Source organism: Lepidochelys olivacea, assembly GCF_965140295.1.
Source record: "Lepidochelys olivacea isolate rLepOli2 genome assembly, chromosome: 25".
In the NCBI taxonomy this organism is placed as follows: domain Eukaryota; kingdom Metazoa; phylum Chordata; order Testudines; family Cheloniidae; genus Lepidochelys; species Lepidochelys olivacea.
The window spans coordinates 16,374,663-16,514,588 of record NC_140435.1 but is presented as its reverse complement, the minus strand read 5'-3'; the positions used below and the strand labels follow the sequence as shown (position 1 = coordinate 16,514,588).

Sequence of the window (139,926 nt, the reverse complement as noted above, 5' to 3'; positions counted from 1 at the left end):
CTCTCCGGATAGCCTTCGCTCTTCGGAGAACAAAACCCTGTTTTTTGACCCCTAACATCCATTGCTTCACATCTCTGACTATGAGAACATGCTTCTCATACCATGAATGTGATGGCAAACGGGGTTTGAGCACACAGAAAAGGGCCGCAGCGCTCAAGAGACACGGGATGCTACATTTTGCTAAATCAAAGCCAGGAAGAGGAGTTCAGCATAACACTTGAGCATGTGCTTAACTTTAAGCATGTGAATCTGCTTATCCCTATACATCAAAACACTTAATGTGTGCAAGTCTCCTTGGAGTCAATAGAATTTCATAGCAGGCTTAGACGCTTTTCAGAATCGGGACTGAAGGCTGTCATGGGGCTTAGGACCCCTGAATTATTAGTATTTACCATTGTTTTTAATCACTTCTGATCAGAGCAGCGGGGGCGGTTAGTTATGGGTCCTGTCTATTTACTTCTGTGCTGGTTTTTCCTATTCACATCTTGTCTGGCATTGATCCAAAATGCAAGGCCCAAAGTGGCGAGGATGGGGATATGTTTTCTCTCTCTCATCCTTGTTTGAACATGTGCTGGGCCAGGAGAAGAGCCTGTGAAGACAGGACCAGGGCTGGTAGCTTGGTTCCCCACCTCTGCTCTGCCTCAACCGCCCTTCACTATCAGAGCGTCCCTGCCGAGTCACTTACCTCTCCGTACAGTCTGTAAAATCGATCACGGCTGCCGGAAAGCATCTGGGTGGGTTTGGAAGCTGTGGGCTGGGTTGGGAGACCCTTACCCCCGCTCGAGAACGGTGACTGTCATGGGCCTACTCCTAGCTGCAGAAAGAGGCTCACGATTGGGCCCATAGTGCTTGAAAGCATTGTTACTCCTGGCTCTGCACGGTTCTCCACTGAGCCTTCTCTCATCCCTCCTCAGATCATAGAATCATAGAATATCAGGGTTGGAAGGGACCTTAGGAGGTCATCTAGTCCAACCCCCTGCTCAAAGCAGGACCAATCCCCAATTTTTGCCCCAGATCCCTAAATGGCCCCCTCAAGGATTGAACTCACAACCCTGGGTTTAGCAGGCCAATGCTCAAAGCACTGAGCTATCCGTTCCCCCCCCCCCCGCCCCTCCCTGCTCCCCATCCTTCACTCTTCCTCTTCCTTGCGTCCCCTCCCTTACCCAGACACTCTTTCCACCATTCATCCCCCGCCACCCCAGGTGACCTTCCCCTCAAAGCTCCCTCAGGCCCAGATCCTCAACTGGTGCAAGACACACAGCTGTCTTGAAGCCAGTGGAGTTAGACGGAGTCACGCCAGCTGAGGATCGCCCTGGGTCTGCACAGTCCATCTGCTAAACGACCCAGAAGCCAGTCCCCTGTTGCTCATGTGTTTCATTTCGTTCTCTGTCTGCTTATGCTGGAAGCTCTTGGGGGCATGGACCAGGCGTTTGCAGAGCCTACCAAATATTGGGTGCCACCCCCTCTACCAGGAACACTAGCAGAGGGGCAGTGTGTTGTCTAATGCCACGCTCGGTCCATTTCAAAGGAGCAGAGGGGGAACGGGCAAGCACTGGTCGTCCCCCAGAGACTAGCTGGTTTGGGGGTACTGATTCTGCAGCAAGCTGGGTAAACGGGGGGGTGGGGGGGCAGCAGCAGGCGGGTGAACTGCTGACTCTTAGCTTTTGTCACCCAGGTCTGGTCTCCGTGGGACGTGCCCGTTTTTCAGTCTAGCAGCGCTGGTGTAGACGTGGTGTTTGCGGTGGTGGGCCCCCGCTGAAGACGGCGTGGGGGGGCCAGATCGTGAACTGGCTCTGCACTGATTTCAGTGGGGCGCCGGCAGTTCAGGATCTGGCCTGGAGACTTTTGCCGCCGACTTCAGAGGGGTTGGCATTGTGCCTTCAGCATTAGCCCCTTCTCCAAAGTGGAGTCACAATTGCACGGGGGCAGATAATGATTTTACCCTGCCTACCCTAGAGGTTTGCCCCCCGTGAAGCCAGGCAAATGGCCCATGTCGACAAGGCCTTAGGCAGAGCTGAACATGAGACCCATGGAAGTAAATCTGTAAGTGCTTAGTACCTGGGAAAGCAATCAACACGCTTTAATGGGGCTGGGATTATTCCCGCCCTGCTGCTGTTTACTTAGCAGGGCAGGTAAATGAGTTGTGTGCACTGGGAAGAGAAGTGACCCCTTCCCCTCGGCTGCCTGGAAAGGGCTGAAATGTTCTCATAGGAAATAGTTGGAATTCTTCAAGCTCCTGGTGAAAGGGGCTGGGAACAAAAGGAAGGCTGGCTCAGCTGTTTTCAGTTTAAACACCGCTGCCCCCTCCTTAGTGCTGGGAAGGCAGAGCAGTGTGGGAGAGCAGCTCTTGCAGGGTGGGGACTAGACCCTTTCCTCAGCAGTGGATCCTGGGCATAGTTCACCCTGTGCAGATGGGCCAGCCCACAGACTAGCCCTCGGGCCCCGATTCTGGGAAAGCACTTGAGTGCTTATGCATAGCCCCGTGCTGGGCAGCGCCATCCTGAATTAAAATACTTTGCTTCAGGGGGGTCTAGGCCGAGTGCTGGGCCTCTGCCTGGGGGTGACGTTCATCCAGGGGTCGCAGCAACTGGGGGCAGCTCTTGTTCCCCAGGAGAGCTGTTTGGCGAAGCAGGGTCACGGACAGCAAGGCAAAGTGTGCAGTGCCTGGTGCAACGGAGTCCCGGGTTCTGTTGAGGCCTCTAGGCCCAGCACTAATACAACGCAACGCTCTGCCCAGTCTGTCTCTCTAAAGTACTCCTCAGGCTCCCATTCCTGGAGTATCTGGGCCTTTCCAAATCTCTAATGTATTTAGCCTCCCAGGCCCCTCCCCGGTGTGGCAGGGCACTCTTCTCTCCATTGGACAGGGAAACTGAGGCACAGAGGGATAATGTGACCAGCCCGAGGTCCCACAAAGGAGTCTGTGAGTTGAACCCTCGTCTCGTGTCCTCTCCTCCTTCTCTCCTCCCCAGTACTTAACTCAGAAAACACACTTCCCCTCTCGGGCCGGCGCTTTCCTGCCCCCGTGCAATGGCGTGGTGTTGTCTGATTTGCACACAGGTCGAGCCGAGACTGTCAGATTGACCAGCATCACCGCAACCAGTGCCAGTTCTGCCGCCTGAAGAAGTGCTTCCGTGTGGGCATGAGGAAAGAAGGTAACGTGGCCCGCCGTTCTGCCAGAAAACCCTTCCGCGAATGGTGGACTCTGGCACTCGCTAGCCAGCCGAGCATTCCCCAGTGCGTGTGAGAGGTGTAGCTGGCTCCTGTGTCGACTGCCTCCCACGCAAACAGGGCCGCAGGGGGCGTGGGATGGAGCGGTGCCACGCTGATGCCCAGTTGGCACGTGTCCCCGGGGGTAGATAGACATGCAGCCTGGACGTTGCCGCATGGGTGGCTGCTAGAGTACGAGCCTGCCTGTGAGCCCTGGGGCCGGAGCTGGGCTGCTCAGCCTGTTGACCTGGCTCGCTCCCAGCTGCAGGGTGGCTGTACCCCTAGAGACCAGAGCAAGGGGATGCAACTTAGAGCAACCTCTGAGCTGCTCTATCTTATGCCGATAAGCTGTGGCCAATGAAAAGGCCCTGTGAGAATCCGGGCAGAGTATATCTAGGTCTGTCCTTCCCAACGTGCATTGGTGCTACAGGATCCACGCACCTTTGGGCTCTTGGGGCCGGCTTTTCAGAAGAGCTCGGCTCCCATTTTGGCATCGTAATGAGGCCCAGATTTGCGAGAGGTCTCAGCCCCCAGCGGCTCCCATTGTGACGCTGCTGGCCAGATTTCCAAGAGACCTCCGCAGCCAGTGAGCATTCTTGAAAACCCAGCCGCTTGGGTTGATGCCTAGTGGAAACCGAGCTCTCTGGAAAGCCAGGCCCTAGGGGCATGAGTGAGAGCGCTGCTCCGGACCAGCTGGAATGCCAGTTCTTGAACTGCTGTTGCTTGGAAACAAGGAGGCAGGCTGGTAGTTAACCAGCATGGAGACGTGACTGTGCCGGAACTATTGGCTGGGATTTTATCGAGGCTTTAGGCTTCCAAAACCCACTGAAGTTCCAGGGGAGACCAGACAGTCAATAGGGCCCTTTGAAAATTCCAGCCATCTTCTGCATGGACCAGCACCATGGGCGGTCAGTTACATGCCTCCCGGATGGGTTGTTTTTCAAAGCACAGAGGGCAGCTAAGTGCCCAACTCCCAGTGGACATCCGTGGGATTTGAGTGCCTAATGCTTGTCTCTGCCTTTGAAAACCTCCCCCAGTATTTTTAAACACTGGCTGCTCCCAGCAACTAAACTAAACTCCTCCAATGTCATGAAGGGGCTAGGAATCAGCCACACCTCCCCGACCGGGGCTACCCCTGCCACAAAGGGGATTGCCTGCTGGGGTAGGACCAGCCCACAGCAGCCCCCAGCCTACGGGCATGTTCCAGGAAGGAGCAGGCACTCTGCAATCCAGCTATTCTGGCCTCTAGGCCGGGACCATTGGAGCCAGGGCAACCGTCAGAGCAGTGCCCGGGGCTGCTCTAGTTTGAGCGAGTTTTCAAAAGGATCCCAGCATCCCCACAACTTAGGAGGTGCAAAGGTGGTATAAATTCCCACCCTTAGCCCCCCCAGGAGCTGAGCCTCCAGAGCTCTGACGGGGTCACAATCCGAGCCAGTGCCTCTTGAGAAGGGGGTGAGGGAACGATCCCCTCAAAATGCACCATGCCCTGCCTCGGACAGAGTGGCTGCAGATTTTCCTTTTGTTTGGCTTTTAGAACTAGTAAACGCTGCTCACCAGCTGCCTAGAAAACCAGGTGAGTAAATGCTACAGCAGAGGAGATTGTTGCTGGATCAGATCCCAAAGCTGAGGCCCAGCCAAATGGCCTGTAAATCCCAAGCGCTTCCCCAAGATATGACTGGACATGTTCTAGGGAGGATTAGAAACTCCAGGCCTGATCTCCTCTCTCTTGCCCCAGCTTCACATGGGTGCAGTGGAATGCCTCCTGCTTTGTGCCGGCGGGAGCAGAACTGGGGCCTCTGGGAAATAGGGTTAGCTTTTTAATCTGCATTAAAACCAGCCCTGGGGGTGGATGGGTTAGGGGAGTCAGGAACTCCCGGTTGCTTCTTTTAGTAAGTTACATTCCACCCTCTACAATTTATACCAGTTGAGGATTTTGCCCCCCATGTATCTTTGGTTACATGCCAGGGACTGCAGTTGGAGAGACTGAGCGAATACCTTTCTGCTGGTTTGATGCCAGCAAGACTCCTTTGAAGTCAGCGGAATCGCACCAAGGAAACACAGTTGAGGATCAGGCCCTTACCACAAGGTCTTGTGGAGCGAACTGGCCAGGAAATCCCTGGGCTGATTGTGGTATCTGGGAGCAGCCATTATTCTCACAGTGAAATCCCCATCTCCGGGCAGAATACAAAGCCATTTCTGCTATTTCAGTCTGCCCTTGGGCGGATCGCGTACCAGTCTGACAGGTGGTGTGTGTTTGGAAAGCCAAAGCCTTGGCTAGATTCGGTGACTCACCTGGAGCCTTGTACCAGACCGCCTGACCTAGCAGCTTTAAAGGTCGCAGATGGAAACCAAGACAAACTTAGAATAATCCTTTGCAGTTCCAATATTGACTCAGTTATGCAAATTTCTGTGGCAGTGTATCAGGGCGGGGGGGTGCGTGTATGGCACAGCAGATGGCGTTGGCGGCTGTTCGCTTTATCTTGGGCATTGTGTTGCATTGAGAGTGGAACCCAGAACATTTTAAAGCATTTCTTGAGTCCGTTTCCCAACTTTCCAGAGCTGGAAAGCAGAGGAATCCTCATGGCTCAGCACCCTCTCTCCTCCCCTTAACACAGGGGCCCCGCTTCGATCAGGAACTCCTCTGCTGTGTCTTCATGCGCAGTCAAGGAGCCAGTCAGTGGCAAGCTTAGCAAACCCTTTCCCACAACACGCCATTGGCTGGTGGCACTCATTGCCATAAGATAGCGCTGATGCTCAGAATGGAGCCGAGTGGTTTTTAACTGAGACAGAACATTCTGTGGAGAATGAGAATATCCAAAGGTGTTATAGGAAGGCTTAAAAATAACCAAGAGCTTTGGAGTGGCTATAAATCCTCATGCTTCAGGGCAGAAACCAACGGAGGTCAGGAAGGAATTTTCCCAGATTATCCCATAACTGTCCACTGCAGGGGTTCTTGTGCCTTCCTTTGAAGCAGCTTGTTTTGGCCATTGTCGGAAGCTACTGGACGAAATGGACCATGGGTCTGATCCAGTCTGGCCATTCCTAGGTTCGCAATCTTCATTTGAACAAAAAAGTTCAGGCCAGAGTTTTCAGAAGTGGCCACTCATTCAGGGTGCTCGACTTGAGACCCAGGTGGCCTGATTTTTCAGAGGGGCTCTGCCATTGTTGCTCCATGAGGTCTGAGAGCAGAGCTGGCCGGGCAGGGTGGCTAGCTGCAAGGTTTCACTAGGGCCTTGGGGGTTGCTTGGGAAGGGACTGACCAGAAACAGTCGTGCTGGGACGAGCTGACACGGGTTTTGAGCATAGGTGCTGGCAGAGTGAGTTGCACAAGGGGAACCTAGGACACTAGAGACCTACTTAGAGTAGCAAGTGCGAACTCCCATCAGGGATCAAAGCTCTATTGTGGGAGGTGCCGTACAAACCAACGAAGACCACAGGCCCTATCCCAGATTCCCCAGCCACCCTGCTCCTTGTGCCATTGACGCCAGCGAAATGCTAGTTAAACACTATGGATGTTCCTCAGTGGCATTTCACACCCAATTTGTCTTGGCGTCAGACCACAAGGTGCAAGGCTGGGGCATGAGGTGTCAGAGAGGATGTGATGAGAGGCAGGGTGGGGGAAGGACAGGTAACAGCATGAACAGAGTTTAGCAGACAAAGGAGACGTGAGTTTTAAATTCACCACTCGCTCTTTGCTTGATGTCAGGCGGTATTTGTATTTAATAGTCTCTACTTCTTCTCTAGCACTTTTCATCTCTGGACATCAAAGTGCTTTACGTGGGAGGTCAGGATCATTCACCCCCTCTGTGAAATGGGGAAACCGAGGCACAGAGCGGGGCAGTGACATCCCCAAGGTCTCCCAGCAGGCCAGGGGCTGCTGGGACTAGAACGAGAGGAACAAGAAATTCTTCGCTCCTCTACTGAAGCTCTTCAATGCTCAGAGCCATGTTTCTGCTGGCATTCAGTAAGGTTGGGTGCCTCTGCTGGCCAGATTCCCAGCTGGCATAAATCCGGAGGGAACCCATTACATCTGATTTTCAGAGGTGCCAGGCCCCCATGAAATTCACACCTCCTGCCTAACGCAACTGCTTGTGCTCGCTTTCCTTTCCCACGGCATCCCTTCCCTCCCCATGTCTGTGGGTTGTCAGCGTAGGCAAAAGGCTTGGAGACAAGGCGCGTGTTGTCTGTCATGACTTAAGGCTCCGTGCTTGCCAGTAAAGTCACATGCGTGATATCTGTTAACATTGCGAGAGCAGCCGTGTGCCGGGCCCCCGTGTGCAGCGACACTCAGTAGATTTCAGGCTGTGCTCAAGGTAACAGATTTAGGCCCCGAGTTAGCAAAACACTTACACGCACGCTTGAGTCATTTACCCTGCTTACGTGAATCGGGGCCACAGGACAGATCCTCTGCCGGTGTAAATGGGTGTGGCCCCTCCGGGGATCTGACCCAACAACTGGACGGGTGAGTGAAGTGCCCATGCTGGCCTGTCTTGCAAGCTTCAAATGCTTGGATCTCCCCGGGCTGGAAGTTGGGGGTGGGGGAGTTTCAGCTACTTTTGTGGGACCGAAGTCCATTCTTGATGCTCATGACAAGACTCCCCAGGCTATTCCCACTAGAAAGGGTCCAGCACTTGCCACTTAGCTGTGTAAAGTTGGATGCTTAGACAAACATCCTGGTTTGTGACGGTGCTCCGCTGAGCCCAGTGGGATTCGCTCAGTGCGCACTGGGCTGGGACTCAGGAGATCTAGGTTCTCTCTTCCTGACTCTGCCACTGGTCTGCTGGGTGACCTTGGGCAAGTCCTTTCCCCTCCCCGTGCCTCAGTTTCTCCATGTGACGCACTTTGAGCTCTACTCATGTAAAGTACTAGGCAGTAGTATTTAAGCTGCCTAAGTATGGATTTAGGCCCCTAACTTTTAAGTACTCAAGCTTGAAAATCACAACCATTGTTCTGGGCGGATTCCACCTTGCTGTGGGCAAAGATTGAGGGCGGTGGGATCCCTCTGTGGTTCGGCTAGCCAGAGCGTATTTGCTGCCCCACAGGCGGTGGTAGAAATGTAAATAGCACAGGAAAGAGATATTAGGAGCAGGACATAATTTCCTCCTTCCAGGCAAGTCGGGACAGCATTGTTGTCACTTACGATGATTTAGAGCTCTAATTTAAGTGCTGCAAGAACAGCCCATAAATTAATTACTGGGGGCCGAGCAAACAGTGGATGCTAACGGGAGCTGAAAAATAGCTTTCTTAGCATGCGGTTAGGAAGAGGAGCACCTCCAGGGTTAACAAGTTCACTGAAGATGTATGTTTCCATTGCAGAGACATGACCTTGGCTAGCCGTCATCTCACTATAGAGCAAAATGGGGAGGGGAAAGAATTAGAAACTTCACGTGACTGCTTGGAGATTAGAAACCTGGGCTTAGTGCAGTTTGGAATCCTGCCTGCTAATGGAGATGAAATCAGCTGTCCCAGAGGCCAAGATTATCTGCAGATTGATCCTGGGTTTCCTTTAACCCTCTTGCAAGCCCCCAGGTGGAGCTGATCTCCTTGTTCGTCTCTGGGGGCTCCTCGCCCTTAACCCTGTCAGCCCTGCATCTGTCAGCCAGAGCCATTCAATGCCCTTGGCTATAGGCCTTAGCTCAGTTGCTTATCTCTGGGGTTAGGCATTAGTTTACAGCTCATTAGGAGTAATTAGGCAGTGTGGGAGGGGTGATATCACCAAGGTGCTAAGGAGGTTTATCTTATTTTCAGATAAATATTTCTAGTGTGTGTAACTGGCCAGGTATGCGTCATGTACCTCTCCAAGGGCTGGATAACAACCTGCTACTGATACCAGTTAATGGAGTGACCCTTTGAGCTCTGAGGCCTGGGCTGTGGAGCTGAAGGTTTTAGGCGCCCACTCTGCTGGCAACCCGGTCCTTACCCAAGGCGTTTACAGTTCTGTCCAAACTGATTCTAATGAGGCCCAGCGGACAGAGCATTGCTCTGGGAGTCCGGCTCTGCCATGGAACTGCTGGGTGACCGCAGGCAAGACACTGCCCTGCTCTATGCCTCAGTTTCCCCTCCCACCCGTTGCCTGCTTGGACTCTGAGGCAGGGCCCATCCTGGATTGGATACAAGTCCATGCCGCTCCAGGCCTGCCAGGCCCTGATCTCTGCTGGGGCCTCTAGATGCTACCGTAATGCTTATAACCGCAACCGTCTCGTTTGGTAGCCACTTGCGGCCTCTGTGACGGGGACGTCGGCCCCAGCGTAGACCCAGCTGCTGCGTCGCGGTGGTAGCCACCGCATGGGACATTGCTGCCTCGTGGGATCTGATCTCTTCTCTCGCTCCCTTTCCAGCTGTCCAGAGAGGCAGGATCCCGCCCACTCACTCCAGCACCAGCCCAAGCGCCATGCCCAGCGGGGAGTATTACAACGGGCAGCCGGTCTCGGAACTCATCTCCCAGCTGCTCCGGGCGGAGCCCTACCCGACCGCCCGCTACGGCTCGCAGTACGCCCAGCAGGGCAGCGTGATGGGCATCGACAACATCTGCGAGCTGGCGGCCAGGCTGCTGTTCAGCACGGTGGAGTGGGCCCGGAACATCCCTTTCTTCCCGGAACTGCCGGTCTCCGACCAGGTGGCCTTGCTGCGGCTGAGCTGGAGCGAGCTGTTCGTCCTCAATGCCGCGCAGTCGGCGCTGCCGCTGCACATGGCCCCCCTGCTGGCCGCGGCCGGCTTCCACGCCTCCCCCATGTCCGCGGAGCGCGTGGTGTCCTTCATGGACCAGATCCGGATATTTCAGGATCAGGTGGAAAAACTGAACCGGCTGCAAGTGGATTCTGCTGAATACAGCTGCCTGAAGGCCATCGCCCTCTTCACACCAGGTGAGTGGCTGCTGCATGCTAATCGTCATGACCATGTCCCGGCCCCGGGCCCCAGCTGAGCTCAGGGCCGGCTGCTGCACAGACACAGGCCCTGTGAGAGCCAGGCCCTGCCCCCAAAAGGCCACAGGCTAAATAGACAAAGGAAGGCTCAGTATCCCCATTTTACAGGTGGGAAACTGAGGCAGGGAAAGATGAAGAGGCAGGTTTTTAAAGGTATTTAGGCACCTAAGGGTGCAAGTGGCTGCTCGTGAAATTTTCAAAAGCAGCTAGGCACCCAAGTCCATGAATACCTTTAAAACACTGGCCCAAAGTGACTTGCCCCAGGCCCCCCAGGAAGCCTTTGCACTGTACGACCTTAGAGCAAAGCCACGGAGTTGTAATTAACAGATATCTAGAGAACAAGGATGATCCAGTGTTTCGGGTGCTCGAGACCTGGCTTCCGTTCCCTCCTCCGCCACTGACCTTCCTGCGTGACCATGGGCAAGTCACTTAGGGCTAGCCAGGCTTTGTCCCTCGGTTCTGTACAATGGGGATAGTAGCACTGCCCAGGGGTGTTGAGGATAAAGATGCTAAAGATGGTGAGGGGACGGGGTGTGCGCCATAGAAATAATGTCCATCGAGCTGAATTAACACATGGGGGGAGGCAAGCGGGCGGGTAGGTTCTTGGAGTTCTGGTAGGTGTTGCAGCTCTCCCCACAGCTTGGTGCAAAGTGACCCTAATTTACTGACCTTCAGGACACGCTGCCCGGCCCATTTCTTGCCCCGGCTGTGCACGTCATGGGAATGCCCTGGTGGCTGGCACAGCTGGCATTCGCCAAAGGATTTAAGGAAGTTCTCAATCCTGCTTCCTCCAACACTCAGTAGGGTTTGGTTGCCTGACTCCTTTGGAGGAATCCCAGCCCAGGCCTTTGGGTGCTCGGCTGTTGGTGGTTGTGGGTGGCCCCAGGAGCAGTCTCGTGTGTGTGTGTGTGTGTGTACGGGTGGTTTCAGAGTGCAGCCTTTGCAGTGAATGCTTACTAGACACAACTAAAGATCGTGTCCGTGCGCCAGTGTGTCACACAATGTGCACCTGGCACTGCTGCCTTTCCTGCTGGTGTCATCTCCTGGTACCGAATAGACAGCGCTGAAGCCTGGGATTTACGAAGCAACCTAAGGGCTTCAAACACCCAGGGTAAAATTTTCCAAAAAGCGACTAAGTCACTTAGGAACCTCAGTCATGTTGGGTTTCAACAGGATTTAGGGGTAAAACGTTCAAAAGGACCTAACTCTTGTGTTTCAGTGGGATTTGGGTGCCTAATTCCCATAGGCTCCAGCCCAAAGGTAGCGACTCCCAGGCACATCCTGTGAGCAAGGTAACTTTCCCGCGGGGGGAGATGCTCCATGGGATGCACGTAGTGTTAAAGCTCCGGATCCATCAATCAGAACTGGTTAACTTTTATAAGATAAATTAAAGAGCCTTTGCCCTAAGAATGGAAAAACTTGTATCTGTTAATACTGCACAACACGAAATGTATGTCCCTTTAAGAGCCATTCCAACCTCCAGCCAAGCTAGCAATCCGGTTGGCCTATGTATGCACTGCAGTAGTAACAAGGCACAATCCCATGGATCCCGAGCTCCCGAGGCGGGCTAGCAGAGAAACCTGGCTATCTAACACTGCCTGGCTTGCGGGCTCTTCCTCCTTCCTAAAGAGAGAGAGAGGAGGAAAAAAAAAGACCGGCTGGGTCCTTTAAAGGATGTGCCAGCGTGGGGTTCTAATTTAATCACCAATTGGAGCTCGTCAGCCAATCGGCTTGCTCTCCTGCCCACTGCCAGCTAACGAGATGAAGCAATTTTCCGTTCTCTCACAAATCAAATGCTCCGGGTTGGGTTTTCTGGCTTGTAGCATTTGTATTAAAAACCCATTCGCGCCATCCCCTTGTGGTTGGATTAAGCACCCGCAGGGTTGGATTTGGTTTTGATAAGAGTCCATTTGCGTAGGGGCCAGACAGCAAAATGTTTGGCTTGCAATAGTGGGACATGCGCGCGCCAGGCGTCTAATGCAGTGTTGCATGGATAGCTACAGAAAGCCAGCAATTTGATTTGATTGGGAAACGTTACAGGAAGGTCAAGGTAGCCAAAGATGCAAGGTGGGGGGTGTGGGGGAGGAGAAAAGGATGTTCTAGGACTTGTCTTGACTGGATGGCCATCGCCATGTGACAGACGGGCACTGGCAGGCCATGGCTTGATGCCTTTCCACCTCCGTTTAACATGGCAGTGCTGCTGTGATTTTAAAATATCTGGGCAGGCAGATACCCCTGCCATGAGCCGCTGGATGGTTAATAAAATAGAAGCCCGGCTGTGTTTCTGCGTCAGCTGGCAGGGTGAATTGCTCCTACTTGGAGACTGGCTGCAGGGAACAAACGAAAGCTGCTGATGCAGGGTTGGCAGGCTCTGCCCGGCTACATGATTGTGTTTGTGGCATCTCAGTGCCCCTGTGCCCATGCAGCCTGCAGTGGGAGCAGCGGGTCTACCCTGGGTTTACACTGAAACCAATCTACACCCTCACGCTAAGGCTTCCCGTGGAGCATTGTTGCAACCGTGTTGCTCACAAGGGCAATATTGTGCCAGAAGTGGGGGAGGTTCAGCCTCTTGTGTTCATTTGAGGAAGCTTTGTCCCTGCTGGCAGATTACAGTGCTAATCCCTTGCTTTATAAAGGGCTTTCCATCGAAACGCAGTATCGTTATCTCCATTGCATAGATAGGGAAACTGAGGCACGTGGGAGGGGGTGTGACTTGCCCAAGGTCACTGAGCGGGTCCAATGGCAGAGCCAGAAATTGACACCCAGGTCCCTTACACCCCAAGACGGGGGCTCTGTCCACTAGGCCATGCTGTCTGCCAGTCCAGGCACATATTCTGGCCCTTCTGTAGCCAAGGGAGGGAACGGAAGAGCCTTAGAGAGTGGTGGCGCTGGGTTGGATACGGGGTACCTGTGAGCCACGTGGTGGCCTGTGTTACACCCACCGTCAGAGGAGAGGATCTAATAGTCCTGCCCGGCCTTCGCATCTCGGAAGTGGAGCGGGCCCGTGTGTCGGCGTTTGCACAGCCCTTAGCACGGTGTGGTGGGGACATCCAGAGCTGCGCAATCTCTGTTCCCTGCTAATGATTCTCCCCCCTGCCTTTTGCAGATGCCTGCGGCCTCTCAGACCCTGCCCACGTGGAGAGCTTGCAAGAGAAGGCGCAGGTGGCCCTGACGGAGTACGTCCGTGCCCAGTACCCATCTCAGCCCCAGCGCTTTGGCAGACTCCTGCTGCGGCTCCCGGCGCTCCGGGCGGTGCCGGCTTCACTCATCTCTCAGCTCTTCTTTATGAGACTGGTGGGGAAGACACCCATCGAAACACTAATTAGGGACATGCTGCTGTCTGGGAGCACGTTCAACTGGCCTTACGGGACGGGGCAATAGGAGACAGCGGGAATTCTCCCCTCGCGGTCCCAGATGCAGCTCGGGAACCCCAGCCCGTTCCACCAGAAACCCTTCCTCGCTGGGCCCTGTACTGAGCGGTTCCTGCGCGGCCAGAGGCTCAGGCCTGCACGGTTCTTTTCCAGGCCGGAGTCCCAGACCGTGCGGCCCCCCACCCACGTGGCAACGTTAGCTGGCGCCTCGCCCGGGTGTTGCACACGGAACCCCCTCCCCACTCATGGAGTGAGTCAGCAAAGGGATGGAGCCGATGACTTTTCAGAGTGCGACAGCAGATGGCTCTGGATAGGTGACGACTGGAATCGAACAATGGGCGGGTCGTGCGGTTGGGATTTGAACTTTTATTTTTTCCTTATTTAGAAAAACCTCTCTGAAGGCAAGACAAGCTCAAACTCCCGTCCCTGGGGAACCGGACAACAGAGGTGGGAAATGACTGTGGGCTATTCTGCTGCTCTGCCTGTTGCCTCTGAGCCAGTCCAGAGCGACCGGGGCTGCAGGCCTCTCTCTCCTGCCCCCACCCCCCGTCTGCCTTTTGCACGCAAGCTATATGACAGATGTCAGGTAAAATAGCCAGCAGCTGTCTCTGGCAAGAGCGTTTTGAGCCCTAGGAACTAGACCCGGCGGAGAGCCCAGCGCCTGGTCCCTAGCCAATGGCAGACCACTCTAGGGAATAACAGAACTGCCCAGTGTCAGACGGGTTAAAATAACCAAGTTCGGGAAGGGAGACAAAGCCGTACCCTCCAGGGATGTGCCAGTGTGTGGTGGGGGACAGGGGGAGGGGAAGGAAGAAGGGGGTCACGTTAGGCCTTCGCATGGGTTCTTGCATCATCTCCGCTTTCAAGGCCCAAGGGATCATTCCGCTCTGAGCAGCAGCCTCCCAGGCCCCATGCTGTCACCCAGTCACGCCTGCATCTAGCGCAACAACTAGGGAGAACCTAGGTGCTGGCCACGGGCTACTGGGCTAGAAGGGCCACAGGTCAGATCCAGTCTGGCCTTCCATGGGGGAAGAGCTCCAGTGCTTGGCCCTGCCTGCTTCCCTCGACCCCCTGCAGGCAACAACGCTTCCCTGCTGTTCAGCCCGAATTCACCTTGGCTCTGGTTACATGATGCCTGGCCTGGCGTGGAGACAGTAGGCGAAGGGGAGGCATTTCCTATATTACAGATGACCTCCCCCCATTCATTTCACCACCCTATATTTGACATCTCCCAGCTCAGCTCAAGCCAGTCCCTCTCTGCCTGTGATCGTGTCAAGGAAAGTTAGCAGCTGCTTTACACCGCAGACCCTTATATATAGGAAACACTGTCTCCCCCCCTTTCCTTTTTTTCAGGCATACAGCTGTTTCCCTCTCCTAATTCTGCTGAGCCTTTGAGGAGCGGTAGTGAGCTCTTAAATTGCTTGAAGGCTGCCAACATCTGAAGTGGAAGGGAGGGGACCAAGAGGCAGAATCTCTGTATGGCAAAATAAAAAGCAGACTGCAATTATTAAATCCAGGACAGGTAGTGGGTAAATCACTCTTTGCAAGGGCAGGGCTGGCCAGATTCAGGGTTATGTGCTAAACTGGTAAGTGGGGCATGGTTTATTTGTCCTATTAAAAGATACTGTTCTTTTGGCAATTGCTGATACACATGGGAATTGCTGTTGCAGAAAAGAACCTAGCACGGGGGGGGTTAATGCAAAGTGAGGCAGATCTGGGGCAGACCTCATTCCTGGAACCGTGTGGCCTCTGCCCCACTAGTGTGGCTGCTCCCCAGTGATGCAAGCCTGAGGATCCTTGCTATAAACAGGCTCGGCACAGACATCCTATCTCTGTGTAAGCAAAAGAAAGCTAGATGGGTGGAGGACTTTTTATTTAGATCAAGTCCTGATTCTAAACCCATTAACTGAAGTCAATGCAGATGTTCCGTTTACGAAGGGGTGCTCTGTTTAGAGGGGAGTGGGGAAGGCGCTGGCCTTCGACCACATGGGCTGGGGTGGGAATGAGCTGCCTGGATTTTGAATACCTGCCTTCCCCCCCTTCAGTATATATTGCAGGAGACTTTTCAGCACAGCAGCCGCACAAATCTTTAATCCAGCTCCCCTAAAAACTTCCGAGGAGCGATCTCATTTTCGTCTCTGAGGGAGGAGGAGCATGACAACGGCTCTCCATTAAACACACTGGCACCCACTGCTTTGCAGCCACCTTGCGGATTCACTTTGCCTGGAGTTAAGCCATGGTTGCAAGGTGCCTGGGAGATACGAAGCGCTAAATCTTATCGTTACACATTCACGTTGCTGCTCCAAAGCGCCCTCCTACTGTGGAGGCAAATAGGACCCTGAATCCGCATTTTCCAAGCGTGACTAGAGATTCTGGGGTGTCCGACGTGAGGCACCACAACGGGGCATGACTTTCAGAAAGCAGGTGCTGGGCAAGCTCTGAAAGCATGGCCCCCTTTGAGGGCATCCAGAACCAGTGGTACCCAAAATCTCTAGTCACTCTTGAAAAAAATGAGGCCCTGGATTCTGCTGTTCTATGCAAAGAGCCTTAACACTAAACCCGCTTGCACTTAATCCCCGAGAGCAGGGGTGTTTTGGTCACCCAGGGGCATTATGGGATATTATCAGGTGTGGCAAAACCAGCGCGGAGCCCCAGTACTTGAAATTTTCAAGTAAGGTTTGGTGCTATGAAGAGATTTTTCTGTTCAGAAATAAGAACCAGACGCGCCGCTGAATCCTGCGTGGGCATCGATGCCCCAGTCTGGGTCCCTAAGGGGCTGGGAAATGAACTTTTCCCCCGTCACCAAAGCAGAGAGTTACTGTTGCTGTCGGACTGAGTGTCTCCAGGTCTAAGCGCCAGGGCAGCACGCCTGCAAAGACCCCCTTAGAAAAGGGCTCAGCCAAAGAATCACAACAATAAAAGTGTGTTTTATGCTTCTGGGTGGTGCCTTCTTCTGGAATAGACTTTCCTGGACACACTAGCACAACCCGGACTTGTGCCCGGACTCCTTATCCCCTGCTAGGGGCTGCTCCTGCTGCCTGAGCTCCTGGCACTGGGCCCAGATACTTCTCTGCCTTCGCTAGTTAGATTCCACTGTCATTTCCCAAGTGCCATGTTAACAATCCTACATCCGCCGCTCTCAGGCAGCGTGGGGCTTGTTCTGCTTACCTGGGAATTGCGATGATCAGTGGCAATATTGTTTTGTTGGGTTGGGTGTGTGCGTGTGCAGGTAAATCGCTGATTCCTGACATTTACCAATGCAAATCTAACATGTCCATGCCTACCCCCGGAGAGGAATTGAGCTGCTAGGGCCAGGGATGGTGTTACAGTAGCATTCTGTATTATAGGGCCCCCAAACCCCTTACTACCCCAGCCAACGCTCTCTGGGCCTCTGTGCTGGGGCTGGGTTTTAACATGATGATCAATCTAGTTCCATCAGGCAGTGCCCCGAATTAGCCTCTCTGTGTAGCCCACCCTGTCTGTAAAGGGGTTTGGGCCTAATTCACCACTACACCTTGCGCAGGCCCTGACAGCAGTGGGATGTAGGTGTAAAACAACTTTTCATTGGGTGTAAAATCCTCCCTTGTGTAAACGTGCACACGAGGTGCAGGGCCATCAAAAAGACAAGTCACGTCCATTTAATGCAACCATTATACGTAGGTGTCTGGGGGAGGGTGACAAGACTCTCCCCCAGACCCACGCTTTCTTGCACTTAATTCAGGGGTGTAATCGTGCTGGAGACTAAACCATAGCATGGACCTGGGGCCTTTGCAGTAAAATTGGTCAAAGATTGAGGATTAAAATGCAGCCAGAGTTCAGGCTCCCAGTTCCTTCAGCGGGATTAGGACTAAAGTGACTTTTCAGAAGCCATCTGGGCAAGAAGGGTCCTAGGGTTTTAAATATTTTTTAGAAAATAGTTCACGCGGCAAGCAGCTCAAAGCCCTTCCCACACCACCATGCCCTGGCAGCCAGGTCTGGGGTGGAACGCAGCAGCAGTTTCACAGTGTAGAACAGCTTTAGGACATGGAGAATTAAGTGCAGCAGCTTGAGGAGGGATCTGGCCGGCAAACCCAGAGCCCTGTTCTTGGGGGTGGGAGTGTGATAGAGGAAAGGCCCTTGGAGTCAGGCGAGCAGAGCACCTAGTGCAACCAAGGGGTTTTCAGCTGGGGTGGGGGATTCAATCCCTGGGCTCAGGCTTTCACCAAGACCTTCAGGGCTGACCCTTAGGGCCATACAGAGCCCCAGGGATTTCAGCTGAGAGCCAGCCCCGTGGCTTGCCATGCCACTGCACACTGCACACCATCACAGCCCCCAAGATACAGTAGCCCCCTCCCCTCCCCCCATTCAACGAGCCCATGGGGCAAACCGCAGCAGGCCCTCGGCCGGCTTAAAGCTCTGACAGCATCTACGGGCCTGAGAGGATGAGCAGCAGCATGTGCCATGCAGCATCCCGCTGCTCCCAGAAATCACAAGATGAGCTAAAGATAATCAGGAGCTTTCACAGAACAATACATATGGCGGGGGGGGGGTATTTATTTATTTTTTAATTTCCTTTCTGTTATTTTGAGCCTTTAGTGGTCATGATTTTCAAGCTATTTCTCTGCAACCACCAGGGCTAGAAGTTTCTCTCTTGAAACCAAACACTGAGCTGCTCATGAATCCCACGCCTCCAGGAGCTGGCGCTTTAAGAAAAACTCCGAGCCAGGGGAGCTCCACAATAAAAATCCCAAGCGTGGGCAACATAAGGGCTGGTCATGTGGTTCTAACGGGTCCTCTCCAGGCCCAGCTGACCTTACCAGACACTAACTGCGCATCAAAACCCTTGTCTTCAGCGTACGCAGGTCATGTGGGACAGCAGGGAGAAGGGCGGGCGGGAAGGGGACTGAATCCACCAGCCTGCATCAAATGGGAAGCAAGGTTCCCACAGACCAACCCCTCTCAAACTGTGACCAAGATATTGGAGCGCCCCAAGAGCACCTGTCCTGGCTCGCTTGGCCCGGAGAACTCAAAGGGCTCTAGGAAAGGGGCCGCCCCTGTTCAGTGCGTGAAAGGGGAAGCACCTGGGGTTAGCAGTACTCACGGGCAGGGAGCAAGAGGCAGCTGGCAGCAGGCAAATGGCCACTTCAGGGTTCCAGCAGCTTCTCTCTGCCAAATGTATAGGTCCTCCCCCCCAGCAAGGCATGTTAGAAGAATGCAGCTATAAGAAGTAGCTATAAGAATGCAGCCCTGGGCTGGGGGTGGGAACTTTGCCAGCCCATTGCTGGCAGAGCATGGCTGGCCTTGTGGTTCAAGCACTGGCCGGAGCTGGGGGACGTTGGGGTTCACTTTTCAGGCTCTGCCCCAAACTCCTCGCGTGACCTCATCCAAGTCACTGCAGCACTCTGGGCCTTGGGTCCTGCCTGGTCTGGCAAACCAGGGATGATGAGTCTCACCTCCCACATGGGCTGTCAGGAGCATAAACTCATGACAGCAATGGGTTGACAGGCTGGAGGCCAGCAGGGACTGCATCAAATGCACTTGCTGTCATCTCTCCCCTTGCCCAATTTCTACCTCCAAATAGTGCTCCGGCCAGCGGCAAAACACTCACTGCCTCTGGCTGCAGCCCATAAAACATACAGAGATTCTTTTTCTCTAAGCCACACACTGCTTCAGGAGCGAAAGGGGGAAGCGTTTCATTTTTCAGCAAGCTGCTGAAATTTAAAACCAATAGATACAGTTTATTAAAAAAAACAACCCCAGACATCACAACCGGTTCCCTACAGAATAGCACACGGGCGTAGGAAGTGCCGGTGGCGTTAAAAGAAATTGCATTCAAACGTTCGCACCGTGCCGTCCAGCGCTATAAAACCATGGCAGCTGTAGGGGCTATTCTAAGATTGGCACCGGGATGCCCATGCGAGCGTGAAATCTCCTCACAGAACGCCTAGCATGGGCTCTGGCGGGAGGGCGGCCAAACCCTGGCTTTTGCTGGCTTGTCAAGTTGTCAGAAGTGTGAGCTGCCTGCGCTGGGTGACTCAGGAGCTCCCTATGTATTATTCATCCCGGTGAAATGCATCCACTGCCGAACTCAGTTGTCAGCTCCACAAGAGACACGTCTGCAGAATGGGGCAGGAGGTGAGGGGCTGGGACAATCTCTGGAACTTGGGTCTGTGTTTACACCCAGCTTGACTGCACGCATCTCAGCTGCTGTGGTGGGAGACAGGCCGTCACCCTCAGCTGGCTAGAACGGGCTCCTTACGGCAGGCTGGTGTGGAGTGTGAAACATGCCTGGGTTCCAGAGCTCCAGCTGCGGATCTCCCATGCTCCTGGCTTTGAATCACATTGGGACTCGGGGGATGGCGGGGAACGAGGACAGTAATCTAAGAGGGAGCGGGAGTCCTTGCTAATTGCCTTTCCAGAGAGCACGGGCCCAATCCTGCAAGCCTTTCTTGGGCAGGGATCCAGCATCAGGCTTATGCAGCACAAAGTCCCCAGAAAGGAGTGAAATCCGGGCTCTATTGAAGTAACAGCTCACTCCCCAGAGAGGTCAATGGGGCCAGCATTCCACCTACTGTGCTCGGGGGGGGGGGGGCGGGGTCAGTGGTGCATAGGCCTTGTACAAATCCCTCTGCCCAGAGGTGAATTTCACCCACCGAGGGTCCTCGCTCAGGAGGGATGTCCCACTGAGCTCACTGGGACTACCTGGGCGAGTAAGGGCTTGCAGGATCGGGACCAGCATGTGAGCATGCTACAGAGAGGCTCACCCTTTGATCATATAAAACAGAAGGCTAATTTATATACACACCCACGTATTTACAAATTTACATCTGCACACATGTACAAACCGAAGGGCCGATGCTGCAGCAACCGCAGGTGCATGCTTAATGCTCAGTTCTATTAAATTCATGACTTACATGCGTAAACTTAAGCACCAAGGATGATCTCCTAGCCCCACTGAAGTCACTGATTTCAATGGGGCCAGGATTTCTGCTTAGGTCATTGCAAGATAAGGGCCCACCGGAATCAAACCAGAGCGCAAACTTCCTTGGAGTTTCATTTCTGTTCTAAAAATCGCCCTCTCGCCCCGCTCACTTAGACCTGTCGGGTTTCGGTTTGGAAACAGCACAAAGAGAGAGAGATTCTGCTTTTGAAACGAGTGTACAAAGCAAAAAGAAATCTGCTTTTAGTCCAGGTATTTGGCATTCTTGCAGCGCTTCGTGGAGGGAAGTCGGCTGACCACACACAGAATTTCTTCCCCCTCCAAAGGATTCCGCTTTCTGCGCTAGCCTCTCATCTTATCGTAATCGCTCACCATGCGTTTGATGTGGAACAGCTTGTTCCGCAGAGCTTTGCTCTCCATTTTCTTTGTCTGATAGTCAGGAGTCTGAAGCGAGAGCAAGAAACGAGGAGGCGTTAATCACGTCGCAGGGAACACGGGGGCCCATTCTCTCTGGCTCCTTAATGCAGTTGTGCTCTGGAAGCACGAAGCATTGTGGGAGCTGGTTCAGTGTTCTGCATCGCCATCTAGTGGCTGGTCCGCATAAGAAGATAAGAGCCTCCCATTGCTACCGGCTAATGGAGTTCTGTTTTTAGCTCAAGTGGCACAGGCTGATGCTTCTGGAGAGCAAATGTTAAGAATTCATGGCCAGATTTTCAAGGGCTCAGTGCCCACAACTGAGGCCAGATTTAAGAAAATGCTCAGCACCCAATGGGACTGCTCCCTTCAGTGCTTAAATGAGCGCTCGTCCCCTTTGAAAATCTGGTACTTAATATTTAAGGTTCTGAGTTCAAGCCCCACGTGTTGACTGTGATCCCAGCTTAGACCCCCTCCCTTTGCAAGTGAACAGAGATATTTTTTATCCTTTGCGGCCTGTGCTGCAAAAGCAACCTGGGATCCCAGAGGCGCGCTGGGTTTCTTCTTGCCTCGTGCACGCTCCCCGCTAATAAAGATTTTGCAACTGGAACTAAGCAGTCCTTTGGGATGTATGAACCCCAGTGGAACCCCCTCATGCCACTGGGCTGGCTCTGCGGGGCTCAAGGGAATAATCCAAAGCCAGGTTTCAGAGTAGCAGCCGTGTTAGTCTGTGAGCTGTAGCTCACGAAAGCTCATGCTCCAATAAATTGGTTAGTCTCTAAGGTGCCACAAGTCCTCCTGTTCTTAATCCAAAGCCAGTGAGCTCCGCAGGCCTGCCAGGTCCCCACAGCGGAGAGCAGATCGGCTGAGTGAAGAAGACCCCCTGGCCATGCCGCAGGCTGTAGGAGGCCAAGGCTGGCACTGGACGGTGCCGTCTAGACAACTCTGAAAGCAGGAGGTGTTTTTCCTCCGTCTCAGCTCACTGAAGCATGTTGGATTTCAAGCTGTGCCACAGAGCGTAATCCAACACCAAACCAGCCAGCTCAGGGGCACTGCGAAGGGTGGCAGGGCATTGCACTCCAGGTCATGTGTTTGACTCTGACCCAGGTACGGAAGGGTTGGCAGTTTTTAACCAGCTGATGGCTCCTGGGCCACGTCAAGCACATTCATCGCCTGGGTCCTAGATGACCAGTCTCCACATTACAGAGTGTAACCCACTGGTGGGCGTGTGTTACAGACCCCCTTGGAGTGAGGACAGGAGTTGTTACAATGCCCGCCCGCCTCCCCTCCACCCAGGGAGCTTTCACTCAAGCTGTAGCAGCTCCTACGTTTAGCTCCGGAGGTCCCCAGTTCAATCCCCCTTATGACAGCCAAGAGGGTGGCTGTCACAAAAGCACACACTGCATGGGACTTTCCCCCCACCCAGCCCAGACTAGGGAATGGGGGCCTGATTCTGGGGGGTGCGGCTCCCACTGACTTCAGTGAGAACGGCGTGTACACAGCAATGCTCAGGATTGGGCACACAGAGCGGAGCTAGCCTCCCACCCCAGCCGGGGCCTTCCAGCTCTGGGATCGGTTACATCACTGGCTACACACGCACTAAAGCCATGCTGCCCTAGGGTGACCAGATGTCCTGATTTTATAGGGACAGTCCCGATTTTTGGGTCTTTTTTTTAATATAGGCTCCTATTAGCCCCCACCTCCTGTCCCAATTTTTCACATTTGCTGTCCGGTCACCCTATGCTGCCCCTGCCCTGGGATGAAGCACAGAACTCCAGCTCTGGGCTCTCAGTCCAGCCCCCTTCATGGGAGCAACAAATTCACTGAAAAGGGGAAAAAAGACAATCACCCCCAGGCCTGGTCTACACGCACAGAGCTGCCCCGCTCTAACTCAACATGAGATTTTAAACCGATTCAGATAAAACTGGTGCAACATTGTGTGTGGACACCCTGAAATCAGTTTAAGCCTCACTCTGATGATTTCGTTCACCTAGGGAAATTGACAGGCATTCAGCTAAACCGACAGAACTATATTCAAACTGATATCCATACCTGCACATAGGGGCTTTCAGTGGTTTAACCATGTCTGGGTTGGAAAGCGATTTAAGTTAAGCCGGTGCCGCTTGCGTGTGTAGACAAGTTCTAAGGCTGCTGAAGTGGGAAATGCTGAACGGCTAAGCCCTTGGCTGAGGACACTCACTATGGGATGCTATTTGAATAGCTAGGGGAATGGACAGACACACAAATCCTTAAGGGAGATCAGACAGACAGAATAAACACAGAGGCAAGTGGCTAAAGACAAGCTGGGTTTTGGAGACTCACCCGTTTTAAATCTTTCAGCCGGTTGTATTCCTCGGCGACTCCCTGAAAAAGAAAAACCAGGAGGAGAGGGCCATGTTATGTGCACAGCAGATAATTATTCCAGAGCCATCACTCGGCAGTGTACCTAACGAGGGAGCACAGGTGATGGTGCCAGGCGGGGGCTGACAAAGAAACCCTTTCAGGCTACTGTATGGAAAGCCAGCCACGTTGCCGAAAGGCAGTCTTCCCAAGGCAGCCCATCACTGCATGCTGGTGGAATCAGGATGGGCTGGGCAGGGGCTGGAGCTAGGGAAGGAGAAGAAGAATGTCTTCCAGCTCCCACTGACTGGGCAAAATTTCCTGTCAGCTTCCACACGGGCAGGGTGGGTCCCTGAACAAAATAGATGAGCATGAGCTATCAGATGAGACCTACATGCCCCTTGAGTGGGGCTCCAGCTTGGTGCTGGCCCCTCTGCAGGGGGGTGAAGTAGCAGGAAGGATGCCCTGTAGATAAGGCACTGGGCTGGGAATCAGGAGACCTAAGCTCAGTTCCTGCCTCTGCCACTGAATCTCTCTGGTTCTTAGTACCCTGGCTGCAAAATGGGGCGACAATGCCCCCTTTGTCTGTTGAGCCTGTGAGCGCTTCGGAGTCGGGCCGGGCTCTTGGGGTCTGTGCAGCGCCAGGCACAACGGGACCCTGAGTTCTGCTGAGCCCTAGAGGGGCTACTGTGATACAACCCCTACAGACTCCGTGTCAGTCGGTAAAGCACAGCCCCAGCCTGGCCCCACCCTGACCTGGTACTGTGGGCTGTCCTCCGACAAGCCGTCCAGCTGCTTGCTGAGCTGGTTCAACTGGTCGTTGATGTCGTCCATCTCGGCGCACAGCTGCTTGTAGTGCTTGAGGTCAGCATCAAACTCCTGCTTGTATTCCTGGCGAATGCTGTCCGAGGTGATTGGGGGGTACACGCTGCCCGGCAGGAGGAGAAGGAGAGAGAGAGAGATTAGATTGGGGACTCAGCGGGGGGTGGGGTGCTCTGGAGCTGAAGGGCCGAGTCTCTGGGAACCAGGTTCAAGGTGCCTCGAGTTTGGAGCCCCGCTCCCCTGCACCCCCAAATCATTGCAATTTATTTCCATGCAGCGTTGTTCTTGCACCCACATCCAGGGAGCTGGCAGGTGCTTACTGGAATTACAGGAGGGCTGTGTCACCGGCCTGTCTGACGGGGGAGGAATGCAGGCGTCCCCCAGATGGGGCTGCCACAGCACATGGTGACATCACTGCCGTGACAATGACATCACATCGGGATGCCAGCACACCTTGTCAAAATGTCAGTGAAGCTGGCGTGACCAGATCCCCCTCCCGCCTCCCATGGAGTAGCCCTCCCCCACAGGCCAAATGGGGCAGCCTGGATCCCCATCCTGGTCCAGCTGCATGGCATAACATAAGACCATAAGAACGGCCATACTGGGTCAGACCAAAGGTCCATCTGGCCCAGTATCTTGTCTTCTGGGGCACCTGGCATTGGCTGCTGTCAGAGCAAATGAACAGAACAGGGAATTATCAAGTGATCCATCCAGTCACCCACTCCCAGCTTCTGGCAAACAGAGGCTAGAGACACCATCCCTGCCCAGACTGGCTAATAGCCATTGATGGACCTATCCTCCATGAGTTTATCTGTTCTTTTTTGAACCCTGTTATGGACTTGGCCTTCACAACATCCTCTGGCAAGGAGTTCCACAGGTTGGCTGTGCGTTGGGTGATAAAATACTTCTGTTTGTTTGTTTTAACCCTGCTGCCTGTTAATTTCATTCAGTGACCCCTAGTTCTTGTGTTATAAGAAGCAGTCAGTAACACTTCCTTATTTACTTTCTCCACACCAGCCATGATTTTATAGACCTCTATCATACCCCCCTTGGTCGTCGCTTTTCCAAGCTGAAAAGTTCCAGTCTTATTCATCTCTTCTCATATGGCAGCTGTTCCATGCCCCTCATCATTCTTGTTGCCCTTTTCTGAACCTTTCCCAATCCCAATACATCTTTTTTGAGATGTGGCGACCACATCTGCACGCAGTATTCAAGCTGTGGGCTTACCAGGGATTTATATAGAGGCAACATGATATTTTCTGTCTTATTATCTCTCCCTTTCCTAATGATGCCCAACACTCTGTTGGCTTTTTTGACGGCCACTGCACATTGAGTTGATGTTTTCAGAGAACTATCCACAATGACTCCAAGATCTCTCTCTTCAGCTAATTTAGACCCCAGCATTTTATATGCATAGTTGGGATTGTGTTTTCCAATGTGCATGACTGTGCCTGGCCATGGGTCAGCCCCTCCCCCTGTGGCCCAGCCTCTGATGTTAACAGCAGCGATCTCTGGTGCTAGACACCCTTCTGGGGGATGGCCCCAGTAGATGCGGCCCTGCAGAGGCAGCCAGGGGTCACTGATGGACGCGCCGGGGAGAGCGAGCCCCTCACCTGCCCCACTCGTCCTTGTCCCGCTCGTCGCTGGACTCCATGGCTGTGGTGTAGTCCGTCTCGTACTGGGACTCGTCCAGCTCGGGGTTGCGCCTCCTTCTCCTCCCACGCCGGGCGGCGGGCTTGCTGGAGCTCTCCCTCCCCCTCTCCTCCAGGGTGCTGGTGCTGAAGGTCCTGGCAGGCTGATCACTGACCACACGGGCAGGAGAGCTGGGAGGGGTGTGTGTGGACACGGGGCTCAGCCTAGAGCCGGGATTCTCAGCCTGAGACCTCCCCAAACTGCTCATCCATCCAGGCGGGACACAGGGAAACCCCTGGGCTAGAGCGCCCCAGCTGCTGCGGGTGACCGGGGGCTGGCAGCATGGGAAGGCGGCAGGTCTGAGTGAAACCGGGAGCGCGCTCCCCACATGGGCACCGTTATCGGTTTGGACACCTTTTCCTACCAGCAGCAGTGAAGCAGTGTGAGCTCAGGACCCCGCCGGGCCGGCTGCTGCCCAGACACGCAGTGAGAGAGAGCCCCTGCCCCAGAGCTCACAGCCTCAGACCGTTATCCTCCAGTCTGCAGATGTCTGGGAAATGAGGCCCAGGGAGATGCAGGGCCTTGCCCAAGGTCCCACAGAGCTGTGCCCTGAACCCAATGAGTCCGAGCCCTGGGCTCTAACCACTAGACCCACCGGGTACGTTACTTCGTCAAACCAGTGGCTCCCGAGCACCGTGAGCCCAGCTGAGCTGGGGGAAGAGTCTGCCGGAGGCCCGGGTGGGAGATCTGGATACAAAGGGACCCTGGGTTCCCAGCCCTTGGGACGGACTCACCTTCCGGGGTTGTAGGCCTCGGGGGCATAGTAGCCGTTCTCCTTGCGCGGGTAGCCGTAGGCGCTGGCTGGGGCGTTGACAGGGCTCATTGGCTTCTCAGAGTAGGCCAGCGTGGCCATCTCATCGGGCATGCTAGCCCCCTCTGCAACGTTCTTCACCTGAAAAGCAGCCAGAGGCGTTCGGCTCCCTCTGTGCCCGCGTGCGGCCTTGGGGGGGGCTGGGCGTGATGCTGGGGTCACGCTCTGCCCTTAGCTCCACCTTAGCGAGAGTCAGGGCCAGGCGTGACCTTGGTCTCAACTTCAGGCCTGGTGATGGCCTCGGGGCAGTCCGCAGGGTGCACACAGTGGGGCCCAAACGGCAGCCCACCGCTGAGGGAGGCTGGGGGGGCAGGAGAGCAGGGGGTTGAGATTTAGGGACACTGGCAGAGCTGTGTGGGAGGGGGGAGCTCAGGGTGGGGATAACAGGGGGATGGGAGGTCGGGATTGAGCAGCATCAGCAGGCGGGGAGGCGGGGAGCCCAGGGCTGTATAACAAGGGGCTGTGGGTCGGGATTCAGGGACGTTGGCAGAGCGGGGTGGTGGTGGAGCTCAGGGCTGGGGTAACAGGGGCTGGGGGTCTGCACTGTGCGAGGAGCTCTGGCAGAGCCGTGAGGGGGACGCTGGCCCAGCCAGTTCTATTCGTTCCTGGTCACCGTCACACAAAGGCACACAGAAAACCAAACCAGGGGCCGCTAATGCAGCCCAACCCTCCTCCGGTCTGCAGGGCCCCGGAGCTGGGATTGGGATCGAGAGCATAGGGAACCACCGCCCAGATCCCGGCTCTCTGCCTCCCGTGTGCGCAGCCCCACCCCCTTATCACAGTGCGAGGGGCTGATAAGCTAAATCAGCACTTGGCAAACACCTCCCCTGCCATTTAACCAGCCCCACCCTGCAGGCTGGGTGAGAGGCAGCTGGCACCACCGGGCCCCACGATCCCGCAACCTGCCGGCCCAGCAGCAGAGACCAGAGGGATGGGTGGGTGCCAGTGGATAAGTCCCAGGCACAGAGGAATGGGGCTAAATTGTGTGACCTACCCCCCCATTCCAGGGCCTAGCTGACCTGGCTTGCTATGCCCCACCCCCAGGAGCCAGCCCCCACAACCTGCAGTGGAGAACAAAGCCGTGGGGCTGTTGGGTGACACCTTCCCCCAGCCCCCAGCTCCTGGCTGTTTGAGGTCTGGGAGCTGCAGGAGCAGAGCGAAGGAGATACAAGGCTCTCCAGGAAGGGAAGTGGCTGCGCTCAGTGCCAGGGAACAGGCGGTTTGGGTGGGAATTTCCCCTCCCGAACTCCCCTGTGCCAGCACGCCACGGGGCCAGTTCCCTTTCCCAGGGGTGTTTGCTCGCCTCGCTTACAATAAATCACAGGGACTCAGCCACCTGGAGAGCACTAACCCTTCCCTCCCCAGACATCCCTGGGACTGACAAAGGGAGGATATGTCGTTCTGGGCAGCGCCGCCCTGACCTGGGTCCCTACAGAGCCCATGCAGGAGACGCTTCCACCAGAACTCAGGAAATGCCTCCCAGGGGTGACCTGCTCAGTAAATAAACCGAGCTGGGAGGAACGTGGAAACGCCCAGAGCTGGGAAACTGGTCACGTCCAGGGTGCTTCGGTTCTTTCAGGCTTTGCTCTTGTACAGACGGCAGGCTACAGGGTCAAATTCTGCCCATCTGTTTTATGTACATCTAGGACCCCCAGTGCTGTAGGATCTGAGCACCTCCCAATCCTTAACATATTGATTTATCTTCACCCCCACCCTCCGTGAGTTAGGGAAATGCAATTATGTCCATTGTACAGATACCACCTACTGCTTACATAGCACTTTTCATCAGCTGATCTCCAAGGGCTTTACAGAGGAGGGCAGGACCACTATCCCCATTTTGCAGATGGTGAAACTGAGGCACAGAGATGGGAAGTGACATGCCCCAGGTTACACAGCAACCCAGTGGCAGGGCCAAGAAGAGGACCCAACACTGCTGGGTCCCAGTCTGGGGCTGCACCCACTAGGCAATGCTGTCTCCTCTCTAGATAGGCCCCTGAGGCCCCAGAGATTAAGTGACTCACCCAAGGTCACACAAGAAGTCTGTGGCAGAGAAATGACCCCTCACCTTCCCAAGCCAGTGCCCTAACCACTAGGCAATCCTTCCACTGTATTCACACAATCTTCCTCATGCTGGACACAATGCCTCACGCAGCCAGTGGGCCCATTGACCTCAGTTGTGCAGTAGGACACTACTTAGCAGAAAGTTACAAAAACAAAGTATTAAAATCTGGCTCTAAACAGGGGAACCATAGCTTTAGAAGTTGTGACCTTGATATAGCCTTCCGGCCCAGCCCCCCACGTACATCCTCCTCCACTTCCACCAGGCATCTGCTAAAGAGGGCATCCCAACAGAACAGATTTTTAAATAATCAGTAAATAGTTAATGTATGAATGGGAATAACATTCACCGGGGGCCGGGAAGGAGATGGTAAAACAGTGTTAGACTGAGTTCATCAGGGTCTCTGAAAGAAAGCGAGCAAGCAAGCAATCTCTACTTGCATCATGTGGAGAAGATGATATAGAGAGATAGATACAGTGTTGCCAACTCTCTCAACACCTCATGTTTCTCCTAAAGCTCCAGCGCCTGGAATCAGGGGATTAGGGGAGAATCTCCTTTTTTTAAAAGTCATTTTTTAACCTTCATGCTTTTGGAGGAAAGCTTGAGCACACACCCTGCGTGCCCCCCAGCAGCTCACTAACCAGAAGGCAAACCAAAAGCAACCAAAATTCATTTTTAAACAAAATCTCTTAGTTTTTAAGCCAATTGTGTGATTTTTCTGGGAGACCGGATATGGGACGATTGAGCTCTTGAGGCCGGTGATCAGCGAGATCGATAGAAATGAGAGCGAAAGGGCGGGGGGTTAAGAGATATCTTTTATGGGACCAACTCCTGCTTGTGGAAGAGACAAGCTTTCAAGAGCTCTTCTTCAGGGCAGGAAAAGGTACTTGGAGTGTCACTGTGAACTACAAGGTGGGACAGACTGTTAAGCCCAAGGGATTGGCACATGTAGGCAGAACGATCAAACAGAACAGGTTTCATAAACGGCATGCCTGATTCTCCCCTGTCCTTGGCTAGTTGCCCCTCTGCTCCAGTCAGATCTTTTCTAAACGCCTTAAGTTTGCCCCTGCTTGCAATTCACTCCCTGGATAGCAGATGCACTCGTTAACTCCTTCCTTCCTCTCCTCACGTCCACCCAGCCACCCGTGGAAGCTGTCTTTGCTCCATGCTGCCGGCTGCTGAATAATGCAGGCCGCTCCCTCCCCTGCCCATCGGAGCATGAACGTCTGCCTCTGCTCTATGCAGCCTCGCAGCTGCAGGGCCCCGGCCCCTTAACGTTCCCCGCATCCTAGTCCCTGACCTCAGGCCAAAGGCATTTCCTAGCACTGGGCCTCCAGGCCGAGAGGTGCTGGGTTGGTGACGCAAGAGAGGTGCAGGCAAAGAGGGAATGCGGCCACATCTGCTCCTGGAGGTTAAGGAAATGGGGAGGGGCGGGGGCATTTGTTTAGACTGAATCCTAGACAGCCAGATGTTTTCCCCTTTCACCCTTCCTTTCTTCCTGGCCCTTTGTGGCTTGTTAGCTGGAGCCTCTTGCTGGGGGGCAGAAATTGTCGCTTGTCTGGGATCTGATGGATCTTTGGAGAAAAAAGCTTCATTCCCTGGCTAAGTCAGTCTCTCTCCCACCTTCCTTCCCACATGAGCAAAGATACAGAGAAACCTGGGAGCTGATCCTGGGGGGGAATCTCAGGGGGGCCTGGGAGCTGATCTAGAGTCAGTGGGGGAATCTCAGGGGAACCTGGGAGCTGATCCTGGGGGGGGGGAACCCCAGGGGGACCTGGGAGCTGATCCTGAGTGGGATGAGGGGAAATCCCAGCTCCCACCTGCAGAGCCCAGTCTGGGAAGAACTTGTCTTGTTCAGTTCCACACATTATTGAGCCCTTGACCCCTGCCCGGACTCAATGCTGCCAGCCCTGCTTGCGCTGTTAGACACTCCCTGCCAGAGCTGTGACTACAACCCAGGCATCCTGGCTCCCGAGCCCCATCCAGCTCTAACCCCTAGGCCGCGCTGCCTACGACTCTGACAGTCGCGCTCTCTCCTTGCCCTTGTGAGAAGCGCTGATTTGGTGGTTAACTCTCCTTTCGAAGGTCACAGCCCAGCCCTTAAACACGGTACACGTCACTTAGGACATGCCTGGGCGACGCTCAGACCCTAGTTACGAGAGCAGGACAAGACCCCAAACAGAACAAAGGAGGCTCCTGCTGCGGACAAGTCTTCCTCCAGCGACTGCTCTGACTGTTAATTTCCCCACAGCTAGGTTTGTCAGCGCTGTTCAGCTCCCTGATGCGGAGATGGCTGCTTTTCTGGGTCATGCCATGCAGTGGAGGGGATGCCAACTGCCATATGCCCTGGCCCAGCAGCGCCCTGGAGGGCTTGTCACTCTGCGTTAGGCTTTTAGGCATCAGACGCGCACGCTGAGCGGCAGGGATGCACTGGGGAGGCGGAGGGGAGAGGGGTGATTGCTCTGATGGCCCTTGGGGGATTTCACCCTGGGCAGAAGCCCAGCGCAACCCCACGGTACCACTACACCCATGGCTGGGAATCCCAGAATCCTTTGCTTCCTTGGCATTGGTGTAAATGGGATGCAAGTGGTGCTAAGACCGCCCGCCAGCCCCCCGCCTAGAGATGAATTTCCCAGGCTTAAGCGGAGCCCAGCACTTACCCTGGTGTGAAATTTCACCCCAACAACCAACCCTGCTCCCCCACCCCATCCCCAAGTGCCTGTGACCCCACTCGCCCAACCCCACTGCCAACCAGATGTGACCTGGCGCCAAGCGACGGACCAGAACACTGTGGCCGTTTGAGATGTGCCAGGCGAAACCCTGTGTGGCAAGAGCTGCCCGGTTAATCATTGACGAGGGTGAAACTAAATCATATCATAAGCAAACATCTTTCAAGCACTCAGTAGACAAAGGGGAAGAGAACAAAAACCCTTCGTGTTGCTGGTTCCAGGCTCACAGCCTATCTGATCCAATCCTGTTTTATTTATCTTTTGGTACATTCGAGATAGCTTGGACCAGCCCTGCTCTCTACACCCTGTTACTCATATCTGAGCAACAAAGAGACCCAAAAGCAAATGGAAAAAACAAGGCATTTAAAACAGATGCAAGGAACTACATCCCCCCTCCACTAATATATAAAATTAACCCATGGAACTCATTGCTACATGATATTATTGTTATTGTTATTTATTTTAATTTCTGAAGTAGGCCGGAGCCACAGCCACGGACCAGGATCCTGTTGTGCTAGGTTCTGTACAAACACTGAACAAAAGTAATAATTCCTAGTTCTTATATAGCACATTTCATAACATGCGTCAGGGAGCGCACAGCACTCTGCCACGGTCCCTGCCAGGCCACTGCACTTGCCCTAGTCCATCTTTTGCTCCAGAACCTAACCTGACCCTGACATTTATGGTTGCCTAGATCACCTTAAAATGTGAAGCAGACGAATCCAGCCACATCTGCCCACAGCCTGAAAGAGCAGATCAGAGAGATAATGCCCCATTGACCACAATGGAGTGTTAACTCTGAAGCCTACAGACGGTGACCTACAGTCAACATTGTTAACCATTTATAGATTCGTACCTCCTAAAGCCAGAAGGGAATTATTGTGATCATCTAGTCTGACCTCCTGCATAACACATGCCAGAGAACTTCCCAAAGTAACTCCTACAGCATCTCTCTTAGAACAAATCTAAATCTTGATTTTAAAATGGTCAGTGATGGAGAATCCTCCATGACTCTTAGTAAATTGTTCCAACAGTTAATTACTCTCACCATTAAAACGTTATGCCTTATTTCCAATCTGAATTTGTCTAGCTTCAATGTCCAGCCATTGGATCGTGTTAGCCCTGTCTCTGCTAGATTGAAGAGCCCGTTATTAAATATTTGTTCCCCGTGTAGATTCTTTATAGACTGTTTTCAAGTCACTCCTGACCCTTCTCTTTGTTGAGCTAAATAAATGGAGCTCTTTGAGTCTCTTGCTATAAGGCAGGTTTTCTAAGCCTTTAATCATTCTTGTGGCTCTTCTCTGACCCCTCTCCGATTTACCAACATCAACATTTCCCTGCTGCTAAAAGGAAGATGAGGATGGATCATGCTACAAAGATCTGCACAACCTACTGTGAGCGACGGCTGACTTTGAGGGCTCTCAATTTTGGCGCTATGAGTGGATGGGGCTTAGGAGAGTCCCTCCCCTTGTTTGTTTCCCAATCTGGCTCCTGAGGGTAGCTCTTGCAGCTAGACACCTTGGTGATGGGCTGGTTAGTAATGCCCTGAGTTAGCCAGAGCAGGTTGGAGCCTCAAAGTCCCTATCACTCATCTGCTCCACCCGCAGCCTGCACCATCCTAGACTCACCCACTCCTCCACGTTGGGGCCTTCCTGGAAGGCGAGTGGCTTGTCCCAGTAGATATTGGGCTTCCCAAACTTCCAGATCTTGTGACGCGTCTTGTGAGCAAAGAAGCAAATCACGCAGAGAAGAATGACGATGAAGAACCCACAGACAATGGCGATGGCCTAGAAGAGAGGAAAAAACCCACGTTGGCCAGGGAGTCAGGGAAATTACCCTTATGTCATCCATCAGCTTGGTTCAACCCCACCACTCTCTGCACTGCAGCACTGACCTCTAGCACTCAAGCTAAAGGAAGAACTCCATCAGCTGATAGCAGCAGTAGGTTGTTGTCGTCTATGTGGATTGGCCACTAGCAGGAAATGAGACACCCGTTCCTGCTAGCACAGCTGGAGAAGTCATTCCAGTCCATGTGAAGGTGCCAAAGGGTGGGGGGAAATCAAATAGAGGGAAAATAATTGTTACATCAGAGAAAAGAGTCCCCCCAAGGAAGAGAGAGTGAGACAGATGAGGAATTTCCTGGAATTAGGATTTAGGGGGAGGAAGAGAAGAAAAGGCAGCTTCTTGGGTTGGCAAGGGCTTTTGGAACCGGCTCCTTCACAAGAACTGCCAAGCGACGGAGAACAAACCCAGCAGCACTCAAAGGGGGAATGGTAGGGATTGGCTGTGCTGGCAACAAACCGAATCAGCTTCCCCAGCTGTCCCTGGCACAAAGCAGGAATCACATGGGAGGCTGCCACTGCTTTGCTCATTGCTATGATCTTATCCTGTGTGGAAGTCAGCAAAACAATCGAGCTGGCAAAGCTTTCTGGGGTTTCATTCTCCGGGACTGGGCCCAGCTCAAGAACCAAAAAGGAACCAGGTGATGCCAAAGCACTTTGCAAGCTACAGGGATCCAATGCCCTCATATTTTACAGACTGGGAGACTGAGGCACATGGCAAGAGAGGAAATGACTTTTGCAAGGCCCCACAGAGCCAGGAAAAGAGCCCAGGAGTCCTCACTCCCTGCTGCATGCTGAAACAACCAACAATCTTCTCCTAAGGACACATGGCCGAAAGCAGCAGAAATAGGGGCTACTTATTCTCTGTATGATTTTTGCTCCAGGAGAAGGGGTTCAAATCCTTGCATTTTGGTGTGTGTGAGAGAGGGAGACTCCTCAGAATTTCCCATAGGGCCCTAGTAAGAATGTTGAAGTTTGATAGATATTAGACATGGGGGGAATGACATATTAGGTCACATCTGGTCCATGCATCAGGCAAGTGCAGCACGGCTTGTTTTTGGTAGGAAATATGCAGCAAAGTGCGTAGCTCTACGTGCCTCTGGATTTCAGGTGGCCGGAATGCAGACGGCATGGTATCGGCAGCCCCGCCCAGCTTGCTGCTTAAATCGCTGCAATTGTTTCTCTCCAGACCAAAACTGACTTCACAGACACCTTGTTTGTTACTATTCTGCTGCCTTCTATCCAACAGACAGCCTAGAGCTCTGACTCCGGAGCCAGGGCCAGCAAGCAGAGATCCCAGTTAGCTGCACAGTGGCAATAAGAAAACCGACCAAGCCCAGCAGAGTAATTGAGCAGCAAATGAAGGAGATTTTTATAAAGCTGTTTTGCACCGTGTTACATCCTGGGGGCTAGACCTGGACAAAGCACGTGGCTGGTGGGCTTGTGGTTAAGGGGGGGAGGGATAGCTCAATGGTTTGAGCATTAGCCTGCTAAATCCAGAGTTGTGAGTTCAATCCCTGGGGGGGCCATTGAGGGATCTGGGGCAAAAATTGGGGATTGGTCCTGCTTTGAGCAGGGTGTTGGACTAGATGACCTCCTGAGGTCCCTTCCAACCCTGATATTCTATGATTCTAAAGCAGTGGACTGGGAGTCAGGAGACCCAAGTTTATTCTGAGCTGAAAGAGGCGCTTCTTAGCTTAGAAGAAGGAAGGTTCAGTGATCAGGGCACTAGCCTCGGACTTGGAAGACCTGGATTCAGCTTCCAGCTCTGCCACAGGGTCCCTGTGTGACCCTTAGCCAAGTCATTCAGCCACTCTGTGCCTCAGTTTCCCCTCCATTCAATGGCAATGACAGCCAGGCCTTGCCTCCTAGGAGTGTGTGAGGATAAATCCATTAAATACTGGGAGGTGCTCAGCTCAGAGACTACAGTAATGTGGGCTATACAAACATTTATGATAAATAACTGGGCTGCAGATTCTGCTGTGTGTCTGTCTGGGCCTCAGTTTCCCCCTTTGTAAAATGGGGTGAATGAGCCTTCCTTCATTTATTCAGACTGAGTTCTTTGGTGCAGGGCCTGTCTCTCACTGTGCATCTGTGCAGCGCCTGGCACATAGGGTCCCTGACCTCAGCTGGGGTGTCTAGGTGCTAGTGGGCTACAACGCACCCCAGCACTGGTCTAAGGGGAGCCTGCAGTGGACTCATCTGTCTTGGCAATCGAAGACTGCTAGATGCTGCTATCGGTGATCCCCGTGTAGCTCTGCAGAACCGTTGCTGTAGCCAATGGGGATTCAATGGTATCAATCCATAGTAACTATCACAAAGACATTACAGCAAATCTTTTCCATCAGCTTTCTCCCAGGACTTAGAGACTTTGAGGCCGTGACCACCTGACCCACTGGGATCAAGGGAAACCGACTAAGGCAAAACCCAACTTTCAGCGACTGTCCGTGGCACTTGGTTCATAGCTGTAGAGTTTTAAACTGTACAAATCACTGTACAAATTGCACCAGGACGGCTCAAGGAGGGGAGAGGGGAGCAGAGCTCTGAGCTGATCAGAACAGAGGGTTTGGAAAATCCCAGAAAATGGGTAGAGATGGAAAAGAGCCAGGAGATGGTCTAGTCCAGGGTTTACCGAACTTTCCCATAGTGGGGACCACAGCTTAATAGAGGGATTGCCCTCCCATCCCTTTCATGATCCTATTTCACTCCTGTCAACTAAAGCCATTGGTTGAATGGAAAAATAACCACATGCTTTTCCTTCAGCTCCCTCTCCCATCAGCTCTGACCCTCCTTCAGCTGCAAAACCCAGGACGAATGAGTCAGCACCATGACAGCGGCCAGCTCCCGCTTGGGCCAGGGGCCAGTTTGCAACCCTCTGGGCTAGCCCATCCACCCGCCAAAGCAGGATTTTTCTCATACTTTGCCCAACCTGGATTTAGAAGGCCCAACTACTTGGGTCTCCACCGTTCCCCTGTGAGATTGCTCCACAGCTTCGCCCACGAGAAAGCACCTCCGGTATTGAGCCTTGAATTTCCCTGTCCTCAGCTCCGTCCTCCTAGCCTTGGTGACACCCTGTGTCGAGCCAAGGGCAGCTGACACTAGTCACCAGGAACTGCTCTTAGCTGAGGCAAGTTGGAGAAGCGCACCTATGGCTAGTGGAAAAGGGAAAGTAGCAGTTACAGCCGATGGCTATGGAGGTACTGACTGGCTGGGAAATGCCAACACTTCCAAGCAAAATTTTAAAATGTTAACAAAAAACCCAAAACAAATGGGGGGTTTCCACGAATATTCTGTCCAAAATTTCATCCTGTTCGTCTGTGAAAGCGAGCGAGCGAGCGAAACGGTAGGAAATTTTCAAACCCCTCTGTAGATCATTTCACATTTTAAACAAACCAGGACTAAACGGACGTTAACATTTCCCCAAAACAGTCACCCCGTTTTCCGAGCAGCTCCAAGAGAAAGTCGACGAAGGATGAAGACAAAATGGAAGGAGAGAGAAAAGAAGGAGAAAGAGAGAAAAGGCAGAAAGGAAGTGCAAGGAAGGAGAAAGAGAGAAAAGAAGGAAAGCTGAAGGGAAAACGCAAGCAGTGCCCATCTTACCTCCTGCGGGTCCACGGTGCAGTAATGGTAGAGGTACTGGTTCATGTAGGCTCCACCGGAGGAGTACATCTGGTTGCACATGGTCAGCATGGGGCTGTAGTAGTAATTGCCGGTCATTTGTGCCCGGGGGTTGACGCCCATGATGTAGACGATGGAGGCGATGAGCATGACAAAGGCCAGGATGGCGCACACCACGATGACCGCCAGGTAAAACCTGCGGGAGCGGGCGCTGCTGGACTTGGTGACGCTGGCCACGAAGAACCCCAGCAGTGCGATGAAGCACAATACCGACATGGCGATCATGAAGCCGCTGGCTGCCCGCGGGTTGGTCATCCCGCCATAGTAGCCTCCGTAGCCGCCGTAGCCGCCGTAGCCCATCCCTCCGCCATAATAGCCAGACCCGTAGTAGCTCCCTAGCCCGCTCCCGTACATGCCCCCGTAGCCGTAGCTGTATTCCCAGGCCAGCGTAGAGGCCACGCAGGCGAAGATGGTGATGCAGAGCAGGACGACCAGGGCCTCCAGGATCCTCACCACGCCGGGCGGAGAGTTCCACTTGTAAAAATACTGCGGCACGTCCTCAATGTAGAAGGAGCCCGGGGCGGGGGAGTGGATGTCGTAGCCGTAGCCGTCGCCGGGGGGGCCGTAGCCGGTGGGCGGGCTGTCGTAGGGCTTCTGGCTATACATGGCGGAGGAAGGATCCAATGCAGGGCAGGCGGCCGGAGACCGCAGTGACGGGCAGCCTTAGAAACGCCTCGGTAGGGCGGCAGATAAACAAGCTGGTCAAGCAGGGTGGCCTGGAGGTGGGACAAGCACAAGGGCAGGGGGTTCGAATGCTTGCTCTGCCACTGAGGCCTTGAGCTAGTCACTTACAAACTCCCCGAGCAAAGGGTGTGAGGGCCACGCGTTTCCCTCAGCTGCCGTCCGGCCTTGGGAGACGACTGAAGTGGAATCGGCTGCCTAGGGCAGCCGGAGCAGGGAGCTGTGAATATCCAGAGAACTTGCCACAGTTCTGACTGGACTTTCACTGCTCTGCATTGTTTGCTCCAGCTCTGAGCTTCTCTCCACACCTGCGCAGCCCCCTTTGCTTTCCAAGTAGCTGATCTCCAAACTAACCCACTGCCACCCTCCAGAAAACATGGCATCAATATGCTGCTTGCTGCCACCTCTGCGTGTGGGTTGTAGCCCTTCGCCGGGGGTCACAGACCTTGGGCCTGTCTCGTTTTAGTTAGACTGTGAGCGCCGACCACCCCCTGCTTCATATTGGTGCAGTTCCTAGCACAGTGGGGCTCTATTCCCAGCTGGCCTTCAGGCACTACCGTAATAACCCCGGTTGATAACAAATCAGTGGCAATTAGGGGTCTAGGCCCCTTTGAAAATCCCAGCATCTCCATCTATAGAATTGGGGTGGTTTTATATGTATAGGTATGTATATTACATAGATAGATAGATAGATGGGGGGGGTGTGGGGATAGATAGATAGAGGGGGTGTATTGGAATGGATAGATAGATAGCTAGAAGGGGGTGTATGGATATAGATAGATAGATAGATAGATAGATAGATAGATAGATAGATGGGGTGTATGGGAATGGATAAATAGCTTGATGGAGGGGGGGTGTATGGAGATAGATAGATAGATAGATATATTGTAATTGCGTCTACATAGATGGTCAAGTCAAGCATGTTAGTCACTGGCTACGCCTACACTGCAAACCCCCCCGCAGCAGCGAGTCTCAGAGCCTGGGTCTACAGACTCCGGTTTGCATTATGGGTAGGGCAACCAGACAGCAAGTGTGAAAAATCGGGACGGGGGTGGGGGCTAATAGGAGCCTATATAAGAAAAAGACCCAAAAATCAGGACTGTCCCTATAAAATTGGGACATCTGGTCACCCTAGTTACGGGGCTGAAAGCAGCAGTGTAGATGTTCCCTCTTGGGTGCCACGACCTAGCAATACGGTGTCTTAATCATTCACGAGCTGGGGGGAACGGCTTCGGGCGAGGCCAGGCAGCCCTTGGGGACGGGTGCAGCCTACAAGGATGTGGCCATCTTCTAACTGGCCCCAGCGGCAAAAGGAGGCATCACGCAGACCCCAGTTTAAGTCCTGAGCAGCACAACTGATCTCTCCAGCTCAGAAATGATCCACGATGGGGTGGAAGGTCAAAACCAGGGGACTGGGCTTGTTCATGCCACCTAGAGGTTCTGTAGGGGGACTGTTCAAACGGGACTTGCTTGTCTAATATCCCAGAATCTAATCCTCCTTCTGGTCCCAGCCAGCCTCCTCCCTGAGCCCTCGGCACCATCTCCCCACGCTGGGGCGAGACCCTTCTCCCCTGCAGAGAACAGAAACCCCATTCACCTCGATGGACTCATTGACGCACACCTAGCAAAGGCTGCAGGGGTCAAACAGCCCCCATGCCCCAGGCTGTGCTCAGCCCTGACACTAGGGGGTGCAATTCCCATTGACTTTGGCCCTCCGCCTTGCAAAGGATTCTCCTAGCTGAACTTTAGGGACCCTTGGTAAAGTTTTTTTTTAAAGCACATAAATGACTTAGGAGCCGAAGTCCCATTTTCAGAAGTCACCAAAGTGCTGGGAATTGAGGGGGCCTGTTGATTTTCCAGGAGGCTTGGACTCTTAAGTCACATGGGGTCTGAGTTAAGTGGGGTAAACAACCCCAAGGTTAGCCTAGCCCTGGTGTGGGCAGCCACACAGTGACTGTGCCTCCCGGGTGCCGACTCATCCAGGCGTGCAGCTAGGACGCCGGGGGACCCATCCTTGGGTCTTTGCCCTGCAGTAAACTGAGCCACAGGGTTTTTCTCCAGTGGATTGTGGGAGATCTTGTCTGTCCCTCTAGGCACGTGGAGGGAATAGTGGGAAGGCCCTGGAGGACTGGCCGCATGATGTCCTTGCCACAAGTGGGCGGGTTACCAGCTCCTGCGTGAGCACTCCGCCCTAGAGGAGCCAGCTAGCCCAGTGCGAAAGCACCACTAAACTCAGGTTTCGAGGGTTTTGGGTGTGGACGGGAGCTGGGTTAGGGGCAACCCCCGAGCAAGAACCTGAGTAAACTTTGCACTGAAGACAGATCCTTAGACACTTTGATGATTTTTGCCCCCCTTGCACTAGCGCCGGGCTCTGGTCTCAGTTACACCAGCATAAACCTGGAATAACTCTGCCAAATGCGGGTCTGATATACTGGTGCAAATCCTGAGAAACAGGCCGTCACACCCTCAATATCAACCAAGTCCACCACATTTTTAGTTCAACACCCCACAAAATTTACTCACTTGAATTTACTCGAATTGCTTCAACCAAATAATGCAAAAGATTTAAAAAGAACCCACCAACAACTGAACTAAAGTAATTTTGTTCAGACACTTTGGTAACAAAATGCAAACCCCCAAGCCCCACAGATTATATGTTTCTAAAAGAGATTACTTCCGCATGTTCCCACGCTATGGTGACGGTACTAGGACCTCAGCAGACAGACGGGCCTAGAGTCTGCCTTACATTCGTGTATTTCAGTCAATCGGTTTTTCCCTAGGTCTCCCCTACCCCCGCGCCCTGCTCTGTGCAATAGCAACACCGCTGAGGGCTTCAAAGCACTTCCCGAGCATTGATTAATAACGGTACAAACAACAGAGGCTCAGACACAGAAATGCTTTTGTAACACAAACCTTATTAGTAAGATAAAGAGGCCCGACCTTGCTGCTTCTGCACGAGTCATTATGACCCAGGGAGAAGAACTCCTGTGTACTCGTAGGTTACAGTTATCCGGTAAAGGGGGAATTTCACGTATTTACATTTACAACTTCTCTGTGACGCAGGGAAAGGCCATTAATGCCATGGAGAACAAAGGCAGTCCAGAGAAACTGAGTCACTTACTCAAAGGGAGTCGCGGCCAGGGCAGGGGATTGAACCCTGGCCTCCCAGGTATGTCTACACGGTGACAAAAAACCCATGGCTGGTCCGGGGAGCTGACTCAAGCTCACCGGGCTTGAATTGCAGGGCTATAAAACTGCTGTGTAGCCGTCAGGCTGGCACCCCGGTTCTGAGCCCCTCACAAGCGAGGGTCACTAATACACGGAAGACCTGGCTGCTGAGAATAATTACCCCAGGGATGAATTTGCTGTGCTATATTTAAAGGGATACATAAAAGGAAGATGCAGATTTGTTTATTTGATCCCTTACACTTCTGGGGTAGCCACGTTTTAAACGCTCTTTTCTGCCCCTGCATTCCGGAGGTGTACCCCTCCTCCCTCCCCCCCCGAGTGTCCTTTGGGTCGGTTCGGCAGGCTCTGACCCGCTGGGCACAGGCCCAGGCGTTCCCACAGGAACTGCCTGTTCTCCCCCTCACCCAACTTTTAATAAAAGGCCTTTTTATTTTGCTACAGGCTCAGCTCACGAGAGCCTTGCCCCTGCGCTCCATTATAATCCCCCCAGTGCTGGAGGGGCAGAGAACACAGGGAAGGGCAAACAATCCTCCGTAGAATCCTTCTAAGCCTCACCTTGGATTTTGGGATCACTAGGAACATGCAGGGTCAATGATCCCTGCTGAATCCAGCCGTCCTGAACCACTGGAGATAGGATGGGAATGTTCGGCTGGGGCCTCCACGCCGGCTGCAACAGTTTCTGCCAACACCACCTCCTCTCTTATTTCACCTGATTAATAAGGCTCTGTTTTCCCAGGCCTGCAGCTGGGAAGCCCACAGCAGCTCAGGGCAGGGTTTGCTCACTACACGCCCCTCGTGGGTCTCCACCCGTCTGTCCCAGCACTAGCAAATAATACGCTCCCCTCACACGCGCGTGTGCTCTAGTCAGTCCTTTTTAAAAAAAATCCCCAATGTTTTTCTTTCCCCAAGAGAGCCCGCGATAAGGTTGGTGCTGTGTTCTCGCTGCCAAACCTCCTTTCTTTGGCCAGGATTCAAGTTTCAAAGACAACAAAAGCTCCCAGTGCTTCTAAAAGCTGCAGTTCCAGTTTGATCCCAGACCCCAGAGAGAATTTCCAGACCCAGTGAAGTTGACTCCGACACCTAAGCCCTTTCTGCAAAGATTTTGCAATTCCACCTCTTTCCTTAACCGGGTTCTTTAAATTGCCCAAGATTTTTGTTTAGCAACCACCTTGCTTTATTCAATTGAGCCAGTTAAGCTTGTTTTCATTTCTGTCCTAGCTTTGTTACTCTAGAAATAAACAAGATAATAAACAAAATAAACAACGGCCCCTCTAAAAGCCCCTTAACAACAAACAAGGATTTAAGCTTTGAAGGAAGCAGCTGGTGAACATTCACGGTGTTGTGCATCGAAGGCGAACTCTCGGAGGCAGATCTGTATGAATTCAGCCTTCTGACCTCATGAGAAGAATTTTTCTAGGCCAGGGTCTCAGCTAGCATCCATTGCCATTGCTCCACTGAGGTCAACGGGGCCAGACCCCTACCTGGCTGCAGGTTGACTGATACCCGCTGGGAATCTGGCCCCCTTAAGTTCGACAGAGCTTTAAGAAAAGGAGTACTTTTCTTAAAAGCATCCGATGAAGTGAGCTGTAGCTCACGAAAGCTTCTGCTCAAATAAATTGGTTTGTCTCTAAGGTGCCACAAGTCCTCCTTTTCTTTTTGCGGATACAGACTAACACAGCGGCTACTCTGAAACCTGACAGAGCTTGAGACGATCCTGAAACATATGATGCAAAAATAAGGGAGCAGCTCTCCCCTGTGAAGCGATCAATACATCTTACCTTAGATTGCAGAAGCTGTCTCCAGGGCCAGCTGCGCCCGTCTCTGGCCTTAGTATTGTTGGTAAACGTGCTGCTTTCCAGCCTGGTGCTGCCTGCAGACGGGCCCCTGGCTCAGGGCGCCATTCCTGGAGCCGCTGCCTTGCGAAGGGGGTTGGCTGGGTTTCCTTTAAAAGCAGCTACCTGGGTCCCCTCTGTTTTCCTCCCCTCTTTGTTCATCTTAAAATGGCAGCCCAGGGATTAATCATTACTAGGTGCACAATCATTAAAAACAACCCACCAGCCTCCTCCCGCTGCAGCCAGGCCGAAGAGAAGGCTTGTAACTGCAGGAACCTGGCACAGCTGGAGTCAAAAACTTGGCAGCAGCAGATGGAGTGCTTAAATCTCAGCTCCCTGTTCCAGCGTGGACATAAATCGCCTTGTGTGCAAGACTCTGATCAAAGCGCCCGGCTGCGTGGCTGGTTTGACTTTAACCCCTTCTATTGGTCATGCACATGGACCGACGGGGGAGCAGCCCCCTAGGCATGGTTGAGCTGCCTCTCCCTGTCTCAGTCGGGCCCGAGAGGTCCTGCCAAGCCACAAGGATCCCAGCCCGGCACTTGGATTTTACTCCTCTTTAAGTCTTGCTCCCAGTGCGCCCCCCGCTCTTCATGGGTGCAGTGAGTTTGTGGGGTCCCAGGCTTTGCAGTCAGAGGGTGTCTCAGCTGAACGGCCCACAGGGCTTGAAGTTAAATATGGGGCATGTTGGCAGGATTGGGGCCTTAACTAGCTCTGGACGCCTTGTTGTTTCCAATTTTTAAATAAAAAGCAGCTTTGTAAGTGGAGAAAGAACCTAAAGCCAGGTGTGTTGCAGTGAACGTGCGAATAGCAGGGCTGCTCCGACCAGCTGCCCGCACCGGGATGGCTGTCAGTCAGGGTGTTCTGAAATTCTCCCTCTGCAGCTAGCTTTCAGCGCTGGTCACTAGTGCTAACAATCCACAGATGCACCAGGGTAGCTCATCATGGGTCTGTCTACACTGCATTGTAAACCCAGGCTTTTCCAAGCCCATTCTTGAGTGTCCACGCCGCACTGTAAACCTGGCTTTACAACTGCTGGACCCGAGTTGCACAGCTGGGCTAATGGCTTGAGCTGCATCCACACTGCAACATGACAGGGCTCGGACCCCAGTCACAGCGGGACTCAGGCTCCAATCCATCCCCCAGCAGGCTCCAAGGACCTGGGCCTTGAGTGTTTGCTGACCTTAGTCAGGCTGATGTGTGTAGCCAGGAGGCTCAAACCTGAATCAGAGCCTGGGCTTAGTGTGCAGGGGAGACACACCCCACGTCGTCTCACTCTGCTCCCTAATGACCACATGGGGACGGCCCAGGAACTGAACCTGGGACCTTCCCAGGAAGAGCACGAGACTTTCATGAGCTTGAACTAAAGAAGTAAATCCCCCTGGGGGGAAGCTGCAACAGAGTCACATCCTCTGGGGGGAGGGGGGTGTCTCAGGGCACGGTGAGCAGAGAGCTCTGCTAATTTCCCACGTGATGCTGCTATGACCCACAGTGCTTTAAGCGGAGAGCACGTGTGTTAGCATCCCTTCCCTCACATCTTCCCCTTCGGGGACCCTCTCCAGGGGAATTCTGGCGCAGGGCAGGGCAGATCCTGCTGGCTACAGGGACTTCACACACGGGCCGCCAGGTGTATTTTATTCACTGGAGAAGCCATTGCTCCTTAGGGACAGTTACGGGCACGCCCCAAAGCTCAGTTTTTGCTGCACAGATGAATGCTGCCCCCCTCCTCCGCTGGCTGCTTTGCAGACAGAGTAAGGGAGAGTGGCAATGAAGTCATGCCCGTAAGAGGCAATCTCCAGCCTGGCTCCCAGGGCTCTAGCCAGGGACCACATTACAGGAGTCAGGGTCCCAATCCTGCTCCCGCTGAAGTCAATGACCTGATTCAGACCAGTGCAAGTCCACTGTCCTCAGTGCCATGACTCCCGAGTTTACACTAGCATGAAGTGACCACAGATCCAGGCCCGGGGGCGTTTTATCCTCCCATCACAACAGCTCTCTTCAGCCAGAAGCTTTGTCCAGTTTCACAGCTTCTCCCCAGGGTCCGCCTATAGGATGGGTCTGGCTGCTGCTGGCTGGAGCAGATGCACCGTGCACCTGGTTACCTATTCCCGTGAGCAGGAGCGATGCACCTCTCCCCACCCCGCCTGAGGCCCCACTCCTCCCACCCCCAGCTTCGGTCCCACCTGGAGAGTGCACACCAGCACTGCTGGTTCCCAGCCCCAGCTGGTGAGGGGGCAGCACAGGGCAGGGATGGTGCCTGACCCACATGTGACCCAGCTGAGGTGTGTGTGTGATGCACAGGAGGCCACAAGGCACAAGCACCCCCATAGGTGCTGGAACTAGGGGTGCGGCCGCACCCCTTGGCTGGGAATGGTTTCCATTATAGACAGGGTTTACAGTTTGGTTCAATAGCTCTCAGCACCCCCACTATACAAATTGTTCAAGCCCCCCTGAGCGCCCCCCCGTGTCCTGTATCCTGCTCTCTTTCAGGCCGAGATCTCCCAGACATCAGCAAGCCCCAGAGTAAATCAGGGCTGGCGGCCAGGGTGTTGGGGCTCAGAAGTACATTGAGCCCTCCTTGGCCGTCCGGTCGTACTCCTGGATCCGCGCTTTGATGTGCGTGAGCTTCTTCTTCAGGTAGTCACAGCGCTCCTGTTTCTCCAGGAAGGTGGGGTCCTGCAGGGATGGGGAACGGGTCCTTTGTCAGCATCACCACTGCTGGATCTGGGCTTCACCCCCCTATCCGCTGCCCGCAGGCATTCACAAAACAATGACCAGAGACTGAACTGGGGAACAGGGTTTCCAAAAGGATCCGGGATTTGCTCCACGCTCCCGACCCTGCGGAGAGCTGCATCCCTGCTGGCACCGACCAGGCCCCGAACAGCTCTTGAGCCAAGCGGAGAAGCAGGGAGCGTTTTCACCTGGGGATGTTCCTTTGTACGGAGTCTGAGCCCTCAGCTGGGAAGGCCAGAGCCGTTGTGGCTGCCCTGTTGTGAGCAGCCCCAGGCAGGCCAGGATTGAGAGACGGCACAAAATCCCGTCAGCCAGTCTGGGGACCCCAAGAGAATCACAGGTTCTATCTGCATCCAGCAGCCACCATAGAGAATCCCCATTCGAGTCATTTGAACCCAGTCTGGCTCTTCCGTACCACAGGGGCTCCGCAGCCACACATGTGGGAATGCCCAAGACCCCCCAGTTGGCCAGAGGGGCCCTGCTCGTTTGGGAGAATTCTTTAGCCAGAAGTGCCCCAAGCACCGTTCAAATGGGGACACGGGCAGGAGAGCCTCAGGGCAGGTCTGTTCAGCTATTGGGATGTGACTAGCTCATGCGGACACACCCAAGCTGGCTTGAATCCGGCTAGCTCGGCCATCGGGGCAGGGAGGTTGTGCTGCCGCGGCGTCACTGGGACCCGAGCTAGCTCAGATACGTCTGCACACTGCAATCACACCGTGATGGGGCGAGCTCCAGGGTGTGCAGCGTCCCCCCGAGTCGGTCTGCCTACTAGCCTCCGCCCCTTGGCTTGTCCCGTGCGAGTCCAGCACCATGCCCCTAACTCACCCTCTTTTTCTTCTTGTACTCCTTCCAGATGTTGGAGACCCGGCTCTGTTCCTGCGGAGCACAAAGCAGTGGGTGAGGGGGCCTGGCCGAGCTGTGCCGGACAGGAGCAGGGAGCAGCCCCAGCAAGCCTGGGTCATCAGCAGAGCTGGCGGGAGCGGAAATTTGGCCAGAAGATTTGGAAACATTTTTCTGTTTGGAATTGGCACCTTTCAATTCTGGTGAATCAGCATTTTCCGACAGGAGACTGCGCCCTTGGAATACTGTGGCCAGCTCCAGGAATTAGCGGCTAACCAGCCAGCCAGGGACCCCACCAACACCCTGGGAATAGAGTGGGGGTTAATTTCCCCCCTTCAGCTGGGCGTCTGGCAGGGTAACTGTGACAAGGGCCCGGCTGGGAAATGCTGCTGCTCTTTTGATCTGCCAGCTGGGCTCTCAGATCCCGGAAAACCAGGAACTGCCCCTGAACAATCCTCTGTGTCTTAGGGTAGCTCTGAAGACAGCGGGTGGTAAATAACCAGAACTGCAAAGCCTGGAGTTGGCTTGGATCCCAGCAGATGACCAGCTTCCCCTTTCCTCAATCAGCCCTGGGCGTCTGCTCCGAGTATTAATGAAACCAGCAGGAGCCGTGTCGGTTCATGGGCCACAAGGGTTTGACTTGAACTGGCTTCCTCAAGGAAGCCCCAGCGGAACCCAAAGCACAAAGCTCAGTCCCGCCGGTCCAAGGAAAATTTCCGGACAGCTTTGTCACAAGAGCGACAGCGGCTCCTTTCTTGTTCCTGGGGGCTCAGTCGACCCTCTGATGCGTCTAGCCTCACGCCGGAACCAGTCTATGGCTTAGGCCACATTGTACTACGTGCTTCTGCTGCGGGTGGGTTCCCTACCTGTCTCCAGCCCTGGGCTTCTTTGCCAACACTGCGAGAAAGGGGCCGACCAATTCCAGTGGGTTTTTTGTGGCTTGTTCCTGTCCCAGTAGGAAATCAACTGAGACCCGTCAATTCATTCCACCAAACATTCCTCACTGCTGAGCCAGGCAGGATAGGAAGTGGACCCCTAGCGGTGGAGAGGCCCCACATCCCAGCCCCGGCTCCGACCTGCCCGTGCCGTGCCCCCTCTGGTTAGCAACTGACCTTCCTGCTGGGTGTGAGACGCGGCAGCCGCCTCATCACGGCGTCCAACTCCTTGAACTTCTGCAGCGCCGCATGGACCTCCTGGTAGAGCTCCTTGTACTCCCCGTACTGGTCGTTGAAGACGGCCTTGTACTTCTCTCTCTCCTCAGGACAGCAGATCCCCGGGTATTTCCTACCCAGCCCCAAGAGACTCTGTGATAGGTGGGGGGTGGAGCTGGCAAGGGATGGATCCGCGAATGGTGGGAAAATGTTAACACGTGGGGCAGGAGGAAATCAGGGACTTCTTAGGAAGGAAAGTATCTGCAGACCTAGGTGGGTGCTCAGACATCATGTGTATTATCATCGTACCTAGATGCAGTGACTTGCTCAAGGTCATCCGGCGAGCCCGTCACAGAGGCAGGCATTGAACCCAGGTCACCTGGGTGCCAGGCCAGAGCCTCAGTTCCCGGGATGGAGAGTGACGCAGAAACCCAGTGCTGCCGTCTTAGCACCCCGCCCCGCCCCTGCTAATGACCGTGCTAAACTCACCAGTGCATAGCCCTGAGCCAGCCTTCGCCTGCTCCCACGGCCGGGGACATGGATGGGGCGGGCGGGTCGTTACTTACACAACATAGTCGGGGACGATGTGTGGCTGCGGGGTGTGCCCTGTTGGGATGGAGCAACTCAAGGCCCCCAACTCCTCTCCCTTCTCGGAGAACGCCAGCTGTTTGGTGACCTTCCTGGGGAGGCTCCCGGACGGCATCACCTCATCCTGGAAGACGATCCGCTTGGGTCTGGCTTGCAGGAGGACGGGGTTGTGCTTAAAGAGACAGAGGGGAGTGAGGCTCAGCAGCAAAGCGGCAACCCACATGGGCCTCAAATAGTGAGCTCCTAGAGCCTAGGTTAACACCCCAGGCCCCATAGCCCACCTCCTCAAGAGCAGCCTCCCATCTCTAGGCATGGCCTAGCCACTGGAGGGAGACCTTGCCTAGGAAGGGTTAGGCAAGCCCCAACCCCTCAGCCCCATGCAAAGGGCGAGGGCACAAAGCGGGTGTCTGCGCTGTAGGCAGGGGGTGTGATTGCAGCTCCTGTAGATACGGAGATCAGCACTAGCTGGGTAACAATAGCAGGGAAGCTGCGGCGGCATGCCCAGGACCCTGGGTAGGGACCTGAGCCGGCTTTGATGTACTCCAGTGCGCTACGTCTGCAGGAGTGGCAGTCACGCACGTCCCGACGGCTGGGCAGAAATACCCGGAGAGAGGGAGGCTCCTGCCGCACAGAGCCAGCGAGCTGCCAGCCGCCAGTCTGAGTGACGGCCGTCTCTGACGCAGCGGGGGCTGGAGATGGATGGCTGCTCCAGAAGGAGGATTCATGCATCTTTGGAAGGCTCCGGTTCGTGGGTCCCCCACATGGAACCATTTCCTGTTCCTAAGGAGTTAATCCCCCAGCCCTCAGTATAACCACCACTGTCTCCAGCTCAGGGTTTGCCCTGACCCTTGTAGGACTCTCTGCCACAGCCTCACCCCACACAATGCAACTGTGCATGGGGCTGGGGGCATAGGGCCAGGTTACTCACAGCCCTGGCGCCCTTTTATACCAGCTAGCCAGGCACGAGCCCCCCGGGGGAGCTCCCCAGCACAAGGAACCCCCTGGGGGGCCTGGGGGAAGCTGTGGGCAGGCTGGAGGAGGGAGGGGGCATCTCAAAAGTAGAAGGGGGTGTGGCTTACGGGGCACTGCAGGGAGGCAGAATGCAGGCCCACCTAAGGGCCTTTGAAGCATGGGTGGTGAAACAGGGCACCCGCGGCTTAAGCTAGGGGCCACACCGGCCCCTGTAGCCCTGAAACAGAGGTACCAAGTGCCTCCCCTCCGCCCCTGCCTGGGGCGAATCCTTCCCGGAGCCAAGCGAAGGCGCTGGGCCCTGGGGGCAGGGAAGGGGGCAGAAGCGCTAGGAAGCGGCCGCCTCCTGCTCCGGGGCAGGCGTCCCTGGGGAGGACTCACTAGCGCTTCAAAGGCCTCCCGCTGCTTCCTCGCCATCTCATGCCTCCACATCTTCAGACACACCAGCGCCCCGGCCAGGTAGAGCAGGGTGGTGATGAAGAGGAAGGCGATCGCTGCCACCTGGCCCCCTTCCACCCGGCAGAAGGCAGCTAGGAGCGGGTTGCTGGCGAACAAGGAGTAGCACAGGCCGCCACGGTTCACGTCGTTGACGTAGGCGATGGCCGCCCCCATGTAGAGGAGGAACAGGATGATGTTGAGGGCGAACTCCGTCAGGGGCCACCAGTGGGAGTCTAGGAGGATGGTCCTATAGTACATGGTGACCCCCAGCCCCAAGAGGATCACTGTGACCAGCCATGCCAGGCTGGCCACCACCAGCACAAAGGGGGTCATGGGGCCGTAATAATTGTACCCGTAGCCCCCCCCAAAGAGGCCGTCCGACAGCAGGTTCCCGCCGTACAGGTTGTACCACTGGTAGTCCTTCTGGATGTAGGCGCAGACGCAGGCAAAGACCATGCCGCCAAAGAGCAGCTCCAGCCCGGCCATCAGCCTGAGCAGGCCTGGCCATGACTTCATGTAGGAGTACTTGAGGTGGTAGGCCTCCAGCTTCTCCTCATAGCTCGGCAAGGCGGGTTGGCCCTGCTGGCTCTTGGGGGGAGACATCTCTGTCTCCTGGTGACACTCAGAGGGGCTGGACCAGGAGGGTTCCTGGAAACCGCTGCTGGAGCTGCCATCACGGGCTGGCCTGCGGCGATCTAACAACGGACTTACGGGTGGAGAGCTCTGGGCAGTGGCGTAGGCCAGCGGCAGGAACGGCTCGGGCTCTCGCCTCCATCTTTGGAAAAAGTTCTTCCACGACGGCGGGATAAAACGCCTGACAGGCTTCAAGTGAGAGGCCTCTTGGTTCTCTGAGCTGCGGGGGACGTCCCTGACGGGTGGCTGGGCGGGCAGGGGAGGCTCACGGGTGGAGGAATCAAAAGAGTCAGACAAGTCGCTCTTGCCAGGGTAGGACCTGCCGGATGCCCTGATCCAGGCTGGTGAGGGCCACATTTGCCAGGAGGAGTTTAGCGGGTCTCCGTCTGACTCCACGATAGGCTGCCTCTTCTCCCTGGAGGAGGTGGAGTTCGCCATGTCCAAGGAGTCATAGCATTTCAGTCCCTAGTCTCATCAGCACCGCTGGGACCGGGGGGAGCTCCCCTCTCTCCGATATGGCCAGGCCCTGTTGGAGCAGGAAGGAAGAAACAGGGCCAGGTTAACGCTGAGGGTCATAGGCTCTTTGCTACAAGCCCATTCGTTTATTCATTACATCAGCAAATAAAATTCCCTTGGTGAGAGTTGGCACCCTGCTCTCTCATCCCACTCTCCATTCCCGAGCACCTGCAGCTCCCATTGACTTCAGCTGCAGTGGCCTCCTAGCCCTATGATGGGCAGTGTGGTCTAGTGGCCAGTGGCCAGGAGACCTGTGTTCTTGTCCCAGGCCTGCCCATGGACCTTGGGTAAGTCACTGCCCATCTGTGTGTTTCGCTAGCCTCCTCTTGTCTGGTTAGACTGAGCCCTTCAAGGCAGGGGCTGTCTCATACTGGGTACGTACAGCGCAGCGGGGCCATGGTCTTGGGGTGGTGCTGCAGGTGTTCCAGAGCAGGGCTTAGAACCCAGCAATGCCCGCGCTCGGACCGCAAACCCCTCTCCTAGAGCGTTGCCTTGGGCCTGCAGCTCGTTCCCCGTCGGCCGCTGCTGATTGATAAATGTTCAGCACCAAGGGAACAATCTGAACATAAAGAACGTAAGAACGGCCAGCCTGGGTCAGAGCAAAGGTCCATCTAGCCCAGTACCCTGTCTTCCAACAGTGGCCAATGCCAGGTGCCCCAGAGGGAATGAACAGACCAGGGAATCATCAAGTGACCCATCCCCTGTGGCCCATTCCCAGCTTCTGGCACACAGAGGCTAGGGACACCATCCCTGCCCAGCCTGGCCGATAGCCATTGATGGACCTCCAGGAACTTATCTAGTTCTTTTTTGATTGGCTTATGGTGACGTCACCACCACGCTTACACTCCAATTCTTCCCCATCTGTAGGAATCGGCACGGTTACGAGCCCCTTCAGCTCTGGTGCATTCCAGGCCCCTGGGCACCCACCCCATTAATACCACTCAAGGCTGGGCTATAATGGGGCAGCCTGTCAGGCCTTAGTGTTGAATATAGAGAGAATTTCTTGGCTGTTTGGGATTGTTCTCAGCTCGTCGCCCAAACCTCAGGGGCCGCACAATCTCTGTCGGACGTGAAAAGCAATTAGAGTGGCTCCGGGCTGGCACAGGCAGCTTCCTCCGGGGCCGTCTTCCCCTGCAAACAGGCACGAGGACAGGCGGCTTTCATTGGCCATTTTGCTGCTCACTTGACACCGCCGAGCGCATTGGGCTCAGAAATAACAGTAGCAGCTAACAAAAGAAAGGCCTCCACGTCTAAGGAGAGTCCCCTCCCCTCCTCCAGGCTGCTTGGTCTTTTTCATTTCTCACTCACCGTGGGCACCTGGCTCAGTAGCACCGCCTTATAACCTGGCTTCTACTCAGGGACGTCCCCTGCTGCTTCTGGGGTGGGGATGTGGCTTTTCCCTTTGTACCAGAACAGCCACCCAGGCAAGGTGGGCTCCACAGAACCACGTTTACTAACGACACACAACATGCAAGGGCTAATTACATCACACTGCCAGCCTGGCTGCCTTCTAAAACACGGTGAGCACCACCAGCCGGCTCACGAACGAGTTAAAGGGATACGACCCTCTGCACTCACCTGACTAACGCCACTTGCAGTGCAGGGCTAACATCACGGGGGTGCCGATCAGCACCCCACGGAGAAAGACACTAAAGTCACTTTCAATTGAAGTTAATGCGTGTGTGTGAAATCCAGAGGGAACACGCCTTTGACCGGGCTTGGGGATTGACTTGGGGGATCTAACAGCGTAAGCATCTGCTTCTTGAGCCAAAGGAGTGGTCCATCTGCCCAGGGAGACTTTGTTCATCCAGAGGGCCACAGCGAGACTGAGTCCAGAAGAAGTTTGGAGCTCCTGTTTTCTATCTCTAGAGGGCCTGGGGGCATTCACACAGGGACTGGCTGGAAAACAGGGATTCTTGGGTTTTGTTCCAGATCCGAAAAAAACCACAAGAGCTTTGGAAATTTCATCCACCCCCACATCCACCTCCACATATATGAGAATGAGTGAGACACGCTCCCTCCACCTCCAGAATAGCCCAGTGGCCCAGGCACTCACATGGGTGAGCCAGGTTCAAGTCCCCACGCTGCCTGATTTGGAGCAAGGACTTGAGTGTCCTACTCTGTCATCCCAGGCGAGCTCCAGCCCCTTGGCTGTCCCAGACCTGAGACGCCTTCCTGATGAACGGGCTGTCCGAACCAACACCTTCCCACCTGACGTCTCTGGTTTGATGAATTGGCATTTTCAAGCAGAAAAAAACATTTCATTGAAAAATTCCCACTCGGCCTTAACTAGCGGGGATCTCATCAGTTTGTCTAGGCAAAGCCAGCTACAGCTGAGCTGCCACCCTGCCTTACCCTGGAGCACACGAAGTCCAGCAGAGAGCCGCACCCCCCCTCCGACCGGGGGCTCGGCTGCCCTGGGGATTCTTGCACGGATGTGGTTGTGCTCTACCAGCAGAGAGCATGGCTTGTGCCCGTGGGACCTACCCTGGCCACACCACTGCAGACCCCACATTACACGCCCGGGGCCCACTTCTGCTTCCACGCAAATCAGCAGCCGTGGCGCTGCAGTCAGCAGAGTTGGACCGGGTGATGCCGTTGGGAGCCAGGGCAGGCCCGGTTTGTAGGATCTGCACCAGCGGCGGGTATCTTGGGCTGCTCCAGCCTTCCCAGCGTGGCCGCTAACTGCGCCTACGCTCGAGAAGGGAGGGCCCCCGGGATTTCAAACAGAACACGGCGTGAGCCATTACCTGTCCTTCCCTTCTGGGGCCACAGGCTGCGGGGTACATAGGTTCATGGCTGATCCTCACCCTCCTGCTGTCATCCCGGCAAAGTCGGGGTATTGTGAAGGCGTCCGGCCCAGCTGCTCCCCTTGGTGCGTTATTAGCCTCCAATGAAAACAGTGAGTTAAACATTAACTGTGCCCAGCCGCCAGGCAGCCCCGTGTGCAGAGCCGGGGGCCCTTGTGTGGCCGGATGATAAGCTCCACCCCTGGGGGGGGGAGAGTTCTCATAGAGCGCCCCCACCACTCCACTTCCCTGAAGGCGGGTGGCACTCCGCCCCATGCTTTCCTGCCCATCAGCCAAGCCTTCCTGGTGGCGGGGACGGGGTTACTGCCAGCAAAAATAAAATCTGTGAGAGCTCTGTGCCTGCCAACAGAGATTGTGGGTTCCTATTGACCCCCCGGCGGCTGGGATGCCAACAGGATTCGAACCCGCCAGCTTCAGCAGCCCAGTACAGACCTCTCTGCCACTGGAGCTAAAAGAGTAACTCCATGAACCGGCAGCAGTAGCAGGCTAGGACTGGGGAGGCCAATAGTACGGTTATGAACAGCATGAGGGTGATCACTGCCCCCTACTGGCTGGACTCAGCCGTTTACCATGGGCACTATATTGCTAGCAGATAATGAAGATTTTCCTTTAAATCAAACGGTTGAGACCTGGGCCACAAGGATCAGCGTCCACACGGCCTCAGGCCCAGCTCCGTCCCAGCACACCCAGCTGCACTATGGCTAAAGTGTTTCTCCAATCAATTAGGAGGGGCAGGATCATTCACCTTCCTGGGGCTGGGGTACGACCAGCCCCTCCCTCCTCCCCTGCAGCTAATCAGATTTGGGCTGGGACAACATAGAAAACCATCTGCCGTTTGCTGGGTTGTTTTAAGCATTCCACGTGGCAGCGGCACCTTTCTTGATCTTTATCCCCCCCCCCCCCCCAACGAATCAGGCATGCTTAACCCCTTCGTTGCCACTGCTCTAGCCCCCTGCCCCCTCGTTGCACTGTTAGTATCACTGAGTCTATAAACTTCTCTCTGGCCTGGTCGGGGGGGTCCCAGCCTGGGGCTCATGGACAGATTTCAGGAGGCCTTGACCACGCCCTGTTTCTTTAGATGAGGCGGAGGGGTGTGGGTACAGGACCCACTTTTTGTCCTGTTGTAATAGGAGGTCACAGCCCGCAGGATGGGCTGTGCTGGCAGCAACTTAACTAACAACACTTCATGTACCCTAGGCTATCACTGTGTGGGTCTTTGTCCCCCTCTGTTGGCTGCTCCACATACAGTCGGGCTAGGGGGAGACCCATGAGCCCCTCCGGCTGAACTGGGCCGACGAGATTCTTCATGCCAAGCCCAGAAGCCACGGAAAAGCCACTCCATGCCAGGGAGAGGGATGCGTTAGCAAGCGAGACAGAGCAGCTTTCATCTGAGACACTTCAGGCACCTTGTGGGCATGAACCATTCACCCCCAGCCCCTTCTCTCAGGTCGGGTTGATATTCCTCATTCCACAGATAGGGAAACTGAGGCACAGAGCAGGGCCGTGATTTGATTGAGGCCACAATGGGAGGCAGTGGCAGAGCTGGGCCTGGAACGCAGGGGTCCTGACTGCCAGTCCTCGGGTTCTAACCACTAGACCCTCCCAGCCCCGCATTAGGACACCACAAAGGGCTGCGGCAGAGGGCTTGCCGCACCCTGAAGCGGCCAACGTGACAGCGAGAGACCAAATTAAGAGGCCTGGCTGGGGAGGAGGGTGGGAAATTGAATGTTAAGAAGTCCGAGTCCAGTTAAACACGCCCAGGACAAGTAGCGCTGAGGAGCCACAGGAGCTGATGGCTCTGGTCAACGGGCATCCCTTTGCAGCAGCAGGGGGCGCCCTCCCCCTACAGTTCACACTGGGCCCAAGTTATTTGTGAAGCAGAATAAAGGAGCATCTTTGTCCAATAGACTACAGCACCCCCTGCCAGCCTCAGCCGGTGCCCGCAGACCAATCCCAGGTAGGGCTGGGTCCCCCTTCCTCTCACAGGGCAGCCACCCCGTGACACCGTCCACCCCGTCTCCACGGTGCTCCCAGCCATGCTGGCTCGGTGAGCTTTGGACGCGTGGCGTTTTGCTTCCCGGTGCGTTTAGAGGTCAGGGGCTAAACGAGAAGACCAGGCATGCCACAGCCACCCAGCTGCCGTCCTTTGTTCCTAGCCCTGGCGCTTTAGGTCTGGATGGTCCGGAAATCTCAGCTCCCAGGTAGGGCCGGTTTTCAGGCTTATCATTATTACTGAGTCACTGTATTGCAATAGCCCCGGGGTGTCCCAGTCACGGACCAGCCTCCTCGGTGCCCTAGGGGCTGAACAGACATGCAACAAAGAGACCGTCTCTGCCCCAAAGCGCTTCCAGTCTAAACCAGATTAGCTCAACAGTGCGCAGCCCCATAGCTCCCATTCTGACACCCACGGGCAGGTTCTTCAGACCCACCCAGCCGAGCAGTTTGGGGCAATCTGGCCCGGATGGATGGTGGGGGCAGGAAGAGGAGGGGCATCGCCTGAAAGTGCGGGCCTGTTACACAGGTCTGTTGGTAAAACCTGGTTGGATCGTGCTGGGATCCTCTAGGTTTCCTTACTCAGAAACAAGGCCCAGGCAGTGTGAGAGGAAGATGGGGGGTCTTTCAAGAGCTGCAGGGAGCTTCTTGTAGACACCCCGATAAATCCCTAGTGGGGTGCAGGGCCCTGTACATTTTTGTAGGACTGCCCTTAGCCAGGCCAGCAATAAGAGCCCAGGAAACCCAGTTGCAGGTGGGGGGGGCGTTTGTGGGGTCCCCGAGTTGGGTTTGCACTAATTTCACAGCCCCCCATGGTTTGGCTCCTACAAACCCCAAATCTCAAAGCAGAAACCATCGTTGTGGCCATGAGCCACCTGCTCTTGGGCAACAGAAAACCAAGCGAGAGACAAGCCGTTTCCATCCAGGAATCCCACACAGCCTCCCAGAGCAGGTGTTCTTCTCCCTACTTTACCAATGGGGAAGCTGAGGCACAGAGGGGGGGAGGGAGATGTTCAAGGTCACAAAGCAAGTCAGAATCTTGACTCCCCATCCCTGCTCCTGGCTTTCCTGCTCTAACCACTAGGCGTCCCCGACCCCACCCTCTGAAAGCCCACACTAGAACCCCAGAGTCCTGATTCTCATCTGTCCCTGCTCTAGCCACTAGACTAGACAGCCTCCCTGTTTCATTACAAAGGTTCCAGTTCCCCATCAGTGGGGCCCCACCCACAGCATTCCTGGGTCACCATCTTCCCCATTCCCTCCGGCTGGCCTGCGGCTGGCTCTGGGATCTCGCTGGCCTCCTCCCAGCAGGGGCCTAGGTACTCTGGCTGGCAAGCAATGACCTGCCCGGCTGTCTTCTCATGCAGAGGCCTCTCCTCTCTGGCTGGGGAAGAGCCATGCTGATGGAAGCACTAAGCACTCGATCTGCTCCAAAGTTGCCCTGGCTGGCTTAGGGGGACACTGGGAGCTAGAGAGCCCCAAAGGACCACAGCGTCTGTCTGCGCCCAGCAGCCTCCCCAGAGAATCCCCCTACCATCACTGCAGTCCAGCCCTACACTTCACCCGCCCAGCTGCCCCCAGCTCAGCCAGAGGGGTCGGTTCACAGCATCTCCAGCTAAACCAGCTGTGCCCTGCCTCAGACAGCGCCCCCCGGGATAGGCTCAGCTTGGTGAGGCCGGGGAGCCCTGTGGGTCAGAGTCGAAGAGACTGAGCTAACTCCCTGCCCCCACTTGGCGTCTGGACTGATCTGGCCCAGTGTTAAATGCCGGGCCCACCAGGGAACGCACCAGCAGCCGACACTGACCCAAACCCAGCTGAGGGCGGGAGTCCTGTTCTGGGCTTGGCTCACTCAGATCATAAACACAGCCATGGCCTTGGCTTCCCCCCTCCCTCCCACTGGTGCCCCCCCATCCTGATCCACAGCCCCTGTCGCTATTCCAGCCCTGGTGCCCCTCAGTCCCGACTTGCAGCCCCCCCCATCTCTGTAGTTGGTTCACGCTGGACTGTCTTTAGTCAGGGGGAGGTGGGGAACCAGCTTGGCACGTACAGACGGGGCCTGCAGAGTGCATCGGAGACGACTCCTTCCCCGGCTCCGGCTCTCAGCAAAGCCAAGGTGGCAGGTTGATGGATGAGGCCGGGACAGCTCGCAGGCTGGATCCATAATGGGAAGGGGAAGCGCCGTGGTTCCCGCACGTGGTTATTGATGTGTTCTTGGCCAAGCAGCAGAGAGAGATGGAGGGGCCGGGCTGGGCGGACGTGGGCGAGGGGGATAGTCACAGAACAGCTGCCATTCCAGCCCTCAATTAGCAGCTGAAGTTCATTTCACGCCTCACAAGGTGCTTGGCAGGAGGATTTTTCAAAAACCAAATAAAAGCAGCCACAATGAACCGCTCCTCCCCTCACCCAGCATGGGCTCAGGCCCTCGCAGGCATGGCCCTGGTTTAAAGAGGAAGGGTCAGAGCTTGAACTTCCTCTTGGCCTCCAGCCTCAGTCACCTGCTCTAGCATTAACTCCCCCCACCCCCCGAGCCCTGTGCATGGTGCAGCAGCTGGCTCTGTGGGGAGGGGGTTATTCCAGGGGGTTCGGTAGCTGAGCTGCCACTGGGATTTTAGGGTATTTTGCCTTATTGTCTCTATGAAAAGGACAAGATCAGGGAGAGGGACACAAGTCTCATACAAGTCAGAGGGCTGGTTCAGAGGGGAGTAGCCAATAGCTCAGGGGCAGAGTCAGGGAGAGAACCCAGGAGTCCTGACTCCCTGCCCTCTCTACTCCAACCATGAGACCCCATCAGCTTCACAGAGCTGAGGACAGAACCCAGGAGTCCTGGCTTTCAGCCACCCACAGCACTCAGCACTCCCCTCAAGCACCTGGCTTGCTGGGTGTGAATCTAATACCCCGTATAGAGTCCATACTGATCCCCCTTGAACCAGACACTGCCAAGGGCAGATATCTGGGACACGGCTCAGGCTTGTTCCCCCCCCCCCCCCCGGACTCTATGCCTGATGCTAATGGCCCAGATGCACCGGTCTGGGTCTCTGCTCACCTGCAGAGGTGCCAAGTCCCCTCCATACTCATTGGTTTCCAGGCTCCGCAGAGGGCACGGCCACTTGCTCTGTGCTCTGATGTGATCCTGCCTTGGATGTCTGTGCTCCTTCCCTGCACTGCATGGCGGGGCTCGGAGTGCAGGAAGAGTCAGGCTGAGAGATGCTCCCCTTCCCGCCCCATTAGAGTCACACTCTCCCCATCAAAGCCCTTTGCTGTTTGTGATACCACAGCCCTAAGGAATGCCAGTGAGAGGGGGTGAGCGAGCACCTGCCTTTGCCAGCTGGAGCCGAGGGCCCAATCTGCATCGCCATCCTCTGCACAGTTGCAAAGTAAATTAGTTAATTAATCCATAAAGCCCCCTCAGGGAGGCAGGTGAGGATTATCCCTGTGTTAGGGAGGGGAAAACTGGCACAGACAGGTGAAGTGACTTGCTCAGATTACAACAAGCAGAATGGAACCCAGGAGTCCTGATCCCGCCTCTACCTACTAGAGAACACTCCCTTCTAGAGCTGGGACCAGGTGTATGGATTCCCAGCCCCCCCCCCGCTCTAACCACTAGACCCCACTCCTCTCCCAGAGCCAGGGATAGAACCCAGGAGTCCTGGCTCCCCATTCCCCAGGGAGTTATGAACCAATCCTTCATTTCAAACCCAGGATCAAGCCCAACTGCTGCAGAATGCAATTGGACCACTTGGAATTTGGCCGGGAGGACAGAGGTCATGCCCTGACTCATTGTTAAAGTGCCAGGTGGTCTCTGCTGACCACAGTGGCCGGCCACTCAGCACACTAAAGGAGAGCGACAGGCAGCAAGTCACCCCCACGGGACCTCAGCAGCTCCTGTGCTCCACACAGCAGGTTCCATGGTGTTCATGGAACCAGCCCAGGGACACTGCAAATGCCCTTAAGGCTGCTTGACTCCTCCGTGACCCAGGTCTGGGCTCTTGGGTCAACTCCAACCCTGCTTCAGTCAGTCCCCAGAGATGTCTGCAGCTAAAGCACTTTGCACCAGGCCACATTTTCAGCCCTGAGGTCTTCCTGTGCCCCATCCCTCCAGGTCACAGGATGATCAGTTTCCAAACCAAGGCAAGGACTCATGTGGGCAGATGCCCTGTGCTGGGGCAGAGCCTCACCTGCCCCCCATTGGGCCCACAGGTCTAAATCCTGCTCCCACCAAAATCAACGGTAAAGCTCCTATTGGCTTCCACAGGATGCGTGATCTGGCCCAGCCACTAATATCAAGCCTGCAGAGTGAACTGTAGGACCATGACAGCTGCCATCCCAGGGGATTGAACTCATAGATTCATAGACTCATAGATATTAAGGTCAGAAGGGACCATTATGATCATCTAGTCTGACCTCCTGCACAACGCAGGCCACAGAATCTCACCCACCCACTCCTGCAATAAACCTCACCTATGTCTCACCTATGTCTGAGCTATTGAAATCCTCAAATCATGGTTTAAAGACTTCAAGGTGCAGAGAATCCTCCAGGAAGTGACTCGTGTCCCATGTTACAGAGGAAGGTGAAAAACCCCTAGGGCTTCTTCCAATCTACCCTGGAGGAAAATTTCTTCCCGACCCCAAATATGGCGATCAGCTGAACCCTGAGCATGTGGGCAAGATTCACCAGCCAGATACCCAGGAAAGAATTCTCTGCAGTAACTCAGATCCCACCCCCTCTAACATCCCAGCACAGGCCATTGGGCCTATTTACCATGAATAGTTAAAGATCAATTAATTGCCAAAATCATGTTATCCCATCATACCATCTCCTCCATAAACTTATCGAGTTTAATCTTGAAGCCAGATAGGTCTTTTGCCCCCACTGCTTCCCTTGGAAGGCTATTCCACAACTTCACTCCTCTGAAGGTTAGAAACCTTCGTCTAATTTCAAGTCTAAACTTCCCGATGGCCAGTTTATATCCGTTTGTTCTTGTGTCCACATTGGTACTGAGCTTAAATAATTCCTCTCCCTCCCTGGTATTTATCCCTCTGGTTTATTTATAGAGAGCAATCATATCTTCCCTCAGCCTTCTTTGGGTTAGGCTAAACAAGCCAAGCTCCTTGAGTCTCCTTTCATAAGACAGGTTTTCCATTCCTCGGATCATCCTAGTAGCCCTTCTCTGTACCTGTTCCAGTTTGAATTCATCCTTCTTAAACATGGGCTCAAAGCACAAGGCAGTTCACCAAGAGCCAAGGTGCCCCAGACTCACCGCTGTAGCTCAGGCCCAGAGGGGTGCCCAGAACTACAGCTGGGTGACATTGTTCCCCCGAAACTTTTTGTAGCCAAAAATGCAGGTTCGGCAACACCAAAATCGCCTGTGAATTCGTGTGGCTTTCGCCGAACTGGCTCAGTCGGAAAAAAACCCTCGACAAAAAACAAATCAAAACATTTTGTTGGACAGTTTCGATTTTTTAGCTCACTGTGTTTTCAAAAAAATGACCAACTGTTCAGAAATGCTCAAACTGGAAACGAACCGGTTCACATTTTGGGCTGAACAAAGCGTTTCCTTTGACCTGAAACAATTTTTCCCCCCCAACTTTGATTTGCCCCACGTTTCAACAATGTTTGTTTTCAGTTCGACCTGGAACAATTCCTTCCCCCTTCTTCCCCCTCGGAATTGACAGTGAACTGAAAAATCCTTTATTTCCCCAGGTCTCCCTGCTATACACACTCACCGGTGAGTTACACAATAGCCAACCTTTGGCTTTCCTGCTGCTCTGTAGCTGGCTCCCTTTCAGGTGTCGGTAGCAAGGGGTTTTCTTTTAATCCAGGATCCCTGAATGAAGGCTTCTCCAAGAGATAACATGAGTATCTCAGGCCAAGCTGACATAGCAGGAGGAGAAAGAAGTAAACCGTTCATCCGGTAAATATTACAGATCTCGCCAAGCCGCATCCTGCGGCAGTGCATAGAAAACACTGGCCATACGCTGGTCTCTTTATTTATTTATTTTTCCCTTTAAAAAAAAATTCAGTATTCCTAAGGAAAAGTCATAAAGGACCAGACCCGTCGCACCTCCCTCATTCTCCCCTGCCCCCCTTCCGCCACCGCTCCTGCCAGGATCTGAAGTTTGGCTTCAAAGGAAAAGGGTTTATTTGAAAGTTCCCTGGATTCTGCCATCAGAACCCACATACTGGAGTGAAGCTGGAGGCCAGGGGACCGAGGCCCTGCACTGCTGCGCCGGCATTTGCACCAGTGCGAAGTGGGCGTGAAACGCTGCTACTCTGACTCGATAGCATTTGACTTTGCACTGGTGTAAATGACGGTGCAAGGTGCAGAAGTCTCTCCTTGCAAGACATTTAAAATTGCATTTACAATAAGGACCAAAATGCCCCTCCCTTGGTAAATCACAATGGAACGGTTTGTTGCGCCAGGCACCCGCCTCAAACACAGGAGGCCTTTGATTGGCTGAGCATCCTCTGCGTGCCTTAGGGTGTTCCGTCAGCGCTGGGTTGAGACCATTCACAAAACCCGGGGAGGGGGGTGAGCAGCACGATGAGGAAAACGGGGCTGTCGGGGTCACCCCGTGACACTACCTTGTATCAATGACCCCTCCTACATTAGGATTCGGATTACAAACCCCACACAGTGCACCTGATCTCTGGGAAGTTTGGCATAGAGGGTGAACTTGTCCACTGAGACAGAACCAGAACCCTGGATCCCAACCCCACCCCTGGGTTATGGCTTGGGCTCCCAGGCGGGTTCCTCCACCTGGGCCTTGAGCCCCGTGATGGCTTTGTGTCCCCAGACCATGTCTCCCCTAGGGGACCAGGACAGCGGCACAGCTGGGAGCCTCATTGCACAGCACCGAGAATGCCCCTGGTCCAGTCCCTCCTGGGCCCCAGCCTCCCTGGGCTTTGTGAATAGCACTGAGTACGCTTGAGACTCAGGCGTTAACCAGCAACCGGCAGCCTTTCCCCACAAGGGCAGGGACCTCCGACATTTCATGGTGGGGACCACAATTCCACCGGGGGATCCTAGAATCATAGAAGATTAGGGTTGCAAGAAACCTCAGGAGATCACCTAGTCCAGCCCCCTGCTCAAAGCAGGACCAACCCCAACTAAATCATCCCAACCAGGGCTTTGACAAGCCCTGGGATGTTTCACAGATACCTCCCCTTCCAGCACCCACCTCCGGTCCCCTTCCCCATCACCACCTCCATCCCCCTTCCCCATCGCCTGGAACTCACCTCCTTCCCCCTTCGCTGTCACCCGGCACCCACCTTCCCTCCCATTTCCCAATGTCTGGTCCCAAGTTGCAACCCATCTCTCATTCCCCCTTGTCCAGCACCCACCTCCCCTCCCCCCCATACCCCGTCACCCGGCACCCACTCCCTTGCTATTTGTGATGACAGAAAACCTCAGTGGCTCACCCAGAAGATTGATGCCAGGGGTGTAGTTCATATAATGTTTAGCTTTTAACATCATTCAAGCGGAGGGACCAGCCCCCTGTGCCCAGCCATCCCTCCCCAGGGCAGCGCTCTGAGGGCAGGCTCATGGGGCAGGTAACTCTGAGTTAAATCCCCACTCTGTTCACTTCCCCCCTCCCTGGAATGTGGGGCATTGCTCTGCCCCCACCTGCCACCCAGCGTTTGCTACACAGAGTTCCTTCCGCAATCCGCAGCCGGATTCAGACCCATCCCAGGTCCCGGCTGCCGTGTGGTGCTGTGGTCAGGAGCCATCATCATCAGAAGCTCTTCGGGCTGGGCGGGATCGGCTGCGCCTGCCCTGTTCACAGTCTGTATTGGCTTAATATTGCAGCCAGGAATCTCACAGCGCTTTACAATGGTCAGTATTATTATCCCCCATTTTACAGATGGGGAAACTGAGGCACAGAGTGGTGAAGTGACTAAGCTGAGGTCACCTAGTGGGAGAGCCAGGCATAGAACCCCAAAGTCCTGATTCCTAGTCCCTGCCCTGCTCTAACCGTGAGACAGCACCCCCCTTCCTAGACCCGGGGAGAGAAGCTGGGAGTCCTGGCTCCCTGCCCCTCCAGCTCTAAGCATTAGATCTCCCCTGCTTTCCCAGAGCCAGAACTAGACCCCCGATTCCTGGCTCCCAACAGAACCCAGGTGTTCTGGTTCCCAGATCCCCTTCTTGCCACCACTCAAACCCTCTCCCACTTCCCAAAGCCCCCTAAAGAACCCAGGAGTCCGGCCTCCCAGCCCTGTGCCCTAACCACTAAACCACGCCCCTTCTGTACGGCTCCTTGTCAGGACGACCTAGAGCAGTGCCCTGCCTCCACCCAACCTGTGCCAGTTCCGTGTGCGGCCGGGTCCCCTTGCCATGAGCACTGGGGCACCGGGTGCCGCTTTGGATTCCCTGCCCCCTCCTCCCCAGGATAAAGGCAGCCCTAACTCCAGTCTAGGCCCATACGGCAGCTCTAGCTTCACTCCAGCACGATGAACTCCAGGAGTTTAACTGTACAGGGCTTTACAGAACAAAGCAAACAAGATCAGCCACACAATGGCCAGACATAAACAGGCCCGAGCGCCGGGCCCGTCCCCTGGTGTCACCCGCTGTCCGACGAGGTGTGGGGAGCGGTGGAAGGAGACGTCCGCCGGCGCGTCGGCGTCCACGAGGACCTCTCCGAGCTGTTGGAGATGGGGCAGAACCTGGGGGCGCAGCGCTTGGCCAGCTCTCGCTGCTGCTGGCTTATGGCTTGGCTGATGAGTCCCGGCAGGGCGTGCAGGCTGAGGCCCAGTGCGTCGATCTTGCTCTCCAGCGTGTTGATGCGTTTCTCCAGGTCCTCGTTGCGCTCTTGGAGCTCGGAGATCATGTCGTACATGACGTTCTGGGTCTGCCGGAGAGACGGGGCGAGGCCAGGTGCTGAGCAAAGGTGCTCAGACCCGACAGCATCTCAGCAGGCAGCCCCAGGGCTCCTGGCCTTGAATCTCCCAAGGCGCTAGTAGCCATTGAGGGCTCCTGATACCCATCCTCAGGGGTTAGGGCTCACACCCAGGGGGCAGTGACGTACCGAAGTGATTATTCTGCCAAGGCTACACTGCGAGAGCCAGGGGAGAACTGGGAATAGAACCCAGGAGTTCTGGCACCCAGTGCCTCGCTCCAACCACTAGACTCCACTTCCCTCCCATAGCCAGGGATAGAACCCAGGAGTCCTGACTCCCAGCCGACCCCATCTGCTCTAATACACCAGCGCCACTTCCCTCCCATAGCCGGGATAGAACTCAGCAATCCCGTCCCCTGCTCTAACCAGTAGACCCTTTCCCCCTCCCATAGCCCAAGGTAGAACCCAGACCTCACTCCACTCCCGGAGCTGGGAATAGAACCCAAGATTCCTGGCTCCCAGCCCCCGGCTTGAACCACTAGCACAGGGGTGCGCAATCTATGGCCCGGGGGCCTCATCTGGCCCTTCATACATTTTAATCCAGCCCTTGAGCTCCTGCTGGGGAGCGGGGTTGGTGGCTTGCCCCGCTCTGCACGTGCCATGGCTCTGCATGGCTCCCGGAAGCAGCGGCATGTCCCCCCTCTGTTTCCTATCCGCAGGGGCAACCAAGGGGCTCTGCACGCTGCCCTGCCCCAAGCGCCACCCCTGCAGCTCCTATGGGCCAGGAACCACAGCCAACGGGAGCTGCAGGGGCAGTGCCTGCGGACAGGGCAGGGCGCAGAGACACCTGGCCGCGCCACCGCATAGGAGCCGGAGAGGGGGACATGCTGCTGCTTCTGGGAGCTCCTTGAGGTAAGCGCTGCCCGGAGCCTGCACCCCTGACCCCCTTCTGTGCCCCAACCCCCTGCCCCAGCCCTATCCCCCTCCTGCTCTCCGAACCCCTCGGTCCTAGCCTGGAGCATCCTCCTGCACTTCCAACCCCTCATCCGCAGCCCCACCTCAGAGCCCACACCCCCAGCCAGAGCCCTCACCCCCCGCCCCCCAACCCTCAATTTCCTGAGCATTCATGGCCCGCCATACAATTTCCATACCCAGATGTGGCCCTCGGGCCAAAAAGTTTGCCCACCCCTGCACTAGAGCCCAGCCCTGGTGCAGCACACTGCTGAGGCCGGACGTCTCCCGGAAGCTCACCTTTGCCAAATCCACCAGGGTGTTTGCCTGGTCATTCAGTTTCCGTTGCTCCATTTTCACACTCCTCAATCTAGAGCGAAAGAAGTGACACTGGGTCAGTGGCCCCTGTCCGGCAGCCGGAGAACGGGGCCTGGGGCGGCCCTTCCCGAGGACATGCACCGCGTTCCACAGCCCGGCTGGCTGGCTCCAACGCACAGACATGCAGCTGTCGAATGAGGCAGCCCCTGTGGAATCTCAGGGCAGGGGGGCCGATCCCCTTGCTCCTGGCGCGCTTTTCAAGCCCTGTGCTGCCACGCCCTGCCGGAGAACAAATCTCGCCCCAGCTCCCTCCAGGAGCAGGTGCCAGGTCGGCAATCAACCTTCGTGGGCACTTGGGAGCAAGGAGGAACCTTGGTGTCTGAGGCCCCGTGGGGCTCGTGTGAGTAAATGGGGCTCTGGCCTCACTGGAGAGCACCCACAACAGCCAGACGGTGGTGCTATAGAGAACCACTACCATGCAGACAGGCCTGGAAATGGGACTGAGATGCCCTGCGATGAATTTGGATGCAGAGGAGATGGGGCCGCCCGGGGAATGCAACAAACGATCTTCGGGGCAGGGGCTGGGCTGGGCGGTTGAAAAGGGACCTTGGAGTGGCGCTGGGCTGATGCGGACTGGGGAAGCCTTCGAATGAATGAGAGTCATTGGAGATGTCACAGCTTAGAAGGGCTTTCTCTACAGGCACTGTCTCCTCCCCGCCCCCCACCCCGCTGCAGTCACCCCTGGCCTAGCTGCTGCCTAAACACCCCCGCCCCCCCCCAACCCTGTTTTGCAATTAACTCCCATGGCAGCCCTCCCTCCTCTGCTCCTAGGCTGGGATGCCTTGCATTCAACCCCTTGGGAAGGCACAGAAGCAAAAGGATGGAGGCATCTCTGCCCCCCTCTCTCTGCAGCCCCCATTGGCAGCTCCCTCCCTGTGCCCTAAATTGGCCTTCGCTCAGCTGCCCTGGGCAGTTCCCATCTCACTGCCTCAATCCCTCCTCTGCCGTGCCCTGAAACTCCATTCAAGGCCATGCGGGTGGAATTCGGGGAGCCCTGGGAGTTCTGAGAGGTTCTCGATCATGTGTTCCAAGACTGCCCCCTAGATCCAGCACTGCCCCTGGGCTATAGGCCCCAGCCCTGCCTTTTCTAGCATCAGGGTGGCAAAGAGCGACGGGGGACACATTTCCAGGCCTTGCTCAAAGGCGCTCCGTTTACAACTAGCCCCTTGCTGGGATGCGGAGGCTAACGGTGCTGTAACTCCCCTTCCAGCTTGCCCGAAAGCAGGCCCTGGCCCGCGCTCACTCTGGGGACATCTCCGCTGCGCTCAGAGGGGTGACTGCAGCTCGGCTGAGCAGCCCTGTGCTAGTTTTAATGTGGCTAAAAATAGCCGTGAAGCTGAGGCAACACAGCCCCTGTCATGGGCTGGCTCCGAGTACACACCGGGGTCCCAGGCAGGCTGCCTGGAACATGCTGCTATGGTTTCACTGCTATTTTTCGCCGCGCGTGGATTGACGCTCAGGCAGGTATCCCTGCCTGAGCTGCGGTCACCCTCGGATTGCAGTGGAGACGCACCAAGTGACTCAAGCCCCGGCAGGGAGAGAAGTCCTGGTAAGCTGCTACATGGCTGCTAGCCATGGTGTTCACGCTGCTGAATGGATCAATGAGGGGGAGTCAGTTCGGCAGATGCCCCCCACTCCCGGGCAATGGACGGAACATGGATTCACAGGGTAGATTTGCGGGGGTCTGAATGGCCAAAATGTTCCGTTTCAGCAAAACCATGCAAAACACAAGGCCACATTCGAGAGCCTGGCAGCTCCACGGAGGCGACTTACTTCTGAGCTCTGGAGGGATCGGGCAAAACAAAGACAAAACACAGCACGTTTTAATAACACGACAGACAACAGGCACTGTCATGCCAGCCGGTGCCCTCCCCTGCCCCGCCCTGCTCCCGCCATATCCCTGCACCCCCCCCACACACAAAGGCCCAGCCCGCTTGCACAGATCTGGAAACTGACAAAGCTGATTGCATTTAGCACCTTGTCCCATTGGGGGAAAAGATCTCCTGGGGTCCCTCTGCCCGTTTCCCCAGGGCTTCGATCCCGGACTGTGGAGACGGCCCTTTTAAACTCCTCCTGTGCTGGGGGCTGAGGTCAGGGCTCCACTGCTGAGCTCCCGGTGACAGAGATTTCGAAAGGCCAGAGCTGTACTTCTGGGGAGCGGGTGGAGAGTGAAAACCAGGAAGTCTTGGCGAAATGAACCCAGGGGGCAGGGAAGGGACCTCAGGAAAAGAACAGACGCTGATCAGCCCGGGGGACTGGAGATGAAGGACCCAGGCACCAGGAGGGAGGGGAGCGGAAATGCTGCAACCCTCACAAAATCTCCAGCTTCGCTATTTCCAAGCCGAAGAGGCTTAGCAGGGGGCCAGGTAACTCCAGGCCTCCTGGGGTTTGTCCAGCTTTGGGGTTACCCTATGGAAAGGCAATGGGGTCACCCGCACTTTCTAGTGCTCTGGGGCCTTGTGGGAACAGCTCACCAGGCCATTGGTCTATGGATTTCTGATGCGAAGGGGTGGGTCACTGGCACTGGATGGCACTGAGCTCAGAGCTCAACCGTGCCCACCTGCCATGGCTACCTGTGGGAAAGACCATCTGCCAGCTGCCTTTGTGCTGGGACATCTGGTGCCAGTATCCAGCTTTATAAGGTGGATACAGGGCCCCCACCATTGCTGTCTCTCAGTTACTAGAAAGGGCTCTTTAGGTGCTTTATCCACAGTAATTGTTTAAACATGAGGCTTAGTCAAGGCTCACGCTCAGTGTTCAGCTGGGGAAACAGAAGCACAGAGGGGGAAGGGACATGTCCAGAGAATCTTTGGCAGAGTTGGGAATAGAACCCAGGAGTCCTGCCATGTGGGGGGTGCCCCCGGCAATGTTTGAAGTGGTACGCACCATCAGTCCCTGGGGCTCCCCTGGGGCAGGCCCCTGTGCCTCACCCGGGCCAGGCTCGGCCCCCCCCACCGGCAGGCAGTGTCACTCCCAAACCCTGAGAAGGGGGATGGCCTGCTGGGAGCAGGGTGGCCCAGGCAGGCCCCCAGCGGGGAGCTGGCGGCATGGCAGCAGCGAGGAACAGCAGTGGTGGCGCCCCCTTGCCCCCTCGGTTTGACCCCGCTGACCTGTCACAATGAGGGGGGTCTCGCGACTTTGTGCGTGGGAGCTGCAGCCCGGCTCGAGTCCGGCGCTGCGACCCCTGGTCACTGGGTTTCCAGCCCACTCACTCGGTTTTGGCTGCACTGCCCCACGAGGGCGGGGCCCCAAACCGAAGTGGGCAGCGTGGCCGTCAGCATTGCTGCTCCACCTTGTGCCCCGGGATGCACCGGGCACCGCAGCCTAAACGCTGCGCTTGGCCAGAGACACCATGAGCCCAGCGATGGGTGAGGAGGGGGAAACTTCCTGGGGCGAAGACTGGGGGGCCAGATCCGCAGCCACTGGGGACTGCTGGCTGCAGTAGATTTATACCAGCTGATGCTCCAGCCCTGGGGTCACGCCTCGGGTGAAGGGGCAGGGCAGGTTTTTGCTTCATCCACCCAAGTGCAGAGTGGCTGTGAAGCGCCCAAGAGTCTGCCAATCTCTCTCTCTCTCTCTCACACACACAGACCAGGTTCCCCTTCGCGTGCTGGTTAACAGTCCATGTAGGGTGGTAAAACCCCAGACCCCTCTTCCCTGAGATAGCTCTCTCTTGCTGCGTGGGCTTTGGTCCATCCATGCATCCCCATACGCATCCCTCCCTCCCTCTCTCCACACATACACCCATCCATCCCTACACGCATCCATCCATCCGTCCGTCCGTCCACCCACCCAGCCCTTCCCAATGGTTTCCCTTTCGTTCACTGTCGTGTTCCGGCTACACCCAGAGCAAGTGGCGTCTTCTCCCCCTCCCCCATCTCTGTGCAGCGCGGGGGGCCTTTGTGGGTGTGTGCGGGGGAGGGGGACGCGCGAGGTGGGCCACGATGTGGAAACAATGAAAAAAAGTCAAGCCAGTCCTGCAGACACAGCGAAGTGCCCGACATCAGGGTTTCATTCCCCCTCACCCCTGCCAAAGAGAACAGACAGACCAACTGACCGACCCTGGGCAAGGGGGCAGGGGGTTTGTTTTTCAGAGCCAGAGTATCAAAAATGGCCACCCAAGTGCGGGGCCAGGGGGCAAATCCCATGCAAGCGTGTGCCCAGCCCATGGGCACCCAGGCCCATGGGGACCCTCTCACGTGGGGCTCATAGGACCCGCTCTGGGCTCCCGCAGGCTGGATTTCCAACTACTGAGCCCTTCAAATGCATTGAAGCTCCCCATGCCCAGGTGGGTGAGAACTGAGCGTGGGCACGTGGTGCCCTGGGAGGTGGCACCCTCTATCCATACAGCACACGGGCAGCCACAGGCGCGCTGCACCTGTCTTAACGCTGCTCACGTCTCTCGGCCCCGATGGAGACCGTGGTGCCAGGGATGACACCTCCCCACTCCCTGGCTGCACCGCGCTGGCCATGGCTCTGCACTCCTCTGCCTTTTTGTAGGGCCACGCTGGGGCTGGGGCTGGGGCTGGTTATTAAAGGCCTTGCAGCCTCCAAGCCTGATTCAGTCGGCAGGGCATGTTCCCCTGGAGCACGGGGACTGGCACCCAGGCTTTCCAGGCGCTAAAGGCTGCCCGGGACCAGGGGGAGCCCCTAGAGGGGAACTTTGCACCCACCTGCAGGGGGACAAGCAGCGCTAGCCAACGCCAACACAGAGCCCCTGGCAACACCAGGGCATAGCCCTGCCCAGGAGGATGGAAGCTGGTGGGCGCTGAGAAGCTGCTGGCAGTTTGGGCCTGCAATAGCAAGACAAGGCAAAGAGGGACCCTCTTGCCAGCCACGCTGGCGTCCGTGCTGCTGTCAGCCCACGGAGCCCCTCCAGCCACGGGAAAGCGAATCGGCACCTGTTCTGCTCTCCGCATCGCCGGCGGAGTTCTGACGGCACCGGGGCGGGGAGAGCAGAGATGGCTCCTCTTAGCGTGCAAGAACCCAAGCGTGTCGGGGCCCCGAGACAGCAAAGCGTACAAGCACATGCTGCTGTGACTTGATGAATAGGGGTCTGGATGTGGGCACCACAGACAGCTTGATTCAATGCACTGGTTGGGAGTCCACAGGCCCAGAGAGGATAAATCTGATACCCTGTGGGGTAGTTTGCAGAGCGTCATCTTGGTTGTAATTGGGCTTTGAAGTGCTTCAGCGCTCCGCAGCACGAAGGGCAATCTGGACTCATCCGTGAGATTTCTAGAGGACCCACAGCCTTGCAAATGAGTCCTTGGGGAAATATTCTAAGCTGAATTCCCCTTGAGTCAGGAGGGAGCGAGAGATTTTTATGGTGAAAACTGAGATCCTAAGTTTGGCAACTGGAGTCATTTTAAATGGAGCAGACGGAAAACCAAGAAAAAGAATTAGTGGACAATGTTTAGAAATTTTTTTCTCCCTTTTTTGGTCAAAAATCTCAAAATCTGAGAAGTTTCAGCCAGTCGGTTGGAAAAAGAGGAGGGGAAAAAGGCAATTTGTAGAAATCTCAATTGCTGAAAATTTGACAAATTTGAAATTTCAACCATACTTGTCCCCATTTTTCCTCAAAATTGAGATGAAATTTCCCATCAGAATTCAGAAGCTGGACAAGACTTTTTTGCTGAAATTTGAAAGTTTCAACTTACTGCAAAGTTGGTTGAAAAATGGAAATAAAGCAACTGGAAACCATTGTCTTGTGTTTTCTTTTGGGTCAAAAATTGTGACCAAATTTCATGGGAAAATTTAGGAATTTTGACATGATTTTTCTGGGCAAAGTTTGAAATTTTGACGAAATTCGATGTTAAAATTTGAAACCGCAAGAAAATTTTCTCTCATTTTCTCAACACAATTTAAAAAAAAAACCCTCAAAATTTCAACCTATTTCATCCAAACTTTGGAATGTTAAGAATGTCAATCGGCTCGTTTTCACTCCTGCCCCAGTCCGTGTCCTCCCATCCCCTTCACTCCCCCAACCTCACGGCCTGGAAGCGCTGGAGGGTACCAAATATGAAGCAGGTAAAGGTGTTGGACTTACTGATGGATGGCTTGGAGGAACTTACGCTGGTGTTTCCGAACTTTGGCATGGTCAATCTTCTTCACCAGCTTGGTGTGTTTATAGATGAGCCACGTTTCCCTGAGTACGTTGGCAGCAGCGTTTTTCACCTGCAGGAAACAGGAATAAATATGGCGGTCAACGGGCTGAGTAGATTGGGCATTGATCATGTTTTGAGCCAACTTGCCGGGGGAACTTCACCCAGGGTAGGGAGGCTAACACAAAGCCTAGATGCCACATAAGACCCCCTTCAGCCCCACCCTGGGAATCCCAGAATCCTGTGTTTCTCAGGGCTGAATTTCACAACTCCCCCCGCCCCCCCCCAGGGGTGGGGAATGGGAGAGATTTCTTACCCGCTTTGTTAACTGTGTGTCCATCATAAAATTGTGCACGTGTTTTTCAGCTTTCGTGAGTTCCAGCTTCCGGGCTACCACAGCGACAACCAGGGCCGTACACCCAGCGCCCTGGGACGGAAAGAAGAAGGGGTGCGGGTAAGGGAAAGCAGAACTCGGGCTACCAGGAGAGAGGCTGCTAGGACCAGTGGGAGGTCAGATGTGTGCCTGCAAGGGAACTACAGCTGAGGAGAAGAGGTGCCAGCACCCAGCTAGGTTTTTCATAGGGGCATGGGGAGGTAGTCACACTGAAACCCAAAAAGTTTGCAGGGACCCCGGGAACATGCCATGGGAGCCTGCACCGTTCATGGCAGCAGGGAGTAAGCAATAGGGTATTTCACCTTCACTAGGAGAACATGTCCCTTCGTCTCTTTCTAGTGGCTGGTCTTTCTAAGAGGATAAGAGCTTACTACAGCTGCCAGCTAAGGGAGTCACTTGTTTAGCTCAAGCCATAAAGGTATATGCTTTTTCGTGCTGTAGGTTGCAGGTTCAAACTCCAAGCAGGGGTGGTTAGAAAAGCAGAAATGTAGCCTGTGACAGGGTCGGGCCAAATGGCTACAGGAGAGTAATAGAAGGCCGATATATTAGCCCCAGGCTAAGTAGGTCCCTTTTCCCTGGGTAAGGTAACAGGGAAGGTTCCAGAACAATCAGGAACCTACTGGAGACAATTAAGACAGAGAGGCTGATTAGAACACCTGCAGCCAATCAAGAAGTTGCTAGAATCAATTAAGGCAGGCTAATCAGGGCACCTGGGTTTAAAAAGGAGCTCACTTCAGTTTGTGGTGCGCGTGTGAGGAGCTGGGAGCAAGAGGTGCTAGGAGCTGAGAGTGAGAACGTGGACTGTTGGAGGACTGAGGGGTCTAAGCATTATCAGACACCAGGAGGAAGGTCCTATGGTGAGGATAAAGAAGGGGTTGGGAGGAGGCCATGGGGAAGTAGCCCAGGGAGTTGTAGCTGTCGCCCAGCTGTTCCAGGAGGCACTCGACAGCTGCATGCCACAGGGCCCTGGGCTGGAACCCGGAGTAGAGGGTGGGCCCGGGTTCCCCCCAAACCTCCCAACTCCTGGTCAGACACAGGAGGAGTCGACCTGGACTGTGGGCTCATGAAAACGGCCAAGCTGAGGGCTGCCGTGAAGCTCCAAGGCGAGCAAATCCGCCAATAAGCGCAAGACCCACCAAGGTAGAGGAGGAACTTTGTCCCAGGCCTCTATGTCTGCAGAGCTGGTTTTTGACTCAGCTCTCTCTATGCAGCCAGGATGCCCCTGGCCGACGGCCTTCCCCAGGCCCCCTTGGGCTTACCATGATTCCAGTGAGCAGGCATACTCCCTTCCCGCAATAGGTGTGCGGCACCATGTCGCCGTAGCCAATGGAGAGAAACGTGATTGAAATTAACCACATCGCTCCCAGGAAATTGCTGGTCACTTCCTGTTTGTCGTGGTACCTGCCGAGGGGCAATAAAACACAGGTCAGGGGTTATCCGGTCCCTCCCTCCCCCGGCACCAGCGCCAACGCACGCCCCAACACGAGCATTTCAGAGTCACTCATCAGATCTTCATCCAACACGGGCCACAGCTTGGGGCTGTCGCAGGGCTCTGCATCAGGCCAAGGTCTGATTGCAAAACACCAGGCCAGAACCTCTGCTCCGTGACAACAGTGCGACTCCTTATTTGGACTGGCAGCTCCCTCCGGGCAGGGGCTTTGCGTCACTGCAGCGCCTAGCGCAACGGGGCTCCTCCTCCTGGCTGGCCCTTGGGCGTGACCGTAACAAACGCAGTTTGTAAGAATACGAGACTTAGGGTTATTGCACTGCCTAGGCTCTGCACAGAGGGCTGGCTCCTAGCCCCCCCGACTCCAGGCTGCCTGGGGTTTCCCAGTGGAGCTGAGGAGGGGTGCGTCCATCAAGGTTGCAAAACGGGTGAGCGGTAAAGCTGTGATCTGAATTAGGGACCCCCTGGCACTCCCTCACTGTGCACGTTCCTGCCTGGCTCACACCTGCTGGGATCTGGGCAGGGCTGCTTCGCCACCGTCCGGTTCCCTCTACTGTCTCTGCAGGCAATGGGGCGAGAACACTCCGCTCTTATCGCTGCGACTGTCCAGGGAGCCAACGGAGCAAGGGTTCTGATCCCACGGGCAGGCCATGAGATACAGGCACCTGATGCCTTTACATAGCCCAGCCTACAGCCTTTGCCAAAGTGTTTCACAAACACAAATGAATCCGTCCTCCCCAACCCTGTGGGACAGGGGTGTGCCACGAGCCCCATGTTGGACAAGGAAACTGAGGCACAGAGCGGGTGGGAGTCTTAATTTACCCCCGGGCAGACAGTCAGCACAGGGACTCTTCTAGTGGTGATTCCTCCTGTGTTGGCCCCTCTGCCCAGAGGTTAATTTCACCCTCATTGACTTGTCCAGACGAAACTGGCAACAGAACACCGGCCTCCTGGCTCCCAGCCCAGTGCCTTGGCCACTGGGCCTTGCCTCTCTTTCCACGCAGTTACATGGTGGCTGCTGGACATCGCAGCGCTAGTGAATCAGGGCTTTGCATCGGAAGCCCCTGCATGGCCAGCTTCAAACCTGTGAAGGAGGTTCCAAGTTCCACCCCTGCCGTGGCCTCAGAGCCGCACGCGCTATCAGATGTCAGCGGTCTCAGCCGAGGGGAGATGGAATCTCTTAAAAAACCCGGAGTCTTTTTGAAAAGAGAACCATCTCCAGCCATCACATCACGTCAAGGCCGGGGGAAGGGTTTTCAGCGCGACGGAGGCGTTTTGCCAAGAAGCCTCCCCTAGGACCTGGGATGGGAAAGGCGAGCCGGGGACGTTGCCTGGAGCTATACAGGGCTTTCCTGCCTGGCCTTGGCACCTGCATGGGATCAGGGTGTGAAATAGCTGCCAGTGGTGTGGGCAGCTGACCCAGGCGCCCAGAGGGTCCTCACACGAGACGCTGACGCTGCATCCTACTTAGCTCTGCAAAGGAGACCACATGGCATCGCCCCTCCCCACTGCCTGCCTCTCTCCTGTGGAGGGGCAAGAGAATCGCATGCCTGTGAAGGGTGACGATCCCACGGGCTGGACTGCCCAGTGGCTATGTCAGCAGTACACAGTGGGATGAAAGCGGCTGCCAAAGGCCAGTGGAGGATGCTCCTGTGCAGGGGAATGATCTGCCGGGGAAAGTGATGCCCCAACCCCTGGCACAGGGGGATACCGGGAGAGGGGATGGGGGGATGGGAGAACTGATCTGATCCTCCACAGGGGTCAGTTTAGAGCTGCTCCCCTACAGCTTCAGCTTGTTCTGGGGACAGGTGGCTCAGCGCCAGAGAGCTGTAATCATCTCCCCGAGGTATCGCCCCCTTAACTGAGCAGAGATTGACCCCAGAGAGCCCCGTGGGCACAGACAGAGCAGCTCTGCGTTGCCTGCTAGTATACAGTACTGGTCAGGATAGTGTGGAGAAATTATATCTGTGAATGCAGATTCTCTCTTGATGTCACGGTGTGAGTGTGACACACAACTGCACTCGCACCTGTTTGCACGCCCAGCCACCCACTCAGAGGCCTGATTCTCCATTGCAACCGCATTTACTGCACTAAACGGCTGCACAAGACTCCTTCCCAGGGGCTCTCTCTTTCTCTGTCACTCACACATGCGGGTCCATCCCCTGGTCCTGGCTCAGCCAGAATTCCCACTCAGGTTATTAGAAGCTCTGATTGCTCAAGGCTTGCATGGTTGTGTGCTTCATTGTGTGTGTGACAGAGAGACAGGGGGCATGTGCGTGCGTACGCACGTGGACATGTTCATTCACATGCACTCGCCACCCGTGGCCTGTGTTAGACACGAGGTCACATGATCACAATGGTCTCACCTGGCCTTAGACTCTAGGGATCGGATCTGTTTAAAAGATGGATGCTTTCTGAAAATCTCCCTGCAAACTTTAGATGGCACAAAAGAGCCATTTGGTTTCAATGTGACACACTCTGGCTACTGACGAGACTTTAGGGGAATGGGAAATGCAAACAAAACTTCAAACAGAACCATCCAGGGGTTCGAGTTTTAAAACATGACAATCGGCACTCATGTAAGACAAAGAGGTGGCAGCTAAGGTCTTCTGCTGCCTTGAGCGTCTCTTTGGAGGTTGCTGGAGTTGCAGTTTTGCATTAATAGCTGGCTGCCCAGTACCACTTCCTTGTAAGATTTGCTTGTGGGGTTCAGGCTGGAGTAATTTCTCTGATGTCAGCTGGGGGTGCTCTGCACTGACACCCATGTCACTGAAATCAGAATTTGGCCCAGTGTCATTAAAAGGAAACAAAAGCCCCCCAAAATGCAACTGGACAGTTGTCAGGTAATTAAAAAGCTCCGTGGCAATGAGCAGCCAGTGTGAGCAGAGCAAAACCTTCCCTGAGAAAACTGAAACATGACTCAACACAGCCCGGGTTTGGGGGAAAGTTGGGGCAGAATTAAGCCTTTCAAAAGCCGCATGGGTAGAACTTTGAAACAGAAACTCAGTTTGAAACCAGTTTCAAACCCTTGAAAACTCAAACCAATGAATACATCCGAGGAATAAATACCAGGGAGGGAGGGGAGTTATTTAAGTTAAGCAACAATGTGAACACAAGAACAAATGGAGGTAAACTGGCCATCAACAAGTTTAGGCTTGAAATTAGATGAAGATTTCTAACCATGAGAGGAGTGAAGTTCTGGAGCAGCAGGGGCAAAAAACCTAACTGGCCGCAAAACTGAGCTTGATAAGTTTATGGAGGGGATGGGATGATGGGACGGCCTACAATGACATGTAGCCGATCAGCGACTGCTAGCAGCAAATATCTCCAATGGTCAGAGATGGGACACTAGCTGGGGAGGGCTCTGAGTTACTACAGAGAATTCTCTCCCAGGTGTCTGGCTGGCGGGTCTTGCCCACATGCTCGGGGTCTAACTGATCGCCATATTTGGGGTTGGGAAGGAATTCCCCCCCTGGGTCAGATTGGCAGAGACCTCGAGGTTTTTTGCCTTCCTCTGCAGCATGGGGTACGGGTCACCTGCCGGTTTAAACCAGTATTACTGGTGGATTCTCTGTAACTTGAAGTCTTTAAACCATGATTTGAGGACGTCAGTGACTCAGCCAGAGGTCAGGGGTCTATTACAGCAGTGGGTGGGTGAGGTTCTGTGGCCTGCAATGTGCAGGAGGTCAGACTAGATGATCACAATGGTCTCTTCGGACCTTAACATCTCTGAGTCTCTAATTAGGCACAGCTCTCTGACAACACACCGTACTTTCTAGTGTTACTGTATCCAGTCCCTTTCTGTTCTATTCTTCCTGACACTATGTGGTAAATTAAACTACATTTATGCCCACTGTAAGGCCCCTTTAGACCCCCAAATGGGTATAAAAGGGCCTTGGTCTCAATTTCCGAATTGCTCAGCTAAGATCAAGGCCTTAGCCTTGTGTATAGGGGTGAATTTTCCCCATAAGCACAGCAGATGGGGAAGGGCCTCTTTCCCCTCTTAGTTTGTAGGGTAACAGTCTCTCTGCAATTTAACATCGCTAGGCCAAAACCACTCCTGGAACCTGCCCTTTTACCTTGCAGGTGAGCTTGACAGACGCTATAGCTCACACATTGACGCAAAGAGAGTGACCAGCTGTGTTCACTCGGCCAGCCCGCACTGCAGCACCCGGATGTGGCTGACTCATTGGATGAAGATAAATGGCAACTTAGAGCATCGGTTTACAGACCCCCCCGCTTTCATGACCATGTGGGGGATCACGTTGGGAACAGGAGATCTACACAGCAATTGCACAGTGGAACAATCCATCAAGGTGTGAGGGCGGGAGGGGGAAGCCGGGTGTGTTAGAAATCAACCTGACACGTGTGCAGAACACAGATGTGGCATGTAAGTGAGATGCCAGGCACATGTATGACACAGCTGGCCAACCACATGCCTCTGTCACAGGGGACATTCTATTCCAGCATTCGCAGAGGGGGGAGAAACTCGCACCTGATACAACCTCTTAGCGGTTTAGCCGTTACATTTTGCGGATGGGTCTGAACCGGGGACAACAGAAATCTGCAGAGGGGGGAGAGCAAAACATCTGAAAGGTGGTATGAAGGTGAAGGAAAGTACTTCACATATTACCTGTGCCCTCTGTGAAGTTCAATGAGAATTAAGTCTCCAAAGGACCTTGAGGGATCAATTAATAATAATTCTGCCTTTTGTATCTTTTCCCGAGGATCTCAAAACACATGAAATTAATTTCACCTCACAACAGTCCCAGCAGGTGCAAAATCCTGTTTTACAGGTGGGGAAACTGAGGCACACAGGTGGGGAAGCCCGAATCAAAGAGTGAATTGATGGCAAAGCTGGGAATAGAACCCAGGAGTCCTCAAACTCTAGCCAATCAAAAGGGTCAGATAGTGAGTCAGCCAATCCACACAAACCAGTTGAAGCTACAGAATTGGGTAGATCTACCTAGCTAAGTTTGTAATCAGGATGCCTGTCACCATGGTATCTGGGTATCTGAGATCTCAGGAGAACACGCTCTTGTACATAATTTCCTGAGATTCTTGCTTCTGGAGGGAAACGTCACCAGAAGTGGCCATTCCTGGCGGGATTTGCGGTCTTTGCGCCCAGCAGGAAGCATAAAGGCAGTGCAAAGCCAAACATTTCAGAGCCATGCGGAGAAAACAGAAACTACTTTCAAGTTTGGACAAAGATTCTGAACTTTGGCTTCTCACTTCAACACCTAAGAGACACCCACTTGGTTTCCGAAGACCACCAAGCCAGCCCTGAGAGGATAGCTACTTTCAAGCCACGGCTGATTTGCTTGGGTTCGAACTAACAACCTAGATATAAAGCATTTTGTGAGCCACTAGGTCAAAGCTCCGCAGTGGAGGTGCAAGAAAACCTCCCCCCACTGATTTCTGTTGCCTTTGGCCCACTAGTCCTCAACTGACTTCCACGAGTCATTTTTGCTGGGGCTGATGTCTTTGGGTCGCAATCATCTTTGTCAAAGCTGGGATTGGAGTGGGAGGCTGTGGGGGTGGGACTGGACAGTGGAGTGAAATTCGCTCCTGTGCAGAGAGCCAGCATTTAGACTTAGACATGACTTAAGCCCTGTTTTTAAGGGCATAAGTGGGACATAAGTGGTTCGTGGGACTCACACAGGCTTCTGCACCAGGCTGAATTTCAGCCTTAGTGAAATGAACGTCTTCCCATCTTTGGCTACTTGAGCCTTGTGCAGAGGAGCCAGTGACCAGGAATAGCACTGGGGACTGCAAGGGTGGCTTTCTCCACCTCAGCAGGGCTCTGAAGGCTCTCTCCTGCCCATCTTGACCAGCCTCACTCCCGCCCAACTGTATCTCAGCACTGAGACACAATTCCAAGGGCGGTGTTCTTTTGAAACCTGCATCTAATGAGTTAACACCAAATGCTTCTGTTTGAGATGTCTGCCCGGCCTCGAAACCCTGAGTGCAAAATTTCACCAGGGAAAAAAAGTGAACCCAGAAAATGAAAAACAAAACAAAACAGGGCTCCCAAGGGAAAAAGAGGCTGGTTAGGGGTAGTAAAAACCCAACCCAAAATAACCGGCGCTGAGCAGTGTTGCAGATCTTGCCAGACTCATCAAAATTCTGCAGCAGGGCTCCAGAGGCATGCAGGGGAGGGAAAAAGGAAAAAGAGAAGAGAATGTAAAACTCAAAACAAAAATAAAGGGAAAAGAAAGAGAGAGAGAGAAAGAGAGAGCCCCAGACCAGTCAGAAATTAGATTCAAGCAATAGGAGACTTGGAATTTAGGATTGCTGCGTTCCTCAGACTGACCCCCCTGCCCCATTCAGATCCCTACAGTCAGACATGCCCCGGCCTTCCCAGCCCCTGCCGCCCCCCCAGTCTCATGCATTCGCACTCAGAAGGGAGTTTTGCAGAAAGGGTGGGGTGAACCTTTGAAAGTTTGGCTTGGAACCTCAGTGGGGAAGGGAACTGCAGCAGCAAAGCACTATGGGAAAACACTGCTCATCTGTTGGCAGAAAGGAGATGATGTGGTGAAGCATTATGGGTAAAAAAAAATCTTGGGGTAACAGGTGGGTCTCCTGTAGATGCCTGGATCGATGAATGGGTGCAGGAGCAGCTGGAATGAAGGCACTGAGCTGTTCATTTCACCCCCATCCCCCACCCCATCCCCTCTCTCCCCGGCGGGCTAACTTGGCGGCGGTGGAGTGGGGCTAAGGTAAGACCTTACATTCTTTAAAAAGAATCATTCCTGAGCTGACTCCCGCTAGAGACAGCTGCAGGAGGAAGCAGCCATGGTGAGAGGGCATTACATGGCAGCGTTTGCTATGGGGAAAAATTCAGGCCTGGCGGGGATCTGGCCAAAGCCTAGGTACCACGTAAGTCCCACTTACACCCCTTGGCATAAGTGGGACTTAAGTAGTGCCCAGGCCTCATGTTGAGCCTCTACACAGAGACAAAGGTCACCCTTGCGGGACAAAGGAGTCCAGAAGTGCCAGCTCACTGACTTGGTTTGAATGTGATTGAGTCGGTTTCTAAGGGGCCCCCTACACCGTGCACAGCAGGTGAAAACCTGGCCCTAATGCAGAGTCTTCCTCCATCTCTGGCTTTCGCCTTCTCTCTAGCCCTCATTTCCCTCTTGATTGCAGGGATTGCTCCTGGGACTCTTTTAGAGCATTTGACTTGCGCTGCTAAAGATGGAGAAATGCTGAGCAGCTGAGCAGAGAGAAAGGCCTTTGGAGATATTTTAGCCAAATCCTCATTCATTCTATAAATAACGAGGAGTGAGCGTTTCCTTTCCAGCTGCTGTTGATTGTCTTGATTCTTTTCCAGGTTTTATTGCTGCATCCACATAGTAAGAAATGGAACCACCTGTGCTTGACTCATTTTGCTGTATGGAAACCACAGCCACAGCCTGTGAACCAGAGCACGATTGCTTGAGCGCCATGTAATAAATTGGCACTGTGTGAATGATTTGGAATGCATCATTTATGCAACAAATTTTACCCTTTTTTTTTTTTTTTTGTTTCCCTTCCATTTATGACTCAATGGGAAAGCGTGAGATTCCGACCCGTGTCCTTTGTTCGTAAATTCATCTGTGGATCAGGAAGAATGCTTCAGAAAGTCACCTGGTATCTTCTCTGGCCTGTGATTGGACAGTTTGTGTCACTGACCTATACTTCCCGCATTGACAGATCTCCAGCTAATTGTTCAATTAATTGTGCACCAGTGCAGAATGTTACCACCTTGTATTGGGAGCCTTGTACACCCTCCTTTGCCCTAGGGCAGTAATTTTCCACCTTCTTTCATTTGCGGCAGACCCCCTAAAACATTTCGAATGGAGGGGCAGACCCCTTTGGAAAGCTTAGACATAGTCTGCAGACCCCCAGGGGTCCACAGACCACAGGGTGAAAACCACTGCCCTAGGGTAAGGGACTGCACAAGAGACAGATTAATGGTGGACTGAGCCCCTCACTGGGAATTCATTCGGCTACTATTCCACCCTAATATTCCTTTTCACGAGGATCCGTGCTAGTAAAGCCAAAGAGCTCAGACCTTCGTGAAAGGCAAACACCAAAAGGGCATAGCTCAAAATTTGCTTTGGAATCTGAGTAAGAATTTTTTTTCACTATTTCCTCAGCTCTAATTATTCCTGGACATTTCTCTGGAGCCCATCACTCTAATATCTAGCCTGGACATGAGGAGCTAGGCAGGGGGTATTGGTGATCTTCAGATTCAATCACTATTGGTGTGAGCGAGGGGAAAGTTAGGAATCTGTCAGTAGGATCAATGCTCTATTATATTTTGGTGCATGATAACCAAGCAAGGGGTGGTGGAGTAATTGACTATTTACATAGCACCATAAGTGTGCATGGAGCCTTAAAGGGACAGTGTCCTTGCTCGACTACTACTAAAAGGTCTTTTTTTCCCGATAGGACCTTCCACGTTTACACATATTAAAACATTCCCATGGGAGAGGTAACTATTTGTATCCTCCTTGTTTTTCAGATTGGAGAAACTGAGGCAGAGAGCGAGCGAGGAAGTGACTTGCCCTTAGGGTCACATGGCAAGCCAGGGGCAGAGCTGAAAATAGAATCCAGCAGTCCTGGCTCCCACGCCCCTGCTCTAACTGCTAGACCGTGCTGCTGCCCTGCTCACTCACTGAAAAGCCGACTGCATCCTAGATGCAATGCACTAAATTCAGCTGCAGTGACGTTTCCCTTTGGCACCCTGGTGCAGCCCAAGGTAACGTCACACAACGTTACAAGAGAGGCAGCCGACAAGCAGGGCCGGGGTGGGGGTGCGCAGGGGAGCGGGACACGACTGCTCTGACATGGTGGAACTGGACCTTGAGCAGCCTCCGAGCGGGGCTCGACGGGGAAAAGGTCACATAGCTCCAGTCTCTCTAGTGCTTGCGTAAGGCCCAAGTGGTGCTCACATCCCACTGCTGCTGTTCCTCACTGAGAAATGACACCAGGCTAATAGCCAGGCACTAATCGCCATTTTGCCTCCGCCACGAGCACAGCTGCAGCAGCTGATGGCAGTGCCCGTGCTGACCCCACCCTACCCTGCGGTCTCTGTGCCGTCTCCCTGACGCCTCGCACCGGCCCTCTCATTGTTTTTTAATTTTATCCTGCAAAAAGCATTTTAAATCCAACTGAGCAGCTGGTGAGAGGGGCCAGACTGGCATCCTTCAGGGCCGGGGTCCCTCGGCAAGCTGGCACAGCGTGGGGGACTGGAGGGCAGGTCTCCCCTAAGCTGCACCATGCTGGTAATTGGCCTCACCTCCATGGGGCGAGAAGTGAGTTCAGTCTGTGGGTTGTGTGGTCCCTGGCCTCAGTGCTGACCCAGGGTTCTCTCACTTTTCTCAGAGAAAAATGTCATCCTGGCAGCTGAGCTCTGACAACTCGTCACATCTGCCACAGCAGTGAAATGCAGCTCAACGGAGAGACTGGTGCAGACTGGCACCAAGAACTTCTGGGCTCTATTCCTGGCACTGCCACTGACTCCCTGTGTGGTCTCAGGCGTGTCACCGCCTCATTCTGTGCCTCAGTTTCCCAATCTGTACAATGGGGATGATGCGCGCCACCTGTTTCCCAGGGAGAGCTTTTGAGGAGTCTGGAAAGCATGTTGAGCTCCCCCGGTTGAAGGCACTAGAGAAAGGAACAGGATTGTTGTGTAGTCATGGATTCTCCACGCTGGGTGTCATCTGGATTTTTGCAGTCAGGGCTGGAACCAAACGCAGCAACCAAGAAACAAAGGAAATACCAGCCTCGGAAGGTCCGGAACGGCATTTGCTTCCCTGGAGAAGGCCCTGTGTTTGTGCCTGCCCGTCCCCAGAGTGCAGAAGGTGCAGGAGTCTGTGGTCCTGTTGCATATATTGCAGTGACTCCCGCATCGGAAGGGGGTGTGGGCCATTGGACACAGGGCTACCCCCAGCGCAGAGGTGCGCTCCAGCGACAGAAGGGGTTTTCCATTGCGGCAGGATCTCCATCTCCCCAGGCGGCGCTAGTGAATTCAACAGAAACATCCGTCCACTGACCCAGCCACATCTACACCGGGGCGAGGTCAGCGCCGCTCCAGCACTCAGGGGGATGCCATTTTTCACACCCCTGAGCGATGTTTTAACTGTAGATCAGGCCATAGAGAGGGGCTAGCCCCGCGGAGGGGAGCTGGGCAATACGTCCGCTTCCCCTGTGGCTGGCTCTTATGAGAACTGGCTGCCCAGCCCCGGCGCTTAGAGCCCTGGTGCCTGGAGTTTGGCTCCATCTGAGCCAGAAGGCAGATCTTGGCCCTGAGAAGATGCTGCAGTTCTGATGCTAGGGGTACGGCTCTATAGGGCGTGCAATGAAACATCCCCCCACCCCAAGGCCGGGGACTCTGATGCACTGAAGGGTCAATCTGTTGGCGGTGGAGGTCTGCGATAATGAATGCCGAGGTGAGACCACCTGCAGAGGAGGGGGTCTCCTCCCTCCAGAGCACCTGGCCATGCCAAGGAAAGCTGCCTCCTGCCACTAAAGGGTTAGCAGCCCAGCTCCTGGCCTGAGGTCCGCAGGGATGGGATGGGAGCCTTCGGCAAAGCATGAGGAATCCACGCCTGGAAACACCCTCCTGTGGCGAGCTCTTCCCAAGGGAGAAGGTCAAGGGAAGAAGTGGCGCTGGATTCCTGGGCACACCTGGAATGGACTAGGGGGGGAGGGCAGAATGTCGGAGGCAACTGCCCCCGTCACAGTGAAATGCAGAGGTTCCAAGTGAAATGGCTCCAGCCTGCTTTCAAGGTTCACGGCCCCTTTGCTACGAACTGGATCCCCACCCCCGCCTCCTCCCACCCCACCAGCTGCAGCTAATCTTAAATTCTTGGCAGGCGCAAGGCTCGGAAGTAGGAGGCAGCTCCCCGTGCAGGATTGGGGCTATTGGTTTCTAGGAAGGAAGACTCACAGTTTGTCCCTATGAGCAGCATAGCAATTAGAGAGGGAAAACAAGAGCAGATTAATGAGCAGTCCCGGTGCAGAGGAGAAGGGGCAGACAGGAGAGGAGAGGAGAGCGGAGAGCGCACACGCACCCCCCCACGCACACCGTTCGGGTCCCTTCTGACTGCTCCGCAGGCTCGGGTGCAGCTGAAGGGGCATGTGTCAGTCACACGGCGCTCGCTCCCTTAAATGCCAGAGCTCGGGATGCGCTCCCTGTTTGATGGGATCCGCCCAAGCTAAAGAGGAGGCAAAGGGCCAGATGCCCAGCTGGTATCCATCGGCCCAGCTCCGCTGGAATCAATGGGATCAGAGCCCAGCGGGTGTACATCAACCTGGCCTTGGCCTCTAGGATCCCAGCTCCGTTGATTTCACTGGCTGAGGCTGTGGCCCACGGGTGTACCTGAGATGACCGAGGTGGGTTATTGTGGTTCCTCCTTGAGTGGAACAGCGTGGGGCTGTCAGCCTCCAATGACCAGACCGTGCCCAGCGGCCTACCAGTCAGTGGGGCTTTCGTTCAGGCAGGAGGTTGCTTTCCCATCCAGAGGCTGTGGGTTCACTCCCTGCTGGCGACCCTTGTTACATACGGCTGAAGCCGGCAGCAGCCAACCAAAGGGCCCTTTCCCTCTCCTGGTGGGGGGATCACATATGCAGGGGTCCCTAGCTCTGGTCTATTTAAGGGAGCCCGGCGTGTCTCCAGCTGCACGGGAGGCATGCATCTCAGTGGCCCTTGTGCAGAGCCCGCCCCACCCTCCGCCCGAGGAGGAGCCCTTACCTCTCGCACACGCGGACCGTCCAGGCGGCAATGATCCAGGAGGAGATGCTGAAGACCAGCAGCACGGTGCCGGGGCAGATGGTCATGAGGGTCTTCATGATGAAGCGGGTGTTGAAGTTGATCTTGTTGAGGGCGCCGATGCTGCGGGAGGAGGCATCGGTGAAGAGCTTGCTATGGAGCAGCATGACGCGCCCGATCAGGTAGAGCCGCAGGAACATGGGGATGGAGAGGATGATGTCCACATCGGCGTCGGCCACCGAGGTGGTGTAGGTGAAGGCCAGCCGGGCTGTCCAGGTGAAGAGATACTGGCCCGGAATGGGGTGGATGGCGCACACAATCAGCTCCAGGCTGATGAAAAAGATCCGCTTGTAGGTCATGGCTATTCTCCAGTCGTCTGCCCCGTTGTCCACCATGAAGAGCTGGGCAGGGAGAGGGGAGGGGGGTTAGAGGTAGGGGGTTGCTTTAGGGTGGGTCGAAAGGCCCAGCAGCGGCTAACAAGGAGCAGGCAGGCGGTGTGGTGTAGCGCCGGTGGGCTCTATGCCCAGCCCTGCTGGCTGACCTTGGCCAAGCCCCTTCCCCGCTCACACTGTAGGCTCCAGCGGCTGGCACAAGGGGCCCGGGGCTCAGGTGGGGTTCCCCAGGCTCCAATACAAGCAGTGGCAAGAGGCTCTAGCCAAGGAGTAAGTTGTTAGCCCCAGCTGAGTTCAGCGTCTGCCCAGGAACAATTCCTGCCCTGCAGAGCTAACGCCCGAAATAGAGCAGGCAGCTGAAGGAAGGTTTGTTATCCCCCGTTTACAGGGGAGCCAGGAAGCAAGGCCTAGGAACTGACGCACTTGGGCAAGCAACAAGTCACTGTAGAGGTGGGAATTGAACTCACCCCGCTCGGTGCCACCCCCTGCCCACGAGAGCAGGCTTCCAGTCCTTTAGTGACACCCGCCTGGACTGGGAATATAACAAGGACCTTCCTGTTTGCCCCTCAAGCCCCTAGGGCCAGATGTGCAGGGCAGAAGGGGAGAGACGGGTAGCCGAACGAACCCTGCTCTAAATGCAATAGATTTATAGAGGGTTCGTATTGCCCATTGAGCAATGCATATTTTTCTTCTGCTTGTCATCGGCGGCAGGTCACATGTGGCTCAAGGCAATAATTGCAGCCAATAATAAAGTTTTAATGGGAAATCTCTGAGCAATTTAGCCCTGCATTATTCTTCTGGGACTCTGCCAGGCTTCTCCAGAGCCCACTCGGCCCTGGAACCGGGTGGGAGGGCTCTCAGGCAGACGCCCTGCCCAAAGATGGATTCCCCATGTGCCACCTGCAACAGCTGGAGCTGTTCAGCTGAGTAATGACTGTACGCATCATCCAGCCCAAAGCCACTGCTCGCACATCTGCTTCTGCCTCAGCTTTGCTGGCAGGCGCTCGTCCCAGGGCCTGCTGTGGAGATTTTCCAACTTCCTCCGCACTCACACAGGTTGCACAGAGCTTGCTGGCTTTGTCTGTCAAGTCGGGGGGGGGGCGGCCCCTACGCATGCCCCTCTCTCTGCTTCTCCATCCATCGCTCTCACTTGCTCCTGACAGTAACCATGCCTCGGCGCGACTACAGATAAACAACCTCCCAAAGGGACTCGGGGCATGCCTACCCTGCAGCTGGAGCAGCCAGACCTGCACTAGCTCTGAACAACCTCAGGCACTAAAAACAGCCACGTGGCCACTACAATGAAACAGGCAGGCCGCCCCAAGTACATTCCTAGCGTCTCGGGCGGGATCGCACTCAGGGCAGCGAGCCCCTCCCACCGCTCAAGCCACCACGGCTACACTGCTCTTTTCGCGCACAAGCTCACTCAGAGCTAGCACCGGTATGTCCGCCTGAGCTGGAGTTGACACCTGCCAGCTCAAACGTGGACGTACCCTCGGGCCTGATTCTCCATTGCTTTGCCCCTGCTGACGTCATCTGGGGCCAGATTTGGGAGCAGGGAACAGGGGAACTGTGAGAAGGTGCCGCACTCGACTGATTTAACCTGTGTCCTTGCTGCAAAGGAGGTGGGTTACCAGAGGGCAGCAGCCGGGCTGTAGCCTGTACCCCCAGCCCAGCCAACTAGTCCAGGGTTAAAGTACCATAGAACTCAGGTGAGAGGTTTGGGTGTAAGTTAGAGGCAGCTCCGGAGTCAGAGCCTGGTTAACTCTGCAGGGAAACAGACACAGGAATTTACAATATCCCCCTAAAAGGGTAGGCACCTCACTCCCTTACATGCCTCTGGAAATCCCCCTAAGCTCCTGTCTGCATCTTTAGCTGCTCATATATCTGTATAAATCTGGCCCTTACCGCTGTGTAAAATGCTACCAGATCAGAGGGGTTGTGGTTTGATCTCTGGACAAGCGTAAATGACTGTACAGGCCCCAGTGGAACCCCGTTTATCCGATCTAATTGGGATCGGGGCCGGATCGGATTTTCAAAAATTCTGCTAATCAGGAGGGCTCGGCGAAACTAAGTTACGTGCTTCAGCCCCAGGCGGCAGGGCTCTGGCTGTCAGTGCTCCGCACATCTTGCTGGTGTGCAGTCAACGAGCTAAGATATTCAGTGTTGCCAGTTTTCAGGGTTTGAGCATGAGTTTCGCAATATCTGGTGTCCCGGCTTCCGGAATTTGGTGATTTTGTCAGAATCTTGCCGGTTATATTTTTTAAAGAAAGCAAGTCAATTTCTAGCCCTCGTGATTGCAAAGAAAACCTTGAAAATGTGACTAGAGCAAAACCCCAAAGGCTGAAAACCCCAAAGGCAAACGAGCGGCAAGCCCACAGCATTGTTATTTTAAGCCAATCTCAATATTTTGGGGAGCTGGACTCATGAGGTTTGAACATTCGGGGTTGGCCAGCCCGCAGATTTCAAGTGCTACTTAGTCTTCTTGCCAAGGTTTAGGATTTTCCAGCCACATTTTCCTAGGTTGATCGGTATTTCCCTGTGTTGCCATGCGAAAAGTCCCCGCAAAGTGAAATTAAATACACAGCAGGTGAGGAAATAGCAGCTGTACAAATCCACAGAGCTGCGTCCCAGATGGCAGGACTCATCTGAGACCGGCCTCTCTTTTCCTGCTGTGCAGAATGGGAGAGCTCGCTTTCCTTCAATTAAGGCATTAAAATCCAGCTCCCTAAGCTCTTAAAGCATTACTATCGACTTTCTCCTGGCGAAGCTGCGGCTGCAGGGTGAATGCTGTGACTTCTCCTAACAGCTGCTTGGGGACACAGAGCTCAGCCATTGTAGAATGGATGGTGCTTTGCCTTAAGGGGACATGATCAAAGTCACATAGGGTGTAGCTGAGATGGTGGGCATTAACAGTAGGAGAAGAGTTTACGGCCCAAAGGGGCTAGATTGCAAACCAGAGGCAGCGCAGATAGGAGAGAGGTTGCTGTGGTGACCTTCAAATGGACCAGGTGCCAGGGTCAGAAAGTCCCTGGATAAAAAAAAACAACTGATTTTTGCTGTATCTGCTCCTTCCACTCATCTTTCTGTGGCACCAGGTGCCATCTCTGAACACTGGAGACTTTTGTTTTCCTCTCAAAACCCAGCTAGAAAATCCTGTTATCAAGTACAATTCAAGCTCCAATTCTGCAACCTGTTCTGCGTGGATGGAACCCGCTGGGTCTACGCAGAGCTCTGCTGGGGCTGGTTCTCCATGGCTCTGCACCTTGTGTGGTCACCTACCCCAGGGCAGCATGTAAATCGCTGACATGCGAGGGCATGGGGTGGGATTGCAGCTTGTGTAGATGGACCTGAGCTCCTGTTCATCTAGCTGGCGCATGTACTGGAGCAGCCAAAAGGGGTCCCCAGTTTGAAAGGGCCCCCAAACGACCTGGTGCGTGGGATCATAGTGCCATTCAGGCTTGGCCTGGCAGTCCCCCCATCATGGCAGAGGGAGGGCTGGGCCAGACCTGAGTGGCGCTGTGACCCTGGGTAGGAGCTCCCAATGTCTGGGGCGGAGATCTGGGCTCAGCCCCGCAGGATAGAAGCCTAGCCACTGCTGTGGGGTACGTGCAGTGGGAGCTTGTTCTCGGATTCCCCCTCCCCCGACACTCTGCAGGAATTTTTTTGGAAGGGTGAGGGTTCTAGATTTCAGATTTTGCCCCGGGCGCCCTAAAAATCACAGAAGAAATGCACCAGTGCTAAAGCCTTCAAACATCATGAATCAGATTGCAAAGAATCATGAGATTTTTAAAAAAAATAATGCATTTTGGGTTGTTCTCTTTTTACAAAAGCTGAGCTTCTCAGGTAATCACCTGACTCCAGCACCTGGTACTTTAAGGAAAAACACCACATATTGCAAGACTCAATAAAAATCACCAGAGCTGGCAACACTGTCAGTATCTGCAACCCACACACCAGGGTTTCCTGCTAGAACGGGAAACTGACGAGAACTTTTCCTTGTCCCAGACTAGTGAAATGCAACAAGTAAATAAAGAACAAAAGGTGACAGGCATATACAGCTTATAATTTAATAGTAACAAGCAAATACAGCTTGTTTTAAAGTTAATAACTTACCGGCTAATTTGTCATACAGGGAAGGACATTTTTTAAGATGTGATGTTGCACCTTTATAATGAATGTTGTCATGCCAACCTCAAGCAGGAAGCCGCCTCCTCGGTGTATGTGCAGGAGGGGGTGGCAGGTGCTAAACATGTTAGTGGAGTCCCTCTTAAGCCTTCAGAACAGATCTTAAGAGGGACGTGGGTCTCCTGTACTGGGGAGGATTTCACCTGTTGATCAGCACTGTCTCAGAGGAACGGTGCCACCTAGTGACTCGCCAGCACGGCTTCCTGCAGCACCTACTTGTTCCTTGGAGGTCTCCCAACTACTAGGATCTACTACGGAGCTGAGCTGGGTCAGGTTAGGTCTGTGGGCACCAGATTCTTTTAAAAGAGCTCAAGGCCGGATTTCCAGCCCGTTGGGTGCTGGGTACTTGGGAAAACTTGCTGACAAATGTCACAATGGGAACCTGCTGACCCCACTTGAAAATCTGACCCTTATGCAGGGGCCTAAATGGGAGCCGAGTTCTTGTGAAAATCTGAGCCCAGCGGAAGGTGCTGAGCCCTTGGAAATGTGGCCCGCAGCTCTTCTGAAAAATTCTGGCCCGTTCTGCTCCTGCTCCTCTTAGATCTGACACAGTTGCAGGGCTCAGAGACAGCCTCAAACCACCCCCTCTCCAAACCCCTTTGAACTTTGCAGGGCAGGAAACGGTTGAAAACTTGGGATCTAGGTCTGAATTTTGCAGCTCTGAGCCATCTCTAGGAAAGCTACAACATGCCCACCCAGCTGGGACAGCTAATCAATCACCCCTGTATTGCAGTGGTTCTCAACCGGGGGTACGCATACTCCTGGGGGTACACAGCGGTCTTCCAGAGGGCACTCAACTCATCTAGATCAGTATTTCTCAATGTGGGGGATGCAACTCCCAGGGGGGTCATGGGATGGGTTTAGGGGGGGTCACAAGTGCAGGCCCAGTGTTAGGGGGTAGCAAGCAGGGCAGTTGCCCGGGGCCTCATGCCACAGGGCACTCTGCGAAGATAGATTACAAGCTTCAGCCTTGCCGCCGGGGCTCCGGCTTCAGAGAAGGTTCAAAAGTGAAAAACAGGCTCAAGTATGACACTGAAATGTAAGTACAATATTTACATTCCAGTTGATTTATAACGATATGGTAAAAATGAGAAAGTGAAGTGTGCTGTGACACTTGTGTATTTTCACGTCTGATTTGATAAGCAAGTAATTTTTAAGTGAGGTGAAACTTGGGGATATGCAAGACAAATCAGACTCCTGAAAGGGAGATAGTCATCTGGAAAGGTTGAGAACCACAGTTTGGACAAACTCAGGTTCCCACGAGGACCACCGGCTTCTTTAAGGTAAAAGAAAGGGAAAGGGGAGGGTTTGGTTTGAGCACATGCAATGGGATTCCCAGAGGAACGTTCCTGTCTGATTTCACACTCCCATCAGCTGTGCCTGGTGATGGCACAAACTCCACCCCCTCCCCATGAAATAGGGGAAGGGCCATGCGTTGTGGTGCGCGGCTCACCTGGATTTCTCTGGCATGGTACATGATGATGAGGCCCAGAAGTATCATGGTTGAAAGGCTGATAAGGCATTTCAGTGCAAATGAATATGAAGACTCCTAAAAGGGAGACAGAGAGGAGCAGCATCAGGCACGGTTTCCCCCTCGGTCCTGAGGCTAGTCACACCGCGGCCCGTGGCAGGGAGGCTCTGGACTCTGCCCATTCAATAGGCACACGTGGATCTTTATGGAAAGGCGCGTACCAAGCTGTTGGGAGGGACTCACCGTCTTTGCATGGGCCAATGACGGCGGGGCGTCACCGGGCATGCAGCAGGGATCCCGACTCCAGGAGAGAGCCTATCCCTTGGGTAGGCCATCAGCCACTCGCACTGAACTCCAGGCTGGGTTGCTGGCCTCTGGGGGCAAATCTCCGCAGCAGCTGAGAGGTGGAATCCCCAGGGCCGCGGACGCACCCGGGGTAGCCCTGATCAAGCTTGCAGGCTACAAATAGCAGCGTGGCCATGGTCTGGTGCGCGCAGCAGCTCAGGCTGGCTGCCCAGCTACGTACCTAGGACCTTGGAGGGGGTTGTCCTTGGGCGACGAGTTCATGCCGCCATGGCCACGTTGCTATTCTTAGCGCACGAGCTCCACCAGAGCTGGTGAGCATATGTCTACCCGAGCTGGGGTTCACGTCTCCCAGCTGCTGACTGGACGTACCCCCTGGCACCAGAGGTTGGCTGGGAAGCCTGAGGCAGGGGTTAATACTAACCCTGTGCCCCTCCCTACTGATGGTCAGCAATGATCCGCTAAGCCTCCCAGCTCCAGCATTAGGATCCACATTTATTTCACAGACAGGGAAACTGAGGTACAGAGCTGCTGAGACATGCCCAATGTCACCCAGGAGGTCAGGGGCGGAGCCAGGAATGGAACCCAGCTCTCCAGAATCCAACCCTGAGCATTAGCCCTTGAACAGGCTTCCTTTCTGGAGATCCCAGAGGCAGCCTCCAGTGTGGCTGAGGGGGGCAGACGCCACGTGATCAGTTCAATCCAGGGATGCATTTGCTACATGGACGTTAGCAGCCCGGGGACCTGTTCTGATCCCCAGGGCCTTGCACAGAGGTCTGCTGGCTATCCAGTGACAGATGTGCATGCCAGCTTCTGTAGCGGCAAGATCTGGGGCTCTGTAGTCACAGGGAAACTCTCCCCACGTGCCCAATGTGCAGTCAACAAGGGGCGTGCGGGACAGGTGAGCTGCATGGCAGCGTGCAGGGGACAGGCGGGTGTTTGCATGAACGATTCTATCTGGTCCCACACCCCTGCCGTTCGGGGGATGATTCATCAGCCCTGGAGAGAAGCCAGCTGAGCAAGAATGATAAAGCATCTCGCTGAGCCAGGACTGTTCACACTGTCAGCACAAAGCGCCCATCAGCATCAAACGTCGCAGCAAAGAGCAGGGTCCATTAATCCTCAGTGCAGCTTGTGCATCGCCGGGCCGGTGCAAACACAGAACACAGGAATGGGGAGGGGCGCACACACGATGCACCCAGAGAACAGGTCCACACGCACATAGCTGGGTCCATGCACGTATCCCTACATCGGTGCACGTACACATACACAGACTCTGGGACGCATCCTCCTTTCCCCAGACGAGACGCACCCACCCCACACCCCGGCACGCCCATGTGTGCGCACCCCCACAGCCAGCCGACGTTCAAACCCGCTGGCAGGCCCGCTCTCTCTGTCACCCTCACACACTTTCCTTATCCCTTACGCGTGTTACGGTGGCACTCGGATGCCTGGCGTGCCAGGCGCTGTACGAACACAGCTGTCTTGCACTCACAGGGCCTCCAGCCCCCTGCTGGGCCCACCTTGGGCAGAGGCCCCGCCCGCGTGAGACCTAGGTACCAGATAAAAGTTCCACTTACGCTCCAGGGCTGGGACTTCCCGGACCCTTTCCTTCCCAAGGGCGACATACAGGCCTGGCTCCCACAGGGCGTGAAGGGGACTTATGCGGTACCCAGGGCTCGCGCCAGCCTCTTCTCTGAGCCAGGCACGTCTGTCCCCCGAGTCCCCGGCCTTTCGGCTTCACGACCAGCCACGGTCCCTACCTTGGTGTAGATTCCCCAGGAGAGCTCCGTCTCCGTCACCATGACCACGATGCCGAACATCCCGAAGATCAAGGCGTAGTCGCTCAGGCGTTTGCGCTTCTCGAAGAGGGCCCGCCGGTGGCCCAGCCGGTACCCAATGTTCTGGTTCTTCTTCTGGTTCCGGGAGCGCGCCGCCGACTCCTCATCCGCCTGCAAGCTTGTATCCTTGGCCTGCTCGGTTTTGGAGACCACCACCTCCAGGCCCGAGCTGTGGAGGGTCTGCAGGGGCTGGGTCTCGGCCGCCAGTTCATGGAGGTTGCGCTGGGAGGCGCTTAGGCTGCTCAGGGGTCGGACCACGCCTCCATTGTACTTGCAGCTGTTCATGGCTATCTCGGTGAAGGGGTTGGGCTCGCTGAACACTGTCTTGGATCCAGCATGGTTCAGAACCTGGGAGTCCGCATTTACCTGGAAGGAGACGGAGATGGGGCTAGAGAGACGCAAACCCGGGGGCAGAGAGACAAGTGGGGGAAGGGGAGAGCTCGTCCCCTTCTCAGTCCGAGTCCCCCGGGGCCTGCAGCCTCCATTCTACAAAGCAGGATTTGAGATAATTATTAGTCTGTATCCCTAACTGGCCCCTCAAGTGCTACTTATCTAGCATTACAGACGGGCCACATGGACAGAGAAGGGAGTGCAGGCCCTGGGCTGTTCTCAAACCTCAGACCATGACTGCTAAGAGCAAGCATCGGGAGGTGGCCCATGATGCCCACCTACACAGTGGTGTGTGGCTCTAAACTGCACCCCTGGGCCGCTCTTGAACCCCGTTCCCTGGCAGCTGCGAGAAGGCAGGCCGTGGCGCCCACCCATAAGGCAGGGAGACCCCTGACATTACCAAGATGCAGAGCTGTGGATGGCAACCAAGCGTGAGGATAAAGGCTCCATTAGCAAATGGATGGGGAGGCCCAGAGGCAGGGACCATGCTGGGTGAGAGGGCTGCAAGGGCCTACCCAGAGGTGAGGAGCTTGTCTGCTCGGCCCTGCCCAACCTTGGAACCATTGCAGGGTGAAATTCACCCCCAGGGCAGTAGACCAGGAGGAGAGGACAAGGCAGGCATGGGGAGGGGCGTAATGCAGCTCAGATGCTGTGGTGATGGGCACTCTATAAAAAGTAGGTAGAGAAAGAAAGAAAGAAAGAAAGAAAGAAAGAAAGAAAGAAAGAAAGAAAGAAAGAAAGAAAGAAAGAAAAAGAAAAATTCAGCAGCCTCTTGGGATACAGGTACACATGCAAGGGGGCATGGTTACCTGATCTACTCACTAGACAACACTCCCTTCCCAGAGCTGGGAATTGAACCCAGGAGTCCTGACTGCCAGTCCCTGCTCTCACCTCTGAACATGCCCAAAAAAAAACAACAAACAAACTCAGCTGGTTAAAATACTTTGATCCCAAAGGTTCCCAAAAGGATTTTGTAAACTTCAGCTCTGCACAGGGATCCCTTCGACCACTGTGGAAATGCGGCCACCTCTGTGGCGAAGTGCACTAACCGCATAACAAGTCACAGCAACAGGGTAATGCAGGAAGTGCAGAATTCCGTGTACAGCTGAAACCACCCCTGGGTGGGGGGTTGGACAGAAGCAGGTTATATCACCCTCCCAGTCAGTAACCGGGCCGGGCCGGGGACGCTAATGATCCAACCAGCAGACCAAATTTGGTCATGAACCCTGGCCACGTGCCACCCGAGGCATGCTGCTCTAAGACGACCGTGGGACTTGAATGATCAGTTTCAAATCTCATCTAACAGCCAGCGCCCACTCGTAGAGCCCTAGGCAGATATGAAATCTGTATCCGCATACAATTTGCGATCCACAAACATGGTCCGTGGATATAAAGCAGATATCTGCAGATCCACAAGAGCTGAGGCACTCGCTCAGAACAAAGCGCGCCCCCTAATAACTCGCCGAGGCGTCAGGATCATGAACAGCTGTCAGGGGTGTGATTGAAAATTACTGACCGACACAGCATCCCAAATGTAAGTAGCTCTCGCTGGTCTCCCTGCATAGCAATGAGCACGGGCAGAATCACAGCATGAAGAACAGTGGCTGGACACCTGCCAGGCTACCCTCCCTCACACCCCTTCCTCGGCCCACCACTGCTTTGGCGTCCAGGGACCCAGCATTTCAGAGGCTGCTGCCAAGCGGGAAGAGAACAGCTGCAGCCGCAAGAGCGGGGTGGACAGGTCTGTCTGGGCCTCCCTAATGAGGCTTTGATTTTTCCTGAGCTGTGTGGAGCCATCGCGCTGGCTGGCGAACAGGTCTTTCCCCAGAGCTGATTAATGGCCTGCATCTGGCGCGGGGCACGGGCTGGGGAGTGAATCTTCCGTCTGTTAGCCAAGTGTCTGCACGTCAACAGAGTGCCCCCAGCAGATCTGGAATAACACCTCACCTCCCACTCTGGAGCCAGTGCAGCGAGGCCGATAGGCGAAGCCCCCGTGTGCTCCAGCTTTGAGGCAGGGTCACCAGTGAAGTGAGTTTGTTCGGGCTTAGTATAGTTGGCAGGGGGTTGTTATACAATCACTGTCCAAAGCAACGTGACTTCCAGGTTCTCTGCTCGCAATGGAGCCAGGGCAGGAAGAGAGGAGGAAAGGTAGGGGTGTGTGTGTGGGTGTGTGGGTGTGTGTGTACGTACATACACAAGGCTATATAGTCACAGGAACATAGGAACTGCAACACTGGGTTGGACCGTGGGCCCGTCTAGCTAGTGTAGAGCAGGAAATTATTTTCCCAACCCAGGAGAATTTTTGAGATTTTGAAAATTTCTCCCATCCTGAATCAAAAATCAAAGTCAAAATCGCAAACATTTTCACAAACTGATAATCAAAAAAAAAAAAAAAAGAAAAGAAAAGAAAAGAAAAGAAATCAGAGCGGACCAATCAAAATGCTTTGTTTTGATCATTTCTACGCATTTAATTTTGATTTTGACTTAAAAAAAAAGAATTCTTGTAAGTATAAATTAAGTAAAATTTTGAAACAAAAAGCGATTATGAACCAAAACCCAAAACAATTCACTTAGAAAATGGCCAAACATCCAATTTCAACTATTTTGAAACTTTTTTCCAATTTTTTCCCCAATCAGATTCGTCCAAACTACCCTTTTCTCGTGAACAGTTTTGATTTTGAGAAATCAGCTTTTTCAGATGTAAAAACGTTCCCGGTCAGGTCTATATCCAGCCTGTCCCCTACATTAACCAGCAGCAACTGGGTCAGAGAGAAAAATCCTGCAGGAGGCACTGTTGGGATAACCTGCTCCCTGGGAAATTTCCCTCCTGACCCCTATTAGAGATTGGGGCTCATGCCCTGAAGCATGAAGGTTTCTAGCCCTTCCAAAGCCCTTTCATAATTTTACTAGCTAGTCTCACTACACATTTCTTTGCTTTGCTTTTCTGAGTGTTGCTAAGTTGTTGGCCTCAATGCTGCCATGTCCAGGGGTTCACTGTGCCCTGGATGGAAAAACACTTTTTTTTGCCAGACGTCAATTTGCCACCTTCCAGCTTTGTGGAATGGCCCCTCTCATTCTTGCAGTCACATGAAAAGCCTTTTGATCAGGCTCGAAGCACGGTCACTAGCCCAAAGCACTGAAGATGAGCTCGAAAATCAAAGCCCTCTTTCTAAAAAGCTGACGGATCCTAAATGCAGCAGGGTTGGGGTGCTCTCCAGGGCAGACAAAGAGAGGGGACAGACGTGGTGCAGAGCACCATAATCCATCCCCTGCTTGACCCACGTACAACAGGGAAAGGTCCCACGAGGGATGGCTTCTCATCTCATTTCCAAGCACGTGGGCAAGTGGGAAGCCCCATCCTCTAAAGCAGTCACTGAGGCCTCCAACGGGGCTCTGCTTTGCTCCTGGATACACCTGAGACAGGCCATGAGAAATCGCCCCACCAAACGGAGCCCTGCTCTCTCTGCACCGGGTTCAAAGCCCACCAAAGTCAATGGGAGTCCTATTGCTGTCCACTGGCTATGGAGGATGTCCAGATCAGGCTGACCCTCGGGGACACCTCAGAGAGCCCATCGAGAGACCCGAACGAGCCTGCAGACCCTTGGGGTGATGGGGGACAATGCTACTAGCTTGTGCAGCAGGGTGGAAGCCAGCTGGTGGTGGGCTACAGCAAATCCAGCCCAGTCTCCAAAACCAATCCCATCTCGTGGCCATGGGGAGAAATCAGAGGGTCTCGTTTCAGCTCCTCGGGGATGAGTTTTGAAGGCCAATGTCCTAACAGAGGTGCTTGTTTGCAACCTCAACAGGGAGGCTAAGGACAGGGGGTGAGAGGGGTGAGGCTGCATCATCAAAGCCACGGCCCCGTGTGACAACAGACAAAAGTGGGGGGACTCCGAGTTCTGAGACCCTCCTAGGCGCAAAGACCATGGGTGGCTGTGTCCTCCTTCGAACTGGGGTTGAGAAGGAGGACACAGGTAAGACAGCCCCTCTCCCCGTGCAGAGAGAGAGCTACATATCACACATACACGCACACACAGCCACTCACTCACAGTGAACGCTCCGCGGGTGCCGGAGCTGCTTCCTTTAGAGAATCTCTTGGGAAGAACAATGAGAACGAGCGAAAGAAAACCAACAGGATCAAAAACAATCCTTCTGATTTGCCCTGGATTTCCAGAGATTTCAGCCGAAAACTGGGGGCGGGGCAGGGATTATGATCCACTGCATAGAATTCCTGATCGGCGCAGAGAAACAGACCCCCATGAAAAAGAAAAGGCAAGGCCAGCCCCACCCTTGGCAGCTGGGAGCTCAGATACCGCGGTCATGGACATAGGTGGAAGATGGCCTTGTGGCAAAGGGGCTAGGTTGGGGCTTTAATGGGGGCTCAATATCCAGCTCTGCCATTGGCTCTCCAGTCACTTCATCTCTCGGGCCCATGGCTCCCTGCTGATCAAGTTATAATTTCCCATCCCAAGGGGAAGGGGGAGGTTTAGGGGCAATCCAGGGGAGGGTCCCAGGTACCGACCCCCAGAGGCACTAAGTGCTCCATGCACAGGACTCCTTCCCGTACCTCATCTATCTGAAGAGACGTGTGCCGCACAGCTCCTGAGAGACCTCATCAACTCAGTTCTAATACAGTGAGCTACAGGAGGGCATTTGTGGTGTGGAAGTGTGTACAAAATATACCGTACTGTGGGTCAGACTGTCTCTAAGTGTCTGGGCAGCTGGCCAGTTCCAAGTGTAGCACTTAACTGCAGTGCATACTGGAAAATAGAGACCAGATGAACAGTGTCGTCCAACTTTATTTTATATATGGTCTCTATTTTCTAATGTGTACTGCAGCCTCGTGTTAAACTCAGGTATTGATAGAAAAAAACATATCCCTCTACTGCTAAGGTTATATGATAAGTACAGACACCTAATCTACACTGATTGGCTAGACAGACAGGCCTGGTAGGGGCTAATATAGGTTCTGCACCAACATGCAAATGCCATCTCAGAAGGCAGCTCTCGGCAGAGCATGCAGACAGCTCCGCTGGCCCACTGCAGAGCTGAGAGTTACAAAGATCCGCAGAAACGACCTGCAAGCAAGTCCTCCACCAAACTCCTTGCTACATGGAACAGCTGCAGGCTAGCTAAAAAAAAAAAAAAAAGGGGGGGGGGGGGAGAGGAGCGGCGGCCTATGTGCGATTTCCCAGGCCCACAGGCAACAAGGCCCTTTAAAACATCCAGCAGGTGCAAACTCACCCGCCGACACCCAGCCACACTCATAAAATCCACCTCAGTAGCTGGGAGCAGGGAAGGTTTAGAGGGCAGGCTGGCACCGCCGGGCTGTTGACTCTGGAGCGGGTGAGTAGTGGCACAGAGAGAGATGGATCTGGTCACCCGTGGATCTGTGGGTGGGTGCTGACTGGGGCATCAGAGGCAGGCCCAGCTCCTGGAGGGTGACTGATACAGCGAGAGAACAAGCAATCCGAGTCTGAGTAAGTAATAATATTTAGCCCTCATACAGCCCTTCGCTTCTTTCAGCTCTGCACAAACCACGGCGCAGAGGAACTCGTCTCCAGAGAATAACCCCACGGTAGGAGCAGCCCTGACCTAGTGCTGTCACCCCAAAGCAGACACACAGGGATCCCGCCACCGACCACTGAAATGCAGCCACCTCTAGGGCGCAGCGCACCGTCTGCTTAACAAGAGCCGCAGGAACCCTTCGTGACAGCGGGTTGGCTGCACGGTTCATCTGAAAGGCACCATCCGAAGCTGCACAGCAACAAGTCAGGAGTGATCCTTCAGCACCAGGAGCTCCTGCACCACGTGTATTTTCCGTGCTGGTCTCCCATCCAGCTACTGACCAGGCCTGGCTCGGCGTAGCAGAGAAGACCCAGCAGCGTGACAGGAGGGCTATTCCCAGAGAGCTTCCGCACTTCACACCTGGCTGGCATGGAACTACTCCAGCCAAGAGCTCCCTGGTAATTGGCTCTGCCCAGTTTCTTGCCTCCAAGTGGCAGATGGAACAAAATCTTCTCTCTGTCCAGTGCTTGGAGACTCGTTTCTCCAGGGCCTTTGAGAGTGACACGGCTTGTCTGAACAGAAATTAATGAACAAGGATCACAGGAACAAAGTCAAGGGAGCCAGCAGGAGTGGAAATGTTCTGATCTAGCCCGGGGTTGGGGGGCTGAGGAGGCCGGACCTAAGACGTGTCTCCAAAGGACCTGGGATGAGACAAACACAGGGTGCCAGTTACAGGGGAAGTTGATTAAAGCACAGGCTACCTTTGTGGAGGAGGAAGGGAGGCTGGTGAAAACACAGGAGATGGGCTCAGAGACAGCAAGGCAGGCCCAGAAGGGTGGGGAAGATCAGACTTTCCCTGGGCCAGAAACTCCTACCCCAGGAGAATGGAGTAATACCCCAGCGTCGTTCCCACCAGTGCTGTGTGCCTAACGGATTTCTCACTTCGCTGGCAATGCCGGAAAAGATCATTTGGGGTCATACTGCGAATGGAAAGTTTCACAGGTTTTGGCAGATTGAAAGTAAAAGAATAATTCTTTTGGGTTGAACGAAATGCTTTGCTTTGATTCTGAGCATTTTAAACCGGGTTCCATTTTTTAACAGCAGCAAAGGAAACTTCGAGATGAAAAGTCCTTTGGAGTCACCGAATTGCAGCGTTTTGAGGTCTGCGGATTCCTTTTGAAGGTTTCTTTCCCACTGAAACCGTTTGGCGAATTCACAGACCGTTCCGGTGCCGCCGAGCCTGCGTTTGGCACGGGGGGGAAGAAAAGTTGCGGACGAAAAAGGTTGCCCAGCTCGAGTCTGCAGTGCCACGGTGCACACACCACCTGACACAAGGCAGGCAACACGCCCTCAAACTCAGACACACACACGTCCTCTCACACTGACACAACTGGGCATCACAGGCGTCCCGCACACGGCCCCTGCTGTAGAAGAGGCCCACAGTCACACCCACAGAGATCGGGTGCTCACAACCACACTCACACGGCAGGTGTAGGTTCTCCCCTTCTCTCATTCCCACTTGCAACTTAACCAGCACTTAGCCCTAGTGGGCAGGCAGCAAGGAGCCAAGGTACCAGTCAGCTCTGCCAGGGCCTCCCTGCACACTGCTGTCTCTCTGCGCCCATCCAGACCTGCGGGGTGCTGCCCCAGGAGTCCTGCTCCCCCCAGAGCCCTCTGAGGCACTGAGCTCCTTCCAGCCAAGGGGGAGCGACATGGCTGGCGGGGATAATTACAGCCCTGGCATTCACGCCCCCGGCACGCTGCTCTCCCCCCACCCGCCGCCAGAATGCTGCCAGTGGAACCCCACCCTCCACGCAGCACTGTCGGGGTAATTACAGGGCTGGGTAGCGGAGTCGCTTTAAAAGGGGGGGAGGAGGAAATCAAGCAAAAATTACCCTGTCATGCTGCCTTGGAATCTGACACTGGGAGAGAGCGCGGGGGAATCGATGCTCCTGCATACACAGCCCCTGGACATGCTGAATTACAGAGCACAGGAAATTCGGGACGTTCTGGGGCGCGCTTGCCAGTGACAAAGGGCAGGCTGCCTGCGATCTGGGAGCAGACCACCGAAATAAATACGGGAGCAGTTTAAAAAACAACCACCCCCCTCCCCATATTTTGCCCCCCATCCTACCCAAATTTGGGACCTAGACACATGCCTAGTTTACCTCTGTGTTAATCCAGCACTGTGCACACACGGTCCCAGAGACCTAGTGGTGGTCACACACCCCAGCCTGGTGCTGATCTCACACACACTGGTCACACTCGTGCACACATGAGCCTGGGGCCAATCTCACACGCATTTGTGCGTACACCCCCCTACAGCCCCCCCCCCCCCCCCACTGAACCTCAGAATGCCCAGGTATCCTCTCTGTCTTCTCTGCTTACGGCCTCTTTAGCCTCCGGGAGACGCAAAGACCCCTCACTTCAGCTGTTGAAGGAAGAAACCCATTTGACGTTCAATCCAGTTTGCGTCACCTCCCTCGCGGCTCATCAGAGGCACCCGCTGCCCCTGTGGATGGCCAGTGTAAAAGCAAATACCCCAAAATCTATGAGACAGAGCAGAGAGCGAACTGTGGCCAGGGAGAGGCCCAGCAATGCTCTCATCAACATTCACAGGCCAGGAGGAGAGCGTGGAAGGCGAGCGAGAAAGCCTCTGCCCTCCGCATGGAAAGGAGAGAGAGACAGGCGGCAAGGAGAGAGATGGTGTTTTGTTGGTGCCATGGGGACAGGGGTTCAGATACAGCCGGCTCGGTCGGCGGCTCCGTGCCCACGAGGATCCAGTGCCAGGAAACATCTCTTGTTTTCTGCCTCCCAGGGCCCAGTTTGCCGTCCCCAGCTCATGAATCAGCAGAACACACTTGCTCAGGAGAGGTGTCTTTTGCAGCGACCTCATCTCCAGCTGTGATCTCCGGCAGCCCTCCCAAGCTCAGCAGGGTCAGGCCTGGGTGCGAGACAGCGGCAGGGGACGCAGGCTGCGTGCAGGTGACTCAGCATTGACCCCCACGGTCCTGCGTGGGGACTCGGTAGATCTCACTTCTCAGCCGGTGCCGACCCCGATGCCCCAGTGCAGTGGTAGGGGGCGCGGTGGATGACAGCAGGGCACTCTCGCTTGGGAATCAGCATTGAGCTCTGTAGGACCAGACGGCCTTACTGGTCCAAATTCAGATCCCCACGCTTGTGCTCCGAGGGAGTTAGCTGGCCCTTAGCCTAATACACCTGCTCCATCACATGTTCCTCGCTTGCCTCAACCCTCAGGGTCTCCCCGTCCCCAATCCCCTTCCCAGAGCCCTAGTTCAGAGCAGCCTCCACCCTTTCTTTACAGCAATCACTTGGGACCACCCTGCCTGGCCGATGCTCGTAGCCCCCCACCAGCTCTCGCTCCGTTTGCTGGGGTTACCCCCAGTGGATGAAGAGATGGCAGCTGCACGAGCCCCCTGGGGCTGGGAAGAGGTGCCAGATGGACATCCCTGCTTCTGTTCAGCCACAGGAGTGCGTGGCATGGATCGCAAGCTCCCCCTGCAAATCGGCCCCTGGCGTGATCCTCTCTCATCCCAAAGATAGAGGGACCACTGCCCGCACCCAGGCCTAGCCTGCAGGGCGCAGAAGTGAGCCCAGCCTGACCTCTTTAACCCTGTCAGCAGCTTTCCAGAGCATCAGTGTGCTGAGTCCCATCAAACTCGCTGCACCCAGGGGCTGCCCAAACAGGTGTTAGCTGGAAATGGCTTTTGCCCCCTACCAGTCCGGCCTGGATTTGAACCAGCGACGTTGCAGCGAAAGGCTCCGTAGTGCATTGCCGACCCCTGAGTCATCCAGACCCCAAGCTGGTGCAAAGCCGCAAAGCTCCGTGGACTTCAGTGGCGAAACTGAGTCCTCGTCCCCAGCTCCGTGCCAACCACTCACCCTGCACACCGGCCCCCAGGAAGGCCCCCTGCCAAGTGCCCCCTCCCTCTTCTTAAAGGGGCAGTTCACATTTCGCTCACTACGTAGGTTTGTTAATACTGCTGTTATTTATTTGTCACGGAACCAGAATCCAATTGCGCTCAGCGCTGTACAAACAAAACTGAAAGACAGCCCCGCCCAAAGCGCAGAGCCAGAGTCACTATAGAAATGAACCAATATATGCCCAGCAACGAAATACACGAATAGAATTATTCCTAATTAGGAACCCTATTTCTGAAAGGATCAGGAGCTGGGGTCTGTTACAAAGCCCAGATTTGATATAGTGTCCCTCCAGCTGTGGGTGTGGTGGGAATTATTTGAGGGGTTGGTTTTTCGTAACTGTTTGGCTGCGTTCCTCGTTATTCCCTCATGACACACGCCAAGAGCAGGCATCAGAAACAGATAGCTCTCTTCCAGGGTCATCGCCGCAAGTGTGCACGTGATTTAGTGGACAAACATCTGGACGGAAATAATATTGTCCGCAACCTCTGGGGACCAAAGGCAGCAACAGAGCTAGGGGAGTAAGCTTGGGATGGAACTCTGGCTAAATATAAAAGTCAAACTTTCCAACATGCCAGGTTTAAAAACAGGGCTTGGAATTTGGAAAAAAAAAAAGACACAGGACGTGAAATGTTACAACCCACCGGCAAAGCTGGGACCACGAACTCAGACAGCATCCCTGAAAAGGTTCTCTCAAACCTATGGATATCAAAACCGAAAATATCTTTTTTTCCCTGTAAGGATACTGGTTAGAGCACAAGTGAAAGAGGGCTTCTGTCCCCGGAGGGAGGGTGGTCTAGTGGTTAGAAAAGGGGGGTGGGAATCAGGACTCTGTTCAGGACTATTTCCAGCTCTGCCACTGACTTCTCTTGTGACTTTGGGCAAGTCACCTCCCCCACCCCCCTTTGCCTCAGTTTTCCCATATGTAAAATGGGCCCCTCTCCTGGCAGAGTGCCAGTTCCATAATCACTGGATCCATTTCCAGGCCAACTGCTCCATCTCCCCGTGACTCAGAGGAGCAGGATCGGGCCCTGACAGAGCATGAATTTCACTCGCAGAGGCCTGTAACCTGCCCCATCCCCTGCCAACACCATTTCTCCTGCCACAGCTAAGTGCTCTCTGTGCGAGGACAAGGCTGGGGAGGTGGCATGAGCATCCGCAGGGATTTCTCTGCAGCAGAGACCAGAGAAAGGTTCAGAGACAGTGCCCAGGCTAAACTGGGGGAGAGGAGAAAATCTGATAAACTATGTGGAGCAGAGAGGGTGTGACGGGCCATTTAACTGCTTCAGTTGTGAGGACAGGAAGGAGTATGCCCTGTCGGGGCAGTCAGGTAAGAGGTTGGGTTCACATTAGTATGAGCATCCGGGTGGTACCTCCCTGAAACCCAGCTCCCACCAATAATCTGCAAACTCTCCCATGAGACCTGAAAATGAGAAACTGCAAATTTGGGGTCATGTGTCTATGTCCTGGGTGGCTGGGGCTGCTCTCTGACCCCAGGATTCCCCATCCCAGGATGCAGCGTAGGCCCTAACTCCTCTGCTCAGAGTCCAAGCTGGCAGGAATTAGCTGCATTCATATTTTCCCAAAAGGAAAAATTTGGTTTTGTCAAAACTGAAATTGTCTGCAGGGAACATGTCATCTCAGGTGTGTGAGGGTCCAGTCCAAACCTGGCATCACAAACCCTATTTCAACCTCTTGAATCATTCAGTTTCAACAGAAAATGTCAGCAAGAAAATAATAAATAAATAATAATAAATAACTCCTCCATCCTGCTGATCCCTTCTGTCCTCCATAAAAGGAGAAAGGAAGATCTAGCTTACAGGAACTCAAGATTATTCTCCCTTTGTGCCAGGTGCAATTTAAGGGTATTTTTATCACCTACTGCTGGGCGAATAACAGATTTGGGGGAGGGGGGGAAATCATTTTGGGTCAACCCCAAACCAAACTTTTGGGGAATTTTTGTCAAATTCAAAAAGTTGAAAAAATGTCATTCGATTTCCAGCTTCTTTTCCCTTTTACTTTTATTTTGAAAATGTTTTTAAAGATACTTTTGAATCAAAAAATCCAATTGTTTGGTTAAGAAAATGTTCAAACAAAACATTTTGACTTTTTTTTAAACCAAAACAGTTCCCCAAACTCGATGCAAATTTGTGAAACGTTTCAGTTGATCCATACCTTCATCTTTCACCAAAAAACAAAAAAAAAAGAAGTTTGGGTCAAAAATTCTCAGCCAGCTCTATTTCCCCCCCTTTACAGATGACACAGCAGAGACCCAGAGACATGCAGGCCTTGTCTACACTAGAAACAGCACTGCACGCCGTCTAGCTAAAGTGGTACGAAGACCCTAGTGTGAATGCACAAACAGCAGCATAGTTATTCGCATACAGGACGGGGAATAAGCTGTATCAGTGTAAGGTACCTTTTCACTAATCTAACTACATCTCACCTGTATAATTATTTCAGGTGAAAAACAATCAACCCTTCCTAACCAATATAGTTATACCAATAAAACTTGTAAAGTGTAACCAAGGCCTTATTCTCAACGGCTGCAGCTGGGGGATAAAACCTTCGCCAGAAGCGACCTTCTCAAGGTCACTTCTTGTTGTTTACAGGGTTGGTGTAGCCGTGTCGGTCCCAGGGTAAGAGAGAGACAAGGTCAGGGAGGGAATATCTTGTATTGGACCAGCTTCTGCTGGTGAGTGAGGTTGGAATCATTTGATTTTCTCCCCTCTTCTTGTGAGGTGAAGAATCGCTCCAGGGTAAGTTTGAACAGGGGAGAAAATTAAACCGTATCACCCTCCTCCACCAACAGAAGTTGGGCCAGTCCAAGATATTCCCTCACCCACCTTTTCTCTCAATGTCACCCAGCGAATCCTGGTTGGGAGTTGAACCTAGGTGCCCTGCCCCCTCTGCTCTAACACATTAGCCTCCCCTCCCCGGGCCAGGAATAGAACCCAGGAGTCCTAACTCCCAAGCCCCTGTTCTAACCACTAAACACCACTCCCCTCTCGGTGGCTGGAACAGAATGCAGGTGCCCCAGTACCTGCACCTGTGCTAAAGGAATACAGGGGGCCGACGGGATCGCTGGCAGAGGACAGTCTCAAATGCAACATTTTCCTCCGCTGACAATTCTTTTTGCCTTTTGGTTTGCTTTCTCTAAGCGCGGTGGGCCTGCAACTTGTCTTCTGGATGGGCGTGCTCCATGCCTGCGCCATCAGCCACGACCCGATGGCAGCCACTGGACTATTTGTTCCTTATTGTTTTCTAAATGAGGGGGAGATTAATTGGCTGTCTGCTTCTATTGGGCACCTTTCACACACTGCCTCTTAGGAAACAATTCCCGAGCGACGGCTGTTTGCCCCAGCTCCGGCCCCTCTCCAAGGCTGCGGGCTCCCAGCCACCCCGATGCCATGCCACTGCACAGGACGATCACCGGCCACTGCGTTCGGTAACGGCCTTTCCAAATGGTTCTGGTGGGCTGCCTACTTCGGGCCACAGGTTCTAGAATTCGGGGTACTGCCGCAGCAGGGGCAAGCGGGGAGCATTGAGATTCTGCTCTTTATTCCCGGCACGGCCAAGCTCAGCAGGGCATGATGTTACCTGTCCTGCACGAGGGGCCTATCAAGCTGGTGGCTGTCGGGGCCACAGCTGGTGGATGGGGACAGGGCTGGTAGGAGGGCGGCTCTCTGATCTTTCAGGGATGTGTCTGTAGGGTGGGGATTGATGGCAAACGGAGGGGGAAAACCCACTGCGGGGTTCTGGCGGTGTCCCCTGCAGCGTAAGGTGGTGAACCACAGCCCTCAGGATGTGCAAGGGTATGAGCCATTCTCTTGCCTTCTCAGCATAAATCACCAGGCAAACTGCAAAGCATGGGGAACCTTCATATACAACTGCTGTTATGCAGCATCGTGCATTTAAGCTATCGCTTGTAACAACACCCCGGCTTGTGTGGATTGCACCTTGGATCTCAAATCACCAGCCCCGACTGCCTGCACTAAAGGGCCAGGTGCAGTCACTTTAAGCCTGTAACTGACTCATAAACTGCTCTATTTGGTCCAGTCACTAGAGGGAGACAAAGAGCCACACTTGTGTTACCGTAGGCCACACGTTGTCTGGCGTTGGCGCCGAGTTCCCACCTCAGGACTGGGTTTTATTAAATGCTGTTTGACTGATGTGCTAGAACAGCTGATTATCCACTCAGCAACGGGCCTCAGGTCCATACACTGCATGGAGCAAGGAAGCATTTGCAACAAGGCCGCCACTCTGGAGTTATTCATAGTAGACGATCATTGTGCTCAGCAGTTATATGGTGCCTGTCACCACAGGAGCTAGGCAGAAGTCACTATCTGTATTTTACAGGTGGGGAAACTGAGGCACAGAGCAGGGAAGTGACTTGCCCAAGTGTTGAGCTGTGCCTAGAAGCCAAGAGTCCTGACTGACATCCCTGTGCCTTAATCTCTAGGCCACACACCCTCCTTAAGCCAAGAAGAGAACCCAGGAGTCCTGACACCCAGTTGTGTGCTCTCCCTAACACACAGCACTCCCTCCATACACTTGTTCTATCTTTGTATTACAGTAACACCTAGAAGGCCCAACTGAGATCAGGACACATAGTGAGAGACAGTCCCCACCCCAAAGATTTATACTGCAGGCAACACACACAAAGGTGGGAGGGGAAACTGAGGCACAGAGCAGGGAAGTGACTTGCCCAAGGTCACCCACCAGACCAGAGGCAGAGCTGGGAACAGAACTCAGGTTTCCTGAGTCCCAGTCCAGGGCCTCTAACCCTTTGCACAGCATTGCCTTCCACAACTGAAACACCCATGAGACAGCAGCTGGTTAAATGCATCTGCTGTGGGTCCTGCAGCTGCTGGGTCATGTTATATAATAAACTCTGCACCTTAGACCCAATTCTTGGCTCCTCGGCAATCAAGTTAATTGGAAAAGCCCCCACTGGGTGAAGGCGCTGCCACTGGTTTCCTGCCCTGTATAAACGCGGCCCCAGCTCGGCTCAGCACGCTTCTCTTCTCTATCTCCAGACACAGATTGCACTCGGGCCACTCTACTAATTACAAAGCGCTTAGAACAAAGGGAGGTCGGCGCTGGGGGCTGTGTCCCCAGACATACCGGAGGAGCCTCCCCGAGCTGCTGACACAGGCCCACAGGCTGGGCCTTGGTGCCTGAGCCCTTCAGGCTCCATTCAAACCAAGGGAGGATCCGGCCCGTTGCTCAGCACCTCGTTAACGAGCCTTTAAATGGGGACTGAGGACAGGCAACGGAGTGAGACAGCGGCTGCTCTGTGCTGCCTCTTGGCTTTAGCGGGCGCCCTTCCACACCAGCTTCCCACCAAGGAGCTGGGAGCGCCTTTTGGGCATGGGCTAGGCAGGGATTACCTTGCATTGTACCGATGGGGAAACTGAGGCCCAAAGAGGGACGTGGCTTGGCCAAGGTCACGCAACAACTGGTAAGAGCAGAGCAACCCTGACCCTGAAAGGGAAAGAGCCCACGCCCTTTCCTTTCATTGGCTATGGGAGGCGTTTCCGCTGTGCTTTTAGCTTCTGTATCATTCCTCACATAGCTTTCGTGGAGGGCGGGTTAGTGGGGCAGGTGGAGTCAGGACTCCTGGGTTCTACTCCCAGCTGGCAGGAGAACACGGGTTAGAGGGAATAACGGGCGATTTGGAATCTCGCTGCCCCGGTTCTGTCCCCGACTCACTGCGCGACCTTCAGCCACGCGTCTCCTGCCCTCGTTGCCCTGTTTGCTCACCTGATGCTAACGGGTGCCGCCCCCCCCCTGCCCAGGCCTGGGGCTTTTATTATTTATTGAGTTGGGGGGAGGGGGTTGTTATGTGGTCTTTGGGATGCGCTTTGCCAGCCTCGGTGAAAGTCACAGAACTGCAAAGCATCAGGTTGTCCTTCTAAAAAAATCCCCTGCCTGCCTCCATGGAGATCAGAGGATCCAGGCAGCAGTTCTGATCCTGAAAACCCTTTTCCCCCCTGCCAGGAGCCTTCCCTCACACAAGCACCCCGCCAGAGCCAGGCAGCTGAGCAAAGAAAGGCTTGCAGGATCAGGACCATATATCAGAGCTCCTCCATTGTAGATACAGACACACCTCCCTAGGAGAGGGGTGTCTATGACAGAGCACGACACAAACACACACATCCCACCCCTTCTTAAGGGCAGACTGCAAAGCCTCTTCCTAGTTTACCAACTTCCCTGGGGCTGTGATTGGCAGGGGTGGGGGGGAAGAGTGGGCCAGGGATGCTTATTTGGGAGCAAAAGAGTCTTTTTATAGACCCTGTCACTTTGAGATCCAGATGCAACGTTGGATGCATTTCGGACTTGACTTTGGAGTGGATGCATTTTATTGCAGGAAATACTCAAATTACATAAATCAAGAGCTGGACACGCGGCACTGTCATGGGACGAGTGGTGAACCCCACGGCTGTCACTGGAGGGGCCGGTCCCTTCCCTAGGATCCCAGCTTTCTTGTTCAATACTGCCTGCCTCCATTCGCGTGGTTGTAGCCTCCCTTCACACCCCAGGTGACAGGCTGGTCCCCCAGTTGTAATAGATTAGAAGGCCTCTCTCAGCAAACAAATGCTGCTGAGGACAAGTCACGAAGCCTGGATCTGCAGCCGTACAAACGTTACTTATCAGGGCTTTTTAAAACCTCCCACCATCCCCATATAAGCAGTTATCAAATATTCTCAGGCCACGACTGGTCCCTTAGCTGAACAAAATCAAAAAGGGTAGATTTTGATCCCTTACCCCTGCATCAGTCTGGGCCAGATCCTCATCTGGTTTAAATCAGGAGAGCATCACTGACAGCAAGAGAGTGATGCTGATTTGTAACAAGTGGGGATCTGGGCCCACTGATTTAATCAGAACTAGGGCTGATTTACCTCAGCTGATCTGGACCATTTATGGAAAGACACCATCACTTTTTTGGGGGAAGGGGCAGGCCAGTAGGAAGGGTATTAAAAGTAAAGGGTGTCATTCAAAGATCCTGCAAAACAGCGCAGGATTTCCCTTGCTCTAGAAAGACAATTTCCTGCATCGGGCAGAACTGACCGATACTGATAAAACACGACATTTAATCAAACAGTTTTCCAAAATTTGATTCTCCCCCTTCCTGGACCTGTTTCGGAGTCCACTTCCCCAGCGCTGCTCTGATTCATCTCCCAGCCCATGATGGAGGCAGCGAGGACACGAGTGTGACATTTCTATTTTCCTTTCCCTTTATCCTAAGTCCCCACCACCACTCCTCCCTCCAGTCGCTGGGATCTACAGCTGCTGGTGACAGACAATTTTAAATGCACATTGCTGCTAATTCTATAAACTCAGTGGGTGCAGAGAGAGAGAGAGAGAGAGAGAGAGAGAGAGGCCTCTTCCTTTCATATCCATATAAATTGACTTGGCACGAGCAATTCAATGGCTTTTGCACACCTTTTCTGCAAGCCCGGTTTGGGAAATACTGTCCAGCTACTGCAGTGTTCTAGGGTTGGATGACTGGACTTCACTGCAGAAACACTGAACCGTTTAGCTAGCCAAGTCAATACCTACATGGAGATGCAGCTGTTTGCAGACACTAAACTTGCTAACCCATCTTTACATGGCTAAGGCTGCCCGGCCACACTTCCACTCCATTAGGAAGTGACGTTATGGTAAAAAAGCAAACTAGCTGTTACTCTGGAAAAGCTTCAAACTCCTTCTAATAGAAGACATTACTCGCAACACGTGACTTCTAATATTAAAGTCTTGGATCCCTTTTGAGAAGTTATAAAAGGCAAAAGCACAAAGATAACGCATGAACAGTTTGTCTATTTTGTTTTTTCAATCTCTCTGGTGAATTATCAGGGATCTTTTATCCTCTGTAGAAAACCTTGCAATCAATCAATAGGTTAATTAAAAAAGAGAAAACTCTGATGGTCCAGCTGAGATAAAACAAGACATGAACACCTTAGTTGGATGTAAAGGCCTGATTTAAACTCACTGAATTCAATGGGCGTTGGATCAAGCCCAGATATATTGAGTGAGATTTTCAAAGGAGCATAAAAGGAGTTGGGTGCTCCCTATCCATTGGAATTCCATGGAACGTATGCACCTAATTCACTTAGGTTCCTACTGAAAACTCCAGCCTTTACTTTGGGTAGTTCTCTGAGCCTCTGCATAGATCGATACACACACACAAGCTATCCTCACCTCTGTCTGCCACAGCTACTAATTCCCTTTGATTGAACGGGTCTCTGCCCAATGCCAGGGATATTAGAAAGTTCAGACTGAAGAACGCTCCCCTCATTCTAAGCCCTCTGCTCATTCAAGGTTTACTGAACACCAGCGTGAGGAGGATCAGAGAAATGTTCAGGAGCCATAAGTCAGCAGACCCTCGGCAGGTGAGGCTACCGGCCGTTTATTTCCATTTCCCCTACCCCAGGGTGTGAGCTTTTGGGACTCACCCAGAGATGGAATCAAACAGCACTTTAGCTACAATTGACAGGAAACTAACCAGCCAAGCAGAAATCAGAATCGGGTGAAACTCAAGGTTAAGGGAAGAGACTGGGAGTGACAAGGACAGGGATTCTTACCCATCTCCAAGCCAGGGCCCCTTTCTCCACATAGGGATCACCCTCCTCCCATCCACCCGCGGTCTATCTGGGACCCCGCCCCCCTTTTCCCATTTAGCACTGCAGGAAGAGCAGGGTGGGCGTGGCCCCCTGACACCTGTGGGATTGTGACCCCCAGGTTGAGAACTGCTCCATAAGGCCATAGTAACAGAGAGAATTTCACACCCTTACAAACAAAATTATCCCTGAATCATTCCTTGGGCCCAATCTCACAGACCCCCACGGACCGTTCAGTCTCAGAGAAGGACAAAACCCTGCGCTGAATTTGTAGCCACTTTCAAGAATCCCTCTCCCTCCCGAAAATTCAGCATCACATCCTTCAGCTCAGAAAGAAGCAGGGCTCAGCACCCAGACCTGATGGACGAGCCCACCCCCAATACCCTCTGCAAGGCCAGGACTTCACTTCCACAAGATGATGCGGGGAGGGAAGAAGGCAAAGTTTGAGCCTGTCATCAAAATGCTCTAGACCCAGCAGTTCAGGCCAGGGGGGACCCCGACAGTTCTATGGGATTCCAGCAGCCTCATTAGGTTTTCGGGGGTGGGAAAGAAACATATCCAGGTTTCCTATGAAGGTATATATCTATCCCCCCTTCCTAACCACACAGAAAGGAATCAGGTATTTAACACAACCCCGGTACCTACATTTTCCTTGGTAAGTCCCAGGCTCTTCAGACAAAGATCTGCTAGCAGCCAAGCATCATTAAAATGCTCCCCCCCCCTTGACTGGGTCCATCGGGTTTTCTCTCTCCCCACTTCACTAATCTCTCCTCTGCCAGCTGCAATTAGCTGGACTCGGAGAGCAGGGCTGCTCGCAAATCCTCCCTCCCCCCGTCCAGTGGTGCATTGTGTGAGCTTTACAAACCAAACACACACACACACACACACTCACACACCAGGGGGACCAAACTGCACTGCACAATGACACTGGGCGAGGAGGAGCTAAGAGGAGCACGGGGGGAAAGTGCACAGTCCCCAGAGAAAACACTCACACACAGAGTCGCTAGAACACACACACACATCACACACACACACACACACGAAAACACACACAGAGAGTGACTCGAACACACAAACACACACACAATAGAACACACACACACTAGCAAAAACAAACACACACACACTAGAAAACACACACACACACAGTCTCTGGGACACACACACACACAGAGTCGCTAGAACACACACACACACATCACACACACACACACTAGAAAACACACACACAGAGTGACTCGAACACACAAACACACACACTAGGAAAAACAAACACACACACACACTAGAAAACACACAGTCTCTGGGACACACACACACACACAGAGTCGCTAGAACACACACACACACATCACACACAGACACACTAGAAAACACACACACAGAGTGACTCGAACACACAAACACAAACACACACACACTAGAAAACACAGACACACAGTCTCTGGAACACACACACACACAGAGTCGCTAGAACACACACACACACATCACACACACACACACTAGAAAACACACACACAGAGTGACTCGAACACACAAACACACACACTAGGAAAAACAAACACACACACACTAGAAAACACACAGTCTCTGGGACACACACACACACAGAGTCGCTAGAACACACACACACACATCACACACAGACACACTAGAAAACACACACACAGAGTGACTCGAACACACAAACACAAACACACACACACTAGAAAACACAGACACACAGTCTCTGGAACACACACACACACACGCCCCTACCTGCTGCTCTGGGGGGCCCTGGGACCCGCAGCGCCGCGACGCGCAGGAGCCGCCGGCGCCGGGGAAGTTTGCGAGCCGCTGGCGCGGCCGCGGGCTCGGAGCTCGCCGCCCCGCCTCGCCCCGGGCTCGCTGCGGACAGCGGCAGCGCTGCGGTGCGGGCTCCAGCCGGCGCGGCGGCTGGCTCGCCCCGGGCGGCAGGCGCAGCGGCGGCACAGGCGGGCGGGGGGCGCGCCGCGGCTGGGCGGGGGGCTGCCGCACGCGAGCCCGCTCCTCCGCTCCGCAGCCTGGCTGCGCACCCCGCGGGAGGCGGCAGCCGCCCGGGGCGGGGGGCGGCTTCGCGGCGCGGCGGCGGGGGCGCCCCCCCGGGTCGTGGGCTCGCGGGGGCAGGGGCTGGGCTGCGGGGCTGCGGCGGGGAAGCGCTGCCGGCGGCGGGCGCCCCGCGGCGGGCTGGTGGCGCAGGGCGGCGGGCGAGCGCTCGCCGGGGCTCCAGCGCCGGGCAGATCCCGGCCGCCGCGGGGGCTGGCGCGGGTGGTGCTGAAGGACAGCTCCCTGCCAGCGCCGCGGCATGGCCGGCCCGCCCCGCTCGCGCCGCCGCGGCTCCCCGGGGCGCTGGGGGAGCCCGGGCGGCCCGCCTGATTGGTGGGCTCGGCCAGAACGAGCCGCAGGACGCACCCCCACCCTGCTCCCTCCTCCCCTGCTGAGGCTCAGAGCCACGCCCACATTGGCGGAGGGAAATGTTCCCTGCCCATGGCCTGGGGAGGGGGGTGTGTGGGGGGGGGGTGTGGGGAGGGGTGTGTGTGGGGGGGTGTGTGGGGGGTGTGTGTGGGGAGGGGTGTGTGTGTGGGGGTGTGTGTGGGGAGGGGTGTGTGGGGGGTGTGTGGGGGGGGTGTGGGGAGGGGTGTGTGGGTGTGGGTGTGTGGGGGGGGGGTGTGTGGGGAGGGGTGTGTGTGTGGGGAGGGGTGTGTGTGTGGGGGTGTGGGGGGGGTGTGGGGAGGGGTGTGTGTGTGGGGGGGTGGTGTGTGTGGGGGGGGGTGTGGGGGGGGTGTGGGGAGGGGGGTGTGTATGGGGAGGGGTGTGTGTGTGGGGAGGGGTGTGTGTGGGGGGGGTGGTGTGTGTGGGGGGGTGTGGGGAGGGGGGTGTCGGTGTGGGGGGGTGTGGGGGGGTGTGTGTGTGTGGGGAGGGGTGTGGGGGGGTGTGCGTGTGTCTGAGCTGCCCCCCCCCACAACCCTGCAGCTGCAAGGACAGGGCAGCCCAGATGGAACCAGCCCAGTCCCAGAGAGCAGCCTGGGGGAGCCCTTCCTGGCCCCTTCACCCCACCCATCATCTCAGTGCTCCCCCCCTCCCCCCAGCTCCTTGGGCAGATGAAGCAGGCAGGGGCCTCAGGGCCCGCCTTGCCCTCTGCTCAGGAAAAGGGAGCCCCTCCATTGAAACCGAAACCGAAACGCACCCCAGAGGAGACCAATGGATCTTAAGGAGCCCCAACCTCTGCACACCGCAGCCTGGCCTTGGCCTCCTGCGCCTTACCTGCTCCGTGCCAAGGGGGCCCGGCTGGAATCAGCCCCTTGCTTTTAGCACCCCCGGGGCGTGTCTGCGTGGGGATGGGGCGCGGCGGTTCTAGCGAGGGCTCTTGCTCTGTCTGTCTCCTGGGGACATTGGGTTCCCTAAACACCTGGGGGGAGAGCAAAACAGAAGTCATCAGTGTGGAAGAGCTACAACAGACTCACGCAAACAGCCAGCCCAGAGCTACCCACAATGTCACACTAAAGATATGACTTGATACCAGTGTAGGTAAACTGGTGCAACTTTGGGGCCTTGTCTACACTAGAAAGTTGAATCACTTTAACTTTCCCTGTATACTTAAAGCGGTGCAACCTGCCCTAGTGTGGATGCAGTTATACTGACTTGTACTAGGATAGCTATTCCCACATGGCAAGGGGCATAAGGGTTACTGACCGAAGGCACCTTTATACCAATGTAACTGCGTCCACATTAGGGATCAGACTGGTATAAATCATCAGTAAAAATCACTCCCAACCTGCCATGGTTCTACTGGTACAGAATCTGTGTGCAGAGCCACTGAATGCAGCATCATAGGGTTAGACACATCCTGTAAGGCTCATGTTCGGTGGGACTTTGTGGCTCAAGTGTTCTCTGGAATAATTAGTAGCACCTTGAAAGAGAAACTGAAAAACTTTTTACGTGACAAGACGGGAGTTTAAGATTCTGTTTTTCTCTTGCAATAATTAATGACTCAAATTTAAAGGCCAGATGGCCCATTATGATCAGCTAATCTGACTTCCTGCCTAACACAGGGCACAAAATTTCAGCCTGTCATTCCTGCACCATGTGGCTGAGTTGGAGCATGTCTTTTCGAAAGATTCAATCTTCATTTAAAAGGGTATAAGTGGTGGAAGTCCTCTACTTACGGGGCAAGGAGAGCTAATTATGGATGAGATCCAGAAGGCTGAGAGGTTTAATGCGTATGGTGCTTCAGATTTCACTGAAAAGGTTAATGGTGACCAGATACTCAACACAAGTAATATTAACAAGGAGGAAAGACCACAAGTGGAAATGGGTTAAAGAATATAGATAAATGAGACGTATTCAAGTCAGCAGGTCCGGATGAATTTCACCGTAGGATACTTAAGGAACTAGCTGAAGCAATCTCGAAACCATTAGCAATTATCTTTGCGACCCCTTGGAGGACAGATGAGGTCCCAGGGGACTGGAGAAGGACAAACATTGCACTTATCTTTAAAATAGGGAACAAAGAGGAACCCGAGAATTATAGACCAGTCATCTTAACTTTGATACCTGGAAAGATACTGGGATAAATTAGAAAGCAATCAGTTTGTAAGCACCTAGAAGATAATGGGGTTCTAAGGAAAAAATCATGCCAAACCAAACCAATTTCCTTCTTTGATGGATTACTGGCCTAGTGGACGGCGGGGGGAGTAGGAGACGTGATATCTCTTGATTCTAGTCAGGCTTTTGACACAGTCCCACATGACAGTCTCATAAACAAACTAGGGAAATATGGTCTAGATGAAAACAGAAGATGGGTCCACAAGTGGTTGAAAGAATGTACTGAGAGAGTAATTATCAATGGTTCACCAAGTGGGGTACCACAGGGATCAGTCCTGGGTCCAGATCTATTCAATATTTTCATTAATAACTTGGATCATTGAGTGGAGAGTATGCTTATAACATTTGCAGATGACACCAAGCTAGGAGGGGTTGGCAAGCACTTTGGAGGACAGGATTAGAATTCAAATGACCTTGACAATGTGGAGAATTGGTCTGAAATCATCAAGATGAAAATCAATACAGACAAATGTAAAGTACTACACACAAGTAGGAAAAATCAAATGTACAACTACAAAATGGGGAATAACTGGCGAGGTGACAATACAACTGAAAAGGGTCTGGATCACAAAGTGAATGAGAGTCAGCAATGTGATGCAGTGATCATTGTGGGGTGTATCGGCAGGCGTGGCATATGTAAGACACAGGAGGTAATTGTCCTGCTCTACTCAGCCCTGGTGAGGCCTCAGCTGGAGCACTGCGTTTGGTTCTGGGCATCACACCTTCAGAAAGATGGGGACAAACTGGAAAGAGTCCAGAGGAGAGCTACTAAAATGATCGAAGGGTTAGAAACCCTGAGCTCGGAGGAAACCATTTAAAAGCTGGGTATGTGCATTCCTGAGAAGAGAAGGGGAGGGGTCTGATAAGACTCTTCAGCTCTATTAAGGGCTGTTATAAAGAGGACAGCGAGCAATTGTTCTCCCTGTCCACAGAAGATCGGGATAAATCTGCAGCAAGGAAGATTTAACTTAGATATTAGGACAACCTTTCTAACTCTCAGGGTAGTTAAGCTCTGGAACATCACTGGAGGTTTTTAAGAACAGGTTGGACAAACACCTGCTAAGGCTGGTCTAGGTGTACTTGGTCCTGCCTCGGTACAGAGGGCTGGACTTGATGATCTGTCAGGGTCCCTTCCAACTCTACATTTCTGTGATTCTGTGGAGAATCCACCCATCCCTAGGTAAGTCGTTCCAATGCTTAATTCCCCTCCTTGTTAAAAACCGGGTTCTTATTTCAACCATTCTTTCCTCGCTCACACTAGTGAAAATCAGGAATGATTCCACTGCAGCATATAAGGTTATACCAGTATAAAACTGGTGTAAGCAAGAGGATCAGGACCATTGGTTTTGGTCTGGATCTATGTATGTTGCACCGTCAAAGGCCTTAGTAAATAAAATAAAGATGAGACCAGTTAGTTTCACCTGGAATTACTTTTTTTAATAAAATACTGCAAATTCTGGACAATTTAGCCTCAAGTTTGAAAACTTCCCCCAACCGTACAAACAAATACAGTGCAAATTTGTAACAAAACCCCCAAACCAGATACACCTAGGATGACTGAAAGGGGGTGCTAGGAATACTTGGGGGCATGAGGCATAAAGGGGCGCTAGGAATATTTTGCATGGCCCTGGCCATCTTGAGGAAGGATGGAGTTGTGAAGGCCCAGCATGAGGAGCCAGGAACCTGGATTCTATTCAGCTGGGACGTGCCAGGGGAGTGGGAGAATACCTTGCCTGACGTGTGGCTTTCCTAGGGCACACCTGCTGTGTCTGATCATTTGGCCCAGACCAAGGGGTGCAGCTGCCTTCTCGAATGATAGCGTGTTTCCCTTCCTTGTAAAGCGAAAGCACCTGGGCTGGGGGCGGGGGCTGGGGGGCACTGTTCTCTGGGGCAGAGGCAATGCCATGAACAAGCAGCCTGCTATTCCGTCCCAGGTGAGAGCAGCACCGTCAGAACAGAAGAGGATATTTTACTACCTGTGGAGGGCAAGCACCCAGCCACTGAGTATTATATATGGGGATGCTGGCAAGGCTCCAGAGCCAGATCATTTTCTCTCCATTGTGCCAAATTTATTGCACGAAAATGGTCTCCAATTTCTTTTTAATATTTTGATGGGGAGGAAAAATGACACTGGCAGACTGGCTAGGAAGGACACGTCCTTAGAGCAGGACTCACCCAGCCAGAGAGGGGAGGCCTGATCCCTCATCGCTCCAAGCCTTGGCCACCCATTGATACCCAGGCTAAGAAGGTGCAAACTGCTCCCAGATCAGAGTGGTCACGCTCCCTTTGCACTGGTGCAAACAATTGCGTGATGTGCAAGGGCAGCGGGGAAACAGGCCTCAATCTCTGAGAAGGTTTGGATTCACGTTAATTGAAAGCAGGACCTTTAAGAAGTGTGGGGCCCGTTTGCCTTGCAAATGCACACGATTGCTGGATGGATTGCAGCAGGGCCTAGAGGCTCCAATTAGCCGCCACACCCCCAGACCCTCCCCAGTGGTCGGTGCTGTACACACAGGCAATGAAAGGCAGTCCCCTGCCCCCCCTCCCCACAAAGAGTTTGCCATCTGGTCTGTTCTCACTGCAGGGTTAACTCCACTCAGGTGTTAGCCCAGCCCAAGTGAGAGCAGCCTCCTGCTGAAATGACACTGGGGTTGCGCAGAGAGGCCGTGTCAGCCGCTGATGCATTGTGCTCACTTGAGCTGTAGCTTGGACCCGTGCCCGGCCGGCCAACTGCTGGTAAAAGCGCCACCGTGCTGGAGTGAAGGGTCTGGTCTGTGTGTGGACGGGACTCAAGCTGGAGCTGGAACCTGAGCTCACTCCGCAGTGAAGACGAGCCCTAGGTGAATCACACGGCACGGCGGGGGCACCACAGAGATGGGGAGGAGGGAGGGTGACAGGGACACTGCTCTCACTGAGCGCAGTGGCTCCCGCTTTGAATCTGCCTGTCCCCATCACTCCTGCCGCTCGCTTTGGGGCATCCACCTGTTATGCTTCCCGATTCACTCAGGCCTTGTCTTCCCACTGTCCAGCATCACTGGCCAGGACTTCCTGCGTTCTATTCATTAGCAGGGACGATCCACAAGACATCACACCCCTCCGCCTCCACTCTGCATCCCACCGAGCTGCCCCATCTTCACTATGGCCTGGACATGCCTCAGGAGGAGGAGCTGGAGAGAACCAGCCATCAGTGACGGAGAGGGACAACCCAGGGCTGGTGAGAGGAGCTGTCTCCCCTCTCCAGCACCAATTGCTCAGTGAGCGAGTCCTGGAGGGCAGGGCAGAGAGGGGATACACGGGGAGGGGGGGGAGCCTGGTAGGTCCCACCGCCCCCAGCCAAGATCAGGGCTTTAGCTCCCAGGGCTGCGCTTTCTTAAGGCTCCTGTGTGGGGCTGGGGAGGGGAGCTAACGCAGCATAGCCTCCAAAGCGCAGAGCCCTGATGCCTCAACACACAATGGACTGGAGTCCTTGGGGAGCCACCTGGGCCTGAGACAGGCAGTGGCTCAGGACGGGGGCGGGGGGAGGGGAGAGGAAACCCAGACCTGGCTCACCCATAACCCAAAGGGATGGGGGAAAGGGGAGCAAGGCTGGAGAATCCAAAGCCTGTTAACCCTTCTCGTGAGAATGGGCATGTGGGCTGCCCTGGATGTCAGGAGCCAGGGCAGCACTGGTGGGGAGCTGGCCCCATTTCCCAGGGCGTTCCTATGAGTGGCCCATAGGGTGCTGGGACCCTAGTGGGCTCTAGTGGAAGGAGCAGGATAGCACTGGGAGTCAGGACTCCTCCATTCTACATGTAGATCAGAGGGGAGTGTTACCTAATGCTTAGAGCAGCTGGTGGGGGTTGGGAGCCAGGACTCCTGTGTTCCATTCCCAGCTGGGAGCGGCAGCATGTCTAATGGTGAAAGCCAGGGATAGTGTGGGGCCTTAATGCTCCCTCCAGGTTTGGCTCTTAAGTGCCCGCGTTGGTTTCTAATCCAATCGCTGGCACCATGTTTTAATTATTATCTGGTTTCTGAGGATGACAGAGGTTGCAGGTTTCACACTGTCCACAAGGCCCCCAGTCTGGGCTGGAGAACTTACATTAGTCTTGGCCTCATTACTTTCCAGCCGTTGGAACTGGGCAGGTAAGGGGTAAATGAGAATCGGCTTATCCCTCCCTTCCCCCTTCCACGTCCCTGCCTGTGTCATTCTCCCGGCCCATCGGGCACGGGGACAGAAGGCGAAGGCAGCAGGAAACTGGCAGCTCTATTAACGGGCAGGTTTGTCCCTGCGCTGCTACTCGCCCACCTGACTGCTCCCCAGGGGAGCGCAGAAGAAACCCAAGGAAGAGCCACGATCCCCAGAATTACTTGGTTCTAGTGCAGCTCAGCTGAGGCTACGACTTCAGCACCTCCCCGAGACATCCTGCCGGCGGACTTTATACCCAGCTCTTCTCTGGGCTCTTTCCTGAGCGCTTTGCCAACCTCCACAGATCCTCATAACCCACCCACCCACCCCCCAACAAACATGGTGTCATCTTCTGGCTGGGGCAAGCAAAGGCCCAGGAGCAATTTGTTCAAGGTCACGTGTGAGTCAAAGAACCCAGGTGTCCTGACTCCCAGTCCCATCAAACACTAACCACTAGGCAATATTCCCCAACAGCAATGGGAATAGAACCCAGGAGTTCTGACTCCCAGTTCCCTGCTCTAATAACCAGACACCACTCCCAGCTTTTCATGTTACCTGCGATTTCATTTCTCTCTAGCTTGCAATCCTCAGGAAGCTGCTCCTCCAGCTGCTGGAAACACCCCAAACCAGCTTCTCTCCCATTTCGTACATTGCCAGTGGCCACCCTCACCACAGCAACGGATCCTCCGACCACAGCGGTGGAGACACAGGAGCAAGAGGCGTTTCAGACGCATCAAGGCTGGAGCAGCTTTTGGGGTCAGCGCTTCCTGTGGGCTCCCAAATTAGGTCAGGGAGAGCGCAGTGCCGCATCTCCGAGTGGTCCTCTGAGATGGATCCAAGTAAATATTTTATTAACCATCACTTAGCCGACGTTTCACGAGTAGGTTATATTGCTGTCATCATAAATGGGCTTTATTAAATCTTTCAGCCTGTCAGGACATCAATACAAATATCTCCACCAGGGAAAACGTATTGCCCGGCCATATAATGACAGTTGATGAAAATGTCCGGCCTGGCACCTCTGGGTTTACGGGGCTCGAACGCTCCAGAGTCTGGACAAAAAGAATTACTACTGTGATCCAGCCCCACTCACATCCCTGCCATGATGACCCCTCCGAAAACCAGCAACCCCGCTCCATCCAGCATGCACATCCTCCCACTCACCAACCACCCAGCCAGGTCTACCCTAGGTAACCTCTCCACTCACTCCTCAACCCAGCTCTCCTTGCCATGAGAATCCCCCTCCAAAACCTGCCTCTAGCCCCAGCCCCTGCAACGTAGCTCAGCCCATGATGAACACTTTCCCAGCCCCCCATAACCCAGCCCTACCCGTCCTGTGTAGCGCCCTCCCCCACAACCAAGATAGTCCTGCTCTGGGAACCCCTTCTCCAGCACAGCTATATCCACTGTAGTAAGCTGCCTTCTCCAAACCCCAGTTCAAGCAGCCACAAGGTTCTGTCCTGCTTTAGCGCATGGCATACAGAGGCCCCTCCTTGTACCAGCGGTGTTACCCAGGGTGCAAAAGATCTACCTGGAGCCATAAGGATGAGAGCTGCAGCCCCTAGAGCATGAAAATCCCTTGGCAGTAACAATGCAGATACGAATGGTCCATGTAGCCCAGTGGCCAGGGACAGATGCTTCAGAGGGAATGAACAGAACAGGCACTTATCAAGTGATCCATCCTGTGTTGTCCACTCCCAGCTTCTGGCAAACAGAAGTTTAGGGACACCTGGACAATCCCTGACCAGCTTGGATAATAGCCATTGGTGGACTCATCCTCCATGAATTTAGCTAATTCTTTTTTGAACCATTATATTTTTGGTCTTCACAACATCCCCTGGCAATGAGTTCCACAGGTTGACTGTGTGTTGTGTGAAGAAGTGCTTCTTTGTGTTTATTTTAAACCTGTTGCCTATTGATTTCATTGGGTGACCCCCGGCTCTTGTGAAGGGGTAAATAACATGTCCTTATTCACTTTCTCCAAGCCAGTCATGACTTTATAGTCCTGTGTCATAGCCCCCCTTAGTTATCTCTTTTTTAAGCTCAGTAGTGCCAGCATTTTAAATCTCAGTTTATACGGAAGCTGTTCCATACCCTTAATCATTTTTGTTGCCCTTCTCTGTACCTTTTCCAAGTCTAATATACCCTTTTGGAGATGGGGTGACCAGAATGGCAGGCAGTATTCAAGGTGTGGGTGTACCACGGATTTCGATAGTGGCCTTATATTTTCTCTTTTCTCTATTCCTTCCCTAATGGCGCCTTCCGTTCTGGTCGCTTTTTGGACGGCTGCTGCAGAGTGAGCAGATGTCTTCAGAGAACTCTCCACGATGGCTCCAGGATCTTTTTTTGAGTGATAACAGCTCATTTAGACCTCTCGTTGTTTGTGTACGGTTGGGATGACGTTTTCCCATGTGCATTACTTTGCACCTATTGACACTGAATTTCATCTGCCGTTTTGTTGCCCAGTCACCCAGTTTAGTGAGATCCCTTTGTAACTCTTCACAGCCAGCTCGAGATTTAACTCTCCAACGTAATTTTGTACCATCTGCAAACTTTGCCACCTCCCTGTTCACCCCTTTTCCAGACCCTTCATGACCATGTTGAACAACACCAATCTTGTACCAGGCAGGGACATTCTATCCTCTTAGCTGCATTATCTAATACAGAGGCTGCCTGGCTAATACATCATCTTAATAGACATTGAGATAGAACATTCTTCCATGCAGAGAGCCCAGCTCAGTGTCACAAACCCTCTACTGAAAAAAATCCCTTCCTCTGAACCGGAAATGCGGCCTCCTCTGGGGTGCAGCTGTGCAGTGGTTTGGGATCAGAAGCACTTTGCACAGAGGGGATGTGGGATCTTGAACAAGCACCATCATATGTGGTGGCACCTGCCACGACACGGCTGAAGGATTGACTCATAAGGAACAACCTCCCTTCCATGTCTTGGCCAGCCTCAACCCTGCTTAGCTTGCAAAGGCTGACAAGAGACCAGCCCTCTGCAGTTACTTTGCTTCTTGCAACAGAGGGTAAGACAACGCTTTTCGCACCTGCCCTGAGTTTAGTTCCCAGCAGCTCTTTCTTAAATAAGGCTTTGGGCACTGAAAGAAAATTGAAAAAAATGTGCCAAAGGCCAGAGGGGTTCCCAGCCTCCCTGTTGGAAGGATGCTATTTTCTTAAATGACCAAGGACAAAACCTCTCTCTCTTTGTTAATAGCAAAATACGTCAGCACCATGAAGTCAGGGTTAATGACAGCCAACAGCCAGGCTCAGCAGGGAGCATGGTGCGAGAGCACGAACAATGATTTTATATATAAATATACAGCACCTAGAAATCACATCCGCCCAGTCTCACAGAACCCCAGTGCTCACCTCGCTCAGACAATTAATTGCTCCTTCCCGGGCACCCGCTCACACCCCCGTCCATAGATGTTAAGGGTGGAAGGGACCATTAGATCACCTGCTCCGGCCTCTGGTGCAGCCCAGACCAGAGACTTGTCATCCCTGGAGGGAGCCCAACGACATGGGTCTGACTAAAGCATCTTCCAGAGAGGCCACCCAGGCTGGAGCTGAGGACATCAATAGCAGGGACATCATTTGCTATGGGGCAAAGGAGGCAGTTGCCCCACTCAAGGCTTGGTTGCCTTCCCCCTCTCTGCCGCCCCAGACTTTCCGTAGGTCTGTGTGCTCCATTATGTTTTCCACTTTTGGCATACACCGCAGCCAGACTTGGTAAAATATAATACAACCCCATACCATGGGCTATGTGATGACACAACTTTGTGTCTCCCCATCCTTGGCACCCACACTGGTGTGAAATGACATCCCTGATCAAGAGATGGAGAATCTGCCTGTGAGGAAGTGGGACTGTTCTTAATGTTTCCTCTGAATAGTGTGGGGGTGCCTCAGTTTCCCCTAGGCAGTTCTTAAGTATCTAGGGGGTGGAGTAAGGGTGTATGATCATTGCAGAGCCCTAGAGGGCATGTGTGTGCAGGAGTCTGGACACAGAGAATGGCCAACACCCTGTTTCCTGGCAACTGATGGCCTGGGCCCTTCCCCCCCTGCAAGGTGAGAGCTAAAGGGTTGGAGAACAAAGGAATCGGGTGACCACCTGGCCCGGGAAAGGAACAAAGCCCAGAGGAGGAGGGGCTGGAGGGGGTTTTCAGTTTGGGGCTGGCTGGGACATGGAGTGAAGGGCAGACGTGGTTGTCTGGCTCACTGCCCCCCAAAATGGACCCAGCTGAGGGGTCCCGTTCTCTGCACCTGCAAGCTCTGTTTTAGACCATGTTCCTGTCGTCTAATAAACCTTCTGTTTTACTGGCTGGCTGAGAGTCACGTCTGACTGCGAAGTTGGGGTGCAGGACCCTCTGGCTTCCCCAGGAGCCCCGCCTGAGCGGACTCGCTGGGGGGAAGCGCACGGAGGGGCAGAGGAGGCTGAATGCTCCGAGGTCAGACCCAGGAAGGTGGAAGCTGTGTGAGCTGTGTGTCCTGAAGACAGGCTGCTCACAGAAAGGCAACTGCCCCAGAGTCCTGACTGGCTTCATGGGGAGCCGTTCCATAGCATCGCCCAGGGACTTCGTGACCACTGGTGGCAGCGGTGGGATGTACTGCACCCCGTGGATGGCGCTTCCTGCAGTAAGTGACTGGGGATCAGTAACACGAAGGGGGATTGCCGAGGACCAGGCCTGCTGAAGGCTCAGAGAGGAGCGGTTTCGGGGGGCGGTTAACCCCTGCGAGTGTGTGACCAGCGAGAAGGACTGTGCAGTAACAGGGTTCCCCTGGGGATTGCAGCGAGCAGTCCAAGGGGCGGAGGAGTCTGCAGCTCGACCCTGGCAAAGAGGTGGTGACCTCGAGAAGGGCTGGCACACTAGGGGTTCTCCCTGGAAACCGTGGGGAGCTGAGAACACACGGGCCTGTGAGTCCACAACAACTTCTTAAGGAGATGGCCTGTCACCGTCTCCTTAAGAAGGACATTGTAACCCTGTGCAAAAAGAGAGGGTTGAGCGTTGGAAAGTTCACCAAAGCAGAGTTAATCGTGCAGCTGGAGGAGGATGACCACTCTCAGGAACAGATTCCTGACCCCAAATGGGGCTATAGCAGGATCTGGGAGCAGCTGGAGCGGGAGCCAGGCATCGCCAAGACTCCTGTCCCCGACCAGACGGGGGTCTTCACGATCGGGTTCCCCATCGGGGGATCGGAGACGGACGGGATTGGAGCTGAGTCTGAGAGAGCAAGAGGACTGTGAGAGACAGCGAGAGCCCGAGAAAGAGCTGCAGAAGCAGCAGCAGCATGAACTGGCAGTGGTGGGGTGGAGAGGCCTAGGGGACCTCCCCGGGTGAGTGGGGATAGACCCCGGGGGGCCAGTTCCGCAGGGAACCTCGAGACTAAATTGCTGCCCCTGGTTAAGGAGGGGGGGATGTGGATGCCACCTCACTGCCTTTGAGCAGGCTGGCGATTTGAACCAGGGGGACCCTGCGGAAGAGCCCCGGTGTCTAGCTCCCTTGCTGGGTCCCAAGGCCATAGACTCCGTCAGCCTGATGGTTGGGGATGTGGACAGGCTCCCACTCCTGACCCCGACCTATATGTCTGTGTGGAGTTTCCTGGGGCCAGGCCCCTCGGACCTCCAGTGGGAGCAGAAGGTGATGGTCAATGGGGAGACATTCTTGGGGTGGCCAAAGGGCATGGGCTGCATAAACCTTCCCACATGCGGCCTGCGAGTGCTATCGACCACCCCTGACCTAAGGGAGGGCGTGAAACTGGAAGGGCCTGGTGTAACTCCTACCAAGGAATGGGAGAGATGCTGGGGCATCCATGGGAACGTTGGTGGCTTCGAACTTCCCCAGGTCACCGGCTAAAGTGACCCCGCTCAGTTCGATCTCGAAGGGGGGAGAGATGTGACGAAGTGGGACTGTTCTTATTGTTTCCTCTGAATAGTGTGGGGGTGCCTCAGTTTCCCCTAGGCAGTTCTTAAGTATCTAGGGGGTGGAGTAAGGGTGTATGATCATTGCAGAGCCCTAGAGGGCATGTGTGTGCAGGAGTCTGGACACAGAGAATGGCCAACACCCTGTTTCCTGGCAACTGATGGCCTGGGCCCTTCCCCCCCTGCAAGGTGAGAGCTGAAGGGTTGGAGAACAAAGGAATCCGGTGACCTCCTGGCCCGGGAAAGGAACAAAGCCCAGAGGAGGAGGGGCTGGAGGGAGTTTCAGTTTGGGGCTGGCTGGGACATGGAGTGAAGTGCAGACGGGGTTGTCTGGCTCACTGCCCCCCAAAATGGACCCAGCTGAGGGGTCCCGTTCTCTGCACCTGCAAGCTCTGTTTTAGATCATGTTCCTGTCGTCTAATAAACCTTCTGTTTTACTGGCTGGCCGAGAGTCACGTCTGACTGCGGAGTTGGGGGGCAGGACCCTCTGGCTTCCCCAGGACCCCACCTGAGCGGATTCACTGGGGGGAAGCGCACGGAGGGGCAGAGGATGCTGAATGCTCCGAGGTCAGACCCAGGAAGGTGGAAGCTGTGTGAGCTGTGTGTCCTGAAGACAGGCTGCTCACAGAAAGGCGACTGCCCCAGAGTCCTGACTGGCTTCATGGGGAGCAGTTCCAGAGCATCGCCCAGGGACTCCGTGACACTGCCACTTCCCTTGGTCTACCCCCTCCCAGAGGGGATGCATGGGGTGGTCACATGCTCCCCCCTTTAAATTGCCCCCCCACCAGCATCAAGAGTTATGTGTTATCTCCTATTAGAAACCAGAGCCAAACAGAGGGGAACTGACGTGGCCAGCAGTGACCCAGCAGAAGGTGTTGCCCAGTCCCCAGTAACATTATTATTAATAATTATTTTAAATCATCTATTTGGTGACAGACAAGCTGCCCCCCTCCCCCATGGGGCTAGGCTCTGCACAAACACATCAAATCATTGGGGAATGTTCTGACCTACCCCAGTAGGTCAGACTGAGGACTGCACCCTCAGCAAGTTTGCAGATGACACTAAACTGGGAGGAGAGGTAGGTACGCTGGAGAGTAGGGATTAGGATACAGAGGGACCTAGACAAATTCGAGGATTGGGCCAAAAGAAATCTGATGAGGTTCAACAAGGACAAGTGCAGAGTCCTGCACTTGGGACGGAAGAATCCCAGGCACCGCTACAGACTAGGGACCGAATGGCTCGGCAGCAGTTCTGCGGAAAAGGACCTGGGGGTTACAGTGGACGAGAAGCTGGATATGAGTCAACAGTGTGCCCTTGTTGCCAAGAAGGCTAATGGCATTTTGTGATGTATAAGATGGGGCATTGCCAGCAGATCGAGGGACGTGATCGTTCCCCTCTATTCGATATTGGTGAGGCCTCATCTGGAGTACTGTGTCCAGTTTTGGGCCCCACACTACAAAAAGAATGTGGAAAAATTGGAAAACGTCCAGCGGAGGGCAACAAAAATGATTAGGGGACTGGAACACATGACTTATGAGGAGAGGCTGAGAGAACTGGGATTGTTTAGTCTGCAGAAGAGAAGAATGAGGGGGGATTTGATAGTTGCTTTCAGCTACCTGAAAGGGGGTTCTAAAGAGGATGGATCTAGACTGTTCTCAGTGGTAGCTGATGACAGAACGAGGAGTAATGGTTTCAAGTTTCAGTGGGGGAGGTTTAGGTTGGATATTAGGAAAAACTTTTTCACTAAGAGGTTCATGAAGCACTGGAATGGGTTACCTAGGGAGGTGGTGGAATCTCCATCCTTAGAGGTTTTTACGGTCAGGCTTGACAAAGCCCTGGCTGGGATGATTTAGTTGGGGTTGGTCCTGCTTTGAGCAGGGGGTTGGACTAGATGACCTCCTGAGGTCCCTTCCAACCATGATATTCTATTATGATTCTGTCCCTAACCTCCCCAAGGAAGTAGTGGATGGGGAGGGACCTCTTGGGTCCCAATGAGGCCGGCATCCCAGAGATGCTTTTCACCCCACACATCTAGTGTGGTAGAGAAGATAAGAGGATCTGGGCAGGAGGGGGCTGTGACAGGAGATGGACAAAGGCTCCCATTTCTCCTTCCCTCTCCCCCCATCTCTTCATCTGGTGAGACCCATCTGGCAGCCCCACGTGCTGGAGAGGGGACCTTTGCTCCCCTACACAAGCCCTTGCTGACTGTCAGTTGCAGTGATGCACCCTGGCCAGGCTCAGGAAGAGGCTGGGGAGGATGGAGATTTCCAGAGCACGTGCTGGTTTCCAACCCCAGGGTGGGCACTGAAAGGTCATAGGCTTTAAATAGGAGCATGCTGGGGAAGGAATCCTCGTTAGTGCCTGTCTGACTAGCAGAGAGAGAATACTTCATGTGGTCACACACACCCCTGGGGCTCACCCAGCTCCCAGATCAGCTGGAGAAGGATCAGTCACCTGTGGGCATGGCCTGCATTTGGCAGGGTATCATAGATGATCCAATCCAAGAGAACGGGACCCTGGCCCAATGCACAGAGATCCAATGGAAGAGGATGCCCACGGCCTTCAGGGCCAGGCACCTTCCCCTGGCCATAATCCCTGAGACTGGATTCGCCTCTATTGCCCCTTGGCTGGAGTACAGTTACCCCTGATTTACACCAGCCTCAGCCAGAGCAGGAGAGGGGCCAGTGAATTGTTCTTTTGGGGTCCAAAACCCTTTTTCATGTGCAAACATTTCCGCGGATTCAATTCCCCTGGCAGATTTTTCACCCTTCCTTATTCCACAGAGATTCAGCAGAAAGAAAGAAAGAAAGAAAAAGAAAATAGAGCTGGGAATAAATAGACACACAATGATCTAGGGAAGTAGACAGACAGACAGACAAAGAGGAAGAAGAAAGACAAGGAAAGAGACAGGGTGTGCCCAGCTGTCGGGAGGTTTTTCCTGTACAGGGAGGCAGAGGTTTCTCACAAGGGCTTGGCGATTGCTGCATGGGAAGGCTGGGGAAAAGCAGCTGAACCGGAGCGCGCTGCAGAGGGAACCTCCTGCCCGCCCCCCCCCCCCCCCGCGCCGCCCACGCACAGACAGCGTCTATTATTTGCCAGGGAGCACGAGTAAATGATGCACCCTCCTCTTGGGTTTTCCAGAGCTGGGATTCAGAGGCAGCTCCTGAAGGGGCAGGAGGGTGTGTGTGTGCAGGGGACCCCCGGGGCCACCCCGCTCGCTGGCGTCACCCCTGGAGATGGAGGCCCAGAGCAGCGTTGGGACAGCCCAGGCAGGGGGAGTGGCAAACGCAGAGTGAGGACTGCCTGCCCCGCACAGGGCCGCTCTGCCCCCAAACACGGGCTGCATGGCAAAGTCTGCACGTGCTGCCGGGGGCGGATCCGGTTCCTTCCCCGTGTCACGAACAACAGGGGCTAAAACGCAGGGGGCAGCCGGGGCCAGGCATTCATTTCAGTAAAGGCTTTTCAACCGCTGCCAAGCCAGACAACAAGGGGGGGCTTCTGGTGAGCTCCCAGCTCCTCAATTATATTTAGGTGCCCAACTCCCACTGAGTTCTAGGATTTCAAGGGGTGTTAAGCCCCTAAAAACCTTCAAGGACGCTGGGCCAAGGTCCCAGGCTGAGACGCAGAATGCCTCGGTGATTGCTCAGACAGCGGCTGTGTCCCACCCCAGAGGTGGCTGCACTTCCTGTGGCCCGTGGGAACCGCACATGGGGTAGCCTGCAGTAAAATCTGACTCATGGTCTGCTAAGCCCTTGGGGACCCTAGATATTGCCATTACAACCCCCCAGAGAAGAGCACGCTCCAGCCTTCTGATTGGCTGGCAGCCGAAGAGGGGTGGAGCGCTCGCTGGCGGCTCCATCCACTGCCCGTCAGCTGGGGCTCCCCTGGCTGCGGGCGGATTTGGCTGGGAAGCTGCCGGCTGGCCTGGCTGCCCGGCTGCCGGGAAACGGGGCGTTGCTGATGGAGGCCGGGTCAATCGCACGGCACGTAATTGCCTCCAACGCAGAGGCAACTGGAGCGAGCGGGGTCCTGCTCCATCGCCCTGCCACATGTGTTCATATCCCCAGGCTGACCTCACAAGCCTGAACTCGGGGGGGCTCCTGATCTGGACCCCGTCTCTGCCTCTCATTCCCCCTTCCCACGGTGAGGGCAGTTCGCTCTTTCCCTTCGGCCAGGCTCCATTCTGAGTCAGGCCTGTTGCTCCCACCCACGCCAGTCAGTTAAACATAACGGGTGGGGGGGTTAGCCACCCACCGCCGCATCTGGTACCTTCCGACACCTCTGAGGCACCGTGCCTGAGGGTCACAGCTCGTTCCTGCTACTATTATTTGCATTACAGTAAATCTAGAGGCCTCATCTGAGATCAGGGCCTCCTTGTGTCCGGTGCTGCATAGCCTGCGAAACACTGTCCCTGCCCCAGAGGGGATGCAATCTGAATAAAGCAAAGGAAGAACTGTTCCCAACGTCTTACCGATGGGGAAACTGAGGCCCAGAGAGATTCAGTGACTTGACCAAGGTCACACAAAGGATCGGTAGCAGAGCTGGGAACCGAACACAGGTCCCCTGAAGCCAAGCCCAGCAGGGTCATGGCAAGGCTGTTACCTTGGCTGCGTTTAGGGTAACAGCTGGATCCCAGAGGGCACACCCCTGCTGGGAAGAGAATCCAGAAGCAGGGAACACTCTGTCTCACCTGGAATAGGGGGACCCACTGGCCAGCCTCACCAGCTCCAGCCGGATTGTGGCATTGGAGGAAGAAGGAGCTGGCTTACCACCCACGAAACCTAGCCAGAGGCCCATCCAGCCTGTTCTTAAAACCTTCCAATGACGGGATTCCACACCTCCCTTCAGAGCTTAACAAACCTTGCAGTTGTTTTTCCTAATATCTAACCTAAATCTCCCTCGCTGCAGATTAAGCCCATTGCTCCTTATCCTACATGGAGAACTGATCACCAGACTAAACCTGCCCCCCCCCCTTTTTAACCTTTCCTCACCGGTCAGGATTTCTAACCCTTTGATCACTTTTGTTGCTCTCCTCCGGACTCTCTCCAATTTGTCCACATCTGTCCTAATGGGCGGCGCCCAGATGTGGACACAGGACCCCGGCTGAGGCCTCGCCCAGTGCCGAGCAGAGCAGGACAGTGACCTCCCGTGTCTTTTACATACGACATTCCTGAGAGGAGTCTTTTCTGCAACTGCATCACGTTGTCGATTCATGCTCAGTGTGACCTCCTGCAACCCAAGACTCTTTTCAGCAGCGCTTCCACCCAGCCAGGTCTTCCTCCGTTCGATTTTCCCTTCTGAATTGCGGTACTCTGCATTCCTCTTTACTAAATTTCATCTTGTTGATTTCAGACTAATTCTCCAAATTGTCCAGGTCATTTGAATTCTAATCCTGTCCTCCAAAGTGCTTCCAACCCCTCCCAGCTTGGTGCCATCTGCAGATTTCGTAGCATACTCTCCATTTGATTATCCAAGTCATTGATGAAAATATTGACTAGTACCAGACCCAGGACAGACCCCTGCAGGACCCCACTAGACACATCCTCCCAATTTGACAGCAAACCATTGATAACGCCGATCTGAGTACGATCTTTCAACCAGTTCTGCACCTACCTTACAGTCATTTCACCTAGAGCACACTTCCCTTGCTTATGGGACTGTCATGTGGGACTGTGTCAAAAGCCTGACTAGAATCAAGAGATATCCTGTCTCCTGCTCCCCCCATACCCCGGGAGAGAGGCAGTGGGGACGATCTTTCATGGGCTAAGTCTGTGCCCAGAAAGGGAATAAAAAAGCAGGCCAGCCTACCACAGTACCCGCACTGGTTGTGCACTTGGCAGCTTGCAAGGTGGCAGCTAGGCTGGTGGACGGATGGGAGACCATGACACCGGTGCATCAGCAGGGGATACTGTGAGCCAGCTCTGAGCTAATAAACAAGCTGCTTTTGTCTTATTCTTCCCCCCCTAAACTCCCCTGTGGTGATTTTAACCGGACACGGCGAGCCCCCCAGCATAGCCCAAGCTGCATCGCCACGAACTCGCACAGCTGCTGTGCTTCACCCCAGAGGTGGCTGCATGTCACAGCGGCGCAGCAAAGAGATCCGCGGCCTGTGCTGTTTGTCCAGCGCTCTGGAGGAGCGGAGCGTTTCTGGGCTGGGGGAAGGGACCCAGCACCGATAGGGTTAAACAATCCCGCAGGCGCTGTTGTCAAATGCTGGCTGATGTGCAAATCTAAAATATTCCCAGCCCTTGGTCGGGTGGAAAATAGCCCTCGCCCCTCGGGGAGCTCTGGGGTCCGACAGGGCAGCTGCTGCAGAGGCTGCAGCTAAAAATAGACTCGGGCGGTCAAAAGGTTCAGTGCGGGTGATTTATTTATTACTTTGACTATTTCTTGCCTAGGAAAGGAGTGCAGGCTCCCAGGGGGCGGGGCAGTGGGGGTGGGGAAAGGACATGGGTGGGAGGGGGTAAAGGCAGGCAGCATGGGAACTCAGGGTCAGGATGGCTGCCCTGTAGAATTTCATAGGCCTGCTTGACAGGGGGAGGTGGGATGGATGTGAGGGGTGGGGCTGCAGGGCTGAGCTGGCGTGCAACGGGAAGTGTCCTGTCTCTGTCTGGGCTCCCACTCATGGAGAGTGTTTGAAATTAACGGGCACTGTCCCAGAGAACTCACCCAAGCTCAGCAGCACCAGACCTGGCTGCCCCCCCAGTATTCACAGCCCGGGGTGGGGTCAGGTCCCAGTGTCATGAGCCACAAAAAGGATTCGAGGGCTGGAGAAAACGCCTGACTTCAAGAGCTCCAGCTGTTTGGCTTATCCAAAAAGCTCAAGAGACGACTTGATGACGGCGCAGAAGTACCTTATCAGGGAGAAAATCCCAGGTACTAAGAGCTGTTTAACTCGCCAAGAAAGGCCGAACAAGATCTAATGGCTTCACATTAAAGCCAGACAAATTCCGATTAGAAATAACGCCCAGATTTCTAATGGCGAGCGTGATTAACGGCTGGGTCAAACTCCCAGGGAAGTGTCCATTCTCCATCCCATGCTGTCTTCAAATCCAGACTGGAGCCTTTCCAGAAGATGCTTTAGCCAAACACAAGTCATTGGGCTCACTGTGGGGGCAGTGGGGGAAACTCTTGGGCCTGTTACATACAGGAGGTCAGATGAGATGATCTAATGGTCCCTGCTGGCCTGAAACTCTATGAATCCAGGAATGAATCTGAGATTGGCTTTAAAACTATAAGGTCAAAACCAATGTGTGTTGGGTTCTTTCAATTTGTCACCTGGTTTCAGGCTTTTCTCCACCGGGAGAGTTAGAAACTTGCTGTTCTTTATTAAACGGAAGCTGAGATTCTCATGTAACCACATGATTCCAGCTGCTGGGGCTTTAAGCACCAAATATTGCGAAAGCAGCTGCTGTGGGACAGGTGCTGGGGTCTAGTGGTTAAAGCAGGAAGGCTGGGAGTCAGAACTCCTTGCTTCTAGTCCCAGCTCTGGGAGAGGAGAGGTATGTCATAGTTAAAGCAGGAGGGACTGGGAACCAGGATTCCTTTGGTCTATTCCCAGCTCTGCCACTGGCCTGCTGGGTGACCTTGGGCAAGTCACTTTCTCGCTCACTCTCTGCCTCAGTTTCCCTATTTGTAGAACAGCAGTGATGACACCGAGCTGCTTTGGAAGGCACCTGGAGATCTAGGGATGAGCAGCGCCATGTGAGAGCTAGGAGTGCTGGCTGTTCCTGTGTCCGGGCCATGCCAGTCAGGGCCTAACCCTGCCATTCTGCAGAGGTCAGCGGGCTCTGTGCTTAGAGTAGGGTGACCAGATAGCAAATGTGAAAAATCAGGACGGGAGTGGGGAATAAATGGCACCTATAAAAGACAAAGCCTGAATATTGGGTCTCTCCCGATAAAACCAGGACACCAGGACATCTGGTCATCCTAGCTCGCAGGGCTGCGGGTCCCAGAGCTGAAACCCCACTGGATTGACTGAAACGTTTCTTTTAAAAACCCACTTTAAAGGGTATTCCACCTCAAATCCCTTTGAACTTCCCTGTGCTTAGCCCAGCTGCTCTGCAGCGCACCCAGCTCCGCTCACAACCGATGTAATGACAGGCTCCTTCCTGCTGCCAAGCTCCCGAGCTCCGTCGGCTGGCTGAGCTGCGTCTCTTTGTGCCAATAGAGAACACAGGGTCCTCGTAGCAATGACAAGGCCCTGGGCAGGACAGAGGAAGGGCTGGCATGCAGGGCAAGGAGATACTGAGCAGTGACATTCCAGAGCGGGCATGGGGAAGTTTAACTGTAGGATTGGGGGTGCAGGGTCATTTTGGGGGGCCAGCATTGGGGGGTGCAGGGCTGTCTTGGGTTGCAGGATTGGGGCTGTGTTTTACTGGATGCAGGGCTGGGGTCAGGTTTGTTGGGGAAAATCTACCTCCTCACAAAAAGCCCTGGGAGGATCCCTTTAAGAGAAGCCACTGAACTGGTTGGAGCGTGTTCCACTGCCCTCTACAGGATGCAATCAGAACTGCTCAGTGGTGTGTCAGAGACCCTACACAGCACACAGTAAATGGGGATTCTCCTTTAGCTCAGGTGGGAGGGGCTGGCGTTCTGTGGAGAGGAAGATCTGAGTTCCAGCCCTGGAGTCACTGCAAAATTCCTAACATCTGCAGCATGCAGCGGTTTCAAGCCCAGCACTCCCTAGAGGCTGGGGGGTTGTTAGAGCCTCCATGGCACCCTAAACATCAATTAAACCTCAGCATTTCTGTGGGGTAGGTGAGCCCTGCACCTAATTCACAGCTGAGGAAACTGAGGCATGGAAAGGAGAAGTGAATTGACCAAGGTCACATAGTGAGTCAGTGTCAGGCCTGGAAATAGAGGCCAGGAATCCCAAATCCCTTTCCTTCCCCTCCAACTAATGGACCAAACTTTCTCCAACAGCTGGGTCTAGAACTCAGGAGTTCTGACACTTCCCCCCTACCCCCCCGGTCTAGACCAACAGCAGAGCTGCTCTTGCTGGAGTCCATTCTATTATTTGCGTAACAGCACCCGAAGCACAGCTAGTGTCTGGATTTGTCAAAAGGGAACAAAGGGAATTTAAGTAAATGTAGCCAATTCCAATATGGCACCAGACAACCAGAGTTAATTACTTGTATTACAATAGCGTCTAGAAGCTCCAACCAAGATCAGGGCCCCTTGTGCCAGGTGCTGCCAGACACACAGCGAGAGACAGGCCCTGCCACAAAGAGCTCACAGCCTAAATAGACAAAGGGTGGGAGGGGAAACTGAGGCACAGAGAGGGGACGTGACTTGCCCCAGGTCACACAGCAGGTTGGTGGCAGAGCTGGGCCTCCTGATTCCTAGCCCAGTGCCCTACCCACTAGACCACACTGTCTCCCAACAGCACCAGCAGAACAGAGAGCAGGGTGAATAAGGGATGTAAATGAGGAGGTAGGGGGCAGAGATGGGGGGGACCTAGGGCTGGAATAGCAGGAGAGCTGTGGGTTGGGATTATGGGGCATCGGCAGAGCTGCCTGCCAGGCCCAGGACAGGGCTGAGGCTCACTTGAAACAAGGAAAGCTGCAAACCCGTTGCCTCCGTGCCTCAGAGAGGCCCTTCCGTGGCGCCCGCCTCATGCTGATCACGTCTCCTGAGCCACAGCTGCGGCTCTGATGAAAGTTTTTGAAAGGCCGGCTAATTAGCGGCGTGCTAGCCAGGCATGGCCCTTGCTCCCAGCCAGGCTGGAACAGCCCCCGTTGCTAGGCTGTCAGCTCCCTGCAGCCTGCCCGCTCCGCACGGGAACGTCCTTCCACATAGCAACTCCCAAAGGGCTAGGGAGCCCCAGAAGCAAAAATACATGACGTGGGCCCCTCAGCTGCCTGGGCCCAGATCCCGACCCGCTATGCAGGGGCTCTGGGCCTCTTAAAGGAGGACGATGGCCCTTCCAGAGAGCATGTATCAGGAGGGAACAGAAAAGCTGAATGTAGGCTCTTTGGGTTGAGTCAGGCTGGTAATTCAGAACAGAGCATAGCTCTGCTGCTGTCTCTTGAGCCCAGCCTGCACCCTCTGATCCCTGCTATCCTAGTCCTGGGGTCCCCCTCACAGATCTGATGATGCCTCTCTATCCTGACCCCCAGCCACCTGGGATCTCCCACCCGCCAGCTCTGCTGGTGCTCCTCAGTGCCAACTCACATCCTCCCCTGCCATTCCAGCGCTGACCAGGCTGAGACCCCCGCACTCATTCCACCACCAACCCAGTCTGCAGGGTGGGCGGGCAGCCCCTGTCGTTCCATGGCCCAGCCTTCAGAACAAAGCAACCCGAAAGGAAAACGCCCAGGGGAATCAGATCTCGAGTCCTTCAGCAACCTGCTCTACCCACCACGGCAGGCGGGGCGCAGCTGGGGGCTCATTGGGCCGGGCAAAGACGGAATCTCGCTTCTGATCCGTGGTGACGACGAGACCGGGGCAGCTCCTCAGCTGGTGCGAATCGGCTCAGGCTGCCCTGGAGCTGGGCTGACGGACGCCAGCTGGGGATGTGGCCCGATCTCTCCCCAGCCTGGCTGGCACGGCACCTCCTGAGCTTGCAGCTGATTACGGAGACATTTGTCGGTGCAAAGTGCAAGGCAAGCGTCCAGAGCCACCAGAGCCAACGCAGAGACAGAAATGCCCTGTAAACCCTGTGCCAGGACGGCCAGTCGGCCCAGCCCAAGCATGGGGAGAAAACTCACTACAGGATTGGGGGAGGGGAGAGATTTTAAACCCATTCAGGAAATCTGGCACATTGAGTGGAGTGTGGAGAATTCAGAGCTGCTCCTACAAGTACCTGTTCCCCCCGGGGTAGAATCCACCCCCAGCCCTGCTGCTGGCACGTTTCATGCCCATCTGGGTGCCAAGCCTGCTCGTGCTGGCAGATAGAACACACCTGCTCTAGCTTCAGGACATGCCAGTTGCCCCGTCACTGCAGGTAAAGCCCTGTTGCCCCACTTCAATGCCGTGCCAACCAACTAATGCACCAGGGGATAATTTCAGGGGACAGGGCTGCACGGGCATGGGGAAAGCCCTGGATCATGGATTTAAACGCAACGCTTACAAGAGAGGCCAAACAGGGCAGCATCCAAATGGCACCTGCATTTTCCACCCACAATCGGATGCACTTTTCTTGATTGTCGGGACAATTAGATGCCTCCAATCCAACCCACCCTCAAACTCCAGCCCAGCCCAGGCCACCTGCTGTCGCCTAATCTGCAAACCCTGCCCCAAACCCAATCTTAGGGGAGAGATTTTCCTTCTGCCTTTGCCCAGCCAGCCAGAAACCATCTTCTGAATGCACAGCAAGCAGAAGAGCTTGGGGGTAGATGCCACTTACAAGCCCCCTCCCTCCGCACAGATCCCCGTAAAACGCTACCAGCGACAAAGGCATTCCTCTAAGCCCAATATTCCACCCGCCCGCTTACCTGCCAGCCACGGAGCTCAGTTCTGGGCCTTTGCTTTGAGCAGGGGACCAAACCGCTTCCTGCTCGATGCCCAAAACGGGCCGAGGAGCATGCAGGGCTCACTTGCAATCTTGGCTGTGGGTCTCGTCAGGTGAGCGGCCAAGGGAAGACGTTCAAAAGTCGATTGGGTCGGAGCCGCTTTTAAGCCAGGGGTGGCTCAAAAACCCCGCTGCAGGTTTAGCGTCAGGATCCCGTTCGGAGCTGAAAGGGCGTGGGATGTTTCGGGTGAAGCGTGGGGATGCCCCCCAGTTCCCTCCCCGAAATGGAGGGCTTTCTCTGCTCTGGATGGTGACCTTGAGGCCTCCCCCAAATCCAGCCGGGCACACTAGAGTGGGGTGGGGGAAGAGGTTATTTTTAGAAGAAGGAGTCACTCTCATCGCATCCTTATTGTTATTGGCTCGGGCCGACTGTTTCTGTGACCGGCTGCCAAATTCCGGCCTCGCCCCCAGCCCTGCGGCTCAGAGAGCGAGTGGCTTCGGGGGGAGAGCGGGGGCTGCACACAGCACAGGGGTGGAGGGGGCAGCAAATCCCTGTGCTTTGCAAACGGAGCAGAGCTGGAAGGGGCCTCTCTGTTCCCAGCTCCTACAGGATGGTGCCGCCTAGCCGGCCGGCTGGCTTTGAGTAGCCCAGAGCGTGGCCCCAGAGAGAGGGTTCTGCAGCCCGGCCCAGCCGATCTCCTGGGCTGGGTGTTTTGCCTGCACATCCCCTTCAAGTGCATCCCATGTGCCCCCACCACCGAAGACCACCACTCCCCCTTGGCGCTGACCCTTGTCTGACCATTCCCATCTCCTCCCCCACAGGGCCCACTCAGGCAAGCTGGACCTGTGCAGGTGTTCTATACCTTGCCCTCCCCCCAGGTCAGCCCCTCCACCATATTTCTTGCCCTTCTCAGAACTCCCTCCGGTTTGTCAATATCCTTCTGGTCTCCAGGGGGCTGGGAGCATCCCAGGGCAGCCTGGGCCGAGCCACAGAGGGTGAAAGTCATTCTCACTTCCCTCCCCAAGAGACAACTGTTGGGCTGGGTGGGGAGCCAGACCCTATCCGTCCATGGGAGCCCCCATGGCCACACACCAGCCCGTTGGGGCCTCTACGGAACCGCAGCCCTTCCTAAGCAGGAGGGGATTGCAGAAAACTAGAGACACTGAGGCACGTCTACACTACAGACTTTGGCCAGCCATAGCTCGGTTGGTCAGGGTGCGTCTCTGACTGACAGAGCTGGGCCAGCAGGAGCCCCTAGTACAGACACAAGCTCCACCAGCAAAAGTGTGCTTCATGGGGCCTGGAATAAGCTATCCTGGCAAGAAGCTACGTCCACACTAGGAGTGCGTTTGCTAACCTAGCGTACTGGTATGGCTATGCCGGCAAAGCCTTCCAAGTGTAGCCCTGGCCAAAGATTTTGGCTTCTACACAACTCGTGTTCCAGCTTCAACTGCCTTTGTTTACCATAGCTTGCCTAGAACTCGGTATGGCATGCAGACACCTTTAGTGGCTGAATAATGAACTGCAAGCACCTATCATTACAGCCAACCCCCCCCCCCCCGCCCCCCCAGGTCTGGTGTACTCTGCCCACATTATCCCTCCATCTGCTGCAGTTAGCGTTATTAGGGCCCTAGTAGGCAGGAAATCAGCCCTGTCTCTGTCACTGACTCACTGCGTGATCTTCGGCAAGTCACTGCCCCGTGCCTCAGTTTCCCCGTGTGGAAAATGGGGATGATTTTACTTCCCTAAGGGGATATTACTTTGTCAACAACAGAAGAGCTCTCCTGGGCCCTCCGATGAAAGGTTGCGGTGACACACATCTTATTGTTATTCTGCTTACACATGCACAATCACACACACGCTCGGAATTTGTACCTGTATCTGCAGCCGGGGCATCTATTGTCTGGATCTATATTTAGATGGTTGCTGGCTTTAGGTCCACCTTAGGCTGGGCAAATCCACATCTGCAGGAAGGCCAGGTCCCTTTTAACGTTTCAGCCTTTGAAGTCCCACCAGCCATACCTCCTCTCTCCTCTCAGCTTTCCGTCCTCA

At 54.3% G+C, this 139,926-nt stretch overlaps 4 protein-coding genes across 7 annotated transcripts in view; 1 reads left to right on the top strand and 3 right to left on the bottom strand.

Moving 5' to 3' along the window:
* Positions 1-16,438, top strand: part of NR2F6 (nuclear receptor subfamily 2 group F member 6) — a 20,693-nt gene extending 4,255 nt beyond the window's left edge. Inside the window, exons 2-4 of the mRNA XM_084614373.1 lie at positions 3,058-3,152; positions 9,546-10,070; positions 13,237-16,438. Coding sequence (XP_084470499.1) covers positions 3,058-3,152; positions 9,546-10,070; positions 13,237-13,511 — 895 coding nt within the window. The 3' untranslated portion in view covers positions 13,512-16,438. The remainder of the gene's footprint in view (positions 1-3,057; positions 3,153-9,545; positions 10,071-13,236) is intronic.
* Positions 16,439-19,197: 2,759 nt separating this feature from the next.
* LOC311513133 (occludin-like) lies at positions 19,198-42,656 on the bottom strand. Of its 2 annotated transcripts, none has more exons than XM_084614777.1 (8): positions 42,455-42,656; positions 36,729-37,522; positions 32,916-33,074; positions 26,423-26,580; positions 25,610-25,819; positions 23,931-24,102; positions 23,157-23,198; positions 19,198-20,864 (listed from the first exon to the last, which is right to left on the bottom strand). In XM_084614777.1, the coding sequence occupies exons 2-8, from the start codon at positions 37,410-37,412 to the stop codon at positions 20,763-20,765; spliced, it is 1,527 nt and encodes a 508-aa protein (XP_084470903.1). In that variant the 5' UTR covers positions 37,413-37,522; positions 42,455-42,656; the 3' UTR covers positions 19,198-20,762. The 2 variants fall into 2 exon arrangements, with proteins under 2 accessions (XP_084470903.1, XP_084470902.1); XM_084614776.1 differs by lacking the exon at positions 42,455-42,656 and adding an exon at positions 41,232-42,431.
* Positions 42,657-44,654: 1,998 nt separating this feature from the next.
* OCEL1 (occludin/ELL domain containing 1) lies at positions 44,655-53,263 on the bottom strand. Of its 2 annotated transcripts, none has more exons than XM_084614775.1 (6): positions 53,187-53,263; positions 49,171-50,386; positions 47,799-47,992; positions 47,194-47,365; positions 46,067-46,117; positions 44,655-45,184 (listed from the first exon to the last, which is right to left on the bottom strand). In XM_084614775.1, exons 2-6 carry the CDS (start codon positions 50,296-50,298, stop codon positions 45,065-45,067), a joined length of 1,665 nt encoding a protein of 554 aa, XP_084470901.1. In that variant the 5' UTR covers positions 50,299-50,386; positions 53,187-53,263; the 3' UTR covers positions 44,655-45,064. The 2 variants fall into 2 exon arrangements, with proteins under 2 accessions (XP_084470901.1, XP_084470900.1); XM_084614774.1 differs by having other exon boundaries at positions 53,127-53,260.
* A 9,283-nt stretch (positions 53,264-62,546) lies between these two features.
* On the bottom strand, positions 62,547-138,117 carry KCNN1 (potassium calcium-activated channel subfamily N member 1). Of its 2 annotated transcripts, XM_084614549.1 has the most exons (10): positions 137,857-138,117; positions 114,993-115,137; positions 93,166-93,609; positions 91,082-91,177; positions 85,031-85,449; positions 73,100-73,241; positions 71,763-71,873; positions 71,392-71,519; positions 65,265-65,334; positions 62,547-64,025 (listed from the first exon to the last, which is right to left on the bottom strand). In XM_084614549.1, the coding sequence occupies exons 3-10, from the start codon at positions 93,526-93,528 to the stop codon at positions 63,738-63,740; spliced, it is 1,617 nt and encodes a 538-aa protein (XP_084470675.1). In that variant the 5' UTR covers positions 93,529-93,609; positions 114,993-115,137; positions 137,857-138,117; the 3' UTR covers positions 62,547-63,737. The 2 variants fall into 2 exon arrangements, with proteins under 2 accessions (XP_084470675.1, XP_084470676.1); XM_084614550.1 differs by lacking the exons at positions 114,993-115,137; positions 137,857-138,117 and adding an exon at positions 113,469-113,549.
* Positions 138,118-139,926: the final 1,809 nt, after the last annotated feature.

Excerpts from the sequence above, each read along its gene's own strand:
- LOC311513133 (XM_084614777.1), bottom strand. The coding sequence starts at position 37,412 with ATGTATAGCCAGAAGCCCTACGACAGCCCGCCCACCGGCTACGGCCCC. Across the intron at positions 23,199-23,930 it reads AGGACAGCCCACAGTACCAG|GGAGTCGCCGAGGAATACAA; the intron begins GTCAGGGTGGGG and ends TTTCTTTTTCAG. Across the intron at positions 20,865-23,156 it reads GGCTGAAAGATTTAAAACGG|ACTCCTGACTATCAGACAAA; the intron begins GTGAGTCTCCAA and ends CTCTCGCTTCAG.
- OCEL1 (XM_084614775.1), bottom strand. The coding sequence starts at position 50,298 with ATGGCGAACTCCACCTCCTCCAGGGAGAAGAGGCAGCCTATCGTGGAG. Across the intron at positions 47,993-49,170 it reads GGGAGGCCTTTGAAGCGCTA|CACAACCCCGTCCTCCTGCA; the intron begins GTGAGTCCTCCC and ends TGTCTCTTTAAG. Across the intron at positions 46,118-47,193 it reads GTCTCACACCCAGCAGGAAG|GAACAGAGCCGGGTCTCCAA; the intron begins GTCAGTTGCTAA and ends TGTGCTCCGCAG.
- KCNN1 (XM_084614549.1), bottom strand. The coding sequence starts at position 93,528 with ATGAACAGCTGCAAGTACAATGGAGGCGTGGTCCGACCCCTGAGCAGC. Across the intron at positions 71,874-73,099 it reads GCCTGCTCACTGGAATCATG|GGCGCTGGGTGTACGGCCCT; the intron begins GTAAGCCCAAGG and ends TTTCCGTCCCAG. Across the intron at positions 71,520-71,762 it reads ACACACAGTTAACAAAGCGG|GTGAAAAACGCTGCTGCCAA; the intron begins GTAAGAAATCTC and ends TGTTTCCTGCAG.